General features: G+C 44.5%; 1 protein-coding gene, 2 long non-coding RNA genes and 2 other non-coding genes across 7 annotated transcripts in view; 4 read left to right on the forward strand and 1 right to left on the reverse strand.

The window, feature by feature from the left end:
* TNFAIP3 (TNF alpha induced protein 3) overlaps positions 1 to 15,258 on the reverse strand; it is a 22,529-nt gene extending 7,271 nt beyond the window's left edge. Inside the window, exons 1-8 of one of the 3 annotated variants that reach the window (XM_039911169.1) lie at positions 15,175 to 15,258; positions 14,722 to 15,041; positions 7,816 to 8,006; positions 7,117 to 7,264; positions 6,768 to 6,938; positions 4,847 to 5,027; positions 2,912 to 3,831; positions 745 to 926 (exon numbers count right to left, since the gene is read on the reverse strand). In XM_039911169.1, coding sequence (XP_039767103.1) covers positions 745 to 926; positions 2,912 to 3,831; positions 4,847 to 5,027; positions 6,768 to 6,938; positions 7,117 to 7,264; positions 7,816 to 8,006; positions 14,722 to 15,041; positions 15,175 to 15,233 — 2,172 coding nt within the window. In that variant the 5' untranslated portion in view covers positions 15,234 to 15,258. Of the gene's footprint in view, positions 1 to 729; positions 927 to 2,911; positions 3,832 to 4,846; positions 5,028 to 6,767; positions 6,939 to 7,116; positions 7,265 to 7,815; positions 8,007 to 14,721; positions 15,042 to 15,174 lie in introns of all 3 variants that reach the window. The other 2 variants (XM_001509118.4, XM_029058160.2) reach the window with 2 other exon arrangements.
* Positions 15,259 to 43,773: 28,515 nt separating this feature from the next.
* Positions 43,774 to 43,937, forward strand: LOC114809749. The gene has a single exon (XR_003757527.1). It is a non-coding gene; the product is annotated as a U1 spliceosomal RNA (small nuclear RNA).
* A 23,042-nt stretch (positions 43,938 to 66,979) lies between these two features.
* LOC120639037 lies at positions 66,980 to 67,880 on the forward strand. Its single transcript, XR_005661174.1, has 2 exons — positions 66,980 to 67,099; positions 67,761 to 67,880. It is a non-coding gene; the product is annotated as an uncharacterized LOC120639037 (long non-coding RNA).
* Positions 67,881 to 75,615: 7,735 nt separating this feature from the next.
* LOC114809121 lies at positions 75,616 to 100,040 on the forward strand. The gene is made up of 2 exons (XR_003756882.2): positions 75,616 to 75,713; positions 99,773 to 100,040. It is a non-coding gene; the product is annotated as an uncharacterized LOC114809121 (long non-coding RNA).
* A 17,097-nt stretch (positions 100,041 to 117,137) lies between these two features.
* LOC114809609 lies at positions 117,138 to 117,274 on the forward strand. The gene has a single exon (XR_003757385.1). It is a non-coding gene; the product is annotated as a small nucleolar RNA SNORA7 (small nucleolar RNA).
* The last annotated feature ends 26,905 nt before the right edge of the window (positions 117,275 to 144,179 follow it).

Raw genomic sequence — 144,179 nt, forward strand, 5'->3', positions numbered from 1 at the left:
TTCTGTTTGCTACCAGTGCCCCACAGACAGATAGTCTAGGAAGCGGCAGGTATGCCTCCCGGGAAGGCAAATTTGGAGAATTACTAGATGGCAGCGCTTCCCCGGCCCCCCCGCTTCCTATTCCGGGAATACGGGTTCTGCTGTGGTCTATCCACATCCTCTGAAAGAAAAAAAATCCCACGGTGGAACAGAGGACCTCAAGGTCAAGCTTTCCTAGAATATCCAATCTCTCCATTAATAGAGCCACGCTCAGGCGTTTCCACTCTGTAACCTTAAAAACTAAATGAAGGAATGAAATCTATGAGCTGTAGTCATTCCCAACCCAATTAAAAGGCATTTCCTAATTACGTAATCTCATCAAGGCCAATCATCTTGGAGATCAATTCCCATCTCTACGAAAACCGTGAAGAGTAATCCTCATCTGACATGCTATACGTGATTCAAAAGTAGGCTTTCATTGTTCCATTTTTGAAAACGAATTCCTAAGGAAGATCCACATAGAAAGGCCTATGGCGGCCCGTGGCAACAGATAGTTTGGTTCTGCTCTTGGAAGCGACTGCCCAAGTTTTGGCAGAAAGAAACACTACTTTCCCTAAGGAGTCTGTTTTTAACTCGGCAGGGTGTTCTACTAGCAAGAGGGAAACAAACCACACTGCGGTCTTAGTAGGGCCGGGAGCACGCAGACATTTGAGAAGGGAGTGGGGAGGGATAGGTCAGTCATTAATGTACCTTAGACTGTCTCACCAGTTGTTCTTCCGTTCTTTTTGCTTCACGCAATCTCTGACTCTGCGCTTCAATGAAACACTTCTGACAGTAGCCTTCAAACACAGTGCTCCCAAGGGTGCCACATTCTCTGCCCAGGCATGGTACGGCGTTCTGAAACTGGGCAGCTGACGCCTCAGACTGACCACAGGCAGGGGGATTACCTAGAAGAGAGACATAATTCATTGGTCCCAGCATATCTGATTACAGGGCAGAATTACAGCAGTGCATACCTAATGCAGATCAGGTGATTATTATTAACAACAACACTCACAATTATTACTATTAAGCACTTACTATATGTCAAGCACTGTGCTAAAATACAATCCAATTCTAAAAAATAAACCCACAACTGTGTACATTCTTTAAAGTTACTTAGATCAGAAACACTCTTGGCCTTCCTCTTCCCCACTTTTTTTGCAGCTGAAATCAATCATTTTTTTGAGCCTTTTCTGTGAGCAGAGCACTGTACTAAGCACTTGGGAGAGTACAGTGTAACAGAGTTGGTAGACATGTTCCCTGCCCACAACCAGCTTTCAGTCTAGAAAGCCTTAATGAAATGCTAAGAGGGACAAGAGCTCCAGCAATCCAAGGACCAGCTGCAAAAGACAAAAGAAAAAGAGTGTGTGATGTGGTTAAATGTGGTTTGTACTGTTTAAGCATTAGGAACCTGAAGGGAGTTTCTCAGACTATAAGTTGCTTACGGGCAGGGATCGCATCTACCAACATTATTATATTGAACTTTCCCAAGAGCATAGCTCTGTCTGCACACAGTAAGTGCTCAATAAATACCACTGGATTGGAGAGGCCCATTTTGCCTAATGCATCTTGAAGTATGGGGGGGGGAAAAGGGGGGTGGTAGTCAAGTTGGTGGAGGAGGAGGGTAGGCCTCACTTGGCTGGTACTTCCAGCAGGGCGGAAATGTTTAACCAAAGCACAACAAATAGTAATTTTCTTCCCTCCCTGGCCCTCATTTGTTTTGTTGTCCTTGAAAGTGCTCTCCCTCCACATATTGGTAATATTTAAGTTCATTTGTTGAGTTTATTCTGAATCAAATGCCTCTTTAATAAACAAGGGACAGAAATGAAGAAAGCACTGAACTGGCTTAATACCCCCTTGAGTACTTAGTTTTCCTAAACATAGGAAGCATAGGAGCACTCCATAGTACAGAAAGAGAACTGGAGAAGAGATTCATTCGATTCAATCATATTAATTGAGCGTTCACTGTGTGCAAAGCACTGGTTAAGAGCTGGTTGAAGAGTGATTTGATAAAATGTCATTAAGTAGTTAGAGGGATTTTTATGAGGAGGATGTTAACTATAGTCCATGTCCTTGGTGGACCTAAAAAAAATAGTAAATGGTTTTAAGCTACAAGAGGGAAAAGGCACAGGGAAGGGAGTGATCAAACATCAGCATCAGCTACAAAAGAAGGCAAGGGGTTGGACCAGATGACCTCTCAAGGCCCCTCCAGCTCCATTTCCAGAATTCCTCACCATAACTTCCAACTCCCACTACTCCTTGGAGTTTGGTAAAGTATCAGCCCAACACCTTTTATATCAACTAAGACTTTATACTACTCGTTAGACCTGTTGACCTCAAGAGATGAGAACGGAGGTTGACTGCCTCATGAGTGGTTCCGCGCCTGGAGTGAATTCAGGCAGTGCTGCCTCAAACATCTGAAATTGGCAGTCTAGATTTTAGATTTCCACACGAAACCCAAATCTTTAAAGAAACTCCAAATGGAATGTCCACAAACACACCCATCTGCCCTTGTGTGCCTTAAGTTGGTTTCAATCAATCATTTACTGTAGACTCTTTTCCTGTAAATGTTGTCTCTCAATCAACAGTACTAGATCTAAAGGAAGGAAGCACCAATCAGCCCAAGTATTCTCCCTTCCCCTATAATAATGATACGATAATAATGGTATTTGAACCCGAGTGAAATGCGCTGTCCTGAGAATCTAGAAAAGTCCAGCAGAAGCTCGAGATTCATTCCCAGCCCTCAGTGGGCTTACTCTTAACAGGGGATGACAGACATAAAAAATATTGTCCTGCAACAAGCAATGAGTACTTCCCACACCGCCACTTGGCATCCTTTCTCAAGACCAGTTACCAACATGGTGAACTAAGAGAATTCACTTGTACTCACCACTGTTCTCTCTGAACTCAATAAAACAAAGAGTACAAAAGCCTTTGTTCTCAGGGGTCCCAAAATACAGACAGCCTGCTTTTCTGCACTTGCTCGTCCCTTTCCGATCCTCCGGATTCCATGCCGCCTGAGAAGGGCTTCCAGAAGGTGCTTCGTTGCTAGTTCTGTGGCAGGAATGTTGAAGGAAACTCTGCATTAGCTGCGAAGGATCCGATCTGGATCTCTGATGACAGGAAGGCGGGAAACTTGAGCTATTCACTGAGGAATGTTCTTTAGTCCTTTTGAAGCAAGTGCTGCAAATTCCATTAAAAGTCCGGGAGGCATCCTGGTGACAGAGTTGACATTTTCCAGTATCCAAATGCCTCCTATTGCCGATGTTGCTGCCAGGGTGGTACTGACGGGCGTTGTGGCAGCGTTCGCAAAGTCCGTTGTGCTGCACGTTTAGCGTAAATGGGCAGCCCGGACTTTTGCACTTCATAGCAGTCGTTTCGCTGTAGAGCAAGAGGCTGGGTGCAGTTGGGGGTGCAGAATGAGGGCCTGTGACTGACTCTTCAGGGGCCCAGCCTAGGGACTCAAAAGCCTCGGTCCGGGAGGCAGCTAATCCCGTCCCCCGGAGTTTCTCGGCTCCTGCTTTAGAGTTCGGCTTCCTTGACTTATTTTCCGCCTGCTGATGCTGCCCCTCAAAGCACTCGTGACACAAGGGCTGGGTGTTCACCGACATGAAGAATGGACAGTTGGGAGTTTCACATTTTACATCCATGAGGGAGAGCTGGGACAAGGACAGTTTCAGTCTGTTTCTGCCAGGCGCTTCTCTACTGGCCTGCTCAGAGTTTTCTTGCCACTTTTTGTACTCGTGCTGGACGAGCTCAAAGTAATCATCCACAAGGTTGATCTCTTTGGGCAGGTTGGCTTCGTCCAATCTAAAACAGGTCAAGATAAGGAGGTTAGTCTGGCAAAAAAGCTAAAAGGATGGTGGTCACGAGATGAGCGCTACAATGAATTCCTCCCCTTCGCTGTGCCCCTCCCTCCCAAATTCACCAATCTACAGCTCTCCCCAATCTTCAGAGCCTCCTAATATCCAGCCTCCTCAAACAACCTTTCCTTATTAAATCCACAACATTTCAGTCATGTCAAATCAAGACCCACCCTTAGCATGGGTGTACCTTTATTCCTATCCTCAGCACTAAGTACAGAAATAAAAATATATATACAAATCGCTGCACTATTATGCGTTCAGGTATTTTGTCCTGATGTGTTCATACAACTTCTTGCAATGCCCTTCTTCTCTCAGCTTCCACTACCTGTAAATATTTGTGCCTATCTCCCTCAAACTGTGAGATCTAGGGGGGCTGGGAGCAATACGTCTTGTTACTGGTGAAACACTGCCCCCCAACCCCACCAAAAAACCCATTTAGTACAGTGCACAGCACCGGGTCAGTGCTCAAATCCACAGACTGATTTATGATTGGCATAAACCCTGGCATTTTGGTAAGATTTAGGACTTAAAATTAGCATAACAATTAGCCAACAGCTAAATAAACCGATAGTCCTCTTTATAACCTCAGCTGCTTCTCCTTAAAGAAATTAATGGAGAATAAAATACACCAAACATCATAAAACCTCAAGAAGAATACAGTGATTCACTCACAATTGTGTGTAATTTGGAACAACTGATACTCCCCAGGTGATAAAGTGACCCTTTGTTCTTTCATTAAAAAGTTGGATAACCCAAATCCAATTAAAGCAAGGCCTGCTTTACCAGATCCTCCCGAGATCTGGTAACTATCTGGCTGGCGCAGGCAAAGAAATACAGAATACTCCTGAATGATCTAGTTTCCCTCCTTCCTGCCATTAGAGATCCAGGTGAAGAATTCTTCATCCTAAAGTGGTTGTCAACAAATCCCAAGCCAAAGCTCGTCTGATAATGATGCTTACTTTGCAGCATTAATCAGATGAGTGGTGCCATGGTCCCAGCCTTGTACTGGTATTTCTATCACCATCAAGTATTCTTTCAGAAGTTTCTCCTTCACCTCGGTTTCTGGCTCAGTCAAAAAATGAACCTTCAAGTCCTCAAATCTTCCTCGTTCTCTATTAACCAGTGGAACAGCCCGGATTTCTGTCAGATCAATAACATAAGAGCAAGATTTTAGTAAGTCAGAAAGGGTTATAGGTCAAAAATCAAATATATAAATCACATCTACAGCAATGGGTGGCATACTGCCCACCGATTAACTAAACTGAGACTTAGCAATAGGAACTCCGGTCTCATGGAAAAATATAATTTTATAACCTTCAAAAGCCCCATCGAGTAGGACATCAACTATTAGGGCTAAAACTTCAGGAATCTGACACAAAAGATCACCTACTTACTCTAGCAGGTCATTCCAGAAGCAAATCTTGCTTTGGTTATCACTTACTAATATTCTGAATGGAGACGAATGGCATTTCAATAGGCATTCAACAACAAATTCCAAGTCACACCATTAGGAATAGAGTCATTAGACACCCCCAACTCAATTATACTGTACTCTCCCAAGCACTTAAAACAGCGCTCTGCATATAGTAAAGAAAGGCTCAATAAATGCCACTGATGATGATGATTCCAGTTTCACTGGTAAAGTTTTGGGGTTTTTTCCTTTTTAAAATGGTACTTGTTACAAGTTTACTTGGTGCCAAAATAATCAGGTTGGAGGGAGGGTTTAATCCCCATTTTATAGATGAGGTAACTGAAGCCTAGAGAAGTTAAGTGACTTGCTGAAAGTCACACAGCGGGCAAGTGGAGGAGCCAGGATTAGAACCCAGGTCTTGCCTAGGCCACACTGCTTCCCTAGAGGTTTCTTTTTTCCCAGTTTGCCCTGGAATTTAACAAATGCCAATTTTATTGACAGCCCTCCCCCCCAACCTTTTATTTTTAAAGCAACACTACTTCTTCCCCAACCTCTGACTGCAGCTTGAATTCTGCTGCTGTTCCAAGACAAGGATGACAGCCCCTTCTTCCTGCTTCTCCACTTTGAAGGAAAGAAGCTCCCAAGACATTGGGTATGCACTGAGGAGCAGGGCAGAGATTGTAACAAAGCAGCAGGACCTCCCCAGGAAAAAGGCCTCGGAGCAGAGCGTCCTGGGTGCAAAGGGAAAGGGTGGGGGGTGGGGGGGAGAGCATGTCTGGGAAGCTTGAGAAAGGAAGGGGGAAAACAAAGACTATTTATGAAACTTCATAACCCTCATCCTCGCTCTCAACAAGACCCAGCTTTCTACAAATTGTCCAGCTATTTATTCATTCATTCATTCAATAGTATTTATTGAGCGCTTACTATGTGCAGAGCACTGTACTAAGCGCTTGGGATGAACAAGTCGGCAACAGATAGAGACAGTCCCTGCCGTTTGACGGGCTTACAGTCTAATCGGGGGAGACGGACAGACAAGAACAATGGCACTAAACAGCGTCAAGGGGAAGAACATCTCGTAAAAACAATGGCAACTAAATAGAATCAAGGCGATGTACAATTCATTAACAAAATAAATAGGGTAACGAAAATATATACAGTTGAGCGGACGAGTACAGTGCTGTGGGGATGGGAAGGGAGAGGTGGAGGAGCAGAGGGAAAAGGGGAAAATGAGGCTTTAGCTGCGGAGAGGTAAAGGGGGGATGGCAGAGGGAGTAGAGGGGGAAGAGGAGCTCAGTCTGGGAACGCCTCTTGGAGGAGGTGATTTTTAAGTAAGGTTTTGAAGAGGGAAAGAGAATCAGTTTGGCGGAGGTGAGGAGGGAGGGCGTTCCAGGACCGCGGGAGGACGTGACCCAGGCGGTGTTGGTATCTAAAACAAGATCTGAGTTTGAGATAAGGTGTAATTTCCATACCGGGTCCGCTGTCTTTCAGAGTGACCAAGGGTACAAAGTGCTGGCTATCGTAACCAAGAACGATGGGGTATCTGTAGCATTCATGGGCAGGCCAGTGGAGTGGTAAGTAGATTCCACCAACTTTCAAAGGAGAAAAGCTTGAACCAGATTCTAAGCTTCTCAGCATTTTATCTGTTTGAGGAAAGAGAAAGGAAAACAAACATTTTCATGTTACAGACATGAAATTCCTTTCAACTGTAGGAACCAATGCTTGGTGAATGATTTTTTTTTCCCCACCAGACGGTAGGGAGCGTCATAATTTGGGAGACGAAAAAAGGTGCTTAGACATATTACCTAAAGGCAGACTCACCTGAAATAATTATTATTGGCCTCCTGAGGATATTAGCCAGAACAAAAATATGTATCTCTTCAAGTGAATTATACTGAAGAGCACTTCGGGATACTGACGTGTCTGCCGATGCCATTTTGACAAGGTTTTCCCATTCTTCATCCCAATTCTAAGGAAAAAGTTCAGAGTCAGTTAATTTTAGCTAATTATTCATATCGATTGCATGAACTTTTCTTTGTCTCTAAATAATCATTCAAGTGACCTCATATCCCTTTCTCCCTACCTACCCCTCCAGTTTTTTTTTGTCCTATCAAGAAGCAAACTCAGAACTGAACTTTTCATGGGAACAGATGAGAGGGAGGGAGGGAGGGAGGGAACAGGCACCTAGATTTTTAAAGTACTGGCATAGTAGTTTAACATTTCTATCCACATGTACACAGAAATTCCCAGTGTGTGACAGAAGAGGTGGATTACGCAGCATGCCTACATGTGATTCACCGTCTCATTAGCTAATGCAAGGGCAGTCCCATGGTAAATAAGAGGCTACAAATGAAGAGCAATGATCATGGGAAGTTTACAGCAGGGATTAGACTAGCATAAAAGTCCATGAAGGAAAAAAAAAAAAATCCACACACCCAGTATCAGCCTGAACTCCATTCCACAAACAGCACAGTAGTTGAGATTTTCCACATAAAACTTTATTTAGGCAAGTTACCTTACCCTTGTGTCATATCGAAGTCCCGTCTCCACAAACTCCTGGGATTTAATGGACTCGTTCTGCCAGCGGAATTTAAAGTTGCGTGTATCCGTCTCCTTGAGCGCGCCGAACAGTGTTTTTCTCAGGACCAGGTCTGTGTCCTGAACACCCCACATGTACTGAGATGCAGCATGCATGAGGCAGTTTCCATCCCCTGAGAAAGAGAAGATGTTTAATCCTAACCTCCAGTCATTTAACTGCGTATTGCAATGAAGGGAAGAGGGAGGCTGAAAAAAGAAAGAGGTTCCCCATTCAGCTTCACTGAAACATATCTTTCTCCATTTTCCAATGACTGCTAAAAAACAGAACAAACCCCCCTACCAACTCCCTGCCCACAGGGCACTTCTCAATTAATTCCACCACCTGCCACATTACACCCAACCCTATCCATTCAGCTGACCTGTCATCATATCATTTATTATTGAGTCCCATTTATGCTTGATTTTTTAAAAATCAATCCTCAGGCCCCTTTATTGAAAGTTTGTCAACCTATGAGGTCTTTCCAAGATTAGACAGGGAAAAGGGGGGGGGGGTATATCAAAAAGGCCATGTGACTAGAACAGTGATTTGCATATATACAGTAGGTAATCTGTAAATACTGATGATGGACAGTGAATTGAAAATTAAATTCACAACTGTGGCTTGTTATTATTGGTCAATTATTGCACTCCCGGATTAGACAGTAACTCCAGTTCTACGTTCACTGTTTGAGCTGTGCCTTTCAGTTTGTTTTCAAAAACTGGGAAAATGGGTATTACTGTCTATTTCATTGATATCAACTGGAGCTGTATGAAATACAAAAAAAATAACTCCCCCCCACCCCCGCCAAAACATATTTTTTAAGCCAAGAGGCAGCCTGGTCTAATTGCTGTGCACTGAATTGATATTGCTAGTAATTTGACTACACCAAGTTCTTGGGTGCTTCCTCATTTGCAGAAGTTGGATTCAAAGCAGTAATGATGTTGGTATTTGTTAAGCGCTTACTATGTGCAGAGCACTGTTCTAAACGCTGGGGTAGACACAGGAGAATCAGGTTGTCCCACGTGGGGCTCACAATCTTCACCCCCATTTTACAGATGAGGGAAGTGAGGCACAGTGAAGTGACTTGCCCACAGTCACACAGCTGACAAGTGGCAGAGGTGGCATTCGAACTCATGACCTCTGACTCCAAAGCCCGTGCTCTTTCCACTGAGCCACACTGCTTCTCAGTGTGTAGTCTGTACTCTTCCCAGACTGCTACTGTAGCTATAGTACTAACTAGGTCAAAAAGGGGAAAAACAAAATAATATTAGGGCTTGCTACATTTAGAGTTGGAGGAACACCAAATAAAGCGCCAAACTCCCAATTTTCAACTCGGCATACAGGGCAGATTTTGAAAAAAGAACTATATAAAGTGAATTCTGAAAAAGCGAAAAAAAAAAAAAGCACTGCAGTCTTGCTTAAAAAAGCAACAGCCTAACGATTTCCTATAAAAAGTACCACTCTTCAGTTTTTGCATTTCCAAAATATTTTTAGTTGGATTGGGCTTTTAAAAGGCACACTTGCCTGAAAACAATGGCGATTCAAATAGATGAATCTATTTTTATAAGCATTTTATTGAAAGAAGAAATCATTATTTCTACAAAGAAGTAGCTTTGGGGTTAATTTCAGCCACAGGATTTACCGCTAATATTTATTAGATATCAATGTAGGCACACACTGTAGGATATTGTAGATATCATTGTGACAGCTAGTTCTTCCCCACGTCACGCCCCCGCCACAAACAAATTCGGGAAAAATCCTGATCTGGCTACAGTGTCCAGTCGGTGGTTTAAACGGATGGCTCAAGTCTCACGTCTAAACAAAAAAATGTGGCAATTACTACATCCTGTTGAAATTTCCCCTTTGCAAAATCTAGAACAAAGATAAGACTTTTTTTTTCTTTCTTGTGCTTACTTTCAGTTCTTCAGTGAGACTCACCAGTATAAAATTCCCTAAGTAACATCTGGAATTCCCCTGTGTTAAGTTATTTGACTAGCAATTGAGCAACAGCTATTGTACTTTTTGTTCTGGTGTGTAGACATTTAAACTGTGAGATACATACTGGACTTTCCAAGTGGGTGTGGTTAGGGTGAGTTGGAATAAGCCTATTCATTAGACGAGCGAAATTGCTGCAGCCAATAGAAGTTGGAATTTTTCGCATGAAGTTTCAATTTTAGACCACCTACTCCCTTCCTCATTCACTCGTCTCATATCCTCAAATGCGAACCCGATTCACCCCTCCCCCCCACCCCAAAACAAACGGGTGGCTTTATATAATCTCTTGTAGGTTAGGGAAAATCCTTATTACCCAAAATCCTAGAAGGCACATCGTTTTCCCTCTTCCCTCCTACCATTTTAAAACTTGCAGGTTTTGCATGAGCAAAAAGAGCCACCAATTAGACAGACAAAAAGAGGGTAAGATGGCTTTGCTTTTAACGTAGTTTCCCTTCTTAGTTCAAGCGATTTATCTACTTGGTGTGACGCTTCCTAAAAAACCAAAACATACTTATTACTCAAGGAAGAGGAGCAAGTCACTGAATGTGGGCCCCCCCAAAGCCCCGCTCTCTCACCCTTACCGCCCGTAGTCACTGAATATTTATAACGTTTTCTACATGGAATCAAAATATCCCTAGCCCCAGAAAGGCAAAATGATCTTTGGCCAAAAAATGGCCCGAAGATACAACTGCTTTATCTTTAACGGCTGTCGAGAGACATGAAATCCTGCTGTCCTTAAAGGTAAGTGGGCAACAGTAATATTTTAGCAATAACATTTCTAGACACTATTATGAGCACAGAAGACCGTGTAGTGGGTTTGCGGCTAGCTACTCCCGACGCAAATAAAAGCTTCTTCTTAATAGATCTTGGGCTCTCACGGAGCAGAGGTTGCAAAGAAAAAGAGTAACTTGAAAACAAACGGCAAGTACCGAACATAAGTGGGAAGCAGAGTGGCCTGGTGGGAGAAGCGCGGGCCTGGCGGTCCGAGGACCTGGGTCCTAATCCTGCTTCTGCCAACTGTTTGCTGTGTGACCTTGGGAAAGGCCCATCATTTATCTGTGCCTCAGTTATTTCATCTATGAAATGGGAATTAAATCTTCCATCCTCCAACTTAGCTTGTGACATTCCCCTCCCCCCCACAACATGTGGGGCTGTGCCCAATCCGATAAACTCGAATCTACCCCAACACTCGTAACAGGGCTCGACACATAGCAAGTGCTTCCCAAAATCCATAAGAAGACTGTTGTTCATGTCCCTGCTACGTAAGCTAAGTCAAAGCCGAACTAGGCGGGCCCTGATCCCACCAGCCCAGAAAGAACTCCAGCATAGGATACTTCACTTTTTAAGGAATCTTAATGCGTTTTTATCCCAGAAAGGCTTAGAAAAAAAAGGATAGGAGATTTGCAACTCTCCAGATACACCCGCGTGGCTCAGTGGAAAGAGTCCGGGCTTGGGAGTCAGAGTTCATGGGTTCGAATCCCGGCTCTGCCACTTGTCAGCTGGGTGACTGTGGGCAAGCCACTTCACTTCTCTGGGCGTCAGTTCCCTCATCGGTATAATGGGGATTAACTGTGAGCCTCACGTGGGACAACCTGATTATCCTGTATCTACCCCAGCGCTTAGAACAGTGCTCTGCACATAGTAAGCGCTTAACAAATACCAACATTATCATCCTCTGCACACCTTGGCGATGGACAGTACAGGGAAACCCATCATTCCTCTAAGATGCTCAGCGCCCTTTACAGCGAGGCTCGGGGAAAGAGCAGGGGCTTGGGAGTCAGAGGTCATGGGTTCTAATCCTGACTCCACCGCTTGTCAGCTGTGTGACTCTGGGCAAGTCACTTAACTTCTCTGTGCCTCAGTTCCCTCATCTGCAAAATGGGGATTGAGACTGTGAGTCCCACAGGGGACAACCTGATTACCCCAGTGCTTAGAACAGTGCTTCGCACATAGTAAGCACTTAAATGCCATTCTTCTTCTTCTTTACATGGAAAACTCTTTTTACTGACTTCGGGAGGGTGGGGGGAGGTACGTTGCTCTGCCTCACAGATGGAAAGAGACAGGCGAGCGATTTGCCCAAAGTCACGTGCAGCCCGCTTCTTCAGCTCCCCAGCCCGGGTTTCCCCGGTCCCCAAACATTTTCCATTCGCATTACGCTTCGTTAGAAAAAGTACCATTTAAAGTTCGGAATGAGAACATTTCCCCACCAGGGGTGACATTCACATCCGACCAGAATTCAAGGTCCCGGGGCTCCCCGGGCCTTGGCATCTCAACGGTGGCCCCCGTCTGCATACGGTAATAATAATAATAATCCATTCAATCGTATTTATGCGCAGAGCACTGTACTAAGCGCTTGGAACGTACAATTGGGCAACAGATAGAGACCATCCCTGCCCAACAACGGGCTCACAGTCAAAACATAATCACGAGGGTGCCTGTTAGGCGCTTACTCTGGGCCAAGCACTGCTCTAAGCGCTTGGAATGTACAATTCGTCAACAGATAGAGACCATCCCTGCCCAACGACGGGCTCACAGTGTAAACATAATGACGAGGGTGTTTGTTCAGTGCTTACTAATAATAACCTTGGTATTTCTTAAGCGCTTACTATGTGCAGAGCACTGCCCTAAGCGCTGGGGTAGCCACAGGGTAAGAGATGGTGTTTGTTAAGCGCTTACTATGTGCAGAGCACTGTTCTAAGCGCTGGGGTAGATACAGGGCAATAGATGGTGCTTGTTAAGCGCTTACTATGTGCAGAGCACTGGGGTAGATACAGGGCAACGGATGGTGTCTGTTAGGCCCTTACTATGTGCAGTGCACTGTTCTAAGCGCTGGGGTGGATACAGGGTAAGAGATGGTGTTTGTTAAGCGCTTGCTATGTGCAGAACACTGGGGTAGATACAGAGCAATAGATGGTGTTAAGCGCTTACTATGTGCAGAGCACTGTTCTAAGCGCTGGGATGGATAGAGGATAAGAGATGGTGTCTGGTAAGCGCTTCCTATGTGCAGAGCACTGTTCTAAGCGCTGGGGTAGATAGAGGATAAGAGATGGTGTCTGTTAAGCGCTTACTATGTGCAGAGCAGTGTTCTAAGCGTTGGGGTAGATACAGGGTAAGTGATGGTGTCTGTTAAGCGCTTACTATGTGCAGAGCACTGGGGTAGATACAGGGCAATAGATGGTGTTAAGCGTTTACCTATGTGCAGAGCACTGTTCTAAGCGCTGGGGGAGATAGAGGATAAGAGATGGTGTCTGTTAAGCGCTTGGTATGCGCAGAGCACTGTTCTAAGCGCTGGGGGAGACAGAGGATAAGAGATGGTGTCTGTTAAGCACTTACTATGTGCAGAGCACTGTTCTAAGCGTTGGGGGAGATACAGGGCAATAGATGGTGTTAAGCGCTTACTATGTGCAGAGCACTGTTCTAAGCGCTGGGGGAGATACAGGGCAATAGACGGTGTTAAGTGCTTACTATGTGCAGAGCAGTGTTCTAAGCGCTGGGGTAGACAGAGGATAAGAGATGGTGTCTGCTGAGCGCTTACTACGTGCAGAGCACTGTTCTAAGCGCTGGGGTAGACAGAGGATAAGAGACGGTGTCTGTTAAGCGCTTCCTATGTGCAGAGCACCGGGGTAGATACAGGGCAATAGATGGTGTTAAGCGCTTCCTATGTGCGGAGCACTGTTCTAAGCACTGGGGTAGACAGAGGATAAGAGACGGTGTCTGTTAAGCGCTTACTATGTGCAGAGCACTGTTCTAAGCACTGGGATGGACAGAGGATAAGAGACGGTGTCTGCTGAGCGCTTCCTATGTGCAGAGCACTGTTCTAAGCGCTGGGGGAGACAGAGGATAAGAGACGGTGTCTGTTGAGCGCTTCCTATGTGCAGAGCACTGTTCTAAGCGCTGGGGGAGACTAGAGGATAGGAGACGGTGTCCGTTGAGCGCTTCCTATGTGCAGAGCACTGTTCTAAGCGCTGGGGTAGACAGAGGATAAGAGACGGTGTCCGTTGAGCGCTTCCTATGTGCAGAGCACTGTTCTAAGTGCTGGGGGAGACAGAGGATAAGAGACGGTGTCTGCTGAGCGCTTCCTATGTGCAGAGCACTGTTCTAAGCGCTGGGGGAGACTAGAGGATAAGAGCCGGTGTCTGTTGAGCGCTTCCTATGTGCAGAGCACTGTTCTAAGCGCTGGGGGAGACTAGAGGATAAGAGCCGGTGTCTGTTGAGCGCTTCCTATGTGCAGAGCACTGTTCTAAGCGCTGGGGGAGACAGAGGATAAGAGACGGTGTCTGCTGAGCGCTTCCTATGTGCAGAGCACTGTTCTAAGCGCTGGGGGAGACTAGAGGATAAGAGCCGGTGTCTGTTGAGCGCTTCCTATGTGCAGAGCACCGTTCTAAGCGCTGGGGCAGATACTACAGGGCAATAGATGGCGTCTGTTCAGCGCGGGCTTGGGAGTCAGAGGACCTGGGTTCGAATCCCATCTCTGCCACTAGTGAGCTGTGTGACCCCGGGCCCGTCACTTCACTTCTCTGTGCCTCAGTTCCCTCCTCTGTCAAATGGGGATGAAGACTGGGAGCCCCACGTGGGACAACCTGATTCCCCTGTATCTGCCCCCAGCGCTTAGAACAGCGCCCTGCACACAGTAAGCGCTTAACAAACACCAACGTTATTCTTATTATTGTTAAGCGCTTCCTATGCGCAGAGCACCGGGGTAGATACGGGGCAACAGATGGGGTGCAGAGCACTGTCCTAAGCGCTGGGGAAAGCAGAGCAGCCCAGAGGGGGGAGGATTTTTAGGGTCCCCGACGCCCTCCAGGGAAGGCACCGGCCTGGGCAGAGCCCTGTGCTAAACGCTGGGGCCTTACCGTTGGTCTTCAGGGCCACCAGCCTGCGGACCTCCCGGCACCAGTTTAATTTCTTCTGGTCTTCCAGGGAGGCCTGGAGCGTCCGGTCGAGGAGGGCCCCGTGGATGACCTCCCGAAAGGGGAGGCCGAACTGGCAGGTCCTGAACATCTCCAGGCTGTAGCGGTGCATGGTCTTCAAGTGATGGATTATTCCATTGGCCGGCCGGGCCAGGTCTCCGGGGGTGCGCTCTCGGATCTTCACCGCCTTCCGCAGGTTGCTCAGGTACAAAGCCGGCGGGAGAAGGGGCTGCTCGGCCATGGCGCTCCCCGCCCCGCCCCACCTAAGGAGACAAGGACGAGAAAAACGGGGTTCGAAGGGCGGGAGTCCGAAACGCCGCGCCGGTTCCCCCCCCCGCGGGGTCCGCACCCCGCCGATACGACGGGAGGGAGCCGCGACGGGTCGCCTTCATTCACCTGGGACCCCGGGATCCGTCCGCCCCGCAGAACGCTCCCTTCCCGCCGGACGGGACCATCGGGCGCTGGGCTCCCCCGTCGCGCGCCGGCCGGCCGCCCGCTCTGGCTGGCCCCCCCCCGCCCCCGGACCTTCCATTTCTATAAAGGCGGAGGCGGGGCCGCCGCCTCCTCCCCCTTCCGCGCCTCGCCATTGGTCGCCGCCGCGGGGGGCGGGACTGGGACGGACGCGCGCCGCGATTGGTCGGACGGGAGCGCCGGCCAGCCAATCGCGGGACTCCGCCCGCCTCCCCCCCCCCCTCCCCCCCGCCCAACCGCTCTTCGTTCGTTCGGGCGTTCGGGCGTTCGGGCGCTCGTTCGTTCGGGCGTTCGTTCGCTCATTCATTCCATCATTCGTGCATTCATTCTTTCGTTCATTCATTCATGCATTCATGCGTGCGTTCATTCGTTCATTCATTCGTTCGCTCGTTCATTCAATTGTTCATGCATGCATTCATTCATCCATCCATCCATCCAAAAGTATTTACTGAGCACTTACTACGTGCAGAGCACTGTACTGAGCGTTTGGAATGTACAATCTGGCCACAGATAGAGACCATCCCTGCCCGATGATGGGCTCACATTCTCATTCATTCATTCATTCGTTCGTTCGTTCGTTCGTTCATTCATTCATGCATACATGCATTCGTTCATTCACTCAATCATTCGTTCATTCATTCATTCAATCAGTCGTTCGTTCGTTCATTCATTCATGCATACATGCATTCGTTCATTCACTCAATCATTCGTTCATTCATTCATTCAATCAGTCGTTCGTTCGTTCATTCATTCATGCATACATGCATTCGTTCATTCACTCAATCATTCGTTCATTCATTCATTCACCCATTCGTTCAACCGTTCATTCATTCATTCATTCATCCGTTCATCCGCTCATTCATTCATCCATCCATCCATTTATCCGTCCGTTCGTCCATTCATCCATTCGTTGGTTCGTTCGTTCGTTCGGTCATCCATCCAAAAGTATTTAGTGAGCGCTTCGAATGTACAGTTGGGCAACAGATAGAGACCATCCCTGCCCATTGATGGGCTCACAGTCTCATTCATTCAGCGGGGCTCAGTGGAAAGAGCCCAGGTTTAGGAGTCAGAGGTCATGGGTTCGAATCCTGGCTCCACAACTTGTCAGCTGTGTGACTGTGGGTAAGTCACTTAATTTCTCTGTGCCTCAGTTCCCTCATCTGTAAAATGGGGACGAAGACTGTGAGCCTCACGTGGGACAACCTGATTCCCCTGGATCTCCCCCGGCTCTTAGAACAGTGCTCTGCACAAAGTGTAAGTGCTTAACAAATACCAACATTATTATTCATTCATTCGTTCATGCATTCATGCATTCATGCATTCATTCATTCATTCAGTCATTCATTCATTCATTCATTCATTCATTCATTCACCCCATTCCCTCTCACCTTATTAAAACCATCACCCCTGCCCTCCTACCTTCCTTAACTTCTATTTTTAACCACTCAATCTCCAAGGGCTCCTTCCCCTCTGCCTTCAAACATGCCCACGTCTCCCCCATCCTAAAAAAACCCGCTCTTGACCCCACTTCCCCCTCCAGTTATCTCCCTATCTCCCTACTACTCTTCCTTTCCAAAATCCTAGAACGAGTCGTCTACAATCGATGCTTAGAATTCCTTAACTCCCATTCTCTCCTAGACCCCCTCCGATCTGGCTTCCGTCCCCTCCGCTCTACCGAGATTGCTCTCTCTAAGGTCACCCATGACCTCCTTCTTGCCAAATCCAATGGCTCCTACTCCATTCTGATCCTCCTTGACCTCTCTGCTGCCTTTGACACTGTCGACCATCCCCTCCTCCTCCGTACCTTATCTCACCTTGGCTTCACGGACTCTGTCCTCTCCCGGTTCTCCTCTTACCTCTCTGGCCGATCATTCTCGGTCTCCTTCGCTGGAGCCTCCTCCCCCTCCCATCCTTTAACTGTTGGAGTTCCTCAAGGGTCAGTTCTTGGCCCTCTTCTGTTCTCCATTTACACTCACTCCCTCGGTGAACTCATCCGCTCTCACGGCTTCGACTACCATCTCTACGCAGATGACACGCAGATCTACATCTCCGCCCCTGTCCTCTCCCCCCCCTTCAGGCTCGCATCTCCTCGCGCCTCCGGGACGTCTCCACCTGGATGTCTGCCTGCCACCTAAAACTCAACATGAGCAAGACTGAGCTCCTCATCTTCCCTCCCAAACCCGGTCCTCTCCCAGACTTCTCTATCACCGTGGATGGCACGACCGTCCTTCCCGTCTCTCGGGCCCGCGATCTCGGTGTCATCCTTGACTCGTCTCTCTCGTTCACCCCACACATCCTATCCGTTACCGAGACCTGCCGGTTTCACCTTTACAATATCGCCAAGATCCGCCCTTTCCTCTCCACCCAGACGGCTACCTTACTGCTACGGGCTCTCGTTATATCCCGGCTAGACTACCGTGTCGGCCTTCTCTCTGACCTCCCTTCCTCCTCTCTCGCCCCGCTCCGGTCTGTTCTTCACTCCGCTGCCCGGCTCATCTTCCTGCAGAAATGATCTGGGCATGTCACTCCCCTTCTTAAACAACTTCAGTGGTTGCCTATCAACCTCCGCTCCAAACAAAAACTCCTCACTCTAGGCTTCGAGGCTCTCCATCACCTTGCCCCTTCCTACCTCTCCTCCCTTCTCTCTTGCTACCGCCCACCCCGCACGCTCCGCTCCTCCGCCGCCCACCTCCTCACCGTCCCTCGGTCTCGCCTATCCCGCATCGACCCCCGGGCCACGTCCTCCTGCGGTCCCGGAACGCCCTCTCTCCTCACCTCCGCCAAACTGATTCTCTTCCCTTCTTCAAAACCCTATTTAAAACTCACCTCCTTCAAGAGGCCTTCCCAGACTGAGTTCCCCTTCTCCCTCTACTCCCTCTACCACCCACCCTTCACCTCTCCGCAGCTTAACCCTCTTTTCCCCCCATCTCCCTCTGCTCCTCCCCCTCTCCCTTCCCATCCCCGCAGCACCGTACTCGTCCGCTCAACTGTATATATTTTCATTACCCTATTTATTTTGTTAATGAAATGTACATCGCCTCGATTCTATTTAGTTGCCATTGTTTTTACGAGATGTTCTTCCCCTCGACTCTATTTATCGCCATCGTTCTCGTCTGTCCGTCTCCCCCGATTAGACCGTAAGCCCGTCAAACGGCAGGGACTGTCTCTATCTGCTGCCGACTTGTTCATTCCAAGCGCTTAGTCCAGTGTTCTGCACATAGTAAGGGCTCAATAAATACTATTGAATGAATGAATGAATAGTATTTATTGAGTGCTATGTGCAGGCGCTGTAGTAAGCGCTTGGAATGTACAATCCGGCAAGAGGTAGAGACAATCCCTGCCCAATGGCGGGCTCACAGTCTAAATAGGGGAGACAGGCGGCAAAGCAAAACAGAACAAAATATCAGCAAGATAAATAGAATCATGAAGATATGTACCTCATTAAGAAAATAAATAGGATAATAAATAATCTATACAAATGAGCACAGTGCTGAGGGGAAGGGAAGGGGGAAGAGCAGAAGGTGGAGGGCGAGGAGATAAGATGGGGAGCAGAGGGAAAGGGGGGCTCAGTCTGGGAAGACCTCCTGGAGGAGGTGAGCTCTCATTCGTTCATATTTACTGAGCGCTTACCATGCGCGGGGCACCGTACTAAGCGCTTGGAAAGTACAATTGGGCAACAGATAGAGGCAATTCCTACCCATCAATGGGGTCACAGTCTAGAAGCTGGGGGAGACAGAGAACAAAACAAAACAGGGAGGCATCAATATAAATAAATAGAATTGTAGATTCTATTGGTAGATTGGTAGTGGAAATGAAGAGTAAGCACTCAATAAATACGATTGAATGAATGACTGGTGAGGGAAGTGAAGAGTAAGCGCTCAATAAATGCTATTGAATGAATGAATGGTGGTGGAAATGAAGAATAAGTGCTCAGTTCATTCATTCATTCAATCGTATTTATTGAGCGCTTACTGTGTGCAGAGCACTGTACTAAGTGCTTGGAATGAGCAATTTGGCCACAGAGAAAATCCCTGTCCAAAATAAATATGATTGAATGAATAATTGGTAGTGGCAATGAAAAGTAAGTGCTCAATAAATACGACTGAATGAGTGAATGAATGACTGGTGGTGGCAATGAAGACTGAGCGTTCAATAAATACAACTGAATGAGGGAATGACTAATTGGTAGTGGCAATGAAGAGGGAGCGCTCAATAAATAGGACTGAATGAGTGAATGAATGATTGGTGGTGGCAATGAAGGCTGAAAGCTCACTTAATATGACTGAATGAGTGAATGAATAATTGGTGGTGGCAACGAAGAGTAAGCGTTCAATAAATACGATTGCATGAATGATTGGTAGTGACGTGAAGAGTGCTCAATAAATGTGACTGAACGAGTGAATGAATGATCGGTGGTGACAATGAAGAGTGAGCGTTCAATAAATACGACTGAATGGATGATTGGTAGTGGCAATGGAAAGTAAGTGCTCAATAAATACGACTGAATGACTGATTGGTGGTGGCAATGAAGAGTGAGCGCTCAATAAATACACTGAATGAATGATTGGTAGTGGCAATGGAAAGTAAGTGTTCAATAAATACGGCTGAATGAATGATTGGTGGTGGCAATGAAGAGTGACCGCTCAATAAATAATAATAATAATAATGATGGTATTTGTTAAGGGCTTACTATGTGCAGAGCACTGTTCTAAGCCCTGGAGTAGATACAGGGTAATCAAGTTGTCCCAGGTGAGGCTCACAGTTAATCCCCATTTTACAGATGAGGTAACTGAGGCACAGGGAAGTGAAGTGACTTGCCCACAGTCACACAGCTCACAAGTGGCAGAGCCTGGATTCGAACCCATGACCTCGGACTCCCAAGCCCAGGCTCTTTCCACTGAGCTACGCTGCTGAATGAATGATTGGTGGTGGCAATGAAGAGTGAGCGCTCAATAAATAGGACTGAATGAGTGAATGATTGGTGGTGGGCAATGAAGAGTGAGCGCTCAATAAATACGATTGAAGGAATGATCGGTAGTGGCAATGAAAAGTAAGTGCTCAATAAATAGGACTGAATGACCGATGGTGGCAATGAAGAATGAGCGTTCAATAAATAGGACCGAATGAGTGAATGATTGGTGGTGGGCAATGAAGAGTGAGCGCTCAATCAATACGATTGAATGAATGGTGGGTGGTGGCAATGAAAAGTAAGTGCTCAATAAATAGGACTGAATGAGTGATTGGTGGCGGCAATGAAGAGTGAGCACTCAATAAATAGGACTGAATGAGTGAATGATTAGTGGGGGCAATGAAGAGTGAGTGCTCGATAAATAGGACCGAATGAGTGAATGATTGGTGGTGGGCAATGAAGAGTGAGCGCTCAATCAATACGATCGAATGAATGATGGGTGGTGGCAATGAAAAGTAAGTGCTCAATAAATAGGACTGAATGACTGGTGGTGGCAATGAAGAGTGAACGCTCAATAAATAAGACTGAATGAGGGAATGACTGATCGGTGATGACAACGATGCCGGGGAGAGACCCAAGTCGCTTTGTTGAGCCCGGCGGCTTGATGCAAACTGGGAGGGGGAGAAGGAGGAGGAGGAGGAGGAAGAGGAGGAGGAGAGGAAGAAGAGGAGGAAGAGGAGGAGGAGGAGCTGTTGCTATGGCAACCGCCTGTGTCGTGGTCCCTCCCCGGCCGGGGTTGCCGAGGGGCCACGGCCGAGCCGTCCAAAAAGTCCCCGCGGTCAGGCCAGCCTGCGCTTCAGAGCGGGGGTTTTCGCTCTGTGAAGTCTTCCTCTCCCCTCAGCACTGTGCTCATTTGGACAGATTATTTATTATCTTAATGAGGTGTACATCTCCTTGGTTCTATTTACTTTGATGATGCTGTCCTCTTTTTGTCTTGTTCCGTTCTGCTGTCTCCCCCCTTTATAATAACAATAATAATAATGTTGGTATTTGTTAAGCGCTTACTATGTGCAGAGCACCGTTCTAAGCGCTGGGCGAGATACGGGGTCGTCAGGATGTCCCACGTGAGGCTCACAGCCTTCATCCCCATTTTACAGATGAAGGAACTGAGGCACAGAGAAGTGAAGTGACTTGCCCACAGTCACCCAGCTGCCAAGTGGCAGAGCCGGGATTCGAACCCATGACCTCTGACTCCCAAGCCCGGGCTCTTTCATTCATTCATCCAATAGTCTTTATTGAGCACCTACTATGTTCCGAGCACTGTACTAAGCGCTTGGAATGGACAATTGGGCAACAGATAGAGACAATCCCTGCCCATTGACGGGTTTACAGTCGAATCTGGGGAGACGGACCAAAGCAAGACAACCTAATCGCAATAAATAGAATCAAGGGGATGTAACAAAATAAATAGGGTAATAAAAATAGATACAAATGAGCAGTTTAGACTGTGAGCCCGTCTTTGGGCAGGGATGGTCTCTACCTGTTGCCCAGTTGTCCGTTCCAAGCGCTCAGTACAGTGCTCTGCACAGAGTAAGCGCTCAATAAATACTACTGAATGCACGGATGAATGAGGGGGCGTCCGCTTCCTCCTCGGCCGTTGGAAGGCCTGGCCGGGGAGGGGGAGACCCCCGCTGGATCCGGCCCCCTCAAATAATGCTAATTATAATGGTGTTTGTTAAGCGCTTCCTATCTGCCCAGCACTGTTCATTCATTTCACTCATGCAGTCGTATTTACTGGGCGCTTATTCATGCATTCAATAGTATGTATTGAGCGCTTACTCTGTGCAGAGCACTGGACTAAGCGCTCGGAATGTACAGTTCGATAACAGATAGAGACAATCCCTGCCCAATGACGGGCTTACTGTGTGCAGAGCACTAGACTAAGCGCCTGGAAAGTAAAATTCAGCAACTAATAGAGACAAGGGCAAGTCACAACTTCTCGGTGCCTCAGTTACCTCATCTGTAAAATGGGCATTAAAACTGTGAGTCCCCCATGGGACAACCTGATCACCTGGTATCCCCCCACCCCCAGTGCTTAGAACAGTGCTTTGCACATAGTAAGCGCTTAACAAATGCCACCATTATTATTACTTGGTTCATGCAGTCGTATTTACTGAGCGTTTACTGTGTGCAGAGCACTGGACTAAGCGCTTGGAAAGTAAAATTCAGCAACTAATAGAGACAAGGGCAAGTCACAACTTCTCGGTGCCTCAGTTACCTCATCTGTAAAATGGGCATTAAAACTGTGAGTCCCCCATGGGACAACCTGATCACCTGGTCTCCCCACCTCCCCAGTGATTACAACAGTACTTGGCACATAGTAAGCGCTTAACAAACGCCATCAGTAATCCCTGCCCACAACGGGCTCACAGTCTAGAAGTGGGGAGACAGGCATCAAAACAAACAGGCATCAATAGATTAAATAAATAAGTATAAATAGAATAAGAATAGAATAAATAAGTAGAATTATAATAATAATAATGTTGGTATTCGTTAAGTCTTTACTATGTGCCCAGCACTGTTCTAAGCGCTGGGGGAGATACAGGGTAATCAGGTTATCCCACGTGAGGCTCACGGTCTTAATCCCCATTTGACAGATGAGGTAACTGAGGCACCAAAAAGTCAAGTGACTTGCCAAAGTCACACAGCTGACAGGTGGCGGAGCAGGGATTAGAACCCATGACCTCTGACTCCTAAACCCGTGCTCGTTCCACTGAGCCAGGTAGAATTATAATTACAAATATGTACATATATACACGAGTGCTGTGGGGCGGGGAGGGAGGTAGAGCGAAGGGAACCGGTCGGGACGACGGGGAGGGGAAGGGGAGCAGAGGAAAAGGGGGGCTCTAAGCTCTGGGGTAAATGGAAGTTAATCAGGATGTCCCTCGTGGGCTCACTCTGTGCCTCAGTTACCTCATATGTAAAATGGGGATTAGGACTATTACTACTACTAACAATAATGATGATGGTGTTTGTTTAGGGCTTGCTATGTGCCAAGCACTGTTCTAAGCGCTGGGGGGAGATACAAGGTGATCAGATTGTCCCAGGTGAGGCTCACAGTCTTAATCCCCATTTTACAGATGAGGTAACTGAGGTACAAGGAATATAAGCAGAGAAGCAGCATGGCTCAGTGGTAAGAGCATGGGCTTGGGGGTCAGAGGTCATGGGTTCTAATCCCGGCTCCTCCACTTGTCAGCTGTGTGACTTTGGGTAAGTCACTTCACTTCTCTGTGCCTCAGTTACCTCATCTGTAAAATGGGGGTTAAGACCGTGAGCCCATCGTGCGACTTCCTGATTACCTTATATCTACCCTGGTGCTTTGAACAGTGCTTGGCAAATAGTAAGCGCTTAACAAATGTCATTATTATTGTCATTATTAATCCCCACTCTCCAGATGAGGGAAATGAGGCCCAGATTAGTGAAGTGGCTTGCCCCAGGTCACAACGCAGGCAAGTGGTGGAGCCGGGATTAGAACCCACGTCCTCTGACTCCCAAGCCCGGGCTTTTGCCACTAGACCATGTTGCCCTTGGCCTGAGCTATTTTCCTTCAGTCTTCTGACAGCAAAGTCAGCTGGTTTTGGGCTGGTGTTCCCTCCAATTAATCGGTGGTATCTATTGAGTGATTACTCTGGGCGGAGCACTGTACTAAGCGCTTGGGAGAGTACAATCTAACAAAGTCGGTAGCCGCGTTTCCTGCCCACAACGAGTCTAGAGGGGTAGATGGGCATTAATATCAATAAACAATATAAACAAATCCGTAGTTTTAGATGCGTCTTTTCTGACTAAAGTTCATATTTTAGGTACTGGGATTTCTGTCACTGCAATGGTTGGTGCCCTACTGCTCAACTCTAGCGTCATCTCCCGTAGCAGGTAAACTACTTAGGTAAACTTATTAGGAAACTTATTAGGAAAGCCGTAATATTTGGGAATACTAGGGATATTGTAATATATTTTAAAACGTTACCCTCCAGTCTTGATCTCGTCCTCTGCCCTGGCTCCTACCTGCTGCCCAAACCTGAGTTTTACTGCCCCTTGGAGCTTCTCTCTCCTCCCTCAACTTTAAGTATTAGCAATAAGTCTTTCATTGTCTAAACTGCTTTAAAGATCACCTACTAAGCATATTTTGCATTAAAAACGCTTCTATTTGCATCTAATGCAACCTAATTTCATTTTCCAAACTGAAAGGCTAACTTTAAATCCATGAAATGCAGAGCAATCAATTAAATCTGAGTTCTTACTCTGTGCAGGGCACTGTAGTACAGTTTTCAGCAGAGTGGAGTAAATGCATAGAAATAAATAGATGAATACAATTGATTAATTGATTGATTACAGGAGGGTAAGCAATCTTTGCCCTCAAGAGCACTATTCTAAAGGCTTGGGCCACTAAAACAGCGGCAAAGCATATGTTCTCTCCACTTCTGCTCAAATACACTGTTTCCAAAATAGGAGCTTTAGGATCGCATTTGTTTGCAAGCACATGCATCGGGGATCGGAGGACCTGGGTTCAAATGCTGACTTCCATTTACCTGCCTGGTGACCTTGGACAAGTCACTTACCTTCTCTGTACCTCAGTTTCCTCATCTGTAAAATGGGGATTAAATACTTGTTCTCTCTCCCATTTTGTAAGTTCCATGTAGAACAGGGACTGAGTTCCATCTGATTATCTTCTCCTATTCCACTGCTTATTAAAGTACCTGCCTATTACAGTGCCTGATAATAATAATAATGTTGGTATTTGTTAAGCGCTTACTATGTGCAGAGCACTGTTCTAAGTGCTGGGGTAGATACAGGGTAATCAGGTCGTCCCAAGTGAGGCTCACAGTTAATCCCCATTTTACAGATGAGGTAACTGAGGCACAGAGAAGGTAAGTGACACAGAAAGCGCTTAGCAAATACCCACAAATTCTTCCTTTCCTGCCTCCCTCAGGAGACTTGCTGAGATCACTACCTCAATCTTGAATTTAAAAGCTGTACACCTTTATTTGTGTGATTTTAACCTCCAGATACAAATCATCGGTTACTTTCTGTCCTCTACTATATTTGCACTTTTTAGAAAGTTTTCTCTTGTGTACTTCCTATTTCATTTTGATAAGCACCACAAATATGATCAATTACCTTATTTATCTCAGGCCTCATTTCCATCCTGCACTCTGTCACACAAACTCTGATTTTAATCCAGTCACATCTTTAAGACCTTTCACCTTGTCATCTTGTTTCATCTCCTTTCACCTCTTAAACTTGTTTCTCAGCTTGCTCCAGCACTACCTCCATTTTCCTTCAACAAACTATGCTCTCTTCTACCTTTAGAAAATATTATCTTTGAGGTGGTTTTCTTTCCTACTGGAAGCACTTTCACAGGAGAGGAGTCAGTCTGTTCACCTAAATGCGCCTTCTTTGTAGTTCTATTGCAAAAAATAATTTCTGTTCACCTTCAAGGACCTACTTAGTCAACGTGTTGTAACATCTTTCCTTCCTTTTATTTTCTTCTCCTAAATAGCACCTTCTATTCCTATTACTATTTTTTACAAGGTTCCACATAGTTTGCCTGAAACCTATATAAACTCTTATAACAGTATTTTCCATAAATAAATACCCCGTACTTAATGCTATCTTTTGAACCCACTCTAAAGCAGTTCTGTGAACCAGAAGTTTTGTTTCATCTTGTTGGACTTTTGTGCATTTTGTCTATCCTATCTTTCCCATTTCTATTTCCTATTTTAAGTACATCACCCGATTTAGCTTGCAGAGTTATTTCCTATACTGATAGCACCAGTATTTATCTACACTGCCTGTTCTTGTTCAAATATGAACATGTAAACAAGTGGCAAACTGCTAAGAGTGTATCTGTGACTTTGGGGGACAGTTAGAAAGCGTTGATGACCCTGTAACTACCCCGGCTCTTAACAGTGCTCGGCACCTAGTAAGGACTGGACAAATACCACTATTACTATTAGTTGGCTCAAGCAGTTAATCCATCAATGGTATTGATCGAGCGCTTACTGTGTATAGAGCACTGTGCTAAATGCTTGGAAGAGGGCAGTACTAAATTTACTTAGTTCTGTGGGGCCGAGGAAGGAAGTGAATACCAAATGCCCGAAGCAGGAGAACGATGCAGCAGGAAGGTGCTTTTCTATGTCTATCAGGAACTCAGCTTCTTGTTCCAGGCTGTAAGAGTTGCTATCACCTCCTCCTGCCGCTTCCAGAGACAGCTCAATCAATCGATCGATCAATCAAACATACTTACGGAGCACTAACTGTGTCCAGAGCACCCTTCTGAGCACTTGGGAGAATACAACGGAGTTGGTAGACGTATTTCCTGCCCACGATGAGCTCACAGTCTACAGGGGCTCTCTGAAGTTTCTGGGTTTCTGTAAACCCAGTCCGCCACGCTCTGGAAAAAAGAGATCCAGTGATTTTTAGCAGCAACTCCAGGAGAAGCAGCGTGGCTCAGTGGAAAGAGCACGGGCTTTGGAGTCAGAGGTCATGGGTTTGAATCCCGGCTCTGCCACTTGTCGGCTGTGTGACTGTGGGCAAGTCACTTCACTTCTCTGCGCCTCAGTTACCTCATCTGTAAAATGGGGATGAAGACTGTGAGCCCCATGCGGGACAACCTGATTCCCCTGTGTCTACCCCGGTGCTTAAAACAGTGCTCTGCACACAGTAAGCGCTTAACAAATACCAACATTATTATTCACAGCAGGATCATGAGCTAGGTTAGTGGCAGAAGCAGGTAGAGTGGGGAAGGAAGGAAAGCACCCTTGGCTACATCTTCAGGAAAGCATCGTGGCCTAGCAGCGTGGTCTAGTGAATAGAGCGCGGACCTGAGAGTCAGAGGAGCTGGGTTCTAATTCCTGCTCTGCCACTTCTCGGTTGTATGCCCTTGGGAAAGTCACAACTTCTCTATGCCTCAGTTTCCTCATCTGTAAAATGGGGATTCAAACAGTGAGCCCCATGTATGATGTGGACTGTGTCTAACCTGATTAGCGTGTATCTACCCCAGGGCTTAAGACAGTCCCAGACACATAGTAAGTGCTTAACAAACATCATTAAGAAGAAAAAAAATCTTCCTCCTGTTTCTCTATTGCATCCAGCTGACTTTGGGTGAATCTATGCATCTATGAGAAAAAGAGAGAGACAGAGACACACAGACACACACATACACACACATCTGTCACTCCCTTTTATCTCCCTTTTCAAGATCTCAAGAATAACAAATTCTTCCTGGGTAGAAATCATCATTGTTTTCACTGGTGATTTCCAAAGTTTTCCCTGTTATTCTATGAGGCATTATAACTGATTAAATGAATGCCAATTTCAAATCTTTTTTTCCCATGGCCCGTAGTACAGATAACGTAACCAGTAGTCTAGCTGGGCATATATTAACAAAAAACAATTCTGGTTTTGTCCACTCAGAGCAAGTAATAGAGAAGGGACTTTCTACAGGCCCAAGTTTCATCCATGTGATTCCAGGTCATCATAGGAAAGCCATTCGAGAGGTATCACTCCCACTTTAAAACCCACCTTCATGGTAGGATTTATTTAACCTCACCCCTGATAATACTGTTTCTCCCTGTTCCTTGCACAGGTTGGGCAATTAGGTTTACACAAAAGGGGTTCACATAGACCTCAAAGAAAAATATTATACATGTTATCAGTGTATAAATTAACATATATTTAACTCCCGGATTAATGTATTAGGCCATAACCAGAATATTGACTACACAGTTACAATTAACAAACACGTTTTCTAACTCTCATGGTGGCTCCTGTCTCCTTCCCTCCTCCGCACTATGATCCCAGCTCCAGGAGTGCTGTGATGGTGGGGGTGGGGATTAAAGCTACTCCCATGTGCTTTCAGACCCTTCCAGCTTCACTGAAATTTTGAGCCTGTTTTTGTATGTGTTTGTATTAATGTTTCATGACTCCTGATGGGTCGGTCTCCAATCCCTTCTCCCCAAAGGGCAGGGACTGTGTCTAATTCCCACCTGGGGATTCTGTCCCAGGGTTTATTTAGTACAGTGCTCTGCACCCAATAAGTGCTTAATAAATAATATTACCACTACTATTCATTCATTCCTTCAATTGTATTTATTGAATGTTTACTGTGCACAGAGCACTGTACTAAGTGCTTGGGAGAGTACAATACAACAGTAAACAGACATTTCCTGCCCACAATGAGTTTACAGTTTGGCAGGGGGGAGAAAGATATGTTTAAATAAAAATATGTAAAAAATAATTAAAAATACTAGGATTACTATTGATAATAATAATAATAATGGTATCTATTTAGTACCTATTATGTGCCAAACACTGTACTAAGCATTGGGAGGGATACAAGTAAATCATGTTGGACACAGTCCCTATCCCACCTGTGTCGTGCAGTCTTGATCGCCATTTTCCAGATGATGGAACTGAAGCCCAGAGAAGTGAAGTGACTTGCCCAAGGTCACTCAGCAGACAAGTGGTGGAGCCGGGATTAAAATCCATGACCTCTTACTCCCAGGCCCCTGCTCTATCCACTATGCCATGCTGCTTCTCTACTACTACTATTTACTACATCCTATTGACTAAATACCTCTATTAACACCCATTCTAATACTAATGTCGGTATTTGTTAAGCTCTTACTATGTGCAGGGCACTGTTCTAAGCGCTGGGGTAGATAGAGGGTAATCAGGTTGTCCCGCGACGTGAGGCTCACAGTCTTAATCCTCATTTTACAGATGAGGGAACTGAGGTACAGAGAAGTGAAGTGACTTACCCACAGTCACACAGCTGACAAGTGGCAGAGCTGGGATAAGAACCCATGACCTCGGACTCCCAAGCCCGTGCTCTTTCCACTGAGCCACGCTGCTTCTCGTATTCTATTCACCATTCTTCCTATCTAATTAACATACACAATCTACTGGCTAGCATAAACTCCACTTTCAATCCAAACATTTTCTCTTTTCAGTGCTAACATGGCTGATCCGTCAGCATGCGAACAGGCATTCCTGTGGTAAGTATTAGTTGGCTCAGGGTATACGGTCTTATTTTACAGTCAGAAGGCATAACCAGCCTTCCCTTTTTCCCCCATTTTCTGCCTCTACCCCTTCCCCTCACTCTCCCGGCTTCCCCCACTCCCCTCCAGCCTTTGACACTGTGGTCTTTTCCCAGCCCAGATCCCCTTCTGGTTTGGATTTGTTTCTTCCAACCCTAATCCAAAAGGAGAAAATCAATAGCTTTGCCTATCAAAGGAAACCCAGAGGTGATTATTCCACTGCCCTTTAGAGTTGGCACCTGTGGCCTCCAGGTGCAGACCCCTGAGTGCTTTGACTCCACATGGTAAGGCATAGTCAGGGCTCCTGAGGTCTTTTATAGCCAATCATTGCTAGAGGCCACTCTAATAATAATCACTGTGGTGTTTGTTAAGAGCTTACTATTTGCCAGGGACTGTGCTAAGCGCTGGGGTGGATAGGAGCGAATCAGGTTGGACACAGTCCCTGTCCCCTCATGGGGCTCACACGTTCTAGACTTCCCTGTCAGAGAAAATAAAATTGCCGCTTTGCCATCCCCAGAAATGCATTGCAATTCTCAGTCTTTCACTGGGTTCTCCCTCATTGGGTTGATTGGACTTGAGGGAGCAAAGTTTCTTTCCTTCCTGCCTAAGCAGCGTGGCCTACCGGGAGTCAGAGGACCTGGGTTCGAATTCCAGCTCTGCCACTTGTCCGCTGTGTGGCCTTGGGCAAGTCACTTCGCTTCTCCGTGTCTCAGTTCCTCATCTGTAAAATATGGATTAAATCCTACTCCCCCGTACTTAGACTGTGAGCCCTATGTGGAATAAGGACTATGTCCAACCTGATTAAACCGTATCTAGCCTACTGCTTAGAGCAGTGCTTGGCACATAGTAAGTGCTTAACAGGTACCGTAATTATCATTAATTATTATTCCTAATTTCTGCTGCATCACCCATCTAGTAAGTCTTGTAGGAGTAAATCCTGTGGATGGCAGTGCTGAGCATCACACACCTCTTCTGCTAGGCCCTTTCATTCATTCATTCAATAGTATTTATTGAGCGCTTACTATGTGCAGAGCACTGTACTAAGCGCTTGGAATGTACAAGTCTGCAACAGAGAGAGACAGTCCCTGGCCACTGACGGGCTTACAGTCTAATCGGGGGAGACAGGCAGACAAGAACAATGGCAATAAATAGAGTCGAGGGGAAGAACATCCCATAAAAACAATGGCAAATAAAAAGAATCAGGGTGATGTACATCTCATTAAACAAAATAAACAAAATAAATAGGATGATGAAGATATATACAGTTGAGCGGACAAGTACAGTGCTGAGGGGGTGGGACGGGAGAGGGGGAGGAGGAGAGGGAAAGGGGGGAGAAGAGGCCCTTGTCTCTCCAGCCTCTCATCCAGGCCTCTAGTTTGCTTGAACTCTCCCCGGGCTTTCCCTCCCTCTCCTGGGACTCAGAACACAGGTGAAGCATAATAATAATAATAACAACAACAACAGCAATTGTGGTAGTTTTTAAGTGCTTACTACGTGCCAGGCACTGTACTAAGTGCTGGAGTGGATACAAGCAAATCAGGTTGGACATAGTCCCTGTCCCACATGGGGCTCACAGTCTCAATCCTCATTTTACAGCTGAGGGAACTGAGACCCAGAGAAATGAAGTGACTTGCCCTAGGTCACACCGCAGACAAGTGGCAGAGCGGGGATTAGAACCCATGACCTTCTGACTCCCAGGCCCAGTCTCTAGTCACTATGCCACGCTGTTTCTCGTGGCAGAAGCATTTACCACATGACAGATGCGTGACAGAAGCATTTGTAATGTGGAAAACGGAATTAGGAGGGTGGAGATAGGACAAAGGGAGAAACGTATTCTGAAAAGGAAAGGTGAGATGCCAGTTGGACATTTAGGAGAGCTCGGGAAGTCAAATGTCGTCTTGGAGGCAGGTTCAAGGGCTTTTGAATCCTAATGCCTCTCTTCTCAGTCAAGAGGAAAAGTTGCTATGGAAACCGCAGAATGTTTGGGAGATGCAGATTAGAAATGGGACTTGCCTAGTTCTTGGCCAGAGGAAGTGTGGGCTATCTGGTTGTTCAGAGTGTCCTCCAAAGCAGGGAGGGGGTTTTACCCTGCAGCAAGGTGGCTAGGTAGCAAGTCTCTTACGTGGCTTTCGTAGGAGCTGAAATTAACCCCTTCTTTTAAGGTGCCCTCCCGACCCTGACCTTGCAGGCCCCGAAAGGTTAGGATCAGAGTCGAGTTCATCAGTTATTATGGTGTCTGTGAGAATGAAATACTCTCCAGGGTTTTCTGTGCAAGCAAGCATGCAGCAGGCACGTTGGTCTATGTTTATTGGTGAAAGGCAAGTCAGAGCTAGAAGATCCTGGAAATAGTTGGGGAACAGTGGAAAACAAATGTAAGAACCGGTACAGAGAGAGGAAAAGTGGACTGAAATCCAATTCAGTATCCAACCCCGCCAAAAAAGTGTGAATCTTTATGCAAGATACTTCCTCACACACTTCAAAAAGTCAGATCGGAACATATTTAGCATCTGAAGCTATGCCACAAAACTTGATTTCACACTCCACTGTATTTGATTTGTATGAGTTGTTTTTAAAGCAGACTGGACAGAGTGGTTTAGAAATCATTAGACTAATCACAAGCCTTAATTCTAATATTGCAACAAATCTTTTGAGAGCTAACTTCTAGGCAGTTTCAGGTTTCAGCTCAGAGAGGAAGAATCAGTCCAAAATAATAATAGTAATAATTATGGTACTTGTTAAGCACTTACTATGTGCCAAGCCCTGTTTTATGTGCTGGGGTAGATACAAGCTAATCAGGTTGGACACAGTCCCTAACCCACATGGGGCTCACACTCTTAATCTCCATTTTACAGTTGAGGTAACTGAGGCCCAGAGAAGTGAAGTGCCTTGCCCATGGTCACACAGCAGACATGTGGTGGAGTCGGGATTAGAAATCAGGTCATTTTGACTCCCAGGCCCGTACTCTATCCACTAAGCCATGCTACTTCTATAGTGGAGAATGTTTGTATACTTTAACAGCAACAAAAACCACAGAAATGATACATCTTCTTAACTAATTGCAGCATTACTTTGTTGCAATAATGACTGTGGTATTTGTTAAGTGCGTATTATATTTCCAGCACTGCTCTAAGTGTTAAGGTAGACACAAGTTAATCAGGTCTGACACAGTCCCTGTCCCACATGGGGCTCACAGTCTAAGTAGGTGGGAAAACAGCTATTGACTTCATATTTTGCAGCTGAGGAAATTGAGGCACAGAGAAGTTAAGTGATTTGCCCAAGGGCACACAGCAGAAAAGTGTTGGACCCAGGATTAGAAACTAGATCCTCTGATCCCCGGGCCTGTACTTTATTCACTAGGCCATGCTGCTTCCTCCTCCATAGCCTCTTTCTCTAGTTATTTCTTCTTCTTTTCCCTCCTCTCTGTCCTTAGTCCTTCTCTGGCACCTACCATCCTACCATGGCCCAGATCTCCCAATCTATTGCCCCCCCCCCGGGGAGTGCTCTCTCTCAGGCAGAGGGCTCAGTGGTGACTTAAATAAAGATCATACGCTGAGACGGTGGCTACTGGTAACTGAAAGAAAAACCCTTGATTGGGGTTCTGGTTTCAAAGCTAAACTAATTTCTAGCAATATTTGATGTAGCACTACTATTTTGGTGTTGATTCACTCCAGTGCTCTTGAGGAGGAGTAGGAATAATAATAAATATTAAACACGTACTGCATGCAGATCTCCCCCGATTAGACTGTAAGCCCGTCAAAGGGCAGGGAGTGTCTCTATCTGTTACCGCTTTGTACATTCCAAGCGCTTAGTACAGTGCTCTGCACATAGTAAGCGCTCAATAAATACTATTGAATGAATGAATGCAGATCACTGTACTAAGGGCTGGGAAAGAGTATATAGATGGGAAGTAGACACAGACGCTGTCCCTTGAGGGGATCACAATCTATGCATAAAGATTGGGGAGAGGACTGGAAACAGACTCATCAGAAGCAGTGAAACAATAAAACATTGAAAGAGTGTAAGAGACAAGGTCAAACACACAATACGCACAACAAAAACAAAAGTCAGTAGGGTGCTGTGGCTGGAGGAGCAGAATTTCAAGCTCCTTGTGATTCAGCATGCCCAAGTCACAGCAATGGCTGCCTGGGCCACCTTGATCCTCTGTGTCCTATTTCCTACAACCCCATCTATGCTTCCACCCTTCTGAAGAGCCAGGTGCCATTTGTTCATTCATACAATCGTATTTAGTGAGTGCTTACTGTGTGCAGAGCACTGTACTAAGGGCTTGGGAAGTACAGTTCGGCAAAAGATAGAGACAATCCCTACCCAACAACGGGCTCACAGTCTAGAAGGGAGAGACAGACAGCAAAACAAAACAAGTAGACAGGCATCACTACCATCTAATTAGATAAATAGAACCATAGATAAATGCACATCATTAATAAAATAAATAGAGCAATAAAGATGTACAAATATATACAAGTGCTGTGGGGAGGGGAAGGGGGTAGAGCAGAGGGAGGGAGTAGGGGCAATGGGGAGGGGAGGTGGAACAGAGGGAAAGAGAGGGCTCAGTCCAGGAAAACCTCCTGGAGGAGGTGAACTCTCAGTGGGGCTTTGAAGAGGGGAAGAGAGCCACGTGCCAGAGACGAGGGGTCAGCGTCCTCTTTCCCAGCCTTGGCTTTTCCAAACCTGTGACTCCTTGTGGGGGAGTCAGGGCCTTCGGAGGTCAATAGTGTGAGACAGTCCAGCAGACAGAAAGGCGTCTCCGGATGAACAATGTGCAATGGTTCCATAAGGCCCCATTTCAGGTAGTGCTCTTTTGTCAGGAACACACCCTAAGCACTAAGCTGTACTTTCAACTTTAGCCAGAAGCACGAAGTGCTGAGCCAGAAACCTCGTCAGGAAGTTTCATTTCATGGGAATTCCAGCTAACTCCCAGCTCCAAAGGTGTGGACAGGATTGAGGCACACGAACCCATTCTTCTCCCCAAGGAGGGGTGAGAGAACTTGGCTGAAACTTTTGACAAGAGAATCATGATTTCAGTGCGAGATATTAATAAAGGAAAGAAGGAAATGAGTCCTTTCAGTGCTTTTGAAACTGCTCTCTAAATTCATCACTTAAAGATAATAACGATGACTTCTGGACTCTTTGGAATTGCTTGGGAAATCATTCCACCTCTCTTTGCATTCCTGGTAGTTTTAATAGAAATAATCAATCAATGGTATTTATTAAGTGCTTAATATGTGCAGAGTTCTGTACTAAGTGCTTGGGAGAGGACAATACAACAGAATTAGCAGACATTTCCCTGACCATAATGAGCTTACAGTCAAGAGGGGGAGAAAGACATTACAACAAATAAATAATTTATAATATGTACTGTAAACAACAATTCCGCTGCAGTTCCGAACCTTCCATGGATTGATCAGATCAATCATTTCCTGGGAGAAATCTGAAAGCCCTGTTTGTGTTCCTTTCATTCTGGAACTTGCATCCCATGGCCAAACTGCCTCCCAGAGGTGAGGTGAGGATTTTTACATTTTCCTAGAATCACACTGGGGTTGGTCCCTTTCAGGAAGGGAGGTCTGTGAAGGGATGATTCCTTTCAAGTTTACATTTTCAGTCTGCTTTGAAGCAAGTGGCTCACTGAAAAGCAGGGTAAATAGTATCTCTGCCATCCCCCAAATCTGACCCAAAAGTCACTGGGGGTAGTGGGTGTGATGGTGGAAGGCACATTTCGCTCCTCTAATGCCAACCTCCTCCCTGTACCTCAATCTTTCCTATCTCACCGCCAACTCCTTCCCCACATCCTCCCTCTGGTCTGGAACTCCCTCCCCCTTCATATGAGACAGACCACCACTCTCTCTACCTTCAGAGTCCACTAAAATCACATGTCCTCCTCAAAAACCTCCAGTGGTTGCCCATCCACCTCCACATCAAACAGAAACTCTTCACCAGCAGCTTTAAGGCACTCAGTCACCTTGCCCTCTCCTACCTCACCTCACTAATCTCCTACTAAAACCCAGCCCACACACTTTGCTCTTCTAATGCCAAACCTACACAGTATACCTTGATCTCGCCTAACTCACCACTAACCCCGTGTCCTGCCTCTGGCCTGGAACACCTTTTTCATAGCCAACAGAAAATTACTCTCCCCACATCTGAAGTTTTTTTGAAGGTACTTCTCCTCCAAGAGGTCTTCCCTGACTAAGCCCTCAATTCATCTTTTCCCACTCCCTTCTGTTTCACCCAGCCCCACAGCACATATATATATAACCTTAATTTATTTATTTATATTAATGGCTATCTCCTGCTCTAGACTGTAAGCTTGTTGTGGGAAGGAAATGTCTCTGTTATACTGTTGTGTTGTACTCTCCCAAGCCTTTAATATGGTGCCCTGCACACTGAAAGTGCTCAATAAATTTGCCAAGCATTGTTCTAAGAGCTGGGGTAGATACAATCTAATCATGTTGGATACAGTCCCTATTCCACTTGGGAATAGCTTTAAACCCCATTTTGCAGATGAGGTAACTAGGAACAGAGAAGTTAAGTGACTTGGTCAAGGTCAACTAGCAGACAAGTGGCGGTACCCGGATGAGCATTCAGGTCCTTCCAACTTTAAGTTATCCACTAGGCCAAGCTGCCTCCTTATCCACAGCTTTTTAAGATGCCAGTCTCCCTCTCTAGACCGTAAGCTCCTTGAGAGCAGTGATCATGTACATCAATTCTACTGTATGCTCCCAAGTGCTTTGTAGAATGCTCTGCATACAGTAAGAGAACAATAATAATAATAATTATTATTATTATGGTATTTGTTAAGTGCTTACTGTGTGCCAGGCTCTGTACTACGTGGTGGGGTAGATACAAGATATCAGATTAGACACAGTCCCTGTCCCACTTGGGGCTCACAGTTTCAATCCCCATTTTATTCATTCATTCAGTCATGTTTATTGAGCTCTTACTGTTTGCAGAGCACTGTACTAAGTGCTTGGAAAGTACAATACAGCAATAGAGAAAATCCCTGCACTGAGGCATAGAGAAGTGAAGTGATTTGCCCAAGGTCACACAGCAGACTAGTGGCAGAGCAGTGTGGCCTAATGGATAGGGCATGGTCCTGGGAGTCAGAAGAACCTGGGTTCCAATACTGGCTCTGCCACTTGTCTGCTGTATTTAATGTGATGCAAAACCTTTCAACTTTCCTTGTATATCTGCTGAGAAATATGATTTCATCTAAGAGCTTCTGCCACTGTCTGGAAACTATTTATCCTAAAATTCATTTTAGATCCCAAGTATCCTCCCTCACACATTCTGGGACATTACTAAGATCGATTTTGCTTTCGAACTTGAGCATGGTCACTCTAATCAGAAATATGCCAAGAATGCCATGAGAAGCAGCATGGACTAGTGGAACCATGGGCCTGGGAGTCAGGGGACCTGGATTCTAATCCCAACTCTGACACTTAACTTCTTGAGTTCTTCAGTTCCCTCATCTGTAAAATGAGAATTAAAAATCAGTTTTTCACAGCTTGGACTGTGAATCCCAGAATCCCATGTGGGACAGGGACTGTGTCTGATCTGTATTGAATCTACCCGGGGGCTTAGAATAGTGTTTATCCACACAGTAAACGTTTAATAAAAACCACAATTTTTACTGTTACTCCTTTCAGAACCATTACTTCAGACAGTTTGATTAACCAGCTGATGTTACTGATGATCTATTTCATTTTTTCATTTCCCCTAGCTATTTTATATTTGAGGGAATCCATGACTAGGTCACCATGCTCCCTCACTATTAATAAGCACGTGAGAAACCCCAATCCAGCTCACTTGTCTGCTCTGGCCCAAACTTGTCCACTCACTGGGTTACACGTTGGGCTCTGAAAGACTCTCGCCATTCCAGGCATTGGTAAAGGGTGGGGCCAGTGAAGGATTTATCAACTCTACTCTTTGGGGACAGAAGGGTTTTCCTTCTGTGGTTCCCAAGTGTAAATTTACAGGTGGAGTCGGGGCCGATATTTCCCAAACACTGTGAGTTTCTTGAGAGAAAACGAATGCCTGAGTATACACTACAGCCATTTCAATGGATGGGTAATCCCCAAGAGCTCCAGGATAATGACCGTAAATGATTCTGCATCATTCCTTATTAAGTCACTAGAGCCAGAGATACCATCATCAACCAGTGTAGAAACAACCCACGCCTAATCACTATTCTAAAAAAAAAAAAAGGAATCATTTCTATAAGGGGAAAAAAAAAACCAGGTCATGTGAGGGCTCTTTGTGTTTCATGAATCACCCAGTAGACTGTGCTCAATGCCCTTCCTTTCCCCTGATTCATTTCCCACACTTTTCCTCCAGAGAAGGAATATTTAGAATGTGACCATCTTCCATGTTTGCAGCACACAGGAACAGAAATTCCCCTTCTCAAAAGGAAGGGGAGATTTCCTGAAAAGGTCAGGCTGAGGAGACACTGAAGTAGGGGCTCAACAAAATATAGGAGTTTACAGAGTGGAGATGGAAAACTAGAGAGCAAAAATCGTTGTCTTTTCGTCTTGTGACAATGGGCGTTTGTTCCCCGCGAAAGCCAAGGTAGTAATAAGAACCACCCAGGACTTTTTCAAACCACTTTACAAGAAAGAAGAACTGTAGTTTTTTCAGTCAATTTGTGATATTAATAATAATGATACCACTAATTATATCTCTATTCGAACTTTTATTATTATTATTATTGAATTACAGTATTACTCAGTGGTGAATCCTGCTTCAAAAAGTAGATCATTTGGGTCTAGAACACCCCCCTCCCACTTCTTCTCTTCCCGCTCCGCCCTCCCCTCTTATGGGGAGTCCCAACAGGGAAGGTCCGGGGTGGGGGCTGAGCCCTAGGTGACGGGACAGGAGAAGTGGGCCTGGAGACCCTCCCCACCCCAAGCCAGCCCCACCCACCTCACCCAATCTCTCATATTCTGATCAGTAAAACACATATTGATTGGCATCAGTGAGATAAGTAACCACTGAGCCCAGGGATGGAACCGAATGGAGCTCGAATGAGTCAGCGACCACTACTGGTACATGCCCATTCAGCTAGGATTCTTCAGTCCCTTCTTGCCCCGTTCAGCCTCAGTCAATGGTATTTACTGAGTGCTTACTGGGTGCAGAGCACTGTACTAAGTACTTGAGAGAGTACAATAAAACAGGATTGGTGGACACATTCCCTACCCACGGTGAGTTTGCAGTCTAGAGGAGTAGACAGATATTAACACAAATAAATATTATATATATATATATATATATATATATATATATATATATATATATATATGTACAGAGGTGCTGTGGGGCTGAGGGCAGGGTGAAAACCAAATGCCAAAACCAAAGGGCACAGATCCAAGGGCAAAGACAAACCATCTGATGCGCTTATGGTAAGTAAAATCTCAAACCCGGAATTTTAGGAAGGTGGTGGTTTGGTAATATAGTATCAAGTCCAGGATTAACCCCACACATTTTTTTAAAACAGGTTCACTGATACAGGATGGACTTCTCCCTTGGAACAAGTGTCAGACCACAGGGAGGGACATCAATCAGTGGTATTTATTGAGCACTTGCTGTGTGCAGAGCTCTGGACATGCTTTTTACCTGCTCTCTCCCATCCACCAGTCTCTATGACTTGTCCCCTGAGGCCCCAAGGGACTCCCACAGATTTAGTTTTAAATTGGGATGGGTGGGGTATCTGGAGAATTTGGAGGGAGGTGGGATAGAAGCCAGGCTAGGTATTTCTGTGCCCATTCCATAATGAAGGATTAAAGATTAGTTGGCAGTTGGCAGGCCTGCCTTGATTACTTGTAACAGCCTTGATTACTGAATCAACCTCTTTGCTGATCTCCATCCTCCTGTCTCTCCCCACTCCAGTCCATACTTCACTCTGCTGCCTGGATCATTTTTCAACAAAAAGGTTCAGTCCCCGGGGCCTCCCCACTTCTCAAGAAACTCATTCATTCGTTCATTCAATTGTCTTTATTGAGTATTTATTGTGTACAAAGCCCTGTACTAAGCACTTAGGAGAGTACAATACAACAACAGACACATTCCCTGCCCATCCACCTCCGCATCAAATGAAAACTCCTCACTTTTGGCTTCAAAGCACTCAATTACTTCTCCCCCCCGCCTACCTCACCTCACTACTCTTCTACTACAACCTAGCCCGCACACTTCCTAACCTCTAATGCTAATCTTTTCACTGCACCTCGATCTCGTCTATCTCCCTGCCTTCGAAGCCTTACTGAAGGAACATATCCTCTGAGAGGCCTTCCATCACCCCTCGTTTCCCCTTCTCCCACTCCCTTCTGCATCACCCTGACTTTCTCCCTTTATTCATTCCCCCTTTCCAGCCCCACAGCATTTATGTACCTATCTATAATTTATTTTCATTTATATTAATGTCTACCTCCTCCTCTCGATGTAAACTCGTTGTGGGCAGGGAATCTGTTTATTGTTATATTTTACTCTCTCAAGTGCTTAGTGCAGTTCTCTGCACACAGTAAGCACTCGCGAAATTCGATTGAACGAATGAATAAATGAATGAATGAATAGCTCCCAGGTGGATGCAGCTTCATGCTCTACTGCACTATGCTCTATGCTCTAATAGAGCCTCTTGCTCTGCTGCACTCCCTCTTTCTTTTCACACTTCCTTCTAGGGATTGGTCTCAGCGTAGGAGAGACAAGAGGGAACAGGAGTCACAATATAATAATAATGGCATTTGTTAAGCACTTACTATGGGCCAAGGAACTGTACTAACCACTGGGATGAGAAGCTGCGTGGCTTAGTAGAAAGAGCATGGGCTTCGGAATCAGAGGTCATGGGTTCTAGTCCAGGCTCCACCACTTGTCAGCTGTGTAACTTTGGGCAAGTCACTTAATTTCTTTGTGCCTCAGTTCCCTCATCTGTAAAATGGGGATTAAGACTGTGAGCCCCACGTGGGACAACCTGATTACTTTGTATCTACCTCAGTGCTTAGAACAGTGTGTGGCACATAGTAAACGCTTAAAAGATACTATCATTATCATTATTATTATTATTACAAGCATATTAGGTTAGACACAGTACCTGCCCTATGTGGGGCTCACAGTCTCAATCCCCACTTTAGAGATGAGGGAATTGAGGCCCAGAGAAGTAAAGTAATTTGCCCAAGGTCACATACCAGACAAGTGGTGGAGCTGGGATTAGCACCCATGACCTTCTGACTTCCAGGCGCGTGCTCTATCCACTTAGCCACAGTATAGGAGTAGTAACATGGCCTAGCAGATAGAGCAAGGGCCTGGGCCTCAGAAGCATCTGGGTTCTAATCCCGGCTCTGCCATGTTCTAATCCCGGCTCTGCCATTTTTGTGACTTTAGTCACACCTTCCCTGTGCTTCAGTTACCTCACTTGAAAAATGGGGATTAGGATTGTGAGCCCCATATGGGATATGGGCTGTGTCCAAACTGATCAGTTTGTACCTACCTCACTGCTTAGAACAGTGCCTGGCACTTAACAAAAACCATTAAAAAAAAAAGAAATGCAGTTTCTTTCTCCAATTCATCAAAGACCCTCACAGCCATTGTGGTTAGGACTTCCCACTTCCTTGCCCTGTGATGAGTGGGCGGTCACAGACGCAGGTGGACCAGTACGTGGTCTCTATCTCAAGGGTGGGGTGAGGATTTGCTCGAAGTGAGTCACTGGTCTGGAAACTTGGAGTTGCTAAGAGCCTCCCTTATCCTGCTTATGCATTAGTCATCAATCAACTCTCCTAGAACAACAGTAATTCATTGATTATTCATTTAGTTAATGACAATAAACATCTTGTTTTCCTAAGGCATCTTTCACCCTAAAGAGAGCCCAGAGACATCAGGGAACAAGAAGAGATACAGTTGTTGAGAAACATGCAACAACATCACAGAACGGAACAGTCAAGGAAAGGAAATGAAGATGGGCAGGCTCCTTATCTACTGAAGCAGCAAGGGGGAAGACAGTGGACAAAGAGCAATGATCCAAGTTGGAGTATGGCCAGGTTAAATAGAGTTAATAGGCCTGTTTATGCAGACACTGTTAGGATACTTTGTACAATAATAACAATAATCATAATAATACTTTCTTTTCACTCTTTGAGTACCTTTCATCCTAGTTTGTCTAAGTTTAGAATGATAGATTCCTTGAATCTCTGGGTGGAAGAAATAATTAATTTCCTTTTGGACATAGGGGAAAGAGAATTCTAACAGGTTGAGCGCCCTACCCCTTTCTCAAATCACTATGCAAGGTAAAGCCTTGGCAACTAATTTCATCTCTAATCCCAGTTCTTCCCTGGCTGATATCCCTCCAGGCTTTCATAGCATTGTTGGAACAAAGTGGGATAAAAATTGCTGCGGGGCTTCTTTAGCTATTAATCATTTTGCACTTTGCCTTAATCAGTTTTTTAAGTTAACCATGTTTTAAGCATAAATACATCTATGAAAAAGAAAACAGACCCGAGGGTCCATGAGGATTTGTATAGGCCTAAGATTCTTCTGAGCAAGAGAGAAAATAAGGATGTCACAAGAGGGAATGTGAAATGTCCAAGGGAAGAAGTGGTTTTTTAGGAACCTATTTGAGACCAAATGGTGCTGGGAATAAGGGATAACATTTATTTGGAAGTGAGAGAGTACCCACAAGGTTGGCAGCGTAAACTCGGGAGACTTTTGGAAGAAAGTCTGATCTACTTTCATGGTAGCCCTGAAAAATGTGTCTGGGGAGGAAAAAAATAAGTATTTTTTCAAAACTGTTTTTAAGCATAGGGGGTTTGGTGGAAAATCTGGGGTGAGACTGCCACTTTGTGTCTTATAAATACTGAGTTAAGAATTATCTTGAAAGAAACTGTACTTGTATTTGATCCCTGAGAAAAATAGATGAAGAATAAATTTATTTTTTTCACATGACCCCTCTCAAGTATAATTCAGGTAGATCTTGAGAGGAGGGATCATTCACACTAATTCTATTGTTCTTCTCCAATTGCTTAGCACAGTGTTTTGCACAGAGTAAATGCTCAAGAAATATTACCGATTGACTGATGATCATTTGATTTCTGCCCTTTCAGGTCAGCACTGGGAGAAAGTCTGTTGGTCCAAGGGATTCTGAATATGTGACATGCTTTGAAGAGAGAAATAATCCCAAGAGCCCAGAATCATTGCTCTAGAGGGAGTTTTGAGAGGCTAGTTAGTTCATCTCCCTGTCTATGAGCTGGGCTGTATCTAATCATACATAAGAGAGAAGCAATGGGGCCTGGTGAATATGGGCCTGGGAGTCAGAAGGACTGGGTTCTAATCCTAGCTCCGCCACTTGTCTGATGCATGACCTTGGACAAGTTTTCTGTGCCTCAGTTACCTCACCTGTAAAATGGGGATTAAGACTATGATAACCCGATTATCTTGTATCTACTCCAGTGTTTAGTAGGAAATCAGGCCAGCCTGGGAGGCAAAGGACCTGAACTCTAATTCCAGTTCCACCACTTGTCTGCTGAATGATCTTAGGCAAGTCACTTAGCTTCTTTCCGTTTAAGTTTCCTCCTTTGCAGAATAGGGATTTGATACCTGTTCACCTTCCCACTTAGGCTGTGAGCCCCATGTGGGACTTGATTATTGTGCATCTCCCCCAGTGCTTAGTACAGAATTTGACACACAGTAAGCACTTAACAAATACCATGGTTATTATTATTATTACAGTGCCTGATCTATAGTAAGCCCATATGAATACTATTAAAAAATACAGATATCCAGCCCAGAAAAGGGGTCTCCATGAAATTTCTTAGGTAGGAAAAAGGGCTTAAGAGGATAGGGGAGAAGGAATCACTTAATTTACCTGCCACTGAAAATGATCTCCATAGAAACAAAAAAACAATTAACGTGAACAGTATTAAAATATGTATCCCCATCAAAAAATGCCATTGAAAGCTTAAGACTTTCCATGAACAGAAACTTTGACTCAAACATTAATTGTGAAGTCATAAACTTATCTGGGTTTCATTTAAATCATCTTAGCTTGTCATCTGAAAGGCACTTGAAGAACACAGCAGCGTCCAGTGTGTTAAACAAAGAGCTGCTACCATAAATGGAGAGGGTGCAATTAAGGAATAAGATACAACAGGCCACAACAGGCCATTTCTGAGTGCTTAGAGTAAAATGCCTTAGGCCAAGTATCTTCAGCCACCCAAGAAGTGTGATAATCTTCCTGAAATGAAAAGTCTGGAATGCATTTATGATACCCATTTTCCATAAAAATGAAGAAAACATCCCAAGTCAGGCATTTATTTACTAAGATCAAAGCCAGAAGCCTGATATCATTAATCAAGCAGGAGAAGTTATAATGTTTACATCCTGAAAGAGGTAGAGACACTTTAAATAGGATTAAATAGGGATCAATCAATCAGTCAATCAATGGTATTTATTAAGAGCTTAATGTGCAGAGCTCAGTAGCCTTTGGGGCGCATATAAAAGTGCTTAAGGGGTACAGATGCAAGTGCGCTTACTTGGCAGGGGAGATAACATGATCACATAGGGTGTTTTCCCAGAGTGAGGCTCATCCTTTGCACTCAGGGTGTGCTGACCCCAGAGAATTCCCCAAATGCAGGAAACTCGACTACACAATTTGTGTTAGTGGGGGACTGTGCTTGTATTCTTCCCTGATATTCAGTTTGCAATCCTAGAAATGTGTATTATCCTTGGATGAGCAGTGTCGACTTGTGGTTAAGCACAGGCCTGGGAGTCTAGAAGGACCTGGGTCCTAATTCCAGCTGCCCTACTCGTCGGCTGTGTGAAGTTGGGCAAATCATTTAACTTCTCCGTGCTTTAGTTTCCTCAGCTGCAAAATGGAGATTCAATAAATGTTCTTCCTCCGACTTGACAGTGAGCCCCATGTGAGACAGAGACTGTGTCCGGCCAGCTTAACTTTTAACTACCCCAGAGCAGCCATCAAACAAGAACAGTGTTTGACACATAGTAAATACCAGGAAAAAAGTGAAGCAGAAGAGAGGGCGAATGGGTGGTGGGGAAATGAGAAGTTAGTCAAGAAAGGCCTCTTCGAGGAGCTGTGATTTTAATACAACTTTGTAGGTGGGGAGAGGGATGGGCTTGACATATATGAAGAGAAGGAGCTATAGGCAAGGAGGATGTGGGCTAGAGGTCAGCAGTGAGATAGAGGAGATCAAGGTTCAGAGAAAGGTTGACATCAGAGAAGTGAAGTGTGAGGTCTGGGTTTTAGTAGGTGATTAATGAGGTAAGGTAGGAGGGGGACATGTCCAACTCGATTAGCTTGTATCTGCCCCAGTACTTAGCAAAGTACCATTAAAAATGCATAATTATATCAGGCAATATTATTTGTACAGGATGAAAGTGACCCAAGAGTCTGACAGTACTGGTGGTCATTTTCTCTATTCAGACTAAGCTGCCCTTTGTGTTCAAAGAGGATGCGGTTCATGTTGTATGTGTGTGTGTGTGTGTGTGTATCTGATTGAAAAGAAAATCCCCTGATTGCAGGAACTGTGACAATATTTGGAACAGTAAAAGCATAAGGGAAGTTTCAAGAAGGAAAACGAAAAGAAGACATAAACTAGCAAACCGGTTGTCTTAGCATCTTGCCACTACATCCACAGATCAAATTCACCATTGGTAACACAATATTCAAATTCAACTGTGTGTCTATATGTATATATATATTCACATAAACATATGTATATAGAGAGAAAGAGAGCACAACTAAATAGTGCTTTAATGGACTGAAAGAGTTAATGCAACTTCTCTAAGAGTAACTCCTGAGGAATAGCTTTTACTTTGGGAGACTCTGGCTCAGCATGAAATGATAAATATTCTGGGTGGAGAAATTCAGGCTCAAAGCCAACACTGGCTTCTGATGGAAGAGGCATGGTGTAGTCGGTAGCACACGGGCCTAGGACAGAAGGTCATGGGTTCTAATCCCAGATCCACCACTTGTCTGCTGTGTGACCTTGGACAAGTCACTTCATTTCTCTGGGCCTCAGTTACCTCATCTGTAAAATGAGGATTGAGATTGTGAGCCCCACATGGGAGAGGGACTGTATCCAACATGATTTGCTTGTTTCCATCCCAAAGCTTAGTACGAAGTTGGATACTGTTAAGTGGTAAGCACTTAACAAATACTATCATTATTATTATTATTATCAGATGGTTGGCTGGCAATTGATTGTCTCAGGGCGCCAGTGTTGGTCATGTGGGTTCTTCCAAAGATGGCAGCTGCCCTGCAGCTTCTCTCAAAGATGGCTGTGCTGCTGCCCTTCCCAAGATGGTGAAATCACTGCCCTTCTCAAAGATAGCTGTGGGATGGAAATGATCCATTCACAGGCATTAAGTTGGAATCTCACTTAGAACAATGTTCCGCACACAGTAGGTGCTCGATAAAGACCGTGGATTGATCAACTAAGCTATCCAAAGCAAAGGGGCAGCAGCAGAGGAATGCTCTTCTGCTGAATTTGCATACGATATGATTGTATTCATGTTGGATGTGCCCACAGCATCACATGATGGAATTATGAGGATCAGGGGGAAGGCCCTAGTGTCCCTACCTCAGTACGGTCAGTGATGTCTGAAGCTGGCTCTTGCAGAGACAGAGTGAGTTGTTTAACTTGTCCGAGTAGGTCAATGGGGAAACAGAAAATAAAACCCAGGATCTCTGACCCTGAATTTAGCATTTGATTCACCAGATCATTGAAGCAGCGTGGCGTAATGGATAGAGCATTGGCCTGGGAGTCAGAAAGTCATGTGTTCTAATTCCGACCCCGCTGCCTGTCTGTAGTGTGACCTTAGTCAAGTCACTTCACTTCTCTGGGCCTCAGGTACCTCATCTGTAAAATGGGGATTAAGACTGTGAGCCCTTTGTGGGACAGGAACTGTGTCCAACCCGAATGGCTTGTATCCACCCCAGCGCTTAGTACAGTGCCTAGCACATAAGTGCTTAACAAATATGATCATAATAATAATATAGGTAATTTGGGAAGTCAGAGGAGTATTTTTAGTTCCTAAACTGTACATAGCCCATTTATACACAAGTGTGCTTGCCTGTTTATACCAATATTTTGAAAGAATCATTCGTCTCTGTGTTAAGCTGTGACTAAAAGACAGATGGGTGATCCACAGTTCCTTTCCATAGCTCTACCCCTTTGCTTTGGAAATTCAGATTTACTATATTTCAGATTTACTAAATTTCAAATTTACTAAGCCATCTGGGCTGAGTGCGGTCATTTGCAGCAGGCAGTATTTCTGTGGACTAGATTTTGGGACGGAGTCATTTACAGAAGAGGGTGTGTGTGACACATCTATTGACGTTTAGTCTATATGTAGACTGGCAATGGATTAATGAATTGATGGTATTGAGTAGGGAAACATCAGTTAGGATCTGAAAAGAAAAAATGACATTAGTCTCAGAAGGAAATGGAGTCACTCAATAGAAGCTTCCAGAGACCAGTGGCTAGTACTACTTTGATCCTATGAGTCTCAGGAAAAATTTTTGTGTTTCCCCACACTGCTGTTACTGTTCTTCCCATCTGTATTTTAAACTGTATACAACTATTACCATTAAATAAGTGGAAAAAAAATTCTGAGAAATGGTATTCCCAGCCACATATATTCAGAGCTTCTGGAGGATTTTTCAGAGGGAAATTCTGATTGTGTTTCCTAAATCCATATTTGGTGTTTTCCTTAGAAATTAGTTGTGGTTTCCGGGATACTGTTTAGTTACTTTCTCCAAAATAGCTTTGTGGACAAGGATGAGCACTGAGGTTAGAAAAAGTTAGTTTACATTTTTTCAAGTAGGAGGAATAAATTGTCCTCCATGATGACAGACACATGATGCCTGTGCACTCAAGTCTTGAAATTGATCCAAATGTTAGTTAACTAAAAGAAGATGGACTATTTAAATTCTCCTGGGAATCATTTTTACTGTCTGATATGACAAGATCTCAGTTTATTTCAGGAAGAGTTATGTATTTTTCTCAGAATCTGGTCCTCTGCATCATTTTGAGGGATGACACATAGTTAACTTATTGCTATTTCTGCACAGGGAGAGGGTCTTTCTAACAGAAAATTTATTTTGGGATATGAATCTGTATGGTATGTGAAACTGAGGTCATTCATTCATTCACTCTATTTATTGAGCACTTAATGTGTGCAGAACACTGTATGAGGTGCTTAGAAAGTAGAGTTCAGCAATAAAGAGAGATAATCCCTTCCCACACAGGGCTTATAGCCTAGAAGAGACAAACATCATAGTTTGGAGGAAAGAGTGTCCTTTTGGGGCTAGAGCCAGATACCACTAGTCCTGGCCCAGAGCCTTCGCTGGGATCCTGATGTCAGCGCCTTCAAAATGGAAATGTTGAAAATAATGAGGAACAGCAGGGCCTGCTGAAAAGACCACAGGGCTGGGAGTCAAGGGACTAGGAGTCAGAACCTGGTTCTGCTACTTGCTTACTGTATGACCCTGGGCAAATCATACCACTTGTCTGTGACTCTGTTGCCTCATCTGTAAAATGTGGATTAAATACCTGTTCTCCCTCCTACGTAGGTTGTGATTCCCATATGGGACAGGGACTCTGTTCCATTATTATTATTACTATTAATAAAAGCTTGTTGTTTAGAGAGAAGCTGGGTGATTTATTAGAGCATGGGCCTGGGAGTCAGAAGGTCATTCGTTCAAATCCCAGCCCTGCCACTTGTCTGCTGTGAGATCTTGGGCAAGTCACTTCACTTCTCTGGGCCTCAGTTACCTCATCTGTAAAATGGAGATTGAGACTGTGTGCCCCATGTGGGACAGGGACTGTGTCAAACTGATTTGCTTGCATCTACCCCAGAGCTTAGTACAGTGTCTGGCTCACAGTAAACACAGAGAAGCAGCGTGGCTCAGTGGAAAGAGTCTGGGCTTTGGAGTCAGAGGTCATGGGTTCGAATCCCGGCTCGGCCACTTGTCAGCTGTGTGACTTTGGGCCAGTCACTTAACTTCTCTGTGCCTCAGTTACCTCATCTGTAAAATGGGGATTAAGACTGTGAGCCCCACGTGGGACAACCTGATTCCCCTGTGTCTAACCCAGCGCTTAGAACAGTGCTCGGCACATAGTAAGCGCTTAACAAATACCAACATTATTAAACACTTAGCAGATGCAACAGTTATTATTATTACAATGAAATAGAGTAACTAGATATGATCCCTGCTCTAGGAGTTTACAATCCTTGAGGAGATAAACATTAAAATAAATAACAGACAGAGGAAGCAGCAAATTGTAAGGCTATATACATAAGTACTGGGGAGCTGGGATGGGTTGAATGGCAGGGTGCTTAAGGGTTACAGGCTCAAGTACATAGGCAGCATAGAAGGGAGGGAGAATGAAGTGGGGAAATGAGACATTAGTCAGGGAAGGCTTCTTGGAGGAGATATGATTTTAGTAGGGCTTTAAAAGTGGGGAGAGTGGTGGTCTGCTGGGGGCAGGGTACAGAGTTCCAGACCAGAGGAAGAACACGAGCAAGCATTCAGCAGTGAGATAGAGAGTAGGTAGGTTGGTGTTAGAGGAGCAAAGTGGGTGAGTGGGTTGTAATAGGAGATCAATAGGAGGCAGGGGAGCTGATTGGGTGGCTAAAACTGCTGGTAAAGAGTTTCTATTTGTTGTGGAGATGGATGAGCAATTATTGGAAGGCATTTTAGAAGTGGGGAGAATTTTTTTTTAGAAAAATGGTCTGGGCAGCAGAGTTCAGTCCCCCACTAAACTGCAAACTCCTTAATAATGATGATATTTGTTAAGCAATTACTATATATCAAGCGGTTCGAAGGGCTGGTGTAGATACAAGGTTATCAGGTTGGATGCAGTCCCTGTCCCACGTGGGGCTCACAGTCTTAATCCCCATTTTACAGATGAGGTAACTGATGCACAGAGAGGTGAAGTGACTTTCCCAGGGTCACACAGCAGACGAGAGGCAGAGCCAGGATTAGAATGCATGTCCTTCTGGTTCCCAGGCCTGTGCTCTATCCAATATGCCACACTGCTCCCTTGTGGGAAGGGAACATGTCTACCAGCTCAGCGTGGCTCAGTGGAAAAGAGCCTGGGCTTCGGAGTCAGAGGTCATGAGTTCGACTCCCGACTCTGCCACTTGTCAGCTGTGTGACTGTGGGCAAGTCACTTAACTTCTCTGTGCCTCAGTTCCCTCATCTGTAAAATGGGGATTAACTGTGAGCCTCACGTGGGACAACCTGATTACCCTGTATCTCCCCCAGCGCTTAGAACAGTGCTCGGCACATAGTAAGCGCTTAACAAATACCAACATTATTATTATGAAGCAGCGTGGCGCAGTGGAAAGAGCACGGGCTTTGGAGTCAGGGCTCATGAGTTCGAATCCCAGCTCTGCCTCTTGTCAGCTGTGTGACTGTGGGCAAGTCACTTAACTTCTCTGTGCCTCAGTTCCCTCATCTGTAAAATGGGGATTAAGACTGTGAGCCCCACGTGGGACAACCTGATTCCCCTGTGTTTACCCCAGCACTTAGAACAGTGCTCTGCACATAGTAAGCACTTAACAAATAACAACATTAGAGAAGCAGCGTGGCTCAGTGGAAAGAGCGTGGGCTTTGGAGTCAGAGGTCATGAGTTTGAATCCCGGCTCTGCCACTTGTCAGCTGACTTTGGGCAAGTCTCTTCTCTGTGCCTCAGTTACCTCATCTGTAAAATGGGAATGAGGACTGTGAGCCTCATGTGGGACAACCTGATTCCCCTGTATCTCCCCCAGCGCTTAGAACAGTGCTCTGCACATAGTAAGCGCTTAACAAATACCAACATTATTATTATTATAGTATACTCTCCCAAGTGCCTAGTACAGGGTACTGCACACAGTAAGCACCCAATATATACCATTGATTGATAGATTAATGTTGATTGACTGATGTATGGATTGGAGAGGAGAGAGACCAGAGGCAGGGAAGTCAGCAAGGAGGCTGATGCAGCAGTCAAAGTGGGATATAATAAGTGTCATTTGGTTTAAAGTGAGGGTAAGAGTGTTCTTTCTACTAGACAAACTGCAGGCTATTGGGATACAGAGAGCAACCAAATATTTGCATTTGAATGCAGAAGAGAGAAAGGTGTTTTAAATTCTGCTACATTTCCTTTTCTGAGCTGGTTAGGAGAATTGAAAGAGACAAAAATGAAAAGGTCAATCAGGAAGCCTCATGGGCCAACTCCGTTCCAGGAAGGAGACTACAGATAAAGCGAAAAAACACTCACATCTGCATGGGAAGTGGTTGCAGTTCAATTGCCATGGGTCTTCAAATTGCTCTGAGAACAGTTGGCATTTCACAATAATGCTTTTTTTGTTTCTAGCTGGGGGAGAGATGAACTGCAAAAAACACTGAACACTTATAATGCCTGTGCTAATTAGAGTGCAAGAAGTGATATTTACCCATATATTCATCATAATTAGAAGAGAAAAGATAATAAATTCATAGGGTGGATAGTAAGTAGAATAAATTTGCTTTTGCTAATGAATAAATAAGCATTATAAAAAGTTACATGCAAATTATCTATGGAACTTCAGTGTAAAAGAGTGATCTGAATTCACCTAGAAACTTGAAATTCAGGGATGATGTTTAGAGGTTTTAGATAAATACTGTACGATTCATGTCTACCGCTCTTCTCCTCATTCCAAAAGCCTTTTTTTCTTCCCTTCTTCCTCAGGTACAGTATGGCCAAGTGGAAAGAGCACACAGGCCTGAGAGTCAGAGGACCTGGATCTAATCCCAGTTTTCTCAGTTGCCTCCTGTGTGGCCTTGGGCAAATCATTTAACTTCTCTGTGCCTCAGTTTCTTCATCCATAAAATGGGGATTTAATGCCAGTTTTCCCACCTACATAGACTGTGAACCCCATGGAGGACAGGGACTGTTCTGACGTGATTCAAATATAGCCACTGCTTAACAAATACCATAATAATAAGAAACACAGAGAACCTCTTGAAACCTTATCTCCTGAGGGTGAGAGGCAGGAACACATTTTTTGAGGGACAGTGACAAGGAAGGGTGCAAGCAGCATGCCCTAGTGGATAAAGCGCAGGCCTGGGAGCCGGAGGACATAGGTTCTAATCCAGGCTCTGCCACTTACAAACTGTGTGATGTTGGGCAAGTCACTTACTCCTCTGGACCTCAGTTACTTTAACCACGAAATGGGAATTCAATACCTGTTCTCTCTCCTACCTAGATTCTACATCCCATGGGAGACAGGGACTGTGGTTGGCCTGATTACTTGTATCTATTTCAGTGCTTGACACACAGTTAAAGCTTAACAAGTCAATCAGTGAATGAACCCAACAATGAACTGTGTAACTCCCAAAAACTCCACTCCAGAGTGATGGGAAGTAGTTGAGTCAGGTAATCAACATGCTGGCTTGTTGGAGTTTGGACCATGGTGGAATAGTCTGGATTTTTACAATTATAATTAATCAATTAATGTATAATTCATTAGTCAAATGCAATCAGTAATAATCAAAAACCAAAGAAGACTCTTAAAAAAAAATTAGAGTTTCTATCTAAACCAACACTCTGTCACCCAGCTTGGGCCCTGATTCTGATTCAGGGATATGATTTCTGAGTTGTCCCAGGTCACTAAGGTGGCTTTGGCCATGGGACAGAAGGGCATCTGCCCTTTGCTGACCACCTCTTGGGGCAATGAGAGAGTGAGGGCACCCTCACAGCACCTGGCTCCCGACCCTAATCTTCACCAGGGCCACAGAGGAGCTAAAAGTAGACTGGCTGTGTTAGGAGAGAGAAATTCACATCCCAGATTCAAGGGCACCTAGGGTTTTGAAAGGAATGTTTTGAAAGGAATTTGCCCAGGCAGGCAAGAGGGGCAGCAGGGCTCATTTCCTTGGCCTGGGTATCACCAAGGATTCGTTTGACCCTGAGATCACTGGAATCCTGCAGGGTGAGGGAGTACGAGAACCTGATTCTTCTTTAGCCTCCTGAGCCAGAAACCTTCCCCCAGACAGTATCTCCAGTGCTTGGCACTGGGGCATAGATCAGTGTTACCAGTACAAGGGAAGCAATTGGCTTGTAAGGAAATAAATAGGGAATGGATTCTGGGGGATTTTACCCAATTTAATTTCAACTTCTGCTTCCAATTCATATTTTCAAGATCAGGCTTAAATCCTAAAAAGCATGGATTATGGGTCTACTGCATAGTTTCCTGTAGCTCTGCCACTTCTCTTACTTGGCAGCCTTTTCCTTCCCCTCCAGCGGGACTCTCTCCCACTCCTCTTTCCTTTCTCACTTTCCTCCCACTTGAGAGGCTGAGCCAGCTGGAGTTGGCCCTGAGGTCAAGAAACTGGAGGAAAAGAGAGATGCATCTGTAACCATGGCTAGAGGACATCAGAGTCTCCCACTCTTGCCTTCACCCCCACTCCAACCCTCCCAAACAAGACTGCATTGTCCAGTTGCAGCAGCATTCAGCTGCAGCACCTTCTGCCCTGACTGGCACCTCCCACATATTTTTTTTAAGGTAAAATAAAAACTTGAATTAAACATTTTAAAATTGCTTCAAACGTAGACACTGTTTCACCCCAAATTTGAAGATAAGCCTCCTAAATTTTGATTTGCTTAAACTGAATAAATCTCAAGATTATAGAGAAGCAGCATGACATAGTGGGCCATGGGCCTGGGAGTCAGAAGTCATGGATTCTAATCCCAGCTCTACCACATGTCTGCTGTGTGACCTTAGGCAAGTCGCTTCACTTCTCTGTGTCTCAGTTATCTGCAAAATGGACAGTGAGACTGTGAGCCCCACGTGGTACAGGGACTGTGTCCAACCCAATTTGCTTGTATCCTCCCCAGTGCTTAGTACGATACTTGGCACAGAGTAAGTGCCTAACAAATTCCACAATCATTATTATTATTATTATACATCAGTACTCTGTTATAGTTTCCCAAGCACTTATTAATAGTGTTCTGCATATATTAAGAGCTTAAATACCATTGATTGATAACATATGCCATTACTGAGTCAGACTGATAGTCTATTCAATTCTGTCTCCAACAGTGGCAACTAGTTCCTTGGAGGCATAGGGAAAAGATCATCTTCCTTGATACTAAAGCATCTTATAACTTCCCCCCTCTCGTTACCCATTATTGACTTCTTGCGAACTGACCAAAACCTTTGCTAAATTTACTGATATTTTCAGTTTCCACAACATCCTGTAATAAATTCCATTCTGAATTCTGCATTTTACTGTTGGGAGAAGGAAACGTTTCCTTTTGTTGGTAGGCACTATTTTAGACATCTTTACTAATACGATGTGTAATTCATTTCAAAAGTAATTCTCCTGCCGTCATAGGATGATTTCCTTATGCCTTCCAAGTCTTATTTTGACTGTAAAAATGATAGATTTCCTGTGGAAAATAATGGCTATTTAGGAAAGAGGAGCTCATTTCTTCCCACTAATCTTGATAGGATTCCCAGTAACTAGGGCATTGTACTAAGAGTTTGGAGATACACAATAATACTAGAAGACCCAGCCCCTGACCCCCTGGAAGTGACAATCTAATGAGAGACCTAGGCAGTCTCAGGGAGTAGTTCTTCAAGGGAACCAAAGGGAAATATAGATTCAACCAATAAAAGCAGCATAGCCTGCTGGATAGAGCACGGGCCTGGGAGTCAGAAGGACCTAGTATTAATAATGTGTATATATCTATGATTCTTTTTACCTTGATGGTATTGATTAGAGAAGCAGCGTGGCGTAGTGGAAAGAGCCTGGGCTTGGGAGTCAGAGGTTGTGGGTTCTAATCCCGACTCCGTTACTTGTCAGCTGGGTGCCTCAGTTCCCTCGTCTGTAGATTGGGGATGAAGATTGTGAGCCCCACGTGGGACAGCCTCGTTACCTTGTATCTACCCCAGTGCCTGGAATAGTGCTCGGCACATAGTTAGTACTTAACAAATGCCATTATTATTATTATATTGATGTCTGTCTACTTGTTTTGTTGTCTGTCTTCCCCATTTAGACTGTGAGCCCGTTGTTGGGCAGGGATTGTCTCTATCTGTTGCCAAATTGTACACTCCAAGAGTTTATTACAGTGCTCTGCACACAGTAAGCGCTCAATAAATACGATTGATTGAATGAATGAATGACCTAGGTCCTAATCCCGACTCCCCCACTAGTCTGCTGTGTGAATTTGGGCAAGTCACTTCACTTCTCTGTGCTTCAGGTACCTCATCTGTAAAGTCAGGATTAAGACTGTGAGCCCCATGTGGGACATGAACTGTGTTCAACTCGATTATCTTGTATCTATCCCAGCATTTAGTACAGTGCCTGTCACGTAGTAAGTGCTTAACAAATGCCATTAAAAAAAGCAAAAATGAAAAAGGATTAAAATATGGACAATTAGAATGACTAACCTATATACATGTGTATAAGGATCCTGAGGGGGGCTAGTAGAGTGCCATAACCAGGTAGGTAAGATTCAGCAGGGAGTATCTCCTGGAGGAGGTGGAATTTTAGGAGGACTTTGAAGATGGAGAGTAATGAGGTCCTATCGACTCAGTGGGGAGGAAGTTCCTTTGTGTTTCCAATGAGTTCGATGAGGAAGGAGTTTCTTCTTTTGTGTGAGAAGTGGGTCTGATACAAGAGAACTGAGAGTGAGTTACAGTATGGCAGTTCAGAGGGATGAAGGATATAAGCTGCAATAGAGCAGAATAAGCAAAAGAGGGAAACAGCTGGTGGAGGCAGCTGGTCAGGAATTTGTTTGATATAGAAAAAGATGGTTAGCCATTGGAGGTTTTTCAGGAGGGAAGAAATGCATTCTGAAATAGCATGGCCTAGAGGAAAGAGCACAGGCCTGGGAGTCAGAGTACCTGGGGTCTAATCCCAGCTCTGCCATTCATGTGCTGTGTGACCTTGGGAAGTCACTTAATTTGTCTGTGCCTCAGCTACCTCATCTGTAGAGAAGGAGCGTGGCTCAGTGAAAAGAGCACGGACTTGGGAGTCAGAGGTCATGGGTTCGAATCCCGGCTCTGCCCCTCGGCAGCTGTGTGACTGTGGGCAAGTCACTTCACTTCTCTGGGCCTCAGTTCCCTCATCTGTAAAATGGGGATTAACTGTGAGCCTCCCGTGGAACCACCTGATGACCCTGTATCTCCCCCAGCGCTTAGAACAATGCTCTGCACAGAGTAAGTGCTTAACAAATAACAACATTATTATATTATTATTAAAATAGGGATTAAATCCTACTCCCTCCTAACTTAGACTGTGAGCCCCATGTGGGACAGAGACTATCTCACCTGAATAACTGAATAACTTGTACCTACACTAGTGCTTAGAACAGTGCTTGGCACATATTGGGGGCTTAACAAGTACTATTACTACTACTTAAGATGACTAGGGGAGGAGAATATAGGACATACTGAATATAGGAAACAGGGAGACAAATAAAGAAAACTGTGCAGTAGCCCAGCTGGAAGATGATCAGGGTTTGGTCCAGGGTATGGGCACAAAATTGATGAGGAAGGGGTAAGTAAGTCTGGGAATCTTGGGGGAGAAGGGACGGGGGGAAGTGGGAGGATGGAGAGACAGACTGAGGTGAAGGTAGCAAGGAGTCGAGGATGACATCAAGGTTGCAAAATTATGAAACAAAGAGGATGGTGGTGTTGTGAACCTGGATGAGAAAGGTAGGAGGAGGGGTGGGGTTGGAAAGAAAGACAAATCTGTTTCTGCCATATTAGGTACCTGGTAGAGGGGAGCAGGAATAAGGAGAGGGAGGTCATCCACCCAGAGATATAAGAAACATAAGAAGCAATGTAGCCTAATGGAAAGAACGGAGGACTGGGAGTCAGGAGACCTGGTTTCAAATCCCAGCTCTGCCATTTACCTGCTATATGACTCAGGGAAAGTCCTGTTGCTTCTCTGTGCCTTAGTCTCCTCATTTGTAAAATGGGGATTAAATACCGGTTCTTCATCGTATCTAGACTGAGCCCCACGTGGAACAGGGACTATGTCCAACCTGATCATTTTGTATCTACCACTGTACGTAGTATAGTATTTGTCACTTAAGTACCACAGTTATTATTATGGAGGTATCCTCGAAGTAGGAGGAAATGCAAGGTTCTAAGGCAGATGAGAGGTCAGGGCTGGGGAGATAGACTTGGGAGTCATCTGCACAAATGTGTAGGTGCAGCCATGTGAAGCGGATGGACACTGGGAAACCAAGAGTAGAACGAGAAGAACAGAGGCCCCAAAACAGATATTTGCCAATATCAGAATGACACTTTTCAAACCACATATGGCTAGTCTATTGTCTGAGTCATAGCTGTCCTCCATGTTAATTGGTACTTTAAAAAAAAGAAAAACAGTAAAAGAAAATAAAATTCTGGCAATAGTAGTAATACTGAATTATTCAAATCTAATATTTTGAAATTCATTTCATTCCTAACTTTGCCCCCACAGGGATCAGGGTATAATTGAGCCATTTTAGTGTAGTTTTAAAAGACTGACCTGCAGCTGCTCTAAATCTTTTCCAGATTAAAATGACCACATTTAAGGTGCATCTTCTATATTGGTTTATTACCTTTTAACAATTTTTTTGGGCTAAAAAGTGACCAAGTCTGTGGGCAATATTCCAAGCTTCAAAAATAATTTCTCTTTGATTAGTGTTTTGGAGATGAAGTTACTGAAATTAAATATGGAAAATTGATGTTCTGAGTTTTAGCCAGAATGCCAAATGGCCTGATTAGCCATATCGACAGATTTTGAATGCCTGTGTCCTACTACCCTTTTATCCACTCCGTTGCCTTAAGTGTCATCACCTGTAGTCAGTTAGCCAGTCTCTCCTTTGTTTGGAGGATCCTTTTGCCAATACTTTTGTTCTCTGCCCTCTCCATAATTTTGTCCTTTTGCCCTAGCATGAGCTTATTTAGGTAAAATGGAGAAAAAGTATCCAGTTTCTTTTTGACATTTCAATTTTGTAAGGTGAATGCATGATTATAGCCACCTGATCTGCCGTGCACCTCTTCATCATCATCATCATCACCAACGGTATTTAGATAGAAGAAAAAACTTACTTTTTCCCTAGAGCAGCACAAGTAGAGAAGTAGCACTCCCCCAGCCCAAGTTTCTTTCCTTCAAATCTAGGAATTCTTCCTGCTAGGCCTGGCAGGCATTCGTCCTCACCCTTTGGGAAGTTCCTGAATCCTGAGCCCTGGAAAGTCTGAAAAGTATTCTTCTCCCAAGGAATATCAGTGATTTGAGAGACTGATGGTTTGTGGTCTAGCACTTTCCACCAAGAATCATAGCCAGGCCTGCTTTGCCCTTGTCCTGTGCTAAATTCATACAGTTTTTGCCCCTTAATCTTGAAAATGCTCATTTCATTCTGGAAATTCTGGTTTACCCTGGGCCAGGAAGGGGTGGCACAGAAGGAGCTATGTCCTCGCGGGAGGCTGTGAACTTGACACACTTTAAGGCACTGCCTGGATTTTTCCCAGTCCAATTATTTGCCTTTGCTATCTAATGGATACGGGCTGGAGGTGAGGGGGGAAAGTGAGCAGTTGGAGTGGAATTTGCTCATGGGTATTCTCTGCCAGGTCACTCCTGGTCATCGTCCCAGAAACCCTTTGACCCTGTCCCTCACTTGTTCTCTCGATGGGTTTCTCTGGCTGGGCTCTGCTCAGGGGCATGAAGAGAGGGAGGTCAGTCGGTCAGTCACTCGTATTTATTGAGTGCTTACTGTCCACAGAGCAATGTACCAAATGCTTGGAAGAGTACAGTATAACAATATAACAGACACATTCCCTGTCTACAGTGAGCTTACAGTCCAGAGGTTATGCCTGAAGAACCGTGCTCCTTCAAGCCTGTCTCCTTCTGCCTGGGCTCTTACTTTTCCCTCCCCCTTCCTGCCCCATCCCCCTATCTCCCTCCCCCCATCTCCCTCTCACACCCTCCAGTGCCCAAATTCTCATCACCTTATCTCCTTCATTGCTGAGTTCCCCCTCTTGGGGACCCCTCCTTTTTTCATCTCCCCCCACCTCTAGACTGTAAACTCATTGTGGGCAGGGAATGTGTCTGTTTATTGTTATATTGTACTCTCCCAAGCACTTAATATAGTGCTGTGCACACAGTAAGTGCTCAATAAATACAATTCAATGAACCTCAAAAGCTCAGGCTCCTTCTGAGTGCAACTGAGGATTTTCATTTCAATAACCCCCAGACCCTGGGTACTTATATAACTGAAATTATTCATTCATTCAATCACATTTATTGAACGCTTACTGTGTGCCAAGCACTGTACTGAGTGCTTGGGGGAGCCCAATATAACAATAAACAGACACATTCCCGGCTCACAACGAGATGATTCAACACCCTGCTAAGTGTGCCTTTCTTCCTACTGCCACGTTGATTGCACAAGTAACAACAGTCCCCTGTTAACAAAGTCAGCATTTGCATAAGGAAAGGTTATGCCCAGACTGTGCAACACCACACTGGGAGCATGAGTTAAGCTTCTTAGGTCCGGTGGCTGCTTCAGTGCAATCATTGTTGGGCAATCTCGCTGATCCCAGTGAGTGGCTGATGATACTAAAAGCCCTGGAGTTTTCTACATTCGTAGGACATAATTTTAAGAACGCAAAGATGTGTTGGGAATAATACAACTGTAAATAAACACGGGGATGATTACTCATTGCAGTCTGATTATTTAACCAGTGACAGACTTTCACCTCCAATTCCCTGCAAAAAGTCCCTCCTCAACCCTTCTTTATCTGTGGGCCAGGAATGTGTCTTTTTCTTGTTTCATTGTACTCTTCCAAGCGCTTAGTTCAGTGCTCTGCATGCAGTATGCACTTAGTAAATATGATTGAATGAATGAATGTCGATCAGTTGCCACCACTGGAAGCACACAGTAGCCAGAGGCACAGAGATGGTGTTGGCCAGGAACTTGGGAAAACATAAAAGTTGTTGGGATAGTGGGCAGGCAGCAGTTCCCGGGGGAATGTCCAAGCAACAGTAGGTACAGGTGGCAGCTAAAATGGGTAGAGGCCAAGAGCTGCATCCAGTACTTAATTTCTAGAGGCCAACCAGGAATAACCAGGAATCATGAAAGTGGTAATGCATTGCTCCAGATACAGAACATGAAAATGGCAAGCCCAGAGACGCTAGGGCTATAGATGGCCAGTGCCGGGTGCTATGGACGAGCACCACGGTGCTATGCTGGGTACCCTGCCGGGTGCTACGGTTCCGGCGTTATGGATGACAAAGCCAGAGTTTCAGGGCTATGGATGGCCAAGTCCAGCGGTGCAGGGCTATGGATGGCCAAGCCCAGAGGTGCCAGAGCTATGGACAACCAAGTCCAGAGGGTGATGAGTTATGAATGCCAATTCCTGGCACAAATTAAGCTTTACTTTTTAGAAAGCCTTTCCACTTTTCTGACCACTAAGTGGAAGGTCAGTGATATTTATATGTTACCATCTCTTACTGAGAGCATCTAAGGAATTAGTTGTAGGACAGCAGAGAGTTGACAGGAATGAAAGAAAGAGGATGGAAAGAATAAATGGCATAAATGCTTTTTCTTTCTCTGCCAGGCAAGTGTTCCTATGAGCAGAATAAAGTGCATTAACAAGTATATTAAAGTAAAATAAAGTGGGAAAAGAAAATGTGGCGGAGGGTTTAATGAGTGTGCATATTTTCTATGTAATAATAGTAATAATAATTATGGTTTTGTTAAGCACTTACTATGTGTTGGGCACTGTACTAAAAGGGCTGGTTCAAAGATAGATCTTGAAAGGATGGGTTAGGGATGGATTAGGACTGCAGCTGGTTGACTTCCTAACAGCATTACCAAGAAAAATTAAGGAGTTTTATTTTTTGGAGACTTTAAAAGCAAGGATAGATAAGGGTTTGGTGGGGAAATGAGATCTGTGGTACACGGAGTTGGTGAAATAGCTGTAGACAATCTATCTTGTGAGATGTGGGAGGAACTGAAACAAAATGACAAGGCAGCAGGCTACTTGTTTCTTTTGTGTTGTTTTAAAGTGTGATATTTGCCTACTTCTTAACCCAGTGAGGACACTGAAGGGGCACACCTCCAGTGCTGCAAATAGTGGAAACTTTCTTGACCCAAGTGTGATGCATCTCCTCTTGAGGGAGTGGAACCTTGAATGTTAGCAGAATTCACTGATGGAGTTTGTCTAAGAGAGGGCTGCTTACAGTATCTAGAGTGTAGTCATCTTCATACCTGCAGGGATGCACGTATAGCTATATACAGCAACGCTTCAGCGGTTGCTAAGGTTGACGTTACCCCATGGGTGTAGCCAAAAGGGCTGATGTATGACCAGCAATCCTTCCCACATCATAAACATCGACACAAACATTCTTTCTGGTTTGTGGCCATAGCTAGTGGTCATAGAGTCTGTTTCCGCTGAGTGTCTGTCTTACTGCCTAGAGCCCGTACCTTCCCTTGGCTTGAAAAGAGCTGCCCTTTCTGCGATAGTTGCAGGTGATGGGAGAATGCTGGATGCTGTGTTTCTCAGCATGCCACCACTGTGTGGCATTGCTCGAGTACCATACGGGTCTTCTCCGCTCCCATGAAGGATTGGTGCATTTTGTGCTACTACATTAATCAGGTGAAATCTTTCAAGGTGAATGGATAAATGAACGGTTTAGAGAGGTTTAGGGCAGCTACTGATTTTCCCAGTTCAAATACTAGGTCATCTGACCTTCCAACCAGGGCTGGCACCTGGGGAAGAGGGAGGAGGGATTTTCTGTGATGGTCCATAAGAACCAAAGGGATAGCAGCAACTGCCCGGATCAGCAGGGTGAAGTGACCTGTTCCTTTGTCCCAGCTGGCTTTGGCTGCCTCCACGTCCGGCCAGGGCTGACTCCGCTATGGGCCAGGGCTCACCTCGGGGCCCAGCGGTCACAGAACCCACCACCCCGATGTCCACACCAGGTGTGTGTCAGTGCCATCAGCACGATTGCATGGTTGTGTGTGAGCGGTGTGGGGTGGAGGGGGTGCGTGGGAGACCCGCTGACTTCAGATTGCATTATATGACTGGCAGGGGGAGGCGGCGCCATGTTGGATTGTAGTTCAACTCTTTCTACTGGGGATTGGTAGATTAGTTAAGAGACTCAGACAAGTTAATAATCTAAGCAGATGCCTCTTATGCAAATCGCACCCCTTTATGACCCCACTTCTTCTAATCCCTTACAACTTCTCATATGGGGCAAACTGGGGTGGTGTTGACTGAACATGACATCTGCTGAGGGAAGCTAGACAGAGTTCGTGATCTGGGGTCCCGTCTGGTTTATGGGCTGAGGACAGCCTTATTTCCCCTGCCACCTTCAGAGATCACCCTTTGTGAGCTTATTCTGAGGACATTTAAAAAAACCCCATAAACACACCAGTTTCATGTGTTTTCCCCAGTTAACGATCTTTTTCCTGAGGTGAAGTGCTTTACCACCCAGAAGACAGGGACCGATGAACTAGACTCCACTGTTCGGTGTTATCACTATTCAGCAAGGCTCCAGATGGTGTTATGAGATAATTACGTGTTAATGCATAAGGTGAGCCAAGATAGAACCCGTGCCACATTTATGGTGGCAGGTGTCTTGGTTTGATTCATAAAAAACAAACAAACCCACCTGGTACCGATTGCCTTCTTAAAGAAAACCAAGAAAGAAGAGGTAAAACTGAGGTTGGCCTGTATTCCTGGCTCTTTCGCCTTCCAAAAAAATTATCATAATCTTCCAGGGACTTTGATGATTTCCTTCTGCCTTTGTTTTCTTCCAGGGCCAGCCCTAAGAGGTACAGAGCTTGGGGAGATCAGCCCTGTGTGAGGTCCCATTAGCCCCAGGGGAAGAATGAGGGTGTTTAAGAGGTCTGCCCTTATATCTCTTCCTTCTCACTTTTTCCAAAAGACATTGGGCAGTTATGAGACTCATTGGAGATTGCAGTTATTGCCCTCGTCTCCCCACTCCTTCCACTGTAGTTTGCCTAGTACTGGGCTCAAGTATCCGGCACCTACTTGTTCCCTTATTTCCCTGCCACATTGAGCCTCTCCTCACATCCTCCTGGAGATGCTCTGAACAGCCCGAGGACCCAGGCCCTTAACCCAGAGTGGGTCTCTAAACACCTAATGATTATGGTAATAATAATAATAACAGAACTTGATCAGCACTTACTATTTGCCAACCACTGTTCTAAGCACTGGGGTAGATACAAGTTAATCGGATTTGACGCAGTCCCTGTCCCACATGGGCTCACACTTTTAATCTCCATTTTACAGACGAGGTAACTAAGGCCCAGAGAAGTTAAACGACTTACCCAGTCATTTTACCGTGGGAGAGGCAGGATGAGAATCCAGGTCTTTCTCGCTCCAAGGCCTGTGCTCTATCCACCAGGCCACGCTGCTTCTGCCACCCAGGGTGGCAGCCACCACACAGGTCAGTAGCGGGGACTGAGACGCCATCGAGGATTTGGACGTGGTGGGCCATTGCTTTCACCTGCCACCAATGACCCAAGGTAGCTGCTGGCATCTGGAGACCAACTCGAAAGAGGGACAGGGCTTTATCGTGTGGTACTCCTTTACATTGTAAGCTCATTGTGGGCAGGGAATGTGTCTGCTTACTGTTATAGTATACTCTCCCAAGTGTTTAGTATAGTGCTCTGCACACAGTAAGTTCTCAATAAATATGACTGACTGACTGGCTGACCTAAGGAACTTGCTATACTCAAGGGGAGGCCCCTCAACTCCCTCCTCTGTGTTACTCCTCTGAACATTTTCTTTATCTGCAACTGCAAAGTGCTTAAGGGCAGCGTTGCTTCACACCTTTGCTGGACTGGACATGAGAGGAAAATGTGTGATTAAAGGAAACCCAAACATCTGCTTTATGATGAGCTGAAATACGGAAACTGAGCAGGATATATATAACGCTCTGGAGACCTATTGGAAGAGAAATTCCAGTGACATCATGTAGTCCTAGACAGCTGGGAGAGAGCCGCAGAAGCTGACCAGCTCGGCCTAAGGCAGTCAGAAACGAGGTAGATCACTTAGAGTAAAAGCTTACAGCATTAAAAAGGAAAAATGAAAACGGCACCAGGCACAGTGAATGACAAATGGGATAGATCATCAAAGGATAAGTTTTGCATTTATAGAGAAGCAGCATGGCTCCGTAGAAAGAGCTCACGGCTGGGAGTCAGAAGACTTGGGTTCTAATCTTGGCTCCATTACTTGCCTGCTGTGTGACATTGAGCAAGTCACAGCTTATCTGTGCCTTATCTGTAAAATGAGAATGAAATACCTGTTTTCTCTCTCCTTTAACCCTACTAGCAGAAAGTGAAGAAGACTTGAAGGGCTTATTATTAAAAGTTAAGGAACAGAGTAAAAAGATGGGCCTATATTTGAATGTCAAGAAAACAAAGATCATGGCAAATGGAAGTTTTAACACATCTGTATTGGATGGAGAGAAGACTGAAAAAGTTGACAAATTTCCTCTCCTGGAATCGATAATCAATAATAAAGGAAATAGTAGCCAAGAAATATGCCGAAGATTAATGTTAGGGAGACTAGCTTTGAAGAGACTTTGGAGGAAGTCATGAAATGTGCTGATGTAATGATTGCTACAAAAATACCAACTGTCAACTCTATGGTATTTCCAGTGACAGTGTATGGATCTGAAAGTTGGACAGTGAAAAAACAGGATAGAAAGAACACATTGTTTCGAAATGTGGTGTTGGAGAAGGTGGTGTTGGAGAAGGTGGTGTTGCAAATACCATGGACTGCCTGAAAGACAAGTAAATGGATTTTAGAGCAAATTAAACCAAAGTGGTCTTTGGAAGGCCAAATGACTTAGATTAGCACATTTTGGACACATATCAGGAGGATTAATTCTCTGGAGAAGACACTAATGCCAGGAAAAGTCCAGAGAAAACGCGGAAGAGGCAGACCAACAGCTAGATGAATGGAGACCATAACAACGATAACGGAAGAACCATTAGAAAGGTTGTGGATTACAGCAGAGGACAGGACGTTCTGGAGAAAGTATATCCGTGGAGTTGCTGTGAAGTGGAAACGACTTGATGGCACTTGATAATAATACCACTTTCTGTCTCCTTTAGACTATGAGCCCTGTATGGGGCAGGGACTGTGTCTGATCTGATCATATTGTATTTGCTCCGGGTCTTAGTATAGTGCTTGCCACAAGGTTAGTCCTTAATATAATAATAATAATAATAACAACACATGAAGATGATCTGGAAGGGACCTAGTTAGGCATGGGTCTTAGCTTGTACACTGATAAAATCTCACTAAATTCCCCAGTAGATTATTAATTTCCTAGAAGTCAGGGGCCTTACTTTCATTGTATTTTCCCAAACTCCTAGAATTGTGATCTGCACACAGTAGTAGCTCAATAAATACTGATGAATGAATTAATCTTTGAACCTGACAGCCCTATATTAGACATGCATATTTGTATAATGTTAAATGCTTTAGTTTAAGGTTTTCTGTAGCTCAACAACAATAATAATAATATTTGCTAAGCACTTACTATGTGCCAAGCACTGTACTAAATGCTGGGGTAGGTACAAGATCATCAGATCCCATAAAGGGGTCACATTCTAAGTAAGAGGGAGCACAGGTAATGAATCCCCATTTTGCAGATGAGGCACTGAAGCACTGAGAAGTTAAGTGACTCGCCTGAGGTCACACAGCAGACAAGTGGCAATCTCTGACTCCCAGGCCCGTGCTCTTTCCACTAGGCCACACTGTGAGCTGGGAACGTGTCTACCTATATGTTAGTAAGTGCTCCGTACAGAGTAAGTGCTAAATAAATGCCTATGATGATGATGATGAAACTCTTTGAAAAAAAAGAACTCTGAAGGCCAACAAACAAGGCAGGCACAAATAAATATTGGTAGAAGATCTGAATCCCTTCTTCTTCTTATAAAAACCTGGTCAAGCACTTGTCGGATTAGCACTGAGTTGTATCAATGTCATTGCTGGTCTATCTGCCTCCAACCTTTCCCCCTCTTCAGTCCAAAGTTTTCACTGCTGCCTGGATCACCGTCCTGAAACAATGTTCAGAACCCATCTCCCCTCTCCTCACAACTCTCTAAAATTATTTATTTCCTTCTACCTCAAGCAAAGAGTCCTTATCGCTGGTTTCAGAGCTCTCTACGGGCTCCTTTCACCAAATTTATCGGTTCTCCTTACCCTCTCCTCCCCTGTTTGCAACCTTTGTTTATCCAAAGCAGAACTACTGGTATACCTGATCTTGTCTTGCCCAACTCTGACCTTTTGCTTACATGGTCCCCACAGTCTGGGCATCCCTTCCTACTTATCCTCCAGACCTTAACTCTCCCTCTTTTCCAAGTCCTCCTAAAATTCCACCTTCTCCAAAAACCTTCCCTAGCTAATCATCAATTCCCTAAATCTTATCAATCCTTTAGCCAATTCATTTTTTTGTGTCCAGCCTCAGGACTTATGCATATATGTAAATTCAGCTGAACATTCAATTTTTTTTTGGATTCTGCTGTGTGAATGCCTTCTGTATCTGTTCCCCTATTAGAGTGTACAGGCTATGTGGGCAGGGAACATGTTTTATGCATCTGTTGAACTTCTAAAGTGCTTAGTACAGTGCACGGCACTCAGCAGGCATTCTATGAATTGCATTACTCTCAATAATTGTGGTATTTGTGAAGCAATTGTGGTATTAGGTGCTAAGGGCTGTACTAAGTGCTGGGGTAAATTCAATATATGCTGATTGGACACAGTCCACTGCAGATATAGGCAGATGTATGCAGACTGGACATAAGGGGCTCACGGTCTAAAAGGGAGGGAGACAAGGTATTTTTTATAGATGAGGAAACTGAGGCACAGAGAAGTAAGTCAACAGTCCAAGGCCTCACAGCAGGTAGGTTGCAGAGCTGGAATTAGAACCCAGATCTTCTGAATCCCAGACTCATACTAGGTCGCAGTGAGGAAACATCATTTCTGGGTGAAACCAACTATCCATTCAGTTCAGGATTCTGGCTCCGACAATGATAGTGAGCTGCTCTCTGTGTGTCACACCCATATTCACATGTACCATCTATTGTCCCTAACTTTCCAACCTAAAAAAAAATACATGTAAAAAAAGTATTTGTTAAGTGCCTACTACGTGCCAGACACTTTACTAAGCACTGGAGGGGGGTGGCAGGATACAAGCAAATTGGGTTAGGCACAGTCCCTGTCCAACATGGGGCTCACAGTCTTAACCCCCATTTTACAGATGAGGTAAAAGAGGCCCAGAGAAGTGAAGTGACTTGCTCAAGGTCACACAGCAGACAAGTAACAGAAGTGGGATTAGAACCCAGGTCATTCTGACTCCCAGGCCCGTACTCAATCCATTAGGCCATGCCATCATGCACTTCTTGCCCATGGATTTCTCTGAATCCTTCTTACACCTATTGCTGTTTTCTGCTTGCGCAACTGTCCATCTCTGCCTCTCCCTTCCCCCACATAACGTCAGCATGTTTACGTTAGTCCTACTCCTCCTCCCGAATGATGCATCGCCTGCTCCTTATGTACCCTGCTTGCCCTCTCTCTGTGTCCCCTTCTACTACCATAACAAACAGCTGTTGCTTAGGAGTCGTTGGTGACGTAATACTCTATTCTCCCCCCTCCACTCACGGGAAAGGTATTTTCCTGATAGTTCGTTATCATTTTCTGGTTCACTGGAGGCATAGTAACCGAAGATGATGGGTTGAATCAACTGCATTTCTTCACCTCCAGCAGCCACATCAGATACTAAATGCTGGCCTGGGGTAAGATGGCTTGGTGACAGGTGCGTCACGTTGTTCTGTCCTGTGTTAAGACATGAAGCCACTCTTTTCCTGTGGGCAAACCTATCACCTGATCAAGTCATAGATATTGTCATTTTGACATATCGCTAGTGAATGTACTTCCACAATCAAAAGCAACTAGCTGCCTTTTGTCACGGAGATAGTAACTGTTTATCTGTCTGAGTGAGGGGATTGTGAGGTCGGGTTTGGGTATTTAAACAAATACAACCTTGCATCCTTGACTACTACTTTAGAATATTTTTTTTCCTAAAGCCTTCTTTGTACTTATTCTTGATCTCGACTGCATATGTAACACCTTCCTCAGTGCGTACTCCTCTTTTCACAGAGTACCAAATAATGCTTCCTGTACTTAAATGAACAGAAAAACAGATCTCAACAGATTGCTATTAACTGCCTCTCGGTCACAGAACAGTTAGCCTCTTTCACACGTAGAATAAACAGAGAGGATTCTGTAGAGTAAGCAATACAGTTTTACCAGTACAGTGTTCTGAATAAATACACAAACATATATATTAATTACATAATAAGTGATTGGCACAATCACAGAAAAAACTCAAGCTGACTTAACATAAAACAGAAGGGGGGCTGGGGGAATCTAATATTGTCTGCGTATTTCTATTTCCTTTTTGTTTTGTTTTCAAGGAAGACTGTGGTGGAGGAGGACCTCAATATAACTGCTGCAGCCAGATGCTGGTGTCTTATTGCACAAGTAATGCGGAAAGTATTTCCTGATCAGAGTCGTTAAAAAGGATCCAAGCAGAATTCATCTATTGGGCATTAATTCATTCGTTCATTCAATCGTATTTATTGAGCTCTTACTGGGCAGAAGATGGGCAGTAGATTTCAGGAGTCCCAGTTGATATGGACCAGGCAGGGATTCAAAAACCCAGTCTATCACCAAATCCTATTAGTTTTACCTTCACTACATCTCCAGGATCCTTAACACCCTCTCCATCCAGACTGCCACTGCTCAGACCCAAGGTCCATGGAAGCAGCATGGCGTAGTGGAAAAAGCACAGACCTGGGAGGCAGAAGGTCATGAGTTTTAATCCCGGCTCTACCACTGTCTGCCTTGTGGCCTTGGGCAAGTCACTTCACTTCTCTGTGCACCTCAGTTACCTCATCTGTAAAATGGGGTTTAAGACTGAGCCCATGAGGGACAAGAACTGTGCCCAACCCAATTTACTTGTCCCCACTCCAGCGCTTAGTAAAGTGCCTGGCACATAGAAGGGCTTAACAAAAAACACAGTCATTATTATCATTTTTATCATATTCCACCTTGATGATTGACTGCGTCAGCCTCCTTGTTGACCTCCCTGCCTCTGGTCTCTCCCCACTCCAGCCCTTTCTTTACTCTGTTGTCCAGATACTTTTTCTAAAAAAACCCCACAAAACAAAAAAGCAGTCCACATCTCTGCAGTGCTCAAGAATCTACGAGTGGTTGCCCAACCACCTCCGCATCAAAACGTAATTCCTTACCACTAGGAGAAGCAGCGTGGCTCAGTGGAAAGAGCACGGGCTTTGGAGTCAGGGCTCATGAGTTCGAATCCCAGCTCTGCCACTTGTCGGCTGTGTGACTGTGGGCAAGTCACTTAACGTCTCCGTGCCTCAGTTCCCTCATCTGTAAAATGGGGATTAAGACTGTGAGCCCCACGTGGGACAACCTGATTCCCCTATGTCTACCCCAGCGCTTAGAACAGTGCTCGGCACATAGTAAGCGCTTAACAAATACCAACATTATTATTACCACTGGCTTTAAGGCACTCAGTTGAGTCTCCCCCTCCCACCTTACCTTGCTGATCTCCTACTACGCTTCACTCCTCTATTGCCAATTTTCTCATTGTACCTTAGTCTTGTCTATCTTCCTGCTGACTCCTCTGCCCACGACCTCCCTCTGGCCTGGAACTCCCTCCCCCCTTCATATCAGACAGATCACCAATCTCCCTACCTTTAAAGTCCTACTAAAATCACATCTCCTCCAAGGGGCCTTCCTCGACTAAGCCCTCATTTCCCTTACTCACTCTCCTTTCTGCATCACCTATACACTTACCCTTTATACCCTTTAAGCACTTGATATTCACCACCCTCAGTCCCACAGCACTTATGTACATATTCATATACCCCACCATTTCCCCTTATATAATTTATTCTAACATCTGCCTCCCTCTCCAGACTATAAGCAAGTTCCTTGTGGGTAGAATTCATGTCTACAAATTCCCAAGCATTTAGTAGAGTGCTCTGCACCCAATAAGTTCTCAGTAGATAGAATTGATTAATTGACTGAGTTCCAGATTCTCCTCAGCTGGATTGGGTTGCTGTTCTGGGAGCCTGGGTTGGTCGGAACTGATCATCCCTGGCCTGACCTACCCTAGTCACTCCCAGTCTCCCTTAGCAGATCCCAGGATTCTAGGCTAGGAGATTTGGCCAGTTGATCTGCATTCACTGGGACAACCATGATTTTGGGGATACTGGCTCATGCCTTGCAATGCCTCTAACAGAACCTGTGAGGACCCCATTTGCGGCCAGTGGATCGAGACATGACCAAATAGCCACAGTGGTGGAAAAGTGGCTCCCTAGCTTCCTCCTCCTCTGGTTCAGGAGCAGCAGTCAGGTGGTTGAACTGGCCCCAAGCCATTTCCCAGAGGATTCTGGCATACCCACTCCATAAATCTCCCAAATTCAGCTCATTAGCAGCAGAATTCACTCACCTAGGTGCAAATAGCAAGCAATGAGGTGCTGGAGTCCACTGTCACAATACTGGGGGCGACAGTCACAGCAACAACAAAGGAGGCTGAGCAAGTGTGTGTGCATATGTGTGTGTGTGTCTGTATGTGTGTGTGAGAGTGAGAGACCCTGATGTCTCTGTCCCCAGAGACTCCACTCTCACCCTGCTTCAACCAAAGGAAATCACAGTTCTTTAGGTATGGGTCCAAATGAAATTGGGTTTCTCTTTCAGGGGGTGCTTCAGGGCTTGACGGTAAGTCTGAGCATATGCAATAGGCAGTGGAAGTCCCAGAAACTGATCAAGACCCTCCCCAGATGTATGATTCATTCATTCATTCATTCATTCATTCATTCATATTTATTTATTGAGCACTTACTGCGTGCAGAGCACTGTACTAAGTGTTTGGAAAGTACAATTCGGGAATAGAAGGAGACAATCCGTACCCAACAATGGGCTCGCAGTCTAGAAGAGGAAGACAGGCAAGAAAACAAAACAAGTAGTCAGGCATCAATACCAACAAAATAGATAAATAGAATTATAGATATATACACATCATTAATAAAATAGAGTAATAAATATGTACAAATATACACAAGTCCTGTGGGGAGGGGAAGGGGGTAGAGCAGAGGGAGGGAGTAGGGGTGATGGAGAGGGGAGGAGGAGCCAAGGAAAAGGGGGGGGCTCAGTCTGGGAAGGCCTCCTGCAGGAGGTGAGCTCTCAGTAGGGCTTTGAAGAGGGGAAGAGAGCTAGTTTGGCAGAAGTGAGGAGGGAGGGCATTCCAGGCCAGAGGTAGGACTTGGACCAGGGGTCGACGGCAGGACAGGCGAGAACGAGGCACGGTGAGGAGGTTAGCAGCAGGGGAGCGGAGTGTGTGGGCTGGGTTGTACAAGGAGAGAAGGGAGGTGAGGTAGGAGGAGGCAAGGTGATGGATAGCTTTTAATCCAAGAGTGAGGAGTTTTTGCTTCATGCGAAGGTTGAAAGGCAACCACTGGAGGTTTTTGAGTAGGGGAGTGACATGCCCAGAGCATTTCTGTAGAAAGATAATCCGGGCAGCAGACTGAAGTATAGACTGAAGCAGGAGAGACAGGAGGATGGGAGATCAGAAAAGAGGCTGATGCAGTAATCCAGTCGGGATATGATGAGAGATTGTATCAGCAAGGTAGAAGTTTGGATGGAGAGGGAAAGGGCAGATCTTGGCAATGTTGTGATGGTGAGACCAGCAGGTTTTGGTGAAATACCATCTTTATTATAATTATTGGATGTGTGGGGTGAATGAGAGAGTGGAGTCAAGGATGACAACAAGGTTGCAGGCTTGTGAGATGGGAAGGATGGTAGTACCATCCACAGTGATGAGAGAATCAGGGAGAGGACAGGGTTTGGGAGGACAGATAAGGAGCTCAGTTTTGGACATGTTGAGTTTTAGGTGGAGGGCAGACATCCAGGTGGAGATGTCCTGAAAGCAGGAGGAGATACGAGCCTGGAGGGAGGGAGAAAGAACAGTGGAGGAGATGTATGATCTCATTATACATATGCAGCATTGCTCTTGTTACTGCTCAGAAGTTCTCTAATTTTAACTCAGCCCAAAATGGGAGTGAGGAAGGGGCCTGGGGACAGTGGGAGATTATGGAGGTCTGATTTTCTGAAGCGGTTGGTGTCATCTTGATCCTCAGGCTGGAGAGTTTGGGACCCATGGACAGGACCCAGCCCTAGTAAACCAAATTGAGCTGTAGAAACAGAAACCCAGACCCACTGCAGGGGAAGGGGAGGGAATCCAGAAGTTGCCTGTTTCCTCAGGGACATTGATTCATACAATCATATTTATTGTGCCCTTACGGCATTCAGAGCACTGTACTAAGCACTTGATGGAACTTATATCCCTGTTTGGCCTTTTAGTTCTATTCCAGGGATCCTCTTCCCAAGGACATGGCAGTCTGTAATTTGTCCTGGAAGAGGTTCTGGGATATTCAACACATCTCCTCAAGCCTCCTCAAGTACAGAAGGTAGGCTGGTGGTGGTGATGGATGGCTTAAGGGGTAGAAGCTCCTCTCTACTTCTGGCACTGAGGGGAGCCAAGTGCAGGGGCAATATTCCCTCTGAGCTATTTCCTTAATGGTTCCAGGGCTTTGATCACCAGTTTGGGGGCAGAACCCCACGACCACATCACACACAGTTTAGCCGACAACACCATGATATGAAATTGCCTGGTTTTTCTGACTTAGTACTTTGAAAAATCTAGTTTGAAGTCCTAGTTTTCAGTCAATTCAACAGACCACTAGTGGACAGCACCTGGTAAATTGAATCTTGCAGCTCAACAAGAAATGAATAAACAGAAAATAATCATGCCTCATGGAACATCAGGATTTGATGCTAACATCACTCACCAATAAAGAAGGTTGACACTCCATATTTGAACCGTGCAATTATGGAGGCAGCATCATGGCCTTGAGCATAGACAGATGACTAGATGAAAGGCAGGCATAGAGAAAGCCCCGGGTCACCTTCTTCTAGAGGGAACGCCCCTCTTCAAATCAGCATCACTTGGGTAGCTGGGATTTGCAAATCAGACATTCCTCACCTTTTGGGCCTCCCAAATCTGCCCAGATGCGGTGCTGATCACCCTACATCTCCACAATGGGGCCTGTCCTACAGGCTTCACTAAGGCACGATGTGGATGATTAAGTGGCATGAGATCCGAGCTGTCTGGAAAACATTGCAGGGCTGCTGACCTCTCTTGACATCGGGACCCATCCTGCTCTCTCCAATAGGACCGGATGCGGACATGGGCAGCCTGTCTTCTGCAGTTGTAGATCGTTGTGGCTAGGGTGAGTGTAGCTGCTGAGGGAGTCTTGGACTCTTAGCGACCTTGGGAAGTGAGTGACTATCAACTGGACAGTCATCTGCAGCTTCTATGGTATTTATTCTTGTCCTTGTTATGACTTTCCTCTAGACTGTAAGCTTGTTGTGGGCAGAAACTGTGTCTGCTTATTGTTGTATTCTCTCAAGTGCTTAGTACAGTGCTCTCCACTCAGTAAGTACTCAGTAAATTTGATCGAGTGAATAAATTTTCTGTTTTGTTTTTTACTGTAACACCTTTCCTCATGTGCCCTTTGCCAACTCATCCCATCTTATTCTTACTCAAGCAGGGTGGCCTAGTGGAAAGAGCACAGACCTGGGAGTCAAAAGACCTGGGTTCTAATTCTAGCTACCCAACTTGTCTGCTGTGTGACCATGGACAGGTCCCAAGTCACAAATTCTCTGTGCCTCAGTTCCCTCATCTGGAAAATGGGGATTAAGACTGTGAGCCCCACATGGGATATGGACTGTGTCCAACCTGATTATCTTGTATCTACCCCAGGACTATGCTTGGAACATACTTAACAAACACCATTAAAAAAAAAAATTGTGAGCTCCTTGAGGGTCACGGACTGACTCTCAATCTCATCATCTCAGTGCTCAGTATGGTGCAGGGTACACAGTATTATCATTAAGTGCATTGAGTCATTTCTGGTTCATAGTGACTCTATGGATATATTTTCTCCAGAACGCCCTGTCTTCTGCCATAATCCATAACCTTTCTAATGGCTCTTCTGTTACAATTGTTATGGTATCTATCCATCTAGCTGCGGGGTCTGCCTCTTCCCTGTTTTCCCTTGACTTTTCCTAGCATTAGTGTCTTCTCCAGAGAATTAGTTCTCCTGATTATGTGTCTTTCACCTTCCAAAGACCACTTTGTCTTAATCTGCTGCTCCAAAACCCATTTGCTTGTACACAGTAGGTATTTAACAAATATTATAAGTTGTAAAGATTCTAAGCTCCTTGTGGACAGGAATGGTGTCTAGCCTCACTCACTCACCCTAGACAACAACGTTCTACAACTGCAGAAGACAGGCTGCCCATGTCCTCATCTGGTCCTATTGGAGAGAGCAGGATGGGTCCCGATGTCAAGAGAGGTCAGCAACCCTGCAATGTTTTCCAGGCAGCTGGGATCTCATGCCACTTAATCATCCACATCGTGCCTTAGACACTACAGTACTCTCCCAAGTGTTTAGAACAGTGCTCTGCACAAAGTAAGCACTTAATAATGACACTGATTCAATGACTCATACTACTAAGTCCAAAGCTGGAGCTTCCCCCTCTATTATTGTCTTCTTCTACTTCTCCTGGAAACACCAGGAAGGATCATTCTTTACCAAATCCTAGTGATGAGGGATTGGGAAAGAGAGAGACAGGCAGAGTAAGATCCAAGTGCTTAGTACAGTGCTCTGCACTCAGGAAATGCTCAATATAGACCATTGATTGATTGACGAACCAATGGCTCCTTGACTTTCTGGCTCTATCTCCCTGGGTCACTCTAGGGTAAGAGGTAGAAAATGAAGTCGCAGCTAGAACAAAAAGTCAGGGGCAATGGTGAGTGTGCAAAGGGCCAATGCAAATTTTACAAGTCAAATGATTGTAAATCTAATTACTGGATTGACTTAATGATTCTGACCATCCTAATATATCTCACATGCAGCTTTAGTTGGTTAACTTGATAACAGTTCACTTGGAGCAACATATCCAAGAAATGGATGACCAGTGGAAGTGGTAAAGGGCCGTGGTTATACCAAGCTATCTGTGGCCATGTTTGTGGGATGGAGACAGAGATCACTATGGTGATGCTTCCTTCTTTTACACAACAGCTACACTTGTATAAAGAGGGGAATGCCAGGCTTAACTAACAAAGGCGAGAGTCGACAAAATGTTTCCCTTACAGGAAGCCACTAGCCACACACCCAGTAAAGGTGGGTGGGAGCAGAGACATCTCTCTGCTCAATGAGGGTTTTCTTCTTTAACAAACTTCGATCCCTCCATGCCAGAGTTTTGAAAATTGATCCCTGAAGAGGCTGATACTGTGTTCGCCCCATATCTTGGGCATTACTTTGCAATGCAGCTTGCTACCAGTGCTGTAGGGCTTCTGGGGAGTATGGGGAAGAGGAAAGGAAGCAGGTTTCCAGCTCTGTTACCCCCAAACTGGGGGCTACTCTTAAGGATGCAGAGTCCATGAGTCACCCCTAATTGCCATGTGATACCCACTTTAGTAATAATAATAATAATAATGATAATGATATTTGTTTAGCACTACTCTGTGCCAAGGACTGTACCAAGTGCTGAGGTAGATATAAGATGACCAGATCCCACCCAGGGCTTCCAGTCTAAGTAGGAGGGAGAACAGGAATTAAATTTCCATTTTGCAGAAGAAGGGATTGAGACACAGACAAGTGAAGTGACTTGCTCAAGGACATGCAGCAGAAAAGCAGCAGAGCCAGGATTAGGACCCAGGTCCTCTGACTCCCAGGCCCGTGCTCCTTCTACTAGGGCACACCACTTTCCTTTAGCTGCAGGGTCCACTACCTTCTTGCCACATTTCAGAATCCCGTCAGGAATTCTGATCCAGGGCTAAGCCAGCTGCTACCTTGGTGGAAAGGTTCTCATGACCTCTTGGGCTTCCCTAACAATTCCAGGAGGTCTGGTGGGGTTCTAATTCTAACTGGGCCCCCAGTGACTCCTCTGAAGTTGCTGGGCATTGTGGAAGAGGCCCCGGATCCACCATGCCCCTCTGGCATCAAGAAAAAGTGTGCCCTAACCAACGGTTATTTCTCTGGGAATGCTGGAAATCCACTGCCAAAATAGACACGCCCAAATATGCACCCCTAAACTGCTTTTCTCCATGTCCAAGTCATTTAAATAGTATAGGCATCCCTAATTTTTTTTTGGTCTTGTCAACAGAGAGCCCTGGGAAAGGAAGAGGCTGCTCAGCAGCTGCCACAGGTTTTGTAAACTCAGCAAGATGGAAGTGAAGAAACCCAACTGAACACACACACCAGAAGCAGGTACTGACCTAATTTGAGCAGAATTTGGTTACATTACCAGATTTATCTTATAGTTAGCACACTAATGCTAATCTGAAGAGTTATAATAGTTGGAGCAGTAATAGTACTGGTAACAGTAATAATTGTAAATAGAGAGAGTAATAATTCTTTCCCTCTTCCTCTCTTTCTCCCCTTCTTTCCCTTCCAGCACTTGGTACAGTGCCTGGCACATAGTAAGCACTTAAAAAATACCATAATTACTCTTATTAAGGGCTTACTGCATGCACAGCCCTGAACTTAGCACTGGGGGAGAAATGTGCAGGTGAAAGCTAATCCATTAATCATATTTATTGAGTGCTTACTATGGGCAGAGCACTGGGCTAAGCACTTGGGAGAGTACAACATGATAGAATTGGTAGACACTTTCTCTGCCCACACTGAATGTGACACACTCCCTGGCCCTCCAGGGATTCACAATCTAAATATAAGTGGGGGAAGGGTTTGCAAAAGACAGAGTAGGAAAGATGAAATAATATCAAAAACACAGAAGATGAAGTTTGAAGTTCAGCAAGAGCAGGGATAAAAGGGACCAGTAACAAATACAGAGTCCAGTCCTGTCTGAGGCTTCTTAAAGTTCATTCATCCATTCAATTGTATTTATTGAGCACTTACTGTGTGCAGAGCACTGTACTAAGCGCTTGGAATGTACAATTTGGCAACAGATGGAGACAATCCCTGCCCAACAACAGATTCACAATCTAAAAGACTAGTTCTCAACCTGGAAGAGGTTGAGCGCTGCTGCTGTTGTTGCTTATATCCCTCATGTGGCCAGGCTTTTCATTATTTAGAAATGGGTGGGCTGGGTCTCACCTTCTTTTCCCTACTGGGAAGTTGTGTGTGGCCTAGAGGAGAGTGCACAGGTCTGGGTGTGTGGAAATCTGGATTCCAGTTTCATCTCTGCCCAGGCCTGCTGTCTGACCTTGGGCAAGTCACCTAGCCTCTCTGGGTCTCATCTATAAAACGGGGATAATAATACCTGCCTCTCCCTACCATGTAGGGATGTGGTGAGGATAGAATGAGATAATTGATGTGAAAGCACTTAGGAAAAATACAAGCGTTATTCAAATCCAAGGTGTTATTATTATCACTACTCCTGCCCTGCTGCTGAGGGTTGGAGGCTCAGGCCCTAGAGCTTCCAGGGAAAAGGGAGGGAGGGAGGAAATGAGGCTCAGAGTAGCACTATCTTCTTTAGAGTAGGATTTGCCATTGGCCAAAACTGCCAATGAGATCGTCCTTGGACATACCTCATTATGTACAAGATCCCTTTGTCAGACTCACATTCTTCGTAGTTTCCAGAGTACAAATTTCATCAGAAGGCCACAGTGGCTCCCAGAAAGAAGAGCTTCACTTCCTCTCCCACAAAAGTAAGCTCCCATTAAGGGGATTCTGGTTTTCACTCTATATTTCTGGCCACTTTTCCCCAGCTTCCTTCCTGACAGGGCTCTCTGTTAACTGATATCTGTAGTAGTGGTAATGATTATATTTGTTGTTACTAAGCTTTTGGGAAGCACAAAGTGGAGAAGTGAACATTCCCTGCCAACAAGTGGCCTGAACTCTAATGGAGGAGAATGACAAAAAAATACTTACAAATAGAGTAATCAAAGGAAGTAATTGAATGTACAACTGAATAACATATCTGCAAAAGTGCCTAGGTTAGGTATAAATAAGTGCCTAAAAACTCCTGTCATTAGGCAGGGATTGTCTCTATCTGTTGCCGAATTGTACATTCCAAGCTCTCAGTATAGTGTGCTGCACATAGTAAGCACTCAATAAATACTATTGAATAAATGAATGGTGATTGCTGGTGAGCCTGTACAACTTGGGAAAGGCTTTTTGGATATTTAGGAGAAGCAGCATGGTGCAGTGGATAGAGCATGGGCCTGGAAGTCAGAAGGTCATGGGTTCTAATCTCTCCTTCCAGTTGTCTGCTGTGTGACCTTGGACAAGTCACTTCACTTCTCTGTACCTCAGTTACCTCATCTGCAAAATGGGGATTGAGACTGTTAACCCCATGTAAAGACAGGGATTATGTCCAACCCGATTTGCTTGTATCCACCCCAGCATTTAGTACAGTGCCTGGCACACGGTAAGTGCTTAACTAATACCACTATTACTATTATTATTTTTATTAGGATGACATTGAATGTCGGGAGAGCTGTAACCTGTCAGGTGTGGAGAGGAAAGGAATTCTAGTCGGGGGAAATGATGAAGGCTAGAGCACAAAAGCTGGAGAGGGGAGAGGCATGTAGTGTTAGAAGCTTCATCCAGTCAACCACTCATTCAATCGATGGTATTTTTTTGAGTGCTTACTGTGTGCAGAATACTGTACTAAATGTTTAGGAGAGTACACTGTAATCGAGTCGGTAGACATGACCCCTGCCCACCAGGAGTTTACAATCTAGAAGGGGAGATGGACATAAAATAAATTACTGAAAGTAGAAATGATAGGGTCTAAGGATATATATGCTAGTGTTATGGGGTGGGTATCAGGTTGCCTAAAGGGAATGGATCCAAGTACATAGGTGACACAGAAATGCTTTGAGAAGCAGCATGGCTTAGTGGAAAGAGCACAGGCTTGGGAGTCAGAGGATGTGGGTTCTAATCCCATCTCTGCCATTTTACTGCTGTGTGACCTTGGGCAAATCACTTCACTTCTCTGGGCCTCAATTACCTCATCTGTAAAATGGGGATTAAGACTGTGAGCCCCACGTGGGACACATAGTTCCCTTCTAGACTGTAAGCCTGTTGTGGGTAGGGATTGTCTCTCTTTATTGCTGAATTGTAGTTTTCAAGCACTTAATACAGTGCTCTGCACACAGTAAGTGCTTAATAAATACAATTGAATGAATGAATGAACAACTTGATTACCTTGTATCCACCCTAGCACTTAGAACAGTGTTTGGCACATAGTAAGCGCCTAACAAATACCATAATAATAATTAAGAAGGAGAGTGAGTACATGAAATGAAAGCATAGTCAGAGAAGGCCTCTTGGAAGAGATGTGATTTTAGGAGGACATTGAAGATGGGGAAAGCGGTGGACTGTCATATATCAAAGGGGAGGGGGTTTCAGGCCAGGGGGAGGAAGTGGGCAATAAGGGATCAGCGGTGAGATGGGTGAGATTGAGGTATAGTGAGAAGGTTTGTGCTAGAGAAGCAAAGGGTACAGGCTGGGCTATACTAGATCAGCACCCAAACATGTTCTGAACATTATCAAGGTGTTAGTGGCTTTTTACTTCCTTACAGTGAGCTATGTGGCTTTGTCCTTGACCACTGACCTTGTCCAAGACCATTCATCTCATACTGGGTGGGACACATCTCCAAGAGGTCTTCCCCAACTTAGCCCTCATTTCCCTTACTCGCTCTCCCTTCTGCCTTGTTCTTTCCCTTTTTTTTTTAAAAAAAAGTGTATTTGTTAAGGGCTTATTATCTGTCAAACACCATTCTAAGAGCCTTATTCACCCTACCCTCGGCCCCCCCGTAATTATGAACATACCTGTAATTTACTTTAAGGTCTGTCTCCACCTATAGACTATAAGCTCTTTGTGGGCAAGGCACATGTCTACCAGCTCTGTTAAATTTGTACTCTCCCAACTGCTTAGTGCAGTGTTCTGCAAACAGAGCTCAATAAGTGTGGCCTAGTAGATAAAGCTGGGGCCCGGGAGCTAGAGGACCTGGGTTCTAATCCTGGTTCCACCATTTGATTGCTGAGTGTGACCTTGGGCAAATCCCATAACTATTCTGTACCTCAGTTTCCTCCACTGCAAAATTAGGGATTCAATGCTGTTTCCCTCCTCTAGACTGTAAACTCGTTGTGGGCAGGGAATGTGTCGATTATACTGTTATATTATTGTACTTTCCCAAGCACTTAGTAGAGTGCTCTGCACACAGTAAGTGCTCAGTAGTTACAATTACCTGACTCAACTCCAGGCTGAGCCCATCAGTAAGTGAGTAAGAGAGTGTGTGGGTGTGTACCTACCTGTGTGACTGCCTTTGGGACTGTATGAAGATGCTGTGTGTGTATCTGTTTGGGTGGGTGCCTATGTGAATGACATTTTTGGAGGACTCCTTCTCTGTTAAGACGAGATCAGGCCACAGCCCGGAAGGCCCAGTGGTGGTCTGAAAATGGACAGCGGCTGGATTACCAACGAGAGCTGGACAGACTTGGGCCTGATGGTGGTGCTTTAGTTCTCTGGGATTGGAGAGGACAAATAGACGAAGGAGGTGGGGCTTCCACTGTGCCTCCTCGAACCGAAAGTATTCTTGGAATTTAAATGAGACTCACACTTGTGACCTAAATGCAGAGCTCATTGCTGGGGATAGCCCTTACCCAGCCCGTAACCTTTTAGCCATAATCCCTGGGGTTGTCCTTGGGAGATTTCACAAGAGCAACGTGGCCGAACCTGTTCTCTCCTTGGCCGGGAAACCTCTGAGGAAAGCCCGGGGTGCTGTTGAAGAGGATGCCGTGACTCTAGCCATGCCACATGCCACCCTCTGAGTCAAGCACTGAACTTCAGCCTCAGCCCTGCTTCGCGGGGAAGTCACAGGAGGGACATCTATCTCATATTTAACAGTGGCATCGTCCCAACTTCTTGCTGAGGAAGAGCGTTTCCATAGAAATGTGGGGATTTTATCCACATTTGGACGAGCAATTGCAACGTCGTCTTCCTGAAATTCCCCACAAAGTTTCAATTGGAGAAGTTATTATTCATTTCCCCTCTTGGGAACTGCTAGGCAGCTGGAGAGTAATGACTGTCATGTTTCCCCAGAACGTGCCAGGAGTTCTAAGGCAACCAAGATATTGTAAGCTGGTAATGTCTCTGTTAAGTGTTACGGGAGGATCTCCCTGAATGGAAACAATGGATAGTTCTAGCAACCAAATCTTAAAGAGGTTTTGTTTCGATTCATTTTTAGAAGCCAATCCAAAGCAGCGTGGCCTAGTGGGTAAAGCACTGGGAGTCAGAGGACCTGGGTTCTAATCTCAGTTCAGCCACTTTTGTGCTGTTTGACCTTGGGCAAATCACTTAGCTTCTCTGTGCCTCAGTTAGCTCATATGTGAGATAGGGATTAAGACAGTGAGTCCCATGTGGGGCATGAACTGTGACCAACCTGATTAACTTGTATCTACACCAGCACTTAGTACAGTGCCTGACATATAGTAAGCACCTAGCACATACTATAAAAAAGTTGCAAAGGTTGTGAATCAGGCCAGGAACTCTTATCCCATCTTTTCTCGTTATTAAAGAGCTTGTTTTCCTCTTGTTTTGAAATGTATGGAAATTCAGCCTCATAGGTTTATGTGGGGCTTAGATGTCAAACTAGAGAGGACCTGGGTTCTAATCCCAGTTCCGCCACTTGTCTGCTGTGTGGCCTTAGGCAAGTCACTTAACCTCTCTGTGTCTGTTACCTCACCTGTAAAATGGGGATTGAGACTGTGAGCCCCACATGGGAAATGGACTGTGTCCAACATGATTAGCTTACATCTACTCTAGTTAAAAAAAATGGTATTTATTAAGTTCTTGCTATGGAGAAGCAGCGTGGCTCAGTGGAAAGAGCCCGGACTTTGGAGTCAGAGGTCATGAGTTCAAATCCCAGCTCTGCCACTTGTCTGCTGTGTGACCTTGGGCAAGTCACTTCACTTCTCTGTGCCTCAGTTCCCTCATCTGTAAAATGGGGATTAAGACTGTGAGTCCCACGTGGGACAACCTGATTCCCGTGTCTACCCCAGCGCTTAGAACAGTGCTCTGCACATAGTAAGCGCTTAACAAATACCAACATTATTATTATTATTATTATGTGCCAGGCACTGTACTAAGCGCTGGGGTGGAGACAAGTCCCCTCTCAGGGTGGCACCTAGAGAGTTCCCTGTACTCTACCAATCACGACTACAGGAGGGAGAGTAAAACAGAGACACACCCACTCCACTCCTAGCTTGGAAAGAGGCTAGTGAGTGGCAGGCAATCTGCTACCAGTCAAAACTCACCTGTACTGGGCAGCAGCGGCATGGGAGAGAGTCAAGAGCAGAGACTCGTTTACTTGCGCGGAAGGTGGCAATGATAAACCACTTTTGTATTTTTACCAAGAAAACTCTACGGATACATTACCAGAACGAATGCAGATGGAAGTGGAGCGTTCTGGGAGAGATGTGTCTATGGCGTCGCTACGGGTTGGACACGACTCGACAGCCTAAGACAACAACAACTTAGTACAGAGTTTGACATTTGGTAAACTAGTCAGCACCTAACAAAGTACAAAAAAAAAAGATTGGGGTGTGTGTGTGTGTGTGTGTGTGTGTGTGTGTGTGTGTGTATGTGTATGTGTGTGTGTGTGTTTTCTCTTCATGGATAAACTTTACACTCAGTGGTGCTGATGGCTGACTACAAAGGACTACTCAGGGTGTACTTTCTCTCTCTGTTTCTCTATTTTTGTTTCTCTCTCTTTCTGTCTCTTTTTCTCTCTCTTAATGCATATATATATAATCAGTGTATGTGAGTTTAGATAGCATTCAAAATACTAATGGACGAAGCGAGCTCAGTCTTATTAAACTGCTTACTAAATAGCCAGTGCACAAACTTTCCCTTCCTCTCCCCTAACCACGGGCCTCTCTAATTTAATTCAGAAAAATTAGGAACTACTCTAAGTTCTCTATCAAATTCCCCAACCACAGTTCAATTTATTAGCATGTAGGAGGGCACAGAGTACTCCTCCCTCTTGTCAACAGTTTAGTCAGAATCATTTAATGGGCCTCCTCTTCCCATTCACACTGTCAACACCTCCTTCCCCACCCTTGTCTGTCAGTCTTTTGGGGGGAAAAGGAAGGAAAAATGCAATTTTTTCTCTCCTCAAGGTGATATGACAGTGTTGCCATACTTCCTTTCTCTTCTGTGGGAGAAGGAGGGCTGAAGGGCAAAGGTTAGATATTTGAAGAGCATTTGAAGAGTAATTGCAGGCCTGGGTGAGAATCAATCAAAGGTATTTTCTGAGCACCTACTGTGTGCAGATCATTCTACTCTTGGGAGAGTACAATACAACAGAATTGGTAGAGGCAATCCCTGTTCACAAATAGCTTGCAGTCTGGAAGGAGAGCAGACATTCTTTCAGATTACAGATTACAGTTAGGGGAATGGCAGAGTCTAAGGATAGGTACAGAAGTGGTGTGGGGCCGAGGTGAATATCAAGTGCTTAAGGGGCTCAGATCAAAGTGCTTAGGCGATACAGAAAATAGGGGAAATGAAGGGTGAGTCAGGGAAGGCCTCTTGGAGGAGATGCAATTTTAGTAGGGCTTTGAAGGTGGGAAGAGTAGTGGTCTGTTGGATAAGAAGGGGGAAGGAGATCCAGGCCAACGGGAGGATGTGAATGAGGAAGAGGCGGAGAGACAGACGAGATCGAGGTACAGCGAGTAGGTTGGAAACAGAGGAGCAAAGTGTGCAGACTGAGTTGTAGGAGATCGGTGAGGTGAAGTAGGAAGACGAGAAGTGGATTCTTAGAAATTTCTGTTTGATACAGAGACGGAAGGACAATCACTGAAGATATTTGAGGAGTGGGGAGTTATGGCCTGAATGTTTTTTGAGAAAAACGATCTGGGCAGTAGAGTGATGTATATCCTGGAGAAGGGGCAGAGGCAGGAGGCAGGGAGGTCAATGAAGAGGCTGATGCAATAGTTAAGGCAGGATACAATTGGATCAGCAGAGTAGCAGTTAAGAGGGTGAGGAAGGGGCAGATTCTAGAGATGTTGTGAAGGTAGAACTGGCAGGATTTGGTGATAGACTGAAATAAGTAGGTTGAATGAGAGAGATGAGTGGAGGATAATACCAAGGCTATGGGTTTGTGAGGCAGGGAGGATGTCGGGGAGGACAGGGCTTGGGAGGGGAGGTGGAAAGTTTTGTTTTGAGAGAAAATGCAGAATCCACATTTTAGGTATCTTGCACTGGCTCTACCTGTACCGCTAAAACAGACACTATTAAACTGAATGTAGGTGGAAGCTGTCAGCGGGAGTTCCCTGAGATTTTGTTCATCTGCTGCAAAGTTCATGTGAAGTCAGTGGCCTCACCCTTCCTCAAAACCAGATGGGCCATAACCAGGAACAAGCGGGCAAGTTAAAACCCAGGCCCTCCAAAGAGGATTTGGGGATCACAAATTCAGAACTAGCCATATTTTAACTCTCATGATGCCAACATTTGTGCTTCCAAATCCTTTTGACACTTCATCACCTTATTTGTGAGCTCTAAAGGAGATTGTTTCTCTTCTTGCCAACGATAATCCAGGTTTTTAGATCAACAATAGCAATGCAACTGTAGCCTAGATTCTTGTGTACTATTTTTAAAAATGTATCAAGCATAGTAGATAGAGCACAGGCCTGGGAGTCAGAAGGTCCTGGGTTCTAATCCCAGCTCCACCACTTGCCTGCTGTGTGACTTTGGGCAAGTCACTTCACTTCCTCTTGGCCTCAGTTAACTCATCTGTAAAATGGGGATTGAGACTGTGAGCCCCATGTGGAACACGAACTGTGCTCAACCCAATCTGCTTGTATCTTCCCCAGCACTTAGTACAGTGCTTGGCACATAGTAAGCAGTTAACAAATACCATAATTATTATTATTATATCTAACATCTGTGTACAGCCACTGAAGAAGGTATTTTTGTGGTTCTATCTTTTTATCGATTGCTCTGGGTAATATTATTAACCTTCATGCCCATTTTATAGATGAGGAAGCTGTGGCTCAGTGGCAAGAGCCCGTGCTTTGGAGTCAGAGGTCATGGGTTTGAATCCAGGTTCGGCCACTTGTGAGCTGTGTGACTGTGGGCAAGTCACTTCACTTCTCGGCGCCTCAGTGACCTCATCTGTAAAATGGGGATTAAAACTGTGAGCCCCACATGGGACAACCTGATTTCCCGGTGTCTCCCCCAGCGCTTAGAACAGTGCTCGGCACATAGTAAGCGCTTAACTAATACCAACATTATGAAGCAGCATGGCTCGGTGGAAAGAGCCTGGGCTTGGGAGTCAGAGGTCATGGGTTCGAATCCCAGCTCTGCCACTTGCCAGCTGTGTGACTTTGGGCAAGTCATTTAACTTCCCTGTGCCTCAGTTACCTCATCTGTAAAATGGGGATTGATTGTGAGCCCCACGTGGGACAACCTGAACACCTTGTATCCCCCAGCGCTTAGAACAGTGCTCTGCACATAGTAAGCGCTTAACAAATACCAAGATTATTATTATTATTATTGTTATAAGCATGCTATTTGTTTTATCCATAAATAGGGAGTTTGTCAGTGCAGAAGACTTGAAACAGAGATTCCAACCGATTCCCTTTAGTTCTCCAGTTCTTTTTCTCTTCACTAGCTCTCTCGGAAGTGTGAAAATAATACTGTAAAAAAACAATGAAAGAAGTCTCCAATATATGTGACCCACTTTGTTGCATAGTTTCACAAACAGTGAAACTCAAAAAGGAAGTCAGTCTCCTAGCTTCAAAGATAGGAGAATAAAAGACAACAACCATTGTATGGAGAGCTGAAATTGGGAATCTCAAACAAGGAGGACAAAGGAAACGTTTTAAGGACCTTGAAAAAACCATGTGTCCAGGAAGCAGCATTGTCTAGTGGAAAGAGCATGGGTCTGGGAGTCAAGAGAATTGGGTTCTAATCCAGACACTGCCTCTTGTCTGCTGGGTGACCTTGGTCAAGTCACTTAACTTCTCTGTCAGTTATTTCATCTTAGACTGGGAGCTGCATATGAGACAGGAATCATGTCCAATCTGATTGTACTGTATAAACCCTAGTGCTTAGTACAGTGTGTGGTGCATAGTAAATGCTTAACAAATACCATAATAATAATGATAATAATAATAATGATATTTTTAAAACGCTGTATCCCAGCTAAAACTGGGGGTCAGTTCCTGAGGCTGGGCCAACATGGTGTACTGCTACACCATGAAAGGAGTAAGTCATGAAAGGTGCAACTCTTTTTGACTGAAACCTTCATATAAGCTTACTTTGGTTTCTACCAAAAACCAGAGATCAGAGGCTAAAACAAAAATAGATCCAGCCACTGCACACATCAAACATGACAATACCAAAAGAATAGCCATTTTGTGTGCACAGTATGGCCAGGAGTCCCACACTGGGCTTTTCAGTCTCACGCTTACACTCTTATAGGTGAACTTCACAGTCAATCAATCAGTGGCATTTATTGAGTGCTTTCTGAGTGCAGAGCACTGTACTTGAGAAACAGCATGGCCTAGTGGAAAGAATCAGAGGATCTGAGTTCTATTCCCGGCTCCACCCGTCTGCCGTGCGACCTTGGGCAAATCACTTAACTACTTTGTGCCTCAGTTTCCTCATCTGTAAAATGAAGATTAAGACTGTGAACCCCACTTGGGACAGGGACTGGGTTCAACTTATTAACTTGTACCTACCCCAGCACCTAGTACTGTGCCTGGCACAAAATAAGCAATTTAAAAATACCACAACTATTATTGTCATATTAAATGCTTGGGATAGCACATTACAACTGAGTATTCAACAGTCAGTGATATCTTTGAATGTGAAGGGACACTATAATGTTCCAACTCTGACAACTGTCAAGTGTTGACTGGCACAGAGATAACTCGATTCCTGTACAGAATAGCCTTGAGGGTGGGTCAAGATCTGCTTTTCTGAGAACCAAAGTACTTCCCTCTTTTATCTCTATTTTTGCATTGATAAATCCCAGGATTCTTGCTGCTAGTAACACCTTCTGTTTTATAGAAAACAGCATGTAGGTAGTGGTTCAAGGGAAAAAGTCTGGGGGGAAGGGGTTTCCCAGTTGAAGGCTTCATTCACTGAAGCAGCATGGCCTAATGGGGAAGAGCATGAGCCTGGGAGTCAGAGTACCTGGGTTCTAATCCCTCCTGGCTCCGCCACCTGTCTGCTGGCTAACCTTGGGCAAATCACTTCACTTCTCTGTCCTTCAGTTCCCCCATCTGAAAAAGGGGGATTCAATAACTGTGAACCCTATGTGGGACCTGATTATCTTATATCTACACCAGGGCTTAGTACAGTGCTTAGCATGATTACTTTATATCTACCCCAGGGTACAGTGCTTGGCACATAGTAAGCACTTAATAAATTTCACAATTATTATTCATTCACTGATTTCCCCAGGGAATGAAAGGAGTTTCCTTTTTTCTTTTTGGAATTTGGGAAATTAGCTTTCCTGCCTCTGACCCATACATGAACGTCAGCTACAGAGATCTAATTTCTGCAACTCAGTGAAAGTTTATGAATAAAACAGGAAAGAGAAGATGCAGGGCAGTGGGACCTGCACAGCTCTCCTGCTGTGAGTTCAGACCTTTTTGTAATTCTGAGAAGACCTGGTTAATCTGCAAAGGAATGACTCACAGTCAGCTGACGATGCAGGAAGGAACCCAAAGCTGCATTGACAGATGGGAAAGTACAGGGTGAATCGAATGTACTTTTCATAAAAAGAGGCAAAAAAAAGGATCAGCACCAGGCCCTGGGGCTGGTGGGCAAGTATGTCACAAGGTCAGAAAGCCCAGTTACTCTTAATTCTCCTGTCTAACCAAGCAGGAAGGCTTTAGGCTTACAGATAATATTTTTAAAGCCCCATAGTCATTTCAAGATTTTGTCCCTTGTAAGATAGGCATTAAAGTGCAACACTGGCAATCCCAGCAATAACCATAAGTGTGAACAGGAGAAAGCTGTATGGGAATCTGGGGGAAGGAAAATGGAAATATTCCTTGCCTTGTCAGGGAAATATCTTGCTTCCCAGTTGCACAGTGAATACAAAAGAATCCTGTCTAGGTTCTCAGAGGAAGACAGGCTTGTCCAGTTGGGGTTATTCTTTTTCAAGGAGAACTGCTTTGTAGGATGGAGTGATTAAGGGGACAGCGGTAAATATTCTATTAAACAAGAGGGACCAGAAGAAAGAGGAAATAGTATTTAACCTATCAGAAATTAAGCTGTGAAGCAGCATGGATTAGAGAAAAGAGCACGGGCCTGGGAGACAGAGGACCTAAATTCTAATACCAGCTCCACCACTTTGCTGCATGACCTTGGGCAAGTAACTTCATTCATTCAATCGTATTTATTGAGCACTTACTGTGTGCAGAGCACTGTACTAAGCGTTTGGAAAGTACAAATCGGCAACAAATAGAGACAATCTACAGTCTAGAGGTCTAGCTTAACTTCTCTGTGCCTCAGTTGTTTCCTCTGTCAAATGGGGATTAAGGCTGTCCAATCTGATTATCCTGTATCTACCCCAGTGCTTGGTACAGTGCCTGGCACATAGTAAGTTCTTAACAAATAACATAACATGAGAAGCAGCGTGGCTCAGTGGAAAGAGAACGGGCTTTGGAGTCATAGGTCATGGGTTCGAATCCCAGCTCTGCCACTTGGCAGCTGTGTGACTGTGGGCAAGTCACTTAACTTCTCTGTGCCTCAGTTATCTCATCTGTAAAATGGGGATTAAGACTGTGAGCCCCACGTGGGACAACCTGATTCCCCTGTGTCTACCCCAGCGCTTAGAACAGTGCTCTGCACATAGTAAGCGCTTAACAAATACCAACATTATTATTATGGAGGGGGGCTGGGGAAAGGGATTTCAAATAGGGATAGAGGCAGAAGTTGACAGTGCAACTCAGGGGACTAAGATCAAAACTACAGTGAGCCAGTGAGTTCTAATCCTGGTTGCCCTGCTGACTCATTCTATCTCCTTGGGCAAGTCACAAACTTCCCTGCCGCTTAGTATTCCTCACAAGAAACTCATTCTGATTGTCCCCGTTGAACAGGTACTGACTATGTACCACCCCAGAAGTCTGGAAATGGCAAAAGCTACAACAACCCTGCAGGTTATCCATAAATATGCTTTCTCTTCTCCTGCTGGGTGCTAGCTAGGTATTGGGTCGGGGGAGACTGGGGGAAATTGGAGAATAAAGTTGCAGGGCTGCCTGCCATTAGGATCCAGGCAGGTAGGTACCACAAGAAGTCCTCCTTTTTTAAAAAAATGGTATTTGTAAGTTTTTACTATGTGCCCCACATTGTGCTAAGTGGTAGGGTAGATACAAGCTAATCAGGTTGGACACAATGTCCCATACGGGTCTCACAATTTTAATCGCCACTTTACAAATGAAGTAACTGAGGCACAGAGAAATGAAGTGCCTTGCACAAGATTACACAGCAGACACTGGTGGAACTGGTATCAGAACCCAGGTCTTTCTGACTCCCAGGCATGTGCTCTATCAAGTAGTAGGCCACACTACTTGATTGAGATTGTGAGCCCCACATGGGACAGGGACTCTCCAACCTGATTTGCTTGTAACCATCCCTGTCCATAGTACAGTGCCTGGCACATAGTAAGACCTTAACAAATACCACAGTTTTTATTATTACTTCTCTAGCAATATGATCACCATCAGCAAGCAGGCAACCACACCTGCAACTCTGAGTTCTAGAAACAACGCTATTTGTTCTCTTCTGGCTTCCTAGGAGAAGAATCCTTCACAAACATGAGGATTCCTTTGGGCCTGGTAGATTCAAGAGCCCATCTTTTCTCCTTTCCCATATCCTCTGAAGTTCCTCAGATAACTATCCACCAATTTTCTCTGTACAGCTGTTGGGAGCTTAGGAAACCAAAGACTTTGCTTCAGTTTCTCCCCCATCCTATTCCAGGTCTTCCTCTGACCTACTTCAGATCTTCCCTCATCCTACTCCAAGTCCAAGCCATCCCACTCCAAGTCTTCCCGAATCCCACTTAAGATCGTCCCCCATCCTACTCCAGGTGTTCCCCCATCCCACTTCAGGTCTTCTCCATCCTACTCTTTGTCCTTCCCCATGCCACTCCAGGTCCTACTTAGCCCATTTCAGGCCTCCCCTAGCATATCCTGTTGGGATTCTTGCTAAGCGTAAGGAAACAAGTGAGTAGCTCTGTGGATCTCATACACAGGCAGGCAGTGAGGGAAGGAAGAGTCATACTCCTCCCACACATCATGCCAGAGAAGGGTGTCTAGGGCATCTGCACCATAGCTCATAACTTAATACCTTGGTTTTCTCCAGCTCAATTTTTCCCCAGATAGTTCAAAACACTTTCATGTCCAGCACTTCCTTATGAGACTGGGAGGGGCAGGTATTATTATTCCCATTTTACAGGTGGGGAAATAGAGAAGTTAACTGACTTGCCTATGGTCATATAGTGAGTTTGTCAGAAAGTAATAAAAAAGATTGGCTTAAAAATGACTTACAATTTCAGAATCTATATTACAAATGTATATATTGCTGCTGGCTGCAGTGCCCTTTACAAAGTCAACTCTGCTGCCTGAGAAAGGTCAAATTGAATGCTTTTAGTTTCATTAGGGAAGAATTTGCCACACATCCATTTGGCTGACCCTAGAGTTAGTCCAGTCCTTAGAACAGTACTTGGCACAAAGCAAGTGCTTAATGAAGGACCATTATTAATAGTCACTAACTACTACAGAACCAAGCAAATACGGTAGGTGTTTATAGAGGAGATGCCTCTGAAGTGGTAGGCAAAATAAACACATGCTGACGGCATGACAACTGTGGCATTTACCATAGGTAGTCATCATCATTAAGGAAGCAGTGTGACCTAGTGGAAAGACCATGGACCTGGGAATCAGAGAGCCTGTGTTCTTATCCCTGCTCTACTACTTACCTGTTGTGTGACTTTGGGTAAGTCACTTAACTTCTTTGTGTCTCAGTTCCCTAATCTGCAAAATGGGGATTACTTAGACAGTGGGACCTGATTATCTCATATGGACTCCAACACAGGGCTTGGCACACAGTAAGGACTTAACAAATACCACAATTATCATTATCAACTGTGTTTTCTGAATCAATTGTTTTTTCTGATCATCTACTGGTACAGAGCATATTGGGGAATATATTGAAGCAGCAAAAGTAATAATAATGTTGGTATTTGTTAAGAGCTTACTATGTGCAGAGCACTGTTCTAAGCGCTGGGGTAGATACAGGGTAATCAGGTTGTCCCACGTGAGGCTCACAGTTAATCCCCATTTTACAGATGAGGTAAGTATTATCTTTATCCTCAAGGCAAGGGGAAGACAAGTAGAGAAATATACAGTATGCCATAGTAAAAACAATGGATATGAGATATGAACACAGATGAGTAAATCAATAACAGATAAACAAATTTATGAGTGATGAGGAGGTGGTGTCATAGGAGAGGTGAGGAGATCAGGGACTACCCACTGTAAATGGTAGATCTTTAGGGGCACTTTGAGGAAGAGAATGTCATGATTTGATGAAGCTGGGGCAAGGGAATTGCAAGTAAGGAGACATGTGTAAGCAAATGCATCAGTGGTGGGAGTTTTAAGGCCTAAAATCAATTAGTTTTGTTTGGGACCGAGGAAGATAGCAAGCCCTTGGGTGGAGGAAGAAGACAGAAGATAGTTAAGGAAGATTCTCCCAAGCATTTAGTACAGTGCTCTGCACAGAGTAAGTGCTCAATAAATTCCACTGATTGATTGGAGAAAGAGCATGGCCTAGTAGAAAGAGCATGAGCCTGAGAGTCAGGGGGCCTGAGTTCTAATCCTGTGCTCTGTCACTTGCCTGCTGTGTGACCTTGGATAAGACACAATTTCTCTGTACTTCAGTTTCTTCATCTGGAGAATGACAGTTAAATACCTATTCTCCATCTCCCTTAGACTGTGAGTCTCAGATGGGACAGGGGACTGTATCAGTTTACATTGCCCCTACTGCAAACAATGGCATTTATTGAGAACTTGCAATGTGCAGAGTACTCTACTAAGTGCTTGGGAGAATACAGTACAACAGAAATAGCAGACACATTCCCTGCCCATAATGAGCCTACAGTCTAGAGACAAGCTTACAGTCTCCAGGGTTCAGTTCAGTGCTTAGCACAGAGTAGGCACTTAAATACCATAATTATTACTTTTATTATTAGGGGCGACAAGCAAAAGAGGGACAAATGCAATCTGGCGGGAAGTACAGGAAACCAAGTGGCCACTTTGTGAAGGCTATTTTAGCTGGTCTTCAGGGGTATAATTGGGTTTGCTATTTAAACTCTATGGCCTGATCCTCTAAGAGAAGGTCAGAAGTCGGACTCCACCAGACTTTAATAATAACGTTGGTATTTGTTAAGCGCTTACTATGTGCAGAGCACTGTTCTAAGCGCTGGGTAGATACAGGGTAATCAGGTTGTCCCACGTGAGGCTCACAGTTAATCCTCATTTTACAAATGAGGTAACTGAGGCACAGAGAAGTCAAGTGACTTGCCCAAAGTCACACAGCTGCCAAGTGGCAGAGCTGGGATTCGAACCCATGACCTCGGACTCCCAAGCCCGGGCTCTTTTCCACTGAGCCACACTGCTTTACTCTGCTTTTTACTACAACAGGATTATTCCCAAACTTTACACTGGGAACTCTTCAGAGCAGATGCCCATCCTTGCTGGGTTTTCAACTCCATGCACTTCAACCCGAAGACTGGCCATTGGTTATGCTCATTAAAATCCTTGAAAAAATATGGTGGTTTCAAACATATCAGAACTGTTCATATCAGAAGGAAAAATGCTGCCACTGAAAGAAACCCAATAGCCTAGGGTATGTGAGCCAGCTGGGACTCTTACGTGGCTGTGAAAACCAATTTTCAAATGGGAAAACCAGGCCATACACTGTGAGCACCCTCAGCCCAAGATTCTACAGCATTGAAAGATGGGAGAGCTCAGGCATAAGCATAATGCACGGGCTTGGGAGTCAGAGGTTGTCAGCTGTGTGACTTTGGACAAGTCACTTAACTTCTCTATGCTTCAGTTACCTCATCTGTGAAATGGGGATTAAGACTGTGAGTTCTATGTGGGACAACCTGATTACTTTGTATCTCCCCTAGCACTTAGAACAGTGCTTGGCAAACAGTAAGCACTTAAATACCATAATAATTATCATTATTTTATGATAAGCCTTAGGAAGAAGTTATGGTCTCAAAGACTTAAGGTGATGGCATAAAAATGATTTTTACATTGTCTTTCACTGATGAAGCTGTCATTCATTCCATCCATTTCTGCTTGCTGTGCTACCATTTTCATCACAATCAAAATCGAGTTATCTATGCAGGTCACTGCTCAGTGCTAAAAAACTGTGCTTAGCAGACACAGTCCCATTGCTTTAGAGATTTTACAGTCTAAGAAAATGCTCTGACATAATAATTAATAATCATAATAATAACTGTGGTATTTGTTAAACACTTACTTTGTGTCAAGCACTATTTTAAACTCTGGGGAAGAATCAAGATAATCAGATCAGATTCAGTCCCTGTCTAGCAAGGGGCTCACAACCTTAGAAGGATGGAGACATGGGCAAACATAAAGGACTTGAACATTAAATCAATAAGTGTGTGCTAACTTTACCCCCAAATACATAGGATCATGATCTTCACCCAGTGGGGGCTCAATAAAATCTACTGATCGATGGACTGTGACCAAAGGAGGAAATGTTATACGAAATGTTGCTCCTTGATAGTTTGCAAAATGATGATGAAAGTTACACGAGCAGGAACTATGTCCCGAGTAATCCACCTGCACATTTAGACCCAAACACAGTTGATTATATGTAATAATAATAATGATAATGGAATTTGTTAAGTGCTTACTATTTGCTAAGCACTGGTCTAAGTGCTGGGGTAGATACAAGGTAATCAGGTTGTCCCACACGGGGCTCACAGGCTTCACCTCCATTTTACAGATGAGGTAACTGAGGCCCAGAGAAGTTAAGTGACTTGCTCAAAGTCACACAGTTGACAAGTGGCAGAGGCGGAATTAGAACCCACGACCTCTGACTCCCAAGCCCATGCTCTTTCAACTTCTTACGAAACAAAAACTTCTCACTCTAGGCTTCAAGGCTCTCCATCACTTTGCCCCTTCCTACCTCTCCTCCCTTCTCTCTTTCTACTGCCCACCCCACACGCTCCGCTCCTCTGCCACCCACCTCCTCACCGTCCCCCGTTCTCGCCTATCCCGCCGTCGACCCTTGGGCCACGTCCTCCCGCGATCCTGGAATAACTCCCTCCTCACCTCTGCCAAACTAATTCTCTTCCCCCTTAAAAACCCTACTTAGAGCTCACCTCCTCCAAGAGGCCTTCCCAGACCTAGCTCCCCCTTTTCCCTCTGCTCTCTCTGCTCCCCCTCTACCCTCTCCTCAGCTAAGCCCTCTTTTCCCCCCTTTCCCTCTGCTCCTCCCCCTTTCCCTTCCCCTACCCTCAGCACTGTACTCGTCCGCTCAACTGTATATATTTTCATTACCCTAATTATTTTTTTAATGAGATGTACATCACCTTGATTCTATTTATTTGCTATTGTTTTAACGAGATGTTCATCCCCTCGATTCTATTTATTGCTATTGTTCTTGTCTGTCCGTCTCCCCCGATTAGACTGTAAGCCCATCAAAGGGCAGGGATTGTCTCTGTTACCGATTTGTACATTCCAAGTGCTTAGTACAATGCTCTGCACATAGTAAGCACTCAATAAATACTATTGAATGAATTAATGAATGAATATGTATATAAGCAATGCTATTCGGGGTTCATCAGTCACTCATCTGGCCCCATATTCTATCCCTGACAGTGGTAATTCTTTTGGAGGAACTAATTGATGGCTGTCCTCCTTGAAAGGTTTGATCAGTTTGAGAAGTACTGTGGCCTAGTGAGAAGCAATGTGGCCTAAAGAAAAGAACACGGGCCTGTGAGAGGGCCTGGGTTCTATTTCCGGCTCCATGATTTACCTGCTGTGTAACTTTAGACAAGTCACTTAATTTCTCTGTACCTATTTCCTCATCTGGAAAATGGGGATTAAATCCTATTCCCTCCTATTTAGACTGTGAGCTTCACATGGGACAGGAACTGTGTTGGATTTGATTAACTTGTATCAACCTCAGTGATTAGAGTAGTGCTTGTCACACTAAACATTTAACAAATACCACAACTATTATCGAATTCACTTTGATATGCAGGCTTGTTTGTAAATTCAACTACTGACTGAGAATAAAGTAAGGCAAAGCCTCTAAAAAGTTTAGTAATTTGACTCAAATTAATATTTAGTTTTTCCTCCTCATTTGACTGTAAGCTTCTGAAGGGCAAGAATCATGTCTTATAGCTTTCCGCCACCCAGGCCTACTAATAACTGTGGTATCTTTTAAGTACTTATTATATACCAGGCACTGTACTAAGTACTCGGGAAGATACAAGATAATCAGGTCTAGTCTGTAAGCTCCCTTAAGGACTGTAAGCTTGCTGTGGGCAGGGAATGTGTCTACCAACTTTATTATATTGTACTCTCCAAAGTGTGTACTCTTCACATAGTGCTCAATAAATAGTAAATTAATAGTAAAATTAATTGATTGATTGACTGATTAGGTCCCAAATTGAGCTCACAGTCTAAGAGGGAGTACAGGTATTGAATCCCATTTGGCAGATAAAGGAACTGAGGTTCAGAGAAGTGAAATCATTTGCCCCATGTCACACTAGAGGCAAATGGGGGAGGAGGGATTAGAATGCAGTTCTTCTAAAGCCCAGTCCTGTGTTTTTTCCACTAGGACATTTTGTTTGAGTGGCCTAGTGGAAAGAGCACAGGTCTGGGAGTCAGAAGACCTGGGTTCTAATTCTGTCTCTACCATGCACCTCACGTGTGACCTTGAGCAAGTAACTTAATTTATCTGGACCTCAGTTACCTCATCTGTAAAATGGGGACTGTGAGCCTGTGCGATAGGAACTATATCCCAACCGATTACCTTGAATCTACCCAAGCACTTGGTACAGTGCCTGACACATAGTAAGCACTTTACAAATGTCATAAAAAAGTATTTTCATATTACACAGAGAGTATGAACATGAACATATTACACAGAGAGTATGCAGCATCAGCGCTGCTACATCAACACTACTGCAAAACCAACTCTCCTGGTTGTTAGCTAAACTTTTCCCCTCTTCCCCTCACAATGCTAAACTAGCAGCCCTGGAAATATCTGCATCTCCAGGCTGAACTTCCGCTGAGAGAGAGGGGAAGAGAGGGAGAGGGAGAAAGAGAGAGACGGGGAAAGAGAGAGAGAGGGAGAGAGAGAGCACTGTCATTTACTAGCCTGTGTGCCTGAGCAATGCTCATCCCATTTGACAAGAAGCCAGAAAAGGGTCTTACTATATTTTCATGGGTCCAGAGTAAACATATGCTAGAGATTCTCTTCTCAGTGATAGTCACACTCATTGAAACAATCGATCAACAGTAGTATCTTCAAAACACAAGCCAGCTCTGGGTGGCTTCTGGGTGCAGAGCTCTAGCAGTGTGTCTAATGGAAAGAACAAGGGCCTGGGAATCAGAGGACCTGAGTTCTAATTCCAGCTCTACCACTCACCTGCTGTGTAACGTTGGGCAAGTCACTTAATTTCTCTGTGCCTCAGTTTTCTCATCTGTAAAATGGAGAGTAAAGTGCTGTTTTTCCTTCCCTTAGACTCTGAGCCTCATGTGAACCCGTGACTATCCAATCTGATCGAACTGGATATCTCACACCACTTTGCACAGTGTTTGACACATTAACAATGGCTTAGCACATGCCACTATTACTAGTACTACTTATAATAATCTGTGGTTATGGAATAAATATCTCTGAAATCTCATTATCAGCAGTCATCACTATATCCTCATTAATCAATCAATCAGTGGTATTTACCGAGCATTTACTGTGGGCAAAGCACTGTCCTAAGCATTTAGGAGAATACAAAGCAGCATGGTTTAGTGGATAGAGCACAGGCCTGGGAGTCAGAAGGTCATGGGTTTTAATCCTGGCTCCGCCACTTGTTTGCTGTGTGACCTTGGGCAAATCACTTCACTTCTCAGTGCCTCAGTTACCTTATCTGTAAAATGGGGATTGAGACTGTGAGCCCCATGTGGGACAGAAAAAAACTCCTCACTATCGGCTATTCAAAGCTCTCTATCACCTTGCCCCTTCTTATGTCGCCTCCCTTCTCTCCTTTTACATCCCAGACCACACACTCTGCTCCTTTGGTGCTAACCTTCTCAATGTGCCTTGTTTTCACCTGTCCCACCGTCGACCCCTGGCCCACGTCCTACTTCTGTCCTGGAATTTCCTCCCTCCTCACATCCGGCAAACAATCACACTTCCCCCCTTCAAAGCCATACTGAAGACTTAACTCCTCTAGAAGGCCTTCCCAGACTAAGCCCCTTTTTCCTCTGCTTCCCCTCCCCTCCCCATCTTCCTGATTTTCTCCCTTTGCTTACCCCCCACTTGTGTATATATGTACATATTTATAATTCTATTTATATTTATTAATGATGCGCACATATCTATAATTCTACTTATTTATATTGATGCTACTGATGTCTGTTTACTTGTTTTGATGCCTGTCTCCTCCCTTCTAGACTGTGAGCCCACTGTGGCCAGGGATAGTCTCTATTTGTTACTGAATTGCACTTTCCAAGCTCTTAGTACAGTGGTCTGTACACAGTAAGTTTTCAATAAATATGATTGAATAAATGAATGAATGAATGACAGGGACTGTGTTCAACCCGATTTGCTTGTATCCTGCCCAGTGCTTAATACAGTGCCTGGCACAGAGTAAGATCATTCATTTATTCAATAGTATTTATTGAGTGCTTATTATGTGCAGAGCACTGTACTAAGCACTTGGAATGTATAATTCCGCAACAGAGAGAGACAATCCCTGTCCAATGACTGACTCACAGTCTAGACAGGGGAGACAGACAGCAGAGCAAAACAGAACAAAACAAAACAAGACAACATCATCAAGATAAAGAGAATCAAGGATATATACACCTCATTAACAAAATAAATAAGGTAAAAAAGTGTTTAACAAATATAATTATTATTATGATGATTATTATCACTACAGAATGGATTTGGTAGACACAGTCCCTACCTACAAAGATCTTACAGTCTAGAGGAACATAAGTTCATGTCATTTCATTTCATATATCATTCATCATATCATTTCAAGAACTTAACCATTTCATAAACTCTTGTTGGGGTGGAGGAGTTTCTCACACTTTTTTGTGAGAAGAAGGAAAAAACTAAGACCAAAAGCAAATGTACACTTATTGTCATTCGCACACCTAGATCAAATGGAGGGGGAAAACAGCAAGGACCATCAGGGTGTGACATATGAAGACCATGACTATTGCTTTAGGAGGCTGTGCAATGTCACCAGACATCACTTCCCATCTCTGGGCAGTTGTGGAAGGCCCCATCCCAGCAATTGTCTGATTGCAAAACCACTTCCTGCCAACTGCTTTTCTGTTTAAAGGATGGATTTTTACAAGAATGTACATCCCTGACCCTTTTCCACTAGCCGACCTGCATTGAGCAGTAAAGCCTTGCCCAGGGCTATGATATCAACTCCACAACCCTCCAATCCATGTGTTAAAAGCGTCACCCTCTTTTCCGGTCAACCACTGTTCTCAGTGATCACACAACACTCTGACCCCAAGGGATATCATATGCAAGTGACACCTGTAGATAGTGAAGGAGTGAGGAACAAAATGTTAAAAACCTAAATGGATAAAACTCACAGTCTGCAACATATTAGCCAGGAAAACAAGAGTAAGAAAAACATACCTTCCCAGAAGCCATCTCCTGGGCAGGGCCAGTAGAAGATATATGAAAAAGAGACAGATGATTCATGATTTTTTTTTATGGTTCTTGTTAAGAGCTTACTAAGTTCTGGGGTGGATACAAGCTAATCAGTTTGGACTCAGTCCCTGTTCCCGTGTGGGCTCACAGTCTAACTAGAAGGGAGGTAAGATTTAATCCCCATTTTATAGATGGGGTAACTGAGGCCCAGAGAAGTCAACTGACTTGCCCAAGGTCACACAGCAGACAGGTGGCGGAACTGGGATTAGAACTCAGGTCCTCTGACTCCAGGCCCAGGCTCTTTCCACAATGCCACACTAGGCTGCTGCTTCTTGCTACCCTCTTGTTGCCTGGATCTGGGTCTGGGCGAGCAGGGGGCTACTTGTTCTGTACGAAGCCAGACCAGTCTCGTTCCCATGATTGCCTTCCCAGTGTGAATGGGATGACAAATCCATACTTTGAACTATGTTAGTTCACCAGGGAATCACCTCATCCCCCCAGAGTCTGGGAAAATCCAAAATAAGTTGAGGGCTGAGGAAATAAAAAACAGAAAGATGACTTGCCCCTGAGGCTCTCAAATCATTTTACATTCATTAAACAATGCATGCAATATTCCTTTGGGTAAAGGAGTTTACAAATCAATGAATCCATCTATCTTATTTGTTAAGCGGTTACTGTGTTCAGAGCAGAGAGATATAAGGGCTTACCTAGAGTACATAGCAAGCCCTTGACAGAATTCAGGTTGAAAGGTGAGTCACCGTTGGCAGGATCAAGGCAATTGTGATTTTCGGCAGAGGTTCAGTGATACAAAGAATTGCTGAGCAGTCAAGAAAATGAGTAGCAGAGGAAATAGAGCAGTTGCTCCTAGCTAACAGAAGGTGACTCAACCAGCATTGAAAACAGTGAAGAGAAAATACTTTGATATTGAATCAAAATTGCCTGAATTTGACCCATCCTTCTCCCTGAATGAATTCAGCTCACCATCACCCCCAACTTCATTTCTAACTGTGAATATGGTCAAACTCAGGCTTCCCTCTTCCCTCCGACAAGTGCTTCTGGGAACTAAAATTTCATTGAAGAAAGAGGAGCTGAGCAAAAGTGGATGGGATGAGGGGAAAATGGGAGGGGGTGCCAGTGGCGGAGAATTCATTTGGGGAAGTCAAATATGGGCTATTGTTAAATCGTTCACGTTAGCTGATATGGATCCCTTATTGATTGACTATCTCAAGCCATAGCAGGCTCTGCTTAGCTACGGAACCGCTGAAACTGGCTGAGTGCTAGGCTCATGCTCAGTTCAATGTTAAATCCATTAACCTAGATAATCTCTCCTGGGAAAATACCACTCCCTGACCTCCTAAATCTAGATATTTTCCTTTTCCAGACCAGTTGAAGCAGCTGAGACAGAAAACTAACCTGTGAATTACTTGAGCAATGACTTCCTAGCTCAGCGTTTGCTGCTTCCTGCTGTCAGCTTGGTTGGAAATACCCTCCACACCCACGCTTCCACAGTACCTGTACCTGGTACTTCTGCTTCTGAGCCTGCTCAGAGCTTGTTAAAGTTGCAGCAGGGTGAATGAAAACAGTCTGATAATGAAGTTGCCGATATTTTTGAAAACTCAAAAAAAATAAATAAAAAGAATTTCAGTTGAGGGGAAATCTCTTATTTCTTTAAACTGAGCTTACTCGCCTAGATCGTAGAATCTGAATGTAATCTAGGAATCGATCAATCAGTGGTATTTACTAAGGGCTCGTTACGTGCACTGTATTAAGAGCATGGGAGACTACAGTACAACAGAGTTTATAGACACATTCCCGTCCCACAGTGAGCTTGCAGTCTAGATGGGGAGACAGGTGATAAAACGAATTAGAGATAGGTAAATAAGTGTTGTGGGGCTGAGAGTGGAGTGACTATCAAGTGCTTATAAAGGGTACAGATCCAAGTGCATAGGTGATGCAGAAAGGAGAGGGAGTAGAGGAAAAGAGGGCTTAATTAGGGAAGGCCACGTGGAAGTGATGTGACCTCAATAAGGCTTGGAAGATGGGGAGAGTGGTTGTCTGTCACATAAATCAATCAATCAATCATATTTATTGAGTGAAAACTGTGTGCAGAGTACTAAGCACTTGGAAGAGTATAATACAGCAGAATTAGCAGACACAATCCCTGCCATTAACATGCTTACATGTTTATGAACAGGGGAAGGAGTTCCAGGCCAGGATGTGGGCAAGGAATCGGCAGCTAGATAGATGAGATGAAGGTTGTTCTTCATCATTTCTGGACAGATCCTGGAGCCACCTCTATAACCCCGCATGCTCTGTTACCACAAAGGCAAATATCATCCCTAAGAAGCTATCCATTATAGGGTTGTGTTTCTGGGTAGGGGAGAGAGGTAACCCCCCCAGATAACCAAAACAAGATATGCCAGTCAGGCAACAACAATTTGTTGACATTTAACTTGGGTTGTGACTCGACTCAGAACAACATTCCAATTAGATTCTTCACTGGAGAAAGAAAACAAAAACTGAGAGCCGATTTTAAATCTTGCTGAAGTGTCTCAGTATCTACCAGTCAGAATCTCACCGTGTGTCATTCAGCTGCTCTCCTCAGAGACTCAGTACATTACGGCACTGGATACTGATAGCCATATTGCCCTCTGCTCTGGATTGCTCATGAATGCTAGACTCACATGCTCTGCTCTTGGGTTGCCTTTGGTAATTGAATGCTTAAATATTAGGAAATAAGTGTTACGCAAAATTCAATTTGACCAGTAAACCTGCAGGCTAAGTAGAAGATGGCATTCAGCTCTTAAAGATCTGCCTAAGCTGGAAACCTTTGGCCCATTTCTGGCCTGGTCAAGTGCCTGAGTAGAATCCTAGGCCACCAGACCACAAGACCAGAGCTGATCCAAGATAGATTGGAAGTGCTCCTGGGATGCACAGGAACTGATTTGGACAATATTTCTCAGGGAAAGGGCAAGTGCTGTCCTGTGTGAGTAGTTGTCCAGCAGCAAAGAGGCAGTCTCCCCTGGACAAAATCCACCACATGACTATGGCACTGTCCTCTCTCACTCCCAGAAGTGAAGCCCAGGATCCTTGGTTTCCAGGGTGTCTTCTGGTCCTGGATCCATTAGCTAAAAAAAAATGTAGTGAGTGGTACCCCGACCTCAAATGGCAAGAGGAAGTGCTGAGGGTGAGGCTGGGGGGAGGCACAGAGAACTCAACTGAATCTAACCTGAATCCAGCAGTTGGGGATGTGAGACTGACCAAACCAGTAGGGGCTGGGGACCCTTGGGAGGCTCACTCTAGGCCTGGTTTGGGTAGCAGAGAATGCCCTTTCTTTTAAAGTGGACATTTGTTAAACACTTACTATGTGTCAAGCACTGTTGTTAGCTTGGGAGTAGCTGCGAGTTGATCAGGTTGGACACAGTCCCTGTCCTAGTGGAACTCACAGTTTAGATTGAAGGAAGGAGGATTTAATCCTCATTTTTCAGATGAGGAAATCTAGGCAAAGAGAAGTTAAATGACTTTCCCTAGGTGACACAACAGCCAAATGGTAGAGTCAGGATTAGAATCCAGGTCTTCTGACTCCTATGTCCGCACTCTTTCCACTAGGCCACGCTGCTCCCCGTCAATTGGCAGATGATGTGAAAAATAGTACCTTTCGCTGGCAAACGTCAATACCTGAAATTTCAGAGGAAGGCCCTTTACAATAGATCTCCTACACTCTGTATAATGGGGGAAAGTCCTTCCTGACTCATGAAGCATGAGACCGGGTTATCCTTATCTTATTTTTCTCAACTGTAAAGATTAGGCATTATTTATTTGCTTCTGTGACTTAGCATGGCAGTCTATTTATCTGACGTTGGAAGCCATTATTTTAGTTTGCTTCAGATTTTAAGAAACATATCTGAAGAGAAGCAGCGTGGCTCAGTGGAAAGAGCACGGGCTTGGGAGTCCGTGGTCATGGGTTCGAATCCCAGCTCTGCCACTTGTCAGCTGTGTGACTGTGGGCAAGTCACTTTACTTCTCTGGGCCTCAGTTCCCTCATCTGTAAAATGGGGATGAAGACTGTGAGCCTCATGGGACAACCTGATTACCCTGTATCTACCCCAGCGCTCTGCACATAGTAAGCGCTTAACAAATACCAACATTATTATATCTATCTCCTCTCCTGCCCCAGCACCCCCTCACACTCCCTCCCCCACCCCCCACCAACATATTCCTCTCAAATTTTGATTTTGGTATAGGAAAATGGAATTATCACCTCTCCTGGGAGATCTGGCAACACCACTGATTGATTTGGCAATTCGGATGCTGATGCAATTGCCTCGAAAGTCTGAAAGTCCCAAAACAGAATGGATGAAAGTCTAACAAAAGGTGATGAGCTGGATCAGTATCACTGTCTAAATCTATGTTACATTGTAAATGGAATGTACAGACTTAATGCCACAGAATAGTCTTTTTTGAAAAGATGAAATTCTATTTTAACGTTCATAGGCTTTTCAGCTTGTGATCGGTCCTTTCTAGAAGGTGAAATGACTAACAACTAATGCTTTTCATTCATCATTTACTGTTAACCATCATCACCAGAAAGGTATAAGATATTTGGCACTGGAAGAAATTCAGAATGTTTGGTGGTGATTTTTTGTCTTGTTCAGAAAGGGACATACTCCCACGGGTTAGTCTCGGAATAACTTTTCTGTGAGTAAATTACATCTATTACAGCTGCAGTAGAAAGGAATGTATTTCCCAGAGTAAACTCCACAGTCCTGAGTGTTCAGTTCTGAATTGAGTATCAGTGACCCGTCTTTACCCACCTGAATTCTGCAGGGACAGCTGGGGAGTGGGAAAATACTGGAAATGGACAAAATATGTGGAATTGTGGGCACGGAACATGTCTGCTAACGCTATAGTATTGTACTCTCCCAAGCGCTTTAGTGCAGTACTTGGCACATACTAAGTGCTCAATAAATAACACTGAATTATCAATCAATTGATGTCTATAAGGATGAGTTGGATGGCTCAGAGGAAAGCCAACTCTCATTGACAATAAAAAGAGCCACAGACAGATGACCAAAAGGAGGCCTACCCCAAAACAGATTCTCCATGCCCTGAAAATCTGTGTGAATGTGTGTGTCTGTGTCTGTGCATGCATGCTACGGACCATCAACATAGCATTCAAAAGCAAGCCTTCTCTTAGAAATAGATACAGTCCTAATCACAGCCACAGCATTAGATCCACCAAAGTCAAGAAACCTGAACAAATGACTTCTACTATTAGCAAGGCTTCTTTTAAAGCTTTATTGGAGTTACAGATCTGAGCTTCTTTAGCATTTCATTTAGATTGAGAGACCAAACAGTTTTAAGGGAAGCATTAGAATGCCATTTCTCATTAGACTTCACAACACCCTGTAATTCTGACCCACAAGATGCCGTGATCAGATAGGTAGGGTAGCTTGGTTTTGATCCAAATAACGTTAGGTGGGTGGCCCGCAAGCTCAAGGGTCCCACCTGAAGGAAAGTTACCAATGACTTAATGTCCGCCTAAAGGGCACACTTAGTGGTATCCCACAGGGGCAATTTCTCATCAATATTTGCACCGATGACCACAGACACTGTCTTCTTCAAATCTGCTAACACTTTGGTGGACAGAATAGAATTGAAATTGACCTTGGGAAACTAAAAAAATTGGTCTTACACCAACAGGATGAAATTCACTAAGGACCAATGCAATGCACCCAATAACAAAAACTCAGCAACACAAAGACAGGCGAGGCTTAAATACAGCAAAAATAACTGGGGGGTTCTAATGAACCACAAGGTGAAGATGACTCAGAAATGTACTTGTCAGTCTTTAAAAAGTTAACAGGGTACTGGAATGGGAGACATGCATGAACTGAGAGATAATTGTTACTCTAAAACTTGCACTGATCAGGTTGTTATTAAAGCCGTGGGGTTCAGTTTTGGTTATCAAGTATTAACAAAAGATGTGGAATAATTGGAGAGGGTCCAGAGAAGAGCAACAAAATTGATTGGGAAATGAGGCCTCTGGGGTGAAGATAAAGGAACGGAGGCGGTTTCCTTTGGAGAAGTGTAGTCTGAGAGGTGACAGCTGTTTTGCTGCCTATTGTGAGTTTTTTAGGAGAATGCTGGCCAATTATTTTCAGGGGGCTAAAAAAGAGGAAATAGGTTTGAACCAAGACAAGAGAGTAGTAGGTGGAAGGAAGAAGTTTTTAAATTACCAGAATGATAAAACACAACAATAAGCTCTCAAAGGGTGTCTTCTTCCCTGAAGATTTTTAAAAAAGAGAACAGCAACCATATGTTCTGGAGAGTTTAGTTCACTGCCTAGAGGCAGGTGGCTGGACCAAATGACCTTCCAATATCCTTTTCAATTTTATGACTCTATGATGTGATAGCAATCAGTTTCAAAGCAACCCCTTAGATCTGGTTCCTGGCCAATGGATTACTTGGCCTAGTGGAAAGAGAACAGGCCCAAGAGTCAGAGGACCAGAGTTCTAAGCCCAGTTCACCCACTTTCCGGCTGCATGACTTTGGACAAGTCACTAAACTCTGTTTCAGTTTCCACATTTGTAAAATGGGGACTAAATTCCTGGTCTCCCTACACCTTAGACAGTGAGCCCCACACTGAACAGGGATTGTGTCCCACTTGATTACCTTGTATCTACCCCAGTGCTTAGTGGAACATAGCAAAATATTTAATAAATACCACAATTACTATCATCATCATAGGTCATGAGTAGGGCTCAAATAGGAAGAAAAAACCAACTGTTACAAAGAAGCCTGGGTCCTGCAGGACCTAGTAATATTGAGTTCATTCTGCTTGTAATTCATTCATTCATTCAATCGTATGTATTGAGCCACTACTGTGTGAAGAACATTGTACTAAGTGCTCAGGAGAGTACAACACAACAATGGTCTGTCCGTCTCCCCCGATTAGACTGTAAGCCCGTCAAACGGCAGGGACTGTCTCTATCTGTTGCCGACTTGTTCATCCCAAGCGCTTAGTACAGTGCTCTGCACATAGTAAGCGCTCAATAAATACTATTGAATGAATGAATGAATGAATAAACAGACACATTCCTTGCCCACAATGAGCTTATTGCTGGGGGTTGGCGGTGGCTGTCCGCAAAGTGTTCTTGTTAGACTCTCGGAAATACATGAACCTCAGGAAAGATTTTTCAAGAGAAGAGGCCAGGGGCTTGTTGACTGGGAAATGAGGGACAAGGTTAAGAGGCAGAGAGAAAGTGAGTGCACAGGGAAAATATAATGGCGGTAGCAATATGAAAGACCTCCCTGCAGGGGCATAGAATCTTGTCTTTGAAGGAGGGGTAAAGTTTTACAGAGTAGCAAAGGAGGAAGAGCAGAACGCGCAGCCCTCTTTGGAAAGTAGCAGTTGGAGGAACAGAACTGGCCTGCTGCCTCTGACTAAACACCCTTTGTTTCTGTGAGACGATGTGGTGCCAGATCCAGTGGCTAGAGATCAGGTTAAAGAGTGAAACGTCCAGCTTGACCAGTCATGGTTTTTTTTTTATTAGTACTTGTTAGGTGCTTACTATATGCCACACACTGTACTAAGTGCTGGGGTAGATACAAGCTATTCAGGTTAGTCACAGTCCATGTCCCACATGGGGCTCTTCATCCCCGTTTTACAGATGAGGTAACTGAGCACAGAGAAGTGAAGTGACTTGTCCGAGCTGATACAGCAGACAAGTGGCGAATTAGAATCCAGGTCTTTCTGATTCCCAGGCCCCTGCTCTGTACACTAGGCCACTCTCCTTCTCGTGGTTGACTGACTGGAGGCTGGGCGAGTGGAGGGGGGTGGTAAAAGGGTAAAGGACCCAAAGTACAGGCAGTTATTTCTGACCTGAGAAACCGTTTATCCTGTGAGGTTCATCTAAAGGAGCTGTTAAAGGTTCTCCCCACAATTGCTATCTAGAGCTTGTCTGCAGCACCACATCCTCTCTAGTGTGCTGGCTGGAGAGGCACAGCTCTGTCAACAAAAAACTAGCTTAGATTGGGGCTGAATTCCCCCAGGAAATACAACTCCCTTCTTCCTGGGAGGGGGAGGGGCCATCCACCCCATCAGTATTTCTTAAAGGCACAAGCCCTTTCAAACGACAAGGACATTTGGAGCTAAATCATCTAATCTGGGTTTTCACTTTCTTTGACCCAGAAAGAGAGCCAACAGTTATGATCATCCACAGTTACGAAACATCTGCTCAGGAACAAGATATGTGGACAAATCTTTAGGTGAAGCAATCACTGCAATTATTGGAAATTATTTAATCAGCCAATCAATGATATTTATTGAGTGCTTCCTGTGTGTAAAGCAGTGTACTATGCACTCGAGATAGGACAATACAGCAGAGTCAGTAGACATGTTCCCTTTGCACAACGAGATAAATGAAATGAATATAGGTGGTAAAGTGTCCATTTCTTAGGCATCCAAATGATTTCTAGGTATGGAACTCTGGTGCTCATTAATGACTCCAAAGCTGAATGATATTTCAAGAAATGTTGTCCTACCTGATGTTCTTCTGGAACGTCCTGAAATCCATGAATGTTGCAGGCAACTTCGTCAAGATTTTAGTACCCCAAAGCTTAGTACAGTACCTGCCATACAGTAAGTGCTTTACAAATACCATTAAAAAAATGATTTTCAAAACATTTGAACTTAGCTCAATTAAATTTGAGATACCAGTTTCTCAAAATTCATTATCCCGGATTCAACAGCGGCAGAAACATTCAATAGATATTCCAGTCCTGAATGGGTCATTTGCAGTAATTGGGAATGTGTGATCTTTCCAAGTTTGAAACTAATAGAGGTATGTGTGCTCCATCAATATCATGTCAATGAGGCTCACAATTCTGTGTGAAAGTTAGGCACTAAGTTCTAGTATTTCTAATTAAAACATGAAGCAATTGGGCATTAGAGTAAATTGTCAAAGACCATTTAGTAAATTAGAAGTAGAGAGTGAGCATCTACTGATTTGAAGATTTTGCACATTGTTCTTCATATCTCCCCAATCAAAAGTTTCCAATGAGCTACCCATATTCCTCACTACATTAAGCAGAAATGCCTGACCACTGACTACTTATCTATTCTCTTCTACCACTATACCCCTGTTCACAACCTTCATACCACTTAAACTCGCCGCACTCTTGTAACTCTCTTCCTGGAATCCCCCTTCACATCTGCCAGACCACAGATCTCTCTACTGTCAAAGCCTCTTTGAATTAATTATAACATCTATTTAAGTGCTCCCTATGTGCTCAGAGAGGGAGTACATTCAACGTTATTAGATTTGACACAGTCCTTGTCCAACACAGAGCTCACCCTCTACTAGATCCCCATTTTATAGGATTAGAAAATTGAGGCTCAGAGAGTTTAAGTGACTTGCCCAAAGTCACACAGCGGGCCAATGACAGAGCTGGGACTAGAAATAAGAAGACTGGCTTCCTGGCTCCCAGTCCTGTCCTCTTTTTACTAGACCATGCTATTTTCATGATTACCAAATCACATCTCCTCCAGGAAGCCTTCCCTGATTAATTTCTCCACTTTCACTCTAGCACTATGCTTATATACTTGCAACCACCTGTAGGCCTTTTATACATAATCCTGTTACTTAAGCAATGGCCTAAATGTCCACTTTCATTCCTCCATCTATCTGAAAATTATTTTAATGTTTGCCTCCCCAGCCAGATGTAAGCCTTCAGGAGCAGAAATAATTTCTACCAACTCCACTGTACTTTCCCATATGCAATCAATGAATACTACTGGGTGATCATTAATCCAGAGTTCTATAATCCCCTAGAGGTCATTTCAATTAGGTTCTACAAGTTTGGGAGGATAAGAGTTAGCCTACCTAGTAAAATACCCTTTGGATATCTAATAAACACCTGGGCCATTTTTTTTTCCTCATTCTGTCAAACAACATTATTTCCTGAGCACTTACTTTGTGCCTGGACTAAGCACTTGGGAAAGTTCAATAGAGTGAGTAAACATGATCTCGACCTTAAAGGAAATTACGATCTAATGGGGAAAACAGACACTAAAATACATTGCAGATAGGAAGAGCAGAGTCATGAAATTTCCATTATTTCAATCACTCAAGAAATCAATCAAGTGTACTTATTGAGCACTTTATCTTTTCAGTCTTGTACTAAGTACCTGGGAGACTGCATATGAGATATACTATCAGTCAAGCAATCAATGGTATTTATTGAGCTCTTAATGTGTGCAGAACATTGTACCAAGCATTTAGGAGAGTACAGTACAAACTACAGGGTTGTTAGACACGTTTGCTGCCCATGACAAGTAGACAGGACCACTGTCCTCAAGGTGCTTACAATCTAGAGGGAAAGGCATATACTAAAATACATTTCAGGTAAGGAGAAGCAATTGATAGGTAAATAAGAACAGGATGCATCCTCCCCTGATGTGCCAACTACACCAGCCCTGGCCCAGGTGCTGAAATTTGTCAACGGTTGCTGGGTTTTTGACCGGCACACTTTGATTTTTAGCATTGCCCATGCTTAAGTATTGTAAATCTGCCTTTGAGTGACATTGGCTAGGATCCCAGACCATCAGAGGCCATATTTGGTGCTTTCCAGTTTTCTACTATGGGGTCTACTAAATACACGTCTAATACTGCACAAACAGGCCTCTGTGGATTGATCATTTGCCCCAAGGGATAAATCATTAGTGAAACTGACCTGCTTGGAAGTTTGGGGTGGGGAAAGGTTCCAGTCAGGGTGCAATCAAGGATCAAGGTTGATGCAGGACTTTAGCCTTGCTACACCAGTCCCTGGCCACTTCCTAGGGGAAGCCACAAGGCTTAGTGGATACAGCATGGGCCTGGGAGTCAGAAGGACTCCCAGGATTATAACCCCAGCTCTGCCACTTGTCTGCTGTATGTCCTTGGGCAAGTCACTCCACTTCTCTGGACTTCAGTTCCCTCTTCTGTAAAATGTGGATTAAGACTGTGAGCCCCAGGTGGGATAGTGACATGTCCAACCTTATTAGCTTCCATTTACCCCAGCACTTAGAACGGTGTTCAACACTTAGTAAGCGCTTAACGAATACCATCATCATCACCATCATCGTTTTTCTCTGTCAGCCAGGCACTATCTCACAGGTGGTAGCTGCCAGGATCTCAGGTAAATCTACTGCAGTGGATGAGAGGAGATGGTATAGAAACAACACTATCCACAGTTATTTAGGTCTTAAATTTCTACCCCCAGAATGAGCTTTTTAATCACTGGTTTCAATCAATCAATCAATCAGTCGTATTTAATAAGTGCTTACTGTGTGCAGAGCACTGTACTCAGCTCTTGAGAGAATAAGATATAACAGAGTTGGTAGATTTGGTTCCGGAAATTATAGTAGCAGTAGTCATTATATTTATAGCAGTAGCATTTATCTAGCACCCATTTGTTCATCCTACTAGGCACTTGGGAAATCCAGATTAAGGAATTTAATACTTCCCTGCCCACGGGGAGCCTACATTAACAAGGACACAAACATAAAAGTATTTACAACTAGAGTGGCCAAAGTAAATAACTGAGCAAACACGTAATTATGACGGCTAAGGAGGGTGAAAGTACAAAAGTGCAGAGTGACTGAAGGGATGATATGGCACAGGATGTTGGGAAAGCTTGTGGGGCAGAGGTGGGATTTTCGGAGGGCTTTGAATGTGGGGAGAGCTGTGGTCTCTCTGATGTGGAAAAGTAAGGAATTCCAAGTCAGGGGAGCAGTGTGAGTGAAGGGGTGGAGGTGGGAGAGTTGAGAGTGAGATATAGCTTGGAAGACACAAAGGCAGGAAATTGGGATTAGCAAGTGAAGTGAGCAAGTAGATAAAGATGGAGTCAGATAATGGAAAGCCTTGAAGCAAACTGTGGGGAGATTTGTTTAATTCAGAAGGACACAGGTGGGTTCTGAGGAGATGAGAGTTACGGCCCAAGTGATGATGGGGTTGTTCTGTCTTAACATCTCCAGAATTCTCCTCTTCCTCTCCATCCCAACTGCTACCACGCTGATCTAAGCATTTGCCATATTCCATCTCGACTACTGAATCAGGCTCCTTGTTGATCTACCTGCCCCCAGCCTCTCTCCTCTCCGGTCCATCCTTCGCTTTACTGCCCAGATCATTTTTCTTAAAAGAAAAAAAACTTTCTGCGACTGTCTCCCCACTCCCCCAAAACTTCTAATGGTTGCCCATCCATCTCTCCATCAAGTAGGAACTCCTCACCAATGCCTTAATTAAGGCAATTAATTCGCTCCCCCCAGCTCCTCTCCCACTACAATCCAGCCCGCACACTTGGCACTCTTCTAATACCAACATACCATTAACACCTTACCCACACCTTTTCCCCAGCAGTCTCCCCATCTTTAAAGGTTTACTAAAATCACATCTCAGAAAGCTTTCCGTGATGAATCTCTCATCTCTCCTTCTTGTTTCCCACTCCCTTCTTTTTCACCCATGCCCTTGGGTTCATACCCACTAAGCACTTAGTTACTTACTCCTTCCCTCCACCCAGTCACAGCACTTATGTGCATATGCTCAGCAGCTGTTGCCTCTGAGGGCAGCATCTGTACATTTCTAATCGTGTGGGGGCTGACTGAGGTGGGCTGGAGCCGAGGGTGTCCTTCACACAAGGCAGCAGTCGGTGTAGGTATATATAACTGTATATATCTTCATTACCCTATTTATTTTGTTAATGAGATGTACATCACCTTGATTCTATTTATTTGCTATTGTTTTAATGAGCTGTTCTTCCCCTTGATTCTATTTATTGTCATTGTTCTTGTCTGTCTCCCCGGATTAGACTGTAAACCCATTAAAGGGCAGGGACTATCTCTGTTACCAATTTGTACATTCCAAGCGCTTAGTACAGTGCTCTGCACATAGTAAGCGCTCAATAAATACTATTGAATGAATGAATATGCTTATACTCAGTTACTTCCCTTAATAATAATAATAATAATAATAATAACTGTGGTATTTGTTAAGCGCTTACTATGAGCCAAGGACTGTTTAAAGTGCTGGGGTAGATACAGGGTAAATCAGGTTGAACCATGTGGGGCTCAGTCTTAATTCCCATTTTACAGATGAGGTAACTGAGGCACAGAGAAGTTAAGTGGCTTACCCAAGGTTACACAGCAGACCAGTGGTGGGGCTGATATTAGAACCCACATCCTCTGACTTCCAAGCTTTGGCTCTTTCCACTAAGCCACGCTGCTTCTCTGATGTGTAATTGATCTTAGTGTCTGTTTCACCTCCTAGAATGTAAACTCCTCCAGAGCAGAGATCATGCCTGCTCCCTCTCTGCTCCCCCTCTGCCCTCTGCTCTCTCTCCATTCCCCCCTTCACCTCCCCTCAGCTAAGTCCCCTTTCCCTCTTCTCCTCCCCCTCTCCCTTCCCCTCCCCTCAGCACTGAGCTTATTTGTATGTATTTTTATTAACCTATTTATTTTGTTAATGAGGTGTACATCCTCTTGATTCTATTTATCGTGATTATGTTGTCTTGTTTTTGTCGGGCTGTCTCCCCGGATTAGACTGTGAGCCCGTCATTGGGCAGGGATTGTCTCTCTCTGTTGCCGAACTCTATATTCCAAGGGCTTAGTACAGTGCTCTGCAGATAGTAAGCGCTCAATAAATACTATTGAATAAATGAAGGAATGAATGTCTACTTACTCTATTGTATTCTCCCAAGTGCTGAGTATAGTGAGCCCTCAGTAAATATCATTGATTGATTGACTGACTGAACTATGTATAAGAAGCACTAATTCACAAAGTAATGAAATATACAAATCCTTAAGGATATTTCTCTTCCTTTTCACATGCAAATATATTTAAGGGAAGTACCCTATTGGATGAATAATGTGACCTACCTCTCACTAGAATAAAGCTGAAAAGTGTCAACTGACAGTATGGGATAAAACATTCCTGAAATTATCACTGTCAGTAAGATACCTAGAGTTCTGCCCTTCTGACCAAGCAAAGGCCTATGAAGAAAGGATCTTTCAAGGAAGTTAATTTCTAGACAGGAGAAGCAAATGGCTACAAATGTACACACGGAGTGGGGAAGTCCCAATGACAGAAAGACATAAAACCAAACACATTACATGACTGAGAGGTGCAGATCAAAATAAAATTCCTTCAATCCAAATGCAGAGCAGGGGTTCAGGAGTTGGGGACGAGGAGGTGGTGGGGACTGTGGCAGAGGGCAGATGTTCTGGCTGGGGGGGGGATAGGTGTTTGGTTGAGTGGTGGAGAGGAGGCATTCTTGAAGTAGAAGGACAAAGAGAGGGGCAAGATGGGGGTTGGTGGAGTGAGAGGAGGAGCTGACATTCCTTCTGGTGGGTCAGTAATGGGGGTGAATGATAGGGAGTAGGTGTTCTGGCCGGCAGAACAGAATGGGAGGGGTGAGTCAAGGAGTTGATTGATGCTTGATGGTGGAGTGAATGGTGGAACACGTGCTCTGGCTGGTGGGACAGGAGTTGTGGGGTGAGTGGTGGAGAGGAGGCTGACAGGGCAGGAGTGTGGGAGAGTGGTGGAGGGGAGGCATTCCAGTTGGCCGGACAATCCTGGGTCAGGTGGAGGGAGGTGTGTGTGGAGAACAGGGATTCCAGCTGGCAGCAGGGCAAGGGGGAGTAGTGGGCAGGTTGTATTCTGGCCAGGAGGATGGGCAGGGCTGGAGGTGTGAAGAGCTGGCTGGCAGGCTGGCCAAAAGGAGTGGTGGACCGAAGGCATTCCGGCTGGCAGGACAGTGTGGGGGTGAGTGGTGAACCTGAAGAATTCCAGCCGGCAGGACAGGGAGGGGTGCGAATGGTGGAGAGCAGGTGTTCCGGCTGGGAGGATAGGAGTCGGGGGGTGGTGAGTGGTGATTCTATTTAGTTGCCATTGTTTTTATGAGATGTTCTTCCCCTTGACTCTATTTATTGCCATTGTTCTTGTCTGTCTGTCTCCCCCGATTAGACTGTAAGCCCGTCAAAGGGCAGGGACTGTCTCTATCTGTTGCCGACTTGTTCATTTCAAGCGCTTAGTACAGTGCTCTGCACACAGTAAGCGCTCAATAAATACTATTGAATGAAAGAGGAGGCATTCCGGGGTTAGGGAGTCAGAAGGACATGGGTTCTAGTCTTAGCTCCACCACTCATCTGCTATGTCACCTTGGGCAAAAAGTGGCATGGACCAATGAATAGAGCAGGGGTCTGGGAGTCAGAAGATCATGGGTTCTAATTCTGGCTCTGCCACTTGTCTGCTGTGTGACCTTAGGCAAGTCACTTCACTTCTCTGTGCCTCAATTACCTGATCTGTAAAATGGGGATTGAGACTGTGAGCACCATGTGGGACAGGGTGCCCCATGTGGGACAGGGTCTATGTCCAACCTGATTATCTTGTATCTACCCCAGTGCTCAGTACAGCACCTGGCACATAGTAAGTACTTAACAAATACCATAATTATTATTATTAAAGTCACTTAACTTCTCTGTGCCTCAGTTACCTCATCTGTTAAATGGGGATTAAGACTGTGAGCCCCATGAAGGACACACACTGTGTCCAATTTGATTATCTTGTATTATCCTAGCACTTAAAACAGTGCCTGACATATAGTAAGCCCTTAACAAATTCCATAAAAAAAAAGAAAGGATTGGAGTAGGTATTCTATCTGGTGGGGCAGGGAGGTGAGAAAGGGGAGTAGGGGGAGTGGCAGAGAGAGGGGGAGGCTGCTGAGGCAGGACCCTACCACCACCATCCCCAAAAGGCCAAGAGGAGAAGCAGCGGGGCTCAGTGGAAAGAGCATGGGCTTTGGAGTCAGAGATCATGGGTTCGAATCCCGGCTCGGCCACTTGTCAGCTTTGTGACTTTGGGCAAGTCACTTCACTTCTCGGTGCCTCAGTTACCTCATCTGTAAAATGGGGATTAAGACGGTGAGCCCCACGTGGGACAACCTGATTCCCCTCTGTCTCCCCCAGCGCTTAGAACGGTACTCGGCACATAGTAAGCGCTTAACAAATACCCACATTATTATTATTATTATTATAGCCACTGCTATGAGGCAAAATCATAAGTAGTAAAACATATTCATTCAATCATTTATTGAACGCTTACTATGAGCAGGGCACTGTACTGAGCACTTGGGAAAGTACAATACAACAATAAATAGACACATTACCTGCCCACAGTGAGTTTACAGTCTACAGGATGTGGGTGGGCAGCCAAGTGACAAAAAGCCTATTACAACTGACTCATGAGCTACTTTCAAGCCACCCTGGCCATGTTTGCATGTGTACCCATAATCACTTAAATAGAAAATGTTAAATTTACAGAGCAACTAGCACTGTCTTATTCAGAAAAAACAATCTTCGTAATACAGGGGAAATATAACTTGTTATTTGTTGCAGTATAACTGTGGTATTTGTTAAGCTGTTACTGTGTGCCAGGCACTGCATTAAGCACGGGGGTGCATACAAGCAAATCAAGTTGGACACAGTCCCTGTCCTACATGGAGCTCACAGTTTCAATCCCCACTTTACAGATAAGGAAACTGAGGTACAGAGAAAAGAAGTGACTTGCCCAAGGTCACACAGCGGACATGTGGCAGAGCCAGAATTGGAACCAATGACCTTCTGACTCCCAGGCCCGTGCTCTATCCACTACGTCATGCTGCTAAAACCACCCCAGGGATTTATTTATCCCCATATCAAAAAATCATGTTTTTTTACAGTAAATCTATTCCTGGCTGGTTCGGAAAAGCTATGCTGTGCTACATGAATAGAGTTAAATTTGAATCACTAATCTGTAACATTGAATGGTTCTCGAAAATTCATTGTCAGTATTAGCAGACATCATTTCCTACAAATGACCAGTCTTTAAAAACTTACTAATGTAAACAAGTAAGTTTACTCATGGTCCAATCTTTGTTCAATTGGAATATGTGTACAGGATAGCATTTCCCTCAGGAACTGTGTACTCTTAGGTACTTACCTTAACAGCAGTAATAAAGGCTCAGGCAGAATCCTTCTTTTCTCAGATCAGCCCAGGGAACATTGACCAGTCTCTGGTCTCTGACAAACATCCCAGGGATCTGACAGCTTCTCATTCTCACTGGGGTTCTTTGTGAGTTAAGTCCTGGGCACAAGTTTGTATTAGTAGTTTTAATAATAATAATATCTGTTAATCACTTACCATCTGCCAAGCACTGTAATAATAATAATAATGGTACTTATTAAGCACTTACTATGTGCCAAACACTGTTCTAAGCACTGGGGTAGAGACAAATTAATCAGATTGGACACAGTCCCTGTCTTACGTGGGGCTCACATTCTTAATCCCCATTTTACAGATGAGGTAACTGAGGCCCAGAGAAGTGAAGTGACTTTCCCAAGGTCACACAGCAGACATGTGGCAGAGCTGAGGTTAGAATCCAGGTCCTTCTTACTCACAGTCCCATGCTGTATCCCATAAGCCATGCTGCTTCTATACTAAGCACTAGGGTAGATACAAGTTATTAGGGTTAACATGGGGCTGAATGTCAGTGAATACTGGAGAATTCCAGTTTTTGAAAACAAATTGAGCACTTTTCTTCTAGATCGTTCATAGCCAGCACCTTAGAAGAATTGGGAGAATTTATATTTGAACATGACTTTCCAGATAAAATATATCTGAAATTCACAGAAATGAAGTGACTTATCCAAGGTCACACATCAGTTCAAGTGTGGAGAGATAAAAGAACAGCTGTCCCCATTCAGTCTTGCTAGCTAGCTACTAAATTACAAGATTTCTCAGCATGATAGCTACACCTGTTAAACAATTAGCTACCAAATCTCATCACTGAGTGTTATCATCACTACCACCAACAAACATTTACCAAGTGTTTTCTGGTGCTCCAGAGTGAGTCTGAAAAGAGCAAATCTGAAGAAGACAGAGTAGAAAAAATTGGGGCATTTGATTTTCTCAACAATAGCTTCCTTCAGTGCAAATTTATTATGAGACTCCATTTCACAAAATAAAACCAGCATAAAACCATCCATTAAACTGTAAGCTCGTAATGAGCAGGGAGCGTATCTGCTAATTCTGTTGTATTTTACTCTCCCAAACACTTTGTACAGTGCTCTACACATAGTAAAGGCTTAATAAATACTACTAATTGATTGATAAAGCTTCTGAGGAAGGTACAAACTTTCAAAAACTCTCTGCCCCCAGGGTTCATCAGGGACTCCAACCGAAAGCTTGTTTAACAACCAATCGTATTTATTGAGCACGTTCCTCATGCAGTCTAGAGGGGGAGACAGACATTAATATAAATAAATAAATTACAGATATGTACATTAGTGCTGTGGGGCTGAGGGTGGGGTGAATAGAGGGCACAAATTTAAGTGCAAGGGAAACAGGAGGACGAGGGGGTAGAGAAAATGAGGACTCAGTTGGGGAACGCCTCTTGGAGAAGATGTGATTTTAATAAGGTGGGGATAGTGAAAATTTATGTTCACTGAGCTCTTAAAATTTCAGAACCTCAGAAAATTTCAATGAGACCCAAGCCCACTGAGATGGATTTAGTTCAGACTGAACGTTTTTTGTGGGGCTAGAGTGGCTAGGAGTGTTGAAGGATTGCAACCACAATTCTCCTTCAAGGCTTTCTCCATTTCCCCCTAATTGGCGGGGGTTATAGAGTGATGTTTCTCCTGTTGTGTATTATAAATCCAGTAAGTAAGAATGCCCCTCCCAGTATCGCACCTGGAGAGTTTCTAGTACTCTACTAGTCTTTACTATGGGAGGGAGAGTCAAGCAGAGGCATACCATTCCATTCCTAGCTTGGCCAGTAGCTAGTGAGTGGAAGGCAATCCGCTACAAGTCAAAACTCACCTATGCTGGGCAATAGTGGCATGGAAGCGAGTTGAGGGTGGAGATTCAAGCTTATTGAGGGGAAGAAGGCAATGAATGATAAACCACTTACATATTTTTACCAAGAAAACTCTATGGATATATTACCACGATTGCAGATTGGGGAGTGGGGCATTCTGGAATAGATGTGTCCATGGTGTTGCTGTGAGAGGGAGACAACTCAATAGCATAAAACAAAACAAGACAAGTAAGAATGACATCCCTCCCTAAAAGCAGTGTGGCATAGTGATTAAAGCAAGGGCCTGGGAGTCAGAGGACCTGGATTCTTATTCTGACTCCACCTCTTGTCTTCTGTGCAACCTTGAGTAAGTCACTTAACTTCTCTGTGCCTTCATTACCTCATCTGTAAAATGTGGATTAAGCCTGTGAGCCCCATGTTGGACATGGACTGTGTTCAACATGAACATCCTGTATCTATCACAGTGCTAAGTAGTGCCTGCCCCATAGTAAGTGCTTATCAAATACCATAAAAAAACTCTGGTCTAAGAAGGTGGTCAGATTGGTAGTTCTCTGTGAAGTGCAGGGAATATCTGTTGTGTTGTACTCTCCCAGGTGCTTATACAGTGCTCAGCACAAAGTGGGTGCTCAACAAATACAATTGATGATGATGAACGTCTCTGCACCTTTTCTGACTAAAGCTGGTTGAGATTTTTGGACAGGTAAATAAGCGAGGCCTAATTATATATTTTTTATGGTAATTGTTAAGTGCTTACTATGTGCCAGGCACTGTACTAAACCCTAGAGTTAATACAAACTAATCAGGTTGGACACTATCTATGTCACAATCTTCATCCCCATTTTTCAGAAGAGTTAAATGAGGCCCAGAGAAGTTGTGACTTGCTCAAGTTCACACAGCAGACAAGTGGTGAAACCCGGTTTAGGATCCAGGTCCTTCTGTAATAATGTTGGCATTTGTTAAGCGCTTACTATGTGCAGAGCACTGTTCTAAGCGCTGGGGTAAACACAGGGGAATCAGGTTGGCCCACGTGGGGCTCACAGTCTTAATCCCCATTTTACAGATGAGGGAACTGAGGCACAGAGAAGTTAAGTGACTTGCCCACAGTCACACAGCTGATAAGTGGCAGAGCCGGGATTCGAACTCATGAGCCCTGACTCCAAAGCCCGTGCTCTTTCCACTGCGCCACGCTGCTTCTGTCTTCCAAGCCTGTGCACTATCCACTAAGCCATGCTGCTTCTGTTACATTATAACAAGAGGCTGAGACACAAATGAATTTTTTTGTATGTGAACTCTGAGGCCCAGTTCTACCACAAAGGCAAACTTGGGAATTTCCAGCGTGTCATGAAGTCAGGGGGAGCCTCAATTCTTCTTCCGACTTGACTTCGGCTTCTCCTCTCATGGATCAATGCCTTCCACATCCTTTGCCCTTGCCTGGGGGCAGAGTATCTCATGCAAGCCCTCTGTACTAAGCCCCTTGAGCAATGAGGAAAAGGGAGGAAGAGTCCACTATGATATCCACACTGAAGGCAGGCAGTCCCTAGTCAGCTCAGTGTTGGCACTGCAGAATTCCAGAGCATTATTACTCTCCCCATTTCAAAGTCTTTTTGAAAGTACAACTCCTCTAAAAGGGCTTTCCTGACTAAGCTATCTTTTCCTTACTTTTCAAATCCTTTCTGTGTCACCCTGACTTGTTTCCTTTATTCATCCCCCATCCCAGCCTCACAGCATTTATGTATATATCTGTAATTTATTTATATTAATGTCTGTCTCCTCCTCTAGACTGTAACCTCAGTGTGGCAGGGAGCGTATCTTTTATATTATACTCTCCAAAGCACTTAATTCAGTGTTCTGCACATAGTAAGTGCTTAATAAATCCAGTTGACTGACAGACTGAATTAATGGCGCAGTAGTACATGGACTTAGGTTTGGATATGTTTTCCAAATAATTTCTGGTGCTACCACGGAAGTACCCTCTGTGACTAGTTATGAATGCTTGTGTTGCTCCTTTGAGATTGCATGTCAAGAGTGCATGAAAGAAAGCCCTGTCTTTTTTATGGTATTTGTTAAATGCTTACTATATGTCAAGCACTGTGTCTGTGGTGTTGTCGTGTTGTACTTTCCCAAGCACTTAGTACAGTTGCCCTGCACACAGTAGTACTCAATAAATACAATTAATAGATTGATTGTTTAAAGCTCTGGGGAGAATCAAGTTAATCAGACTCTGTCCCACATGGGCCTCATAGTCTAAGTAGACGGGAGAACGGGTATTGAATTCCTATTTTGCAGGTGAGGTACAGAGAGTTAAGTGACTTGCCCAAGGTCACACAGCAGGTAAGTGGTGGAGTCAGGATTAGAACCAGATCCTCGGACTTCAAGGCTCATGCTTTATCCACTAAGCCATGCTGCTTCCTATGTCTATAATGATACTGGCTGCCCCCATGGTATATCCCTCCCCTCAGCACTGCATATATTATTTGTATATATTATTTACTACCCTATTTATTTTCTTAATGAAGTGTACACTCCCTTGATTCTATTTATCTTGATGATGTTGTCTTATTTTTGTTTTACTCTGTTTTGCTTTGCTGTCTCCCCCGTTAAGACTGTGAGCCCGTCATTGGGCAGGGATTGTCTCTCTCTGTTGCCAAATTGTACATTCCAAGCACTTAGTACAGTGCTCTGCACATAGTAAGCACTCAATTAATACTATTGGATGAATGAATGAATGAATATCAGTACCAACAGGATTTACTGGGCACTTATTGTGAATAACGGCACTATACCGGCACGTGGGGAAACTACCAAAGAAGAAACAATGTGATCCAAAGCCCTTGGGGAGCTTACAATCTTTCCCAACCAGGTACATTTTTTTGATTTCTAAGTTGCCAGTTCAGTGTGAAGTTCAGAATCTATTTGAAGCATTCCCGGGGGACTGAAAGAAAATTGGATACTTGAGCGTTATTTCCGAGCACAGCGGAAGAATGTCCATTTGCTAACTCTAAGTCTGTATTTACAACTAGTATTTAAACTGAAATGGCTAGCGGTTCCAGGACAGGAACTGAGTGCTCTTAGTCACCTAAACTCTTCCAGCCCACGTCCCTGGAAACACCAGAATGTTTGAACAAATTCATTAAAATCAGGAATTCACCCTGGAAGAGGTAAAAAAGCCATTCTTGGCACACATCCATGCATGATTCGGTACCAGTTTCAGGATGGCAGGGAGGAGAGAAAAGAAATCAAGATGCTCTTTATGCAAACCTGACAGGAGAAATTGATCAATCAATCATTTACAATGAGCGCTTACTAAGTCCAGAGCATTGTACTAAACACTTGGGAGAGTACAATATAAGAGAGTTGATAGATGTATTCCCCACTCACAAGGAGGTTGCAGTCTAGAAGAGGAATTTACAGACTAGAGGAGGAGTTTACAAACTAGAAGAAAAGATAAAATGAGGTTCATTCATTCATTCAATAGTATTTATTGAGCGCTTACTATGTGCAGAGCACTGTACTAAGCGCTTGGAATGAACAAGTCGGCAACAGATAGAGACAGTCCCTGCCATTTGATGGGCTTACGGTCTAATCGGGGGAGACGGACAGACAAGAACGATGGCAATAAATAGAGTCATGGGGAAGAACATCTCGTAAAAACAATGGCAACTAAATAGAATCAAGGCAATGTACAATTCATTAACAAAATAAATAGGGTAATGGACATATATACAGTCGAGCGGACGAGTACAGTGCTGAGGGGATGGAAAGGGAGAGGGGTAGGAGCAGAGGGAAATGGGGGAAAAGAGGGTTTAGCTGCGGAGAGGTGAAGGGTGGGTGATAGAGGGAGTAGAGGGAGAAGAGGAGCTCAGTCTGGGAAGGCCTCTTGGAGGAGGTGAGTTTTAAGTAGGGTTTTGAAGAGGGGAAGAGAATCAGTTTGGCGGAGGTGAGGAGGGAGGGCGTTCCGGGACCGCGGGAGGACGTGGCCCGGGGGTCGACGGCGGGATAGGCGAGACCGAGGGACGGTGAGGAGGTGGGCGGCGGAGGAGCGGAGCGTGCGGGGTGGGCGGTAGAAAGAGAGAAGGGAGGAGAGGTAGGAAGGGGCAAGGTGACGTAGAGCCTCAAAGCCTAGAGTGAGGAGTTTCTGTTTGGAGCGGAGGTCGATAGGCAACCACTGGAGTTGTTTAAGAAGGGGAGTGACATGCCCAGATCGTTTCTGCAGGAAGATGAGCCGGGCAGCAGAGTGAAGAATAGACCGGAGCGGGGCGAGAGAGGAGGAAGGGAGGTCAGAGAGAAGGCTGACACAGTAATCTAGCCGGGATATAACGAGAGCCCGTAGCAGTAGGGTAGCCGTCTGGGTGGAGAGGAAAGGGCGGATCTTGGCAACATTGTAAAGGTGAAACCGGCAGGTCTCGGTAACAGATAGGATGTGTGGGGTGAACGAGAGAGACGAGTCAAGGATGACACTGAGATCGCGGGCCCGAGAGACGGGAAGGATGGTCGTGCCATCCACGGTGATAGAGAAGTCTTGGAGAGGACCGGGTTTGGGAGGGAAGATGAGGAGCTCAGTCTTACTCATGTTGAGTTTTAGGTGGTGGGCCGACATCCAGGTGGAGACGTCCCAGAGGTAGGAGGAGATGCGAGCCTGAAGGGAGGGGGAGAGGACAGGGGCGGAGATGTAGATCTGCGTGTCATCTGCGTAGAGATGGTAGTCGAAGCCGTGAGAGCGAATGAGTTCACCAAGGGAGTGAGTGTAAATGGAGAACAGAAGAGGGCCAAGAACTGACCCTTGAGGAGCTACAACAGTTAAAGGATGGGAGGGGGAGGAGGCACCAGCGAAGGAGACTGAGAAGGACCGTCTTATACTAGCATAAGACGTTGATTTTGGCAAGGATTTTTTTATGGGACAGTTTAAAGAAAAACAAGATTATCCCCACCTCTTAATAATCTATTGGTTTTCCAAGAGGTGACTTTCCCCACTCCATCTCACTATAGCTACTACGGCCTGAAAAATGCTAAACAACTTGTGTTTCCATCTACTTTCTGCATGACATTGCTTTTGTCTCTTCAAGGAATTTCATGTTCTCCTCTACCCTTTACCTTGACTCAGTGGGATTCAATATCCACTCTGGTCTACAAGGCAAGAAAAAAAAAATCCCAGCAGCAGAGGGTATTATTGCAAAACATCAATCATTCAGTCGTATTTATTGAGTGCTTACCATGGTACTCTAAGGGCTTGGGACAATACCATAGAACAGAGTTGGCAGGCGCATTCCCTGCCCAAAATGACCTTATAGCCTAAAAGGGATACAGACATTAAAATAAATAAATCATTTGTAAATATATAATTTAAAGATGTGTACATAAGTGCTGTGTGGCTGAGGATAGGGCAAATACCAATGGTCGGTAAGATCCAAGGAAATAGACAACGCAGAAGGGAGATCCAAATGTCTTAAATGTAAGAGGCCCTTATGCACCATCAACCATTTCTAGGGGAAACAATGATTTTTCCTCTCACTTGGGTTTACTGAGAACCTCAAGCCATTCCTGAGTTAGACTGGAGGTCCACTGGGCCCAGAATTTTGTCTCCAATGGCAGGAATGGTTGCTTAGGGGACTTATTTTTTTATGATCTTTATTAAGTTGCTTTCTATGTGCCTGCACTAAGCGCTGGGGTAGATAAAAGCTAAGATCGGTCACAGTTCATGTCTCACATGGGACTCACAGTCTTAATCCCCATTATACAAATGAGGTAACCGAGGCACAGAGAAGTGAATTAACTTGCCCAAGGACACACAGCAGACACACCATGCGCTTATGTGGCAGAGCTGGGATTAGAACCCAGGTCTTTCTGACTCTGAGGCCTGTGCTCTATCCATTAAGCCACGCTGCTTCTAAATAGTTGATGACTGCTCCACCTTGGCATTTATCTTGGGAATTATGGATGTGTCATCTATTGTCACTAATTTTCCCTTATATAACCCTAACTTCTTGTCACCCATTCTGGACTTCTTATCCATGAATTTTTCCTACCTTCTCTTGAAATTATTGGTTTTTTTGCCCTATACCGCTTCCTAGAGTAAAGCATTTCATGTATTTAGCATATGAGCTGTCACAGGATAAATAAAGTTGATTCAAAGCCAATAAATTTGATGTCCCTTAGGCAGGTGTTTCCAGGGGATGTGAGAAGCCAAGTTTGGGGTTCTCATTTGATGCTTCCTCTGCTCCCTTCTCCCTGTCTCTCATTGAGAGGTGAAGATTTAAAAAATAGATTGACGTGACAGACAGGTTTTACAAGGTGTTAGTCAAATAGGAACCAGAAACATACACTAGAGTTCCCCCCTACATCTCTGAACAGTCAAATCTGCATTTTCCTTTTAGTTAAGGAGCTGGAAGACTCAACATCAGAAATTGTAGGTCATATGAGAAAAGGAAGGGCTCTCACTCAATTTCCTTTTAGAATTTTTTGGGTAATTTACCAACCAACCTCTCACTTTGTTCTTCCTAAATTTGGTGGGAAGCTTCTGAATGCCCTCAACTTGACCTATCCAGAAAAATCATTGAGGAGTTGTAAAAAAAACTCCCAAATCTATCCTCCAACCTCCTCTGATCTCACAAGCTGAATTGAGTTATATTTGGTTTGCCCTTGAGTGGGAGAATTCCAAGGAAATTCCCAGCATCTTGCAGGAAGTGCTATTGATGACTCAGTCAGTGGTAGTTAGAAGAGGTTATAAATTAGAATTATTCACTCATTTCTGGTTTGTAGCCATCGAGGTTTAAGTCATTCATTATACTTGAGCGTATTGTTCTTCCGACACGTGCCAGTCTTCATGTCGCAGGGTAAGTTACTTATGTGGCACTGTTTCCTCAGTTGCAAAACAGAAAGCGTCATGCCTTAGTGTACATTTGCTAGTGAGAATGAATGGGTTCATATTGGCAGTGCCCCTGGAAGAAAAAAATGCTGCAGGTAGTCCAGTCAGGAAGATGATATTTTGTGAGGCTTAGTGAGTTAATGAGTCAGTTGCCACAATTCAGATTTAGTATCCAGTGATGTCACCTTTGGCAGGGACAATATTGGCTTAAAATTTGCAATCCAGCCCACAAAGACCATTTGCTTAATCCATCCATGGTTGGGGCTGCAGAGGCACCCGACAAGAAACAAAACAAAATGCAATGGGGAGGGAAGGAAGTAGTGTAGTGATATTTCCTGGGGTGACCAATTCCAGCCCCTTCCATGTTTGTGATCAATCAGCTCTTCTTCAATGAAACCCCCGTTATGCAAATCCTGAAACTAGTGCCACTCATGAATCAGCTCTGCTCAGGAGAGGCCTAGTGTAAAGTGCATGGGCCTGGGAGACCGAGGACCTGTGTATTAATCCCAACTCTGCCACTTGTCTGCTCTGTGATCCTAGGGAAATCATTCATTCATTCATTCAATAGTATTTATTGAGCGCTTACTATGTGCAGAGCACTGTACTAAGTGCTTGGAATGAACAAATGGGCAACAGATAGAGACAGTCCCTGCCGTTTGACGGGCTTACGGTCTAATCGGGGCAGACAGACAGACGAGAACGATGGCGATAAATAGAGTCGAGGGGAAGAACATCTCGTAAAAACAATGGCAACTAAATAGAATCGAGGCGATGTACATTTCATTAACAAAATAAATAGGGTGATGGAAATATATACAGTTGAGCGGACGAGTACAGTGCTGAGGGGATGGGAAGGGAGAGGGGGAGGAGCAGAGGGAAATGGGGGAAAAGAGGGTTAAACTGAGAAGAGGTGAAGGGTGGGTGGTAGAGGGAGAAGAGGAGCTCAGTCTGGGAAGGCCTCTTGGAGGAGGTGAGTTTTAAGTAGGGTTTTGAAGAGGGGAAGAGAATCAGTTTGGCGGAGTTGAGGAGGGAGGGCGTTCCGGGACCGCGGGAGGACGTGGCCCGGGGGTCGACGGCGGGATGGGCGAGACCGAGGGACGGTGAGGAGGAGGGTGGCGGAGGAGCGGAGCGTGCGGGGTGGGCGGTAGAAAGAGAGAAGGGAGGAGAGGTAGGAAGGGGCAAGGTGACGTAGAGCCTCAAAGCCTAGAGTGAGGAGTTTCTGTTTGGAGCGGAGGTCGATAGGCAACCACTGGAGTTGTTTAAGAAGGGGAGTGACATGCCCAGATCGTTTCTGCAGGAAGATGAGCCGGGCAGCGGAGTGAAGAATAGACCGGAGCGGGGCGAGAGAGGAGGAAGGGAGATCAGAGAGAAGGCTGACACAGTAGTCTAGCCGGGATATAACGAGAGCCCGTCGCAGTAAGGTAGCCGTCTGGGTGGAGAGGAAAGGGCGGATCTTGGCGACATTGTAAAGGTGAGACCGGATAGGATGCGTGGGGTGAATGAGAGAGACGAGTCAAGGATGACACCGAGATCGCGGGCCTGAGAGAAGGGAAGGATGGTCGTGCCATCCACGGTGATAGGGAAGTCTGGGAGAGGACCGGGTTTGGGAGGGAAGATGAGGAGCTCAGTCTTGCTCATGTTGAGTTTTAGGTGGCGGGCCGACATCCAGGTGCAGACATCCCAGAGGCGGGAGGAGATGCGAGCCTGAAGGGAGGGGGAGAGGACAGGGGCGGAGATGTAGATCTGCGTGTCATCTGCGTAGAGATGGTAGTCAAAGCCGTGAGAGCGGATGAGTTCACCGAGGGAGTGAGTGTAAATGGAGAACAGAAGAGGGCCAAGAACTGACCCTTGAGGAACTCCAACAGTTAAAGGATGGGAGGGGGAGGAGGCGTCAGTGAAGGAGACCGAGAAGGAGACCGAGAAGGAGACTGAGAAAATTATTTATCTGTGCCCCAGTTTCCTCAACGCTAAAATAGGGATTATATATCTGGCCTCCTTCCCTGACTGAGAACCTCATGTTAGGGTTAGGGACCGAGGCCAATCGGATTAACGTGTATCTCAACCAGTGCTTAGCCTCTACAGGGATCGTGTTTACAAACTCTAGTGTATTGTATTGAATTCTCACGTGCTCTTAGTACGGTGCTTTGCACAGAGTAAACACTCAATACACTATGTACCACCCCCTTTTCCTGGAAATATTATCTAACTTTAGTTTACTTACACTGTCCTCTCTTGGGTTTACTCCTATCTCCCTGGCAGATCATTCTCAATCTCTTTTGCAGACTCCTCCTCTGCCAACCATTCCCTAACTGTAGGAGCCCTTCAAGTCTCCTTAACTTCAAGCGCTTAACTTCAAACGTTTAACAAATACCAACATTATTATTATTATTAAGTCTCAGTTCTGGGTCCCCCTTGGAGTCGTCATTCACTCTCATGGCTTCAACTACCATCTCTGTAATGAAGCAGTGTGGCCTAATGTATAGACCACGGGCCTGGGTTCTAATTCCACCACTGCCACTTGTCTACCGTGTGACCTTTGGCAAGTCATTTCACTTCTCTGTGCTTCAGTTACCTCATCTGTAAAATGGGGATTAAGGCTGTGAAGCCCACATGGGACAAGGACTGGGTGTAACACGATTTGCTTGAATTCACCCCAGTGCTTGGTATAGTGCCTTGTGCATAGTAAGCACTTAAAAATGCCACAGTTATTACTATTATTAATACTACTACTTCACTTCTCTGTGCCTCAGTTTCCTCATCTCTTCAATGAAGATTAAGACTGTGAGCTCCATGTGGTACAGGGACTGTGTCCAATTGGATTTGTCTGTATCCACCCCAGAGCCCAGTAAAGTGCTTTGCACATAATGCTTAATAATGTTGGTATTTGTTAAGCGCTTACTATATGCAGAGCACTGTTCTAAGCACTGGGGTAAATACAGGGTAATCAGGTGGTCCCACATGAGGCTCACAGTCTTAATCCCCATTTTGCAGATGAGGTAACTGAGGCCCAGAGAAGTGAAGTGACTTGCCCACAGTCATACAGCTGACAAGTGGCAGAACCGGGATTCAAACCCATGATCTCCGACTCCCAAGCCCGGGCTCTTTCCACTGAGCCACGCTGCTTAACAAATAACACAGTTATTATTATTATTATTATTTGAGTTATTCTTAAATCTACATCTTCAACTCTGATCTTTCTCCTCAGAAGCTACGTATTTCCTCCTCCCTTCAGGATATTTCTACTGGGATGTCACACCGACACTTCAAACCTAACATGTCCGAAACAGAACTGCTCGTCTATCCCACTCAAATCCTGTCCTCCCCTTGAGAAAGTCACTGTAGACAACACCATCATTCTTCCTGTCTCACAAGCCTAGTTCCTTGGCATTATCCTTGACTGATTTCTCTCATTAAACTCCCTGAACCTCAACTTCAAGGACTTCCTACTTGAGTCCCAAGCGTAGCACCCTGAAGTCTTACCGTGAGGTGGATCTTGTGTTCCAGAACTCAAAGCAAGACTACTCACCTCCAAAGCCTTATTCAAATGCCCTCATTTTCCCTGCTTTTCCTTCTCTCATTCATTCATTCAATCACATTTATTGAGCACTTACTGTGTGCAGAGCATTGTACTAAGCACTTGGAAAGGACAAGTTGGCAACAGAGAGAGACAATCCCTACCCAACAACGGGCCCAAAGTCTAGAAGGGGGAGACAGAGAACGAAACAAAACAAGTAGACTGCATTGCCCTTGCACTTGGATATGTACCCTTAATCCACTTCACCTTCAACCCCACAGCAATTACAAACACATTCAAAATGTATTTTAATGTCTATGTCCTCCTCTACACTGTTAGCTCCTTGTGTTCAGGGAACATGTCTAGCAACCCTGTTATATGGTACTCTTCCAAACTCTCATTACAGTGCTCTGCCCAGAGTAATCGCTCAATAAATATGATGGAGTTCCATCATCAGTGCCAACATGGCACTTGAGTTGGCCAAGGAGTTCTGTAGGTTGATGCTGAGCTAGTGTTGAGGCCGGGGTATGTGTGTAGCTGTGAAGATAGATGCTTAGCCAGCTATCTTTTCCAATGCTTGGTCAGTCAATTTGTGGTTTGTGACTGTTTGGTTATTCATAATGATAATAATAATTATGATATTTGTTAGGTGCTTACTATAATAATAATAATAATGTTGGTATTTGTTAAGCGCTTACTATGTGCAGAGCACTGTTCTAAGCGCTGGCGTAGACACAGGGGAATCAGGTTGTCCCACGTGGGGCTCACAGTCTTAATCCCCATTTTACAGATGAGGTAACTGAGGCACAGAGAAGTTAAGTGACTTGCCCACAGTCACACAGCTGATAAGTGGCAGAGCCGGGGTTCGAACCCATGACCTCTGACTCCAAAGCCCGTGCTCTCTCCACTGAGCCACGCTGCTTCTCTATGTGTTCTAAGCGCTGGGGTAGCTACAAGGTAATCAGGTTGTCCCAAGTGGGGCTCACAGTCTTAATCCCCATTTTACAGATGAGGTAACTGGGCACAGAGAAGTTAAGTGGTTTGTCCAAAGTCACACAGCAGACGAGTGGCAGAGCTGGGATTAGAAGCTGCATCATGTTCTCCCAAGTCCATTGTCTTTCATTTAAGCCGCGCTGCTTCTCTAATTGCAGTTTGTCCCTTTAACGTACTGGACCATCTGTGCTTGGCTCCAAGAGATGTTCTCTCTACTCCCCATGCACCTTCCTTCTCACTGTTTCTGTTTCCCGAAGTCCTGTGGCCCAGTCTGTCATTCCTCAGCTGGCAGGAGTTGTGTAACACTGCCAGACTTAACACTTCAGCTCTCTCCGATAGACCAGTGTGCTTATGGCAAGTCTGCAAGCTCCCTGAGGTCAGGGATCATGTCTACTAACTACTGCAACCAGCCCACTCACTTAGCTCCTCTAACACCAACCTACTCACTGTACCTCCTCCTTGCCTATCTCACCCACGACCTGTCTTTGTCCTGAAACTCTCTCCCTTTTTTATATCTGACAGATGATCATTATCCCCACCTTCCAAACTTTATTAAAATCACATCTCCTCCAAGAGGCCCTCATTTTCCCCTACTCCCTCTCCCTTTTCCATTGCCCTGGCACTTGGATCTGTACCCTTTATCCACTTCACCCTCAGCCCCACGGCAATTATGTAAGTATCCAAAATTTATTTTAATGTCCATGTCCCCCCTATACTTTAGCTCCTTGTGTTCAAGAAACATGTCTAGTAATCTCGTTATATCATACTTTCCCAAGTGCTCAGTACAGTGCTCTGCACACAGTAAGTGCTCAATAAATATGACTGATTGATTGAACCCACATATTCAATCTGTTCCCAAATCCTGAAGGTTCTACTTCCACAACATCACTAAAATTTGCCCTTTTCTCTCCATCCAAATGGCTACCACATTAATACAATCACTCATCTTATCTCAGTTGGATTACTTTGTCAGCCTACTTGCTGACCCCCCAGCCTCCGTCTCTCTCTCTCCACTCCAGTCCCATACTTCACTCTGCTGCCCAGACCATTGTTTTACAGAAACTTTCAGGATGTGTTTCCCAACTTCTCAAGAAACTCCAGTGGTTGCCCATCCACCTCCGTATCAAACAAAACTCACCATTGGCTTCAAAGCACTCAATCACCTTGCCCCTTCCTACCTCACCACTCTCCTACTACAACCCAGCACATAAACTTCACTCCTTTAATGCTAACCTTCTCTTTATGCCTCAATCTTGTCTATCTAGTTGCCGGCCCCTCACCCACATCCTGCCTCTGACCTGGATGGCCTCCCTTCTCAAATCTGACAAACAGTAGCTCTCCCCCCTCTTCAAAGCTTATCTCCTCACAGAGGCCTTCCCTAAGCCCCCCTTTTATCTTCCCCCACTCCCTTCTGCATCACCCTGACTTGCTGCCTTTGATCTCCGCCCCCCCCCCCCCCCGCCCCCAGACTCTCAGCACTTATATACATGTCTGTAATTTCATTTATTTATATTGTCTGTCTCCCCCAACCCATACTGTAAGCTCACTGTGGGCAGGGAGTATGTCTGTTTATTGTTTTACTGTACTCTCCCAAGTGCTTAGTACAGCTCTCTGCACCCCGTAAGTGCACAATAAATATGACTGAATGAATAAATACTATGCAGATCCAAGCACTTATCTGATCGCACTTGACTTCTGCATCGGCCTCTTTGCTGACCTCCACTCCAGTCGTTACTTCACTCTGTTGCATGGACCATTTTTCTAAAAAACTGTTCAGTCCATGTTTTCCCACTCCTCATGACTCTCCAGTGGTTTCCCATCTACCTTCACATCAAACAGCAGCACTCTACCATCAGCTTTAAAACACTGAAACACCTAGCCTCCTTGCAGCGTGGCCTAGTGAAAAGAGCACAAGCCTAGGAATCAGAGGATTGGGTTCTAATTCCAGTTCTGCCATTGGCCTGCTGCGTGACCCTGGACAAGTCAGTTAACTGGACAAGTCAGTTAACTTCTCTGTGCCTCAGTTCCCTCATCTGTGAAATGGGGATTCAATAACTGTTCTCTCCCTCCTGCCTAGATTGTGAGCCTTCTGGCAGTCAGGGATTGTGTCTGACATGATTATCTTGTATCTTCTTCAGCACTTAGAATAAATAATAATAATGATGGTATTTGTTAAGTGCTTACCTTATGCCAAGCACTATTCTAAGTGCTGGGGGTGTTGGGGGGAGATAAAAGGTAATTAGGTTGTCCCAAATGGGGCTCACAGTCTTAATCCCCATTTTACAGATGAGGTAACTGAGGCACAGAGAAGTTAAGTGACTTGCCTGAAGTCACCCAGCTGACAAGTGACAGAGCCAGGATTAGAATGCATGAACTCTGACTCCCAAGCCCGGGCTCTTTCCACTGAGCCGCACTGCTTCTCTACAACAGTGCTTGACACATAGTAAATCCTTAACATATACCACAATTATTTGATTTCCTGCTACAACACAGCATGCTCACTTTGCTGACATACTCATTATCCCTCTACCCCATCCATCTTGCCTCTGACTCCATGCCCACATCTTCGCCTTGGCCTGGATCTCCCTCCCCCTTCATATCCAATAGACTACCACTCTCTCCACCTTCAAAATCATATTTCCTCCAAGAGGCCTTCCCCAACTAAACATCATTTCCCCTATTCCTTCTCTCTTCCTTGCACTTGGATTTGTTCCCTTTTATTCACTCCACCTTCAGCACTTATGTAATGTCTAATTTATTTTAATGTCTGTCTCCCCCCCTTAGACTGTAAGCTCCTTGTTGGCAGGGAACACGTCTGCCAAAACTGTTTTATTGTACTCTCCCAAGTGCTTAGTACAGCTCTCTGCACAAAGTAAAATCCTCAGTAAATATAATGGATTGACTGGTAGTAAGCACTTAGCAAATATCACAATTATTATTAGGCATGCAGAAATATGGTCTCCAGAGTGGAGGTTAGGAGGATGAAGCATATTCCTTATGGGAAAAAGAATTGCAGTGACTGCTGTTCAAGTGGAAGAGTCTGCATAAGATTCCAAATCCTGGGACTAATGGTGATGATGGTATTTGTTAAGCGCTTACTATGTGTCAAATCCTGCTCTAAGTGCTGGGGAATATGCAAGCTAATCAGATTGGACCCAATACATGTCTCACATGGGATTTACAGTCTTAATCCCCATTTTACAGATGAGGCAACTGAGGCCCAGAGAAGTGAAGTGACTTGCCCAAGGTCACACAGCAGACAGCTAGCAGAGCTGGGATTAGAACCCAGGTCCTTCAGACTCCGAGGCCCATGCTCTATCCACTGGGCCTCACTGATGACTCTCAGTATACACGAGGTACTAAATCCTTGTCACAGATCACAATCGTTGTCACTATCATCCTAGCATTCCCTGGTGGAGTTCTTGGCTCTCCTATCTTATAAATTCATCCTGAAAACACAGAATCACTAGCTACCTTTAGTAGAAAAGGACCATTCAACTGTTGCAAGACAGCCAGCTACACATTAGAAGGAAAAAAAAGTATTTCACAACAGCCATGTGACTTGTTGCTAAAGAAACCAGAACCCACAAGCAGAAGACCTGAAAGTCAATAAGAGGAAAAAGTCCCTAGTAAATTGATGAGTTGTCATAAACAAAGAGAAGCAATGTTGCCTAGTGGATAGAGCAAGGGCCTGGGAGTCAGAAAGATCTGAGTTCTAATTCTGCCTCTGCCACTTGTCTGCTGTGTGATCTTGGGGAAGTCACTTATCTGTGAAATGGGGATTAAGACTGTGAGCCTCACGTGGGACATGGACTGTGTCCACCCTGATTAGCTTGCATCTATCTACTCCAGCACTTATTACAGTGCCTGGCACATAGTAAGCACTTAACAAATAGCATAAAAAACTACTGGCTTATTTGCTAATTACACACGCTGCCCCAATGGAACTGCAGCTTGGACGAAAGTCCCCTGCAAACTGTCATCTGAGTGATTCATCATGGTGGTCGAGGGTGTGTGGCTTGACTGGATACACTGTCACCTCTGTGGGATCTATGTTGTGTGTAGGTAGGCATATGTAAGCCAATGAATCTGCAGTTAACTAATTTTTTCCACACTTTTGCAGCTTTAAAGCAGCCTTTCGATCAAACGGTTCAGTCAAAATACTGTATCGACATATTACTTAGCATTTGGGCTACTCACTGATCAACATGGGTTAGATAAACCCAATGCTGAACAGAAGCGATAACTTTCTGTTATTTTCATTTTTTCATAATTTTCATTCTAAAGAAGAAAAATGGCTTAATATTTTTTCTGGCATAGCCAGGCTGACAACTCAGCATTCAAAATGAAGAGCACCAGTTCTATCTAGGTCAAAGATTTGCAGCTTTGGTTTAGCCAAAAGAGAAGGAGAAAAAAATGAAGGAGCTAATAGAGGATTAGATGACTCTCTCCAGTTGTTACCTATGACCCTCTATATTAAGTAGAAATTTTTCAAGGTTGACTGTAGGCTGTCTGTCAACTCTTTCCCTTTATCAGGTCTTTTTTTCCACTTCACACCAGCTTGTACTCTTCATTCCTCCCAAGCTAACCTCCTCACTGTACCTTATTCCCAAATCTCCCATCTCTAGTCCCTTGTTCACACCCTCTTTACTGCCAGGGACTCCCTCATCCTTCACACCTGACAGACTAAATTCATCCCATCTTCAAAGTTCTCCAGAAAGCCTACCTCCTCCAGGAGGTATTCCTGATTAAGCACCATTTTTGCAGGTAGTGACCAAACAGCCGCCAATCTGGCCACTTAGATTTATCCTCTTCAGCAGTTGATGCATATTTATGACATATTAGGTTACAATTTTGCATTTTTGCTTTAAACAATTGTAGTGTTTTGTGAATGCCATGTTTCTGTCAATCTCTCCCATAAAATTGTATATTCCTTGAGGGCAGAGACCACATCTCTTAGTTATGCTCTCCCAAGCTCCTAGTATATTGCTGTACATGTGTTTAGAGATTCCTGAGAAAAATAATGGATGTCTTTCAGTCCAAGGTGTCAGGATCAAGAAGCTCTGTGAAGGAATTAACAGGCCTAGCAGAAAGAGCAGGGATCCTGAGTCTCAGGATACGGTTGTTTTAATACCTGTACTACCAGTGGCTGGCTATACGTCCTTGGGCAAGTCACTTGACATCTCTGGCCTTCGGTTTCCCCAGCTGTAAAATGGCAACTCAGGCCCTGAGCGCTTGTGGGTCAGAGGATGTGTCCAATCTGATTATCTTGATTCTATCCCAGTGCTTGGCACATAGTAATGTTTACTAAGAACACTCTGTTTTGCCAGTATAGTAATGGTGCTCAGCAAAGCACCACTGACAATCTCTAGGCCTTTGCAGTTGTGCTTTCGTTGGAGCCCAGAGGTCAGTGAGTGAGGAGGATGGGGGGGCAGCATATCATGAAGGGTACATGAACTTTTGAAAGCTTTTTAAGGCCTTAGTTGCTGCTGCTGTCTTTGCTATGTGTGAGAACCAGCTATTTTGCACTATGATAAGGCCCACCCACACTGCCTTCCCCCCAGTCCTGCCGACACCACAACACCAACAATCAATAAATCAATCAACAGTATTTACTGAGCACTTACTATGTGCAGAGTGTTGTACTAAGGACTTGGGAAAGTACAATACTTCAGAATTAGTAGACATGTTCGCTGCCCATGAGCTTACAGTCTAGAGAAGTTGACAGACATTAATATGAATAAACAATTTACAGATATGAACCTAAGTGTAAAAAGAAGCAGCGTGGCTCAGTGGGAAGAGCCCGGGCTTGGGAGTCAGAGGTCATGGGTTCGAATCCAGGCTCTGCCACTTGTCAGCTGTGTGACTGTGGGCAAGTCACTTCACTTCTCTGCACCTCAGATACCTCATCTGTAAAATGGGGATTAAGACTGTGAGCCTCATGTGGGACAACCTGATTACTCTGTATACCCCAGCGCTTAGAACAGTGCTCTGCACATAGTAAGCGCTTAACAAATACCAACATTATTAAGTGCTGTGGAGCTGAGGGTAGGGTAAATACCAAATGTCCAAAGGGTACAGATCCAAGTGCATAGACAATGCAGAAGGGAGAATGAGTAGCAGAAAAGAGTGGTTAATTGAGGAAGGCCTCTTGGATGAAATGTAGCTTTAGAAGGAGGGGAGAGTGATAATCTGGTGTATATGGAAGGGGAGAACATTCCAGACCAGAGGGAGGACATAGGAAAGGGGTTGTCAGTAATTTAGAAGAATTTGAGGCTCAGTGAATAAACTGGTGCTAGAGGGGCATGAGGTAAGATAGAGGGGGTGAGCTGGCTCAGTGCTTTAAAGCCAGTGGTAAGAAGTTTCTGTTTGAGAGGGCGGCGAATGGACAACTGGAGGTTCTTGAGGAGTGGGGAGATGTGGACTGAAGATTTTTTTTAGAAAAATAATGCAGCAGTAGAGTGAAGTATGGACTGGAGTAGGGACAGACAGGAGGCAGGGATATCAGTCAGGAGGCTGATGCGGTAATCAAGGCGGATAAGATAAGTGCTTGGCTCAATATAGTAGCAGCTTGGATGGAGAGGAAAAGGCAGATTTTAGCAATGTTGTGAAGGTAGAAGCGACAAGATTTGGTGACAGATTGAATATATGGGCTGTATGAGAGAGTTGAATTGAGAACAACTCTGAGGTTACGGGCTGGTGAGGTAGGGAGGATAGTGGTATTTTCTACAGGGGGAGGACAGGATTTGTGTGGGAAGTTAAGGAGTTCTGTTTTGAGCATGGGAGATCTGTTTAGGACATGATAAAAACACCCACCCAATCTTGCCCTCATGACACCGTTTCCCCAATCCCACCCACCACACTGCCATCCTCCCCAATCCCACCCACACCACCTTCCTCAAACCCACCCACACCATACCACCATTCCCTCAATCCCACCCACACCACACTACCATTTTCCCAATCCAACTCACACCAACTACCCCAAACCATACACACCATATCACATACCTCAGTCCTACCCACACCACCTCCCCAATCCCACCCAAACTCCCCCCAATCCCAACCAAACCACACCACCATACCCCTCATCGCACGCACACCCCCTCCCCCAAACTCACCCACACCACGCCACCATCCTGCCCACAGTACCCTGCACTGCTATTCACCCAAACCTAATCACACCACCATGCCCCCAAATACCACCCCCACCACACTGCCATCCCCCCTAATCCTGCACATGATGGTTGTGGTGGCAAGTGAGCATTTTTTTTGGTGGGGGAAGGGAGGCGGTGTCCAGCCACCACTGAAGAAGGTGTCAGGGCTGCAGTCCAGAGGCTCTGGGAGGGTGAAAGGAGAGAGGTGGGGCTGTGGCTGCTGGCATTGAATGAAACAACCAACAGCAGGGCTGGGGTCGGGGCCAGGTTGTCAGCCCTTTCCAGGCCTGGCTTGGCCCCCAGCCATCTCCCCATCACCCTCCCACAGCCCTGGAACGCCCATTCTGGGATTTTTCCTTTACCGGAGCCGAGTTTGGGCCTGTTCTGGTTTGCTTCCAGCACTGTTTGTCAGAAATCTTCACCGCTAATGGCATAGAGCCAGCAGACATTCCTCTACTTGTAGAGCTGGAATTAGAACCCAGGTCTCCTGATTCTCACATTCTCCCTCTTTTCAGTGGACCGACTGCATGGCTACAAAAAGTACTAAGAAATACTATTGATTCTGAGACAGTGAGAGGGGGAAAAAAGGCTTTTTGCCATAACAACAATGCTGAGGGGTTAATGTTCTCGCTCAATGGAAAGAGCTTCAGCCTAGGAGTCAGAAGACCTAGGTTCTACTTCCAGTTCTGTTCCTTGCCTGCTTACCTGCTGTGTGACTTAAGGGACTTAGGAAGAGTCCATTAACTTCTATGTGCCTCAGTTCTCTCATCTGCAAATTGGGTTTTAAATCCAGCAGCGTGGCTTAGTGACCCTTAATTTCTCTGTGCCTCAGTTCCCTCATCTGTAAAATGGGGTTTAAGAATGTGAGCCCCATGTGGGACAGGGACTGTGTCCAACCTGATTACCTTGTATTTACCCCAGTGCTTAGAATAGTGCTTGGAACATAGTAAGCACTTCACAAATACCATAATTATCCTTATTATTATTAGACTGTAAGACCTGTGTAGAACAGGGACTGTGTCCAACCTGATTATCTTCTATCTACTACAGCACATAGTACAGTGAATGGCACAGAGTAAGCACATAATAACAACAACAACAACAACATTTAGGCTTCAAGTTCTTTCTTGTAGTAGCACAATTTAGCTCTTATTGTCAATATTTCTGTATTATGGGTATGATGGCTTTTGGGTTAAAAACAGGCTTTGAAAATAGTAACATTCTGTTAGGTTCTCATACCAGAGATGTGTATGAGCTGGTCAGTCTTGGTGAAATGCAGGGTCTGGTCCACCCAGAACTTGAATTTTCAAGACTTCCCAGTGGCATCCATGATTGACTTCTTAATGTGGGGGACAGTTCATTTGCCTCTCTTTGTAGTCTTTCTATAGGCAAGGATCATCTATCTACTCCTGCTCTGCACACAGTATAGTGCTCTGCACATGATAACTAGACAATAAATACCATTGATTGACTTATTGATTTATCTGGGTGCTAGAGGGGTCTGGCTGCAAAGTCAGGCTCAGGAACCAGTAGGCATTGCTGTGATGACAAACCACAGAATGCATTTCCCCATCCACATTGTTGAAAGAATTCCCAAGCCCTTTTTGGTTGGTACTATCCACCCACCTGAAGACTGGCCAATTCAGCAAGATAAATAATAAGAATAATAGTGGTATTTGTTAAGCGCTTACTATGTGCCAGGCACTATACTAAACACTGGGATAGATACAAGCAAATCAGGTTGGACACAGTCCTTGTCCCTTGTGGGGTTTACAATCTCAATCCCCATTTTACAGATTGAGGTAACTGAGGCCCAGAAAAGTAACGTGGCTCAGTGGAAAGAGCCTGGGCTTGGGAGTCAGAGGTCATGGGTTCAAATCCCAGCTCTGCCACTTGTCAGCTGTGTGACTGTGGGCAAGTCACTTGACTTCTCTGTACCTCAGTTGCCTCATCTGTAAAATGGGGATTAAGACTGTGAGTCCCATGTGGGACAACCTGATTACCCTGTATAGCCTAGCGCTTAGAACAGTGCTCTGCACATAGTAACTGCTTAACAAATACCAACATTGTTATTATTATTATTAAAATGACTTGCCCAGGGTCACACAGAAGACAATGGCAAGTTTGACATACTCCTCTGGGGAGTTATGGGGAGGGGTTGCCTGATTCTAGCCTGAGGCCTACTGGATTTGACTTGATGCCACCTTGACCCAGCACTTCAGCCTTTGTTCTCTAAGGACCGGTAGAGTGATCTGAGCTACAGAAGACACTGTGCCTATATATTGTAAGCTCACTGTGGGCAAAAAACATGTCTACCAACTCTGTTCTGTTGTAGTCAGTCAGTCAGTTATATTTATTGAGCACTTCTGTGTGCATCACAATGTGTTAAATGCTTGGGGTAGTAAAATATAACAGTGAACAGACACATTCCCCACTCATAGTGAGTTTACAGTCTAGAGGGAATTTACACTGTATTCTCCCAAGTTTTTAGTAAAGTGCTCTGCACCCAGTAAGCGCTCAGTAAATACCATTAGTTAAATACCACCAAGACCACCAAATACCACCAAGACAACGATGATGATGAAGATGATGATTAATACTAATAGCATTTGTTAAGCATTACACACCCAGCACTGAAATGCTGGGGTAAATGCAAGATAATCAGGTCAGATTATCAGTCCCTGTCCCACATGAGACATGCAGTAGTATATAGGCCACGTGCATTTGTCAAAATGAATCAGAAGGACCTAGGTTCTCATTCTGGCTCTATCATTTGTCAGCTGTGTGACCTTGAGCAATTCACTTAATTTTTCTGGGCCTCAGTTACCTCATCTGAAAAATGGGGATTAAGACTGTGAGCCCCAAGTGGACACGGACTGTGCCCAGCCTGATTGGCTTGTATCCATCCCAGCACTTAATACAGTGCCTGGCACAGAGTAAACGCTCAAGAAATACCATGAAAAAAATGACTTCAGTGGAAGGACTTCAAATTTCTTTCCAAATTACATTTCTTCCAAGAAGCCTTCTCTGATAAATTTTATAATTTCCCCAGGTTATAGCAGCCAACAGATAATTCAACACTTCTTTGCCAACTGAGCACTTGTGTTCCACAGTCTCAGTTCCCATAACCCTACACTTAAAAGCTAACTTATCCATGCACATATTCCCTTTTTCTTCTTCCTTTATCTGTAGATTATTTTAGTGTCCACCTTCCTCTCTAGATATTAAGTTCTTTGAGGGCAGGAATCTTATCTTAATGCAGTGCTATGCACCCATCTGGCATTTGATAAACATGATTGATTGATTGGCTCAACATGTCCTTTTGCTCTAAAATTTTGAAAGGTTTAAGCCAGCTACTTTTGCAGGGATTGAAAGCTATCAGACTGGGTTCCAAGCAGAACCAAAGTTGAATGGTGCTGGTTCACACCTCAGTTTCACCCTAGGTTTTGAGCTTGGCAAATGGAGCACGGCTGAATTTCTTCAACATTGATTTGAACAGAAATATAAAAGTAAAAGAGGAAGTTTTATTTGGCACTCACTGGAGGCAATGGCCTAGATGTAGAAAAAGTAAAGAAAAATGCTGTCTTTGACTCAATCAAGTAGTAGTTTCAGAAACTCCTCTCATTTGGCAGTGTGGATAGGACTAGAGTGTTTTGTTTTGGATTCTGCCTCTGGTGCCTCTGAATCAAATCTCTTTAGTGGTTAGTTAGGAAACTTTAAAAAGTAACATTTCTATATTCTCTTGATTGTGTGCTCACTCTCTAGAATATGTGCTCGTTGTGGGCAGGGAATGTATCTGTTTATTGTTATATTGTACTCTCTCAGGATGCTTAGCACACAGTAAGTACTCAATAAATACAACTGAATGAATGAATGTCCAGCCACACTTCCCTCTCCTCTCTCTATCCCATGCTGAATTAATTCCTACTAGGCAGAAATAACCCTAGGTCAATAGTGTCTCCGATCAGTGTGACCACAGAGTTCTCCTGTAGCAGCGAAAAAAGGTGCAGAAAGATGGTAAATAGTTCACCACCAGTTAAGCATAGAAAGTTCTGGACATCTGAAATTTTCTCCAGTTAAACCGTGGTTATGGTTTATGGTTAAACTATAACACAGAAATAGTAGAAAGTGTTTTGCATTGAAATGCACTGAGAACTCATTTTATTCTAAGAGTCACGCCCCTCCTCAAAAATCCCCAGGGGTTGCCTATCCCCCTCCTTGAAAACTCCTCATCATTGGCTTTAAAGCACTCCATCACCTTGCCCCCTCCTACCTCACCTCTCTTCTTTCATTCTACAACCCAGCCTGCATACTTCATTCCTCTAGTGCTAACTTTCTCATTGTGCTTCAATCTCACCTTTCTCGCTGCCGACCCTTGGCCATATCCTGCCTGGAATGCCCTCGGCCCTCAAATCCACCAATTATTCTCTCCCCCTTTCAAAGCCTTACTGAAGGCATATAGACTCCAAGACGTATTCCCAGACTAAGCTCCACTTTTCCTCATCTTCCACTCCTTTCTGCATCACCCTGATTTGCTCCCTTTGCTCTCCACCCCCAACCCCAGCACTTATGTATATCTCTGTAATTTTATTTATTTGTATTGCTGTCTGTCTCCCCCTCTCTAGACTGTGAGCTCATTGTGGGCAGGGAATGTCACTGTTTATTGTAGTATTGTACTTTCCCAAGAGCTAATACAGTGCTCTGCACAAAGTAAGCGCTTAATAAATACTATTGAATGAATGTGCCCATTGTCGGACAGGGATTGTCTCTATCTATTGCCCAATTGTACATGCCAAGCACTTAGTACAGTGCTCTGCACAAAATAAGTGCTCAGTAAATACAATTGAATGAATGAATGAATGAATGAAAAAAGTATAGGTTCTATCTGTTTTTATACCAAAAAAAGCAGAAGCACATTCAAAGACTGGGCCAAAGAATTGCTTCTAGTAATAGTACTTTGAATTTGTTCATGCAGCTCTCTAGTGCTAACCTTCTTACTGTGCCTCCATCTCGCTTGTCTCACCACCCACCCCTCACTCATGTCCTGGCTCTGGCATGCTCTCCCTCCTCAAATCGAACAATTACTCTCCCCCTCTTCAAAGGCTTATTGAAGGTACATCTCCTTCAAGAGGCCTTCCCAAACTAAGACCCACTTTTCCTCATCTCCCACTCCTTTCTGCATCACCTTGACTTGCTCCCTTTGCTCTTTCCCCCTCCCAGCCACAGAGCACTAATGTACATATCTGTAATTTTATTTATATTGATGTCTGTCTCCCCAGCTCTAGACTGTAATCTCACTGTGAGCAGGGAATGTGATTGTGTATTGTTGTATTGTACTCTCCCAAGAACTTAGTTCAGTGTTCTGCACAGAGTAAACACTCAATAAATATGATTGAATGAATCAATGAAAGTAATAGTAGTAGTAATGGCTGCAGCAGCATTAACGGAATGCCAACTTGGTGCTGTGCACTGAACTAGGCCCTTAGAAAGTAATGATAATCAATAATTGTGGTATTTGTTAAGTGCTTAGTACTTACCAAGCACTGCAAAGATGATCCAGTTGGACAGTCCCTGTCTGAAATGGGGCTCAGAATCTAATCCCTGTCTGAAATGGGGCTCAGAATCTAATCCCTGTCTGAAATGGGGCTCAGAATCTAAACAGGATGAGTATTGAATCCCTGTTTTACAACTGAGGAAACTGAGGCACAGAGAAGTTAGATAACTTACCCAAGTGGTGAAGCCAGAATTAGAACACAGGCCTTCTGAATCTCAGCCCTTTGCTCTTTCTAGTAGTCCATAAAGAAGTGAAACATTCCCTGCCCACAAGGAGCTTGTGCACTAACAAGGGAGATAAACAAAAATATTTACAACTTGAATGGCCCAGGCTCACTCCAGTGGTTTGAGGAAATATAACGTGTGGTCGTTGAGACTTGGTGGGAAACAAAGGGGCAGTCATAAATAGCAACACATCTTGAAAGTGTTGCTACTGCTAAGCAGACAAATTCAATATGTAATTGAAGACCCCTGGATGTGTGGAAGAGATAGCAGGACATGCATCCATCTTTTGAGCCACACTTACCCACACAGAAAGTTGAACTGTCAAGTGTTACCTTTAAGTATGGAGAATAAAATAATAATAATCATAATATAATAATAGAATTTGTTAAGCTCTTACTATATGCTATGCACTGAACTAAGGGCTAGAGAAGATACAATTTAGGCCGATCAGACACAGTCCCTGTACTACATGGGGCCTACAGTTCAAGAGGAAGAACAGGTATCTTAACCTCATTTTACAGATGAGAAAAATGAGGCACTGACAAGATAAGTGATTTGTCTAAGATCCTAAAGCAGGCAGATCTCTGAGCCAAGAATGGAATCCAGATTTTCTGACTCCAAGGCCCATGTTCTTTCCACTAGTCTGTGTTGCTTGTCCACTAAGTCCAATAAAAATTGGATTTAAATATCATTTATAAAAAGATATCAAAGTGTCTTAAAAAATAATTAAATTTCCAAAAATATCTTTACTGATATATTCATACCCACAAATCTATAAAATAATTTCCTCTGTGAGTTTCCCCTTTTGTTCCCCAAGATCATGGCTGGCTGGCTGGGTTTCCTGATTGTTGGTTTATTATTATTTTGTACCGTACTCCACAGTTTGGCTGTGGGAAGCAGGAATTTGTTCCTCTGCTTGATAAACTAACAATACATGGCAGAGTCGATAAAGCACAAGCCTGGTAGTTAGAAGTCATGGGTTCTAATACCAGTTCCGTCACTTGTCTGCTGTGTGAACTTGGGCAAGTCACTTCACTTCTCTGGGCCTCAGTTACCTCATCTGTAAAATGCAGATTGAGATTGTGAGTCTCACACAGGACAAGGACTTTGTCCAACTTGATTTCTTGTATCCACCCCAGTGCTTAGTACAGTGCCTAGCATATAGTAAGCACTTACCAAAAACTATCATGACTATTATTATTATTATTATTAACACCCCTTCTACAGTAGTTCCTGTACATAAAATAAAAATAAACAAAAAATTAAATTTAGGGAGGTCTCAGTAAGAGAGAAATGCTGAACACGTTTGCGTGTCTTGGCAGGGTTAATATAGCAAGTTCCTTGATAGGAGAGATTTTGTTTTTGGCATGTTCTGTTCAGTGGCTAGGACAATGTTAATGCCAAATACTATATTTCCTGGCATAATTGCCTCCACTACAAAATCCCCTCCCTCCGCTCCCCTGCCGATTTTTGAGGAGGAAATAAAGTATTATTTTTGTAAGCTTTGATAGCAGCACACGCCAGGGTAGGAAACAGACAGGTTAGAACGTGCTAACTCTGCTGATTGGGCTCACTCAGGGAAGGAAGTTTCTTCACTGAAACGTGCAAACTCTGAGGAGGAAGAGGGGAAGGAAGGGGGAGTTAATCCACTGAGTGCCTAATGTCTGTAGTATTTCAGAGAGTGTTAAAAGAAGAGGCGTGATCTCATGTGCCCTCTTACCTTTCTCTGCCTTCCTCCCTTCTTGCTCCTTTCTTTCCTTCTTTGTCTTCTGCTCCCCCGATTGCTAAATTTAATTCTTATATAACTCTGGATAATAGACTCTCTTTTTGGAGTTGCAAAAACCATGCAAAAAAATAAAGCAATGGTATGAGTATATATGGTAAGTAACAAACTATAATCAAAATCACTAAAGGAAGTTGACATGTTACCTCTATAACAGTATATTGCAAAGCACTCTACTGATAGGGAAAGTTTACATATAGCTTAAGTGTACCTGAGGGCAGAAGAAGGAACATATATGACTTTTGACCTCTCTTCCAGGTACACATAGTAAACCTTACCAAAAAGTAGCTCCATTTACATTTAGTGTTCTACAACAATGGTTCATAATTTTTCACTGTTCTCTCTATTCCCTGAGCTCAGCACAACACAGCAAGTTAGAATCAGATGCATTTGTTGTAGTTAGTGCTTAGTATAGTGCTCTGCACATACTAAGTGCTCAATATATACAACTGATTGATTGATTGTTCTGAACGCAGCCTCCCAGTTGTTTCAAAATTAATTTTTTCTTCCTGCTCAAGTGGATATTAAGGAATACTTTTCTAGTATTGGAAATTGCTATGTAGACAGCATGAAGATTCCATTTTTGTCACATTCTACTCTCCCGTCCCCTTGATTTCATTCATTTTTTCTAGGTTCTCTCACCATATAGTGTGTATTTCATGCCATACATCCATAGTGATGAACAGAGCGCATGAAGAAGACTCAAAAGGCAAAACAGAACTTGGGAACAGATTGAAATATGATTTGATAAGCAGGTCCAGCCCCAGCTCTGAAGGATTCTCTTTACCTAGCAATATTCTCATAAGGAAG

This window comes from Ornithorhynchus anatinus, chromosome 2 (assembly GCF_004115215.2).
Source record: "Ornithorhynchus anatinus isolate Pmale09 chromosome 2, mOrnAna1.pri.v4, whole genome shotgun sequence".
In the NCBI taxonomy this organism is placed as follows: domain Eukaryota; kingdom Metazoa; phylum Chordata; class Mammalia; order Monotremata; family Ornithorhynchidae; genus Ornithorhynchus; species Ornithorhynchus anatinus.